Raw genomic sequence first — 144,179 nt, 5'->3', positions numbered from 1 at the left:
TAAAAATCGCCACAGCTCGGCGATAAAAATATCGCCGCTAAACCAACATAGCGATAATTATCGCTAGTTTTTGGTAATATGCCCTCAAGTTGCCTGATTCCGGCTGGCATCCTGCACTAACATCCTGCAATTATGAGATTTGTCCTAGAAATGAGGAATAACCATAAGCTCCCACAGGTATCAAGTGCTTTTGTAGTGTTTATTCTCCTTTCTCTGGTACAAATCTTACATTTTCCACCTGCTTAAAGCAGATGGAACATGTCAGTGGGCGGACTGGAGAAATTTAAGGACTGGAGGCCAGGGAAGACCATAGAAGGGGTGGCAAAGGAGCCAGCTAAGCCTTGTATACTCCCACCACAGTGCTGCAGGGATCTCACAATATGTATGTATGTGGTAATTGAATAGCGCAAACAAAGCCATAATGCAGAGGAGCACTGTACAGGGTCAACAAGTGATAGGGGAGGTAGCTGAGTTCTGGGAGCAGAACTGCGCTGTTTCTCATTGTGATAGTGTTCTTCAAAGAGGTGAGTCCTCAACACTTTCCTAAAATGGAGCACTCCTGAAAGATGCAGGGATAATTTTCCAGATTCTGGGTGCAGAGATGGAAAAGGCTGTTGCCTTCTTTTCTTGCTTTCTTTTTTACACTTCTTAGTCTCTAGTCTGTTGGTATTCGGGCTACTTGAAATGTCCAAGGTTGGAATCCACACTGGAGGTAGAGCTCCAGGGTAAATAGCATCACTCATATCGAGGGCTTTAGAGGCTAAGGGGCAGATTTATGTTGGGAATGCGCCACGTTTGCGTCACGCAACTGCGGTGTAAACGTGGCGCATCCCTACGACCCATTTACAACGTGACGCATCTAGGCAGATGCGTCACGCTGTAAAGCCCTGCGCCACTTGTGGGCGTTCCGGCGCAGGGTGGGCGTTCCGGGGCAGGTGCGCCTCGCAAAAGTGGCTGAGTTAAATCTATAAGATTGCACTGAGTCACTTTCAGGCCAATGCTGCGTCAAAACCCTGCGCCTGCTTGAAGCAGGCGTAGGTCTTGACGCAGCATTGTAAACATGGGGCACCCCCATTCCTGGGGGTGCGCCAGTTATCATAAATCTGCCCCTAAGTATGCTAAATACGCCGTGTGACTTCTTTCTCCCTTGACAGAAACTGGCACACCTAAAAACCTCACTCTTTTCCTGCATTCTGCTGCTTTAAGCACAAGCAGCGTGGCAGTCTGGAGCCTCCAAAACAACTGAGATCTGCAGTTGCTAAGGTTCTGCACAATTTGCACTGCTTACTTTAGAGCTCGCCAACAGGCCTATTTTATAAGAAGTAAATTCATTCAACGTTTTGTGGCACTTAACTCTGTGAGAATGCAAAACTGGAGTAAATAAACCCATGGAGTTAGACAATATGAACCAGCAAATGCCTCCACAAAAATCTCACGCAGCACAGCACAGAAACCAAAAATGCTATATTGCAATGCGCTGCATTCTGTGATTGTGAGAAAGCAAGAGCACACCAAATCTACTAAAATATGCCACTCTCCTGCTCCCTCCCTAGCACTGATGCAGACTCATGCTGCCTAGCACCATCCCACACATTTGCACCACAGTGCAAGGGTGCCAGCGTGGTACTCTTCCAGTGCAAAATACAATGCTTAGACTAACTTAAAAAATGTTCATACTTTGTATGTGTGCTGGACACGGTTGCACACATGCAAAGTCGGAAATGGAAGGACATTTAAAGAAAGCATTTCTTCTCGATTTCTATTTTATGATGCAAAACCCTGTCTACACTTTTTAGCTGAAAGTATTTTGCGTCAATATCCATTGGTGGTTGTATGGGAATGCCCATATACTACCCATGGAAGGCCCCCTTGATGCACAGGAATTCAAAGCGCAATGAGACAGGTCTTAGTATTATTTTCTTCTGGCTGCACATTTTGTGCTGGCAAGTAAATTCAAAATTTAAATTTACATTTTGCTCTTTGACATTTGTGATGCAAACTAGGTGAAAATGTTGGTAAATATACCCCTTAGTGCTCAGGGCTAGTCTCAAGAAAATCTCGTGATATGTGATCAGTCTTGACTACAACAGGTTAGCCTGTAAATACAACTGTATTCACAATTTCCCACCTCGCCCATGTTAAATGATGTGGTGTAATGCTGTAAATGGAGGCCCAGATTTAAGTAGCTGTGCTGCGCTGAGTGAAAGGGAGAGAACATAGCAGCAGGAAAGATGTGGTGCTGTTCTGCTGTCCCTCTGTACTGGCTTACTTTAGGCTGCCATGTGCCAATACATGCGCCATAGTGTAATGTTGCCTAAGTTGTGGGAACCATAATGTTCTTTGGTATGAGAGTTCTCTCACAGGATAGAAATTACGCTTTATGGCGTTTTCCACTTTGTGTGAGCTGTAAAGTGCAGTACAGTACACATGCAAAGTGAGAAAAAAAGACCAGTAATGAAAAATCTCTACTTGTTACACCTGCCTTAAAGAGGTGAAGGATTTTGCAGCAAGTCACTGTCTACATTTCTATGTAGATAGGGATTTGGGTCAAAACCCAAAGGTTGTTGTGTGGGAATGCTCATGCACCACCCATGGAACATCTCCTTGACACAGAGTAACTCAAAGTAGTGAATTGCACAGGATTGCTATACTTTTTTTTTTTTGCAAAAGAACTTTATTGAAAGATTGTCAACATACAATATCGGCTTATGTTATCGTGTGTACATCTTGGTTACATTCACATCGGCAGTGATGAGTGTTAGGTTTTCCAACATAACAATAACCTCTCAAACTCTACTCCAGGGATCCTCCCACTTGTGTCCCCCCCCCCTCTGTACAACAGCATTGTTATAAAAAATACGGAGACCGTCCACTTTCGATATCATGGAACTAGGTACCTGGTCCGGAAGACCCATCAATTGTCCACCTATTCTGGCAGGGTAACTACCTGACTTTCAAGCAACCCCCCTCTACAACAGTTCAAGTGCTTGGTCTTTATCAGTAACACACCCCCTAATCCTGGCCCTCCCTCCTCATTTTGAACAACCTATTCCCCCCTTCTGGCGACTTCCTCCCCCCCTGTTCGTCCTCTCGTGTGGCATTTTGTGCTAGTAGATAGGTCATTAGTGGGCCCCATATATCTTTGGGTCAGGATTTTATCGGCAGTTGATCTGCGTATGTATGATATTGTTCCTGCCGAGTAGTTTGTGAACTGTCACAATATCGCTGGTCAGCCCTAATAGAGCTATGAGCGGGGATAGGGGCACCTGCACTCCTATCATGTTGGTCAGTCCCGTAAACACCTCCTTCTAATAAGTCACCACCCTCGGACACTGCCATGCCAGGTTCATGAAGTCCGCTCCTTCCCCTCCGCATCTCTCACATCGGTCATCCTCCCTCAACTGGAACCTATGCAATTTAACTGGGTATGATATAGCCTGTGTAGAAACTTATAGTGTATGAGGTGTAATCTGTTGTTACTAGTTACAGCTTCTGTCTGTGTACAGCACGCTTCCCATTGTTCGTCCATTAGGGGACTTTCCAAATTGTTGTCCCATTCCCTCCTAGATCTCACATGTTGAGGGGGGCGTGCTTCTGACCTGTTTGTATAACAAAGATATAGTGTGCCTAGGCGTGTCTGCCTGCAACATCAGGTGTAAAGGGGCAAATGTGTCAGGTTCCACTGGGAATTGCGGGGTTTTGGCTCTCCCATTTTGTCTGAGGCGAGTATACATAAAGATATCCATAGTCGTGGGTTCCTGGTCCCCAAAGAATTACTCTTTAGTACAAAATTGTCCCCCCACGTGCAGGTCCCCCCCGGTTCTGTACTTCAACATTTTTTCAATGGCCAGGCCATAATTTGTGCGCATTAATACCTCTTTGTCCCGAGTGACATGTATTCCTAGGTATTTAAAGTCACCCGCCTCCCACAACAAAGGGTAGTCTAATTGGTGCTGAGCAGTATTGTGTGTCAGGGGGAATATTGCAGATTTGGCCCAATTCACTTGCACTCCAGATATGACTTCGAATTTAGTGATTTCTCTCAGCACCGGGTTAAGATTTTCCTGTGGCTTTTTCACATACAGCGTCATATCGCCCGCCTATAAGGAAAGGATAAGCAGTTGCCTGGCCGGGTACACTAACGCTCTGTGGTTATGGTGCTGCCTCAGTTTAGCTTCCAAGGGTTTGATTGCTAGAGCAAATAAGATGGGGGAGAGCAGACACCCCTGTCTTGTGCCCCTAGATATTGGAAATGTGGCTGACTTGGCTCCATTTAACAACACCGTGGCTCGAAGCATTGTATACAATAACTGAATCTAAGTTAAGAAGGAATCCGGCAATCCCATATACCCCAGGATCCCCAACAGATAATCCCACTCCACTGAGTCCAATTCTTTGGTGGCATCCAAAAAGACCGCCACCGCAGCGCAATCTAGGTCTAAATCTTGCAATACCGCCAGGAGAGTCCTCAGGTTATGGGAGGTGTCCCGGGTCAGGACAAATCCCGCCTGATCTGGTAGCACCATCCGTTCTAGCAGAAGGTTGAGGCAAAAACCCAGTACCTTTGCCAGAATTTTGGTGTCACAATTTAGCAGCGAAAGGGGGCGGCAAGATTTTAATAAAGAGATTAGTTGGGCTTCCTGCATGGAATTCGGTAATCTCCCCTCCTCCAGCGCTTCATAGAACACAGCCGCATTATTGCCTCAGTAATCTCGTCTACCTCCAGCTATAGGTTTAAAATTTTTCGCTAGGTGTCCCCTAACTATGCCAAAGCTGTATCTTCAAAATAGTTCTGTAAGTTTGGAGGGGAGTCCCTCTGTGAAGTGTACAGCCGCTTATAATAACTATATGTACGTATTCAGCTGCTCCAGGAGATTCCCGTGTACCTAACCTTGCTCATCCTGCACCTCTGCAATATAATTGGCAAATCTTGGTGGGCGCACTGCGTGCGCCAAAGCTTTCCCCTGGGCGGTCTCCTTCTCCATAAATTCTTGCCATATAGGACTTTCTTTGGAATCTACATTCCCTGTCTGCTTCTTCATATTCTGTCATTTTAGCTCACAATCTGGCCCCTTTGTCCCCTTCTTCCCCCCGCTCGCTATTTCTCTCTCAAGGTCCTTCATCTCCCCTTCCAGCTTGTTTAGTTCTCTTCTCAAATCCTTAAGAATACCTCCCCCCTTATAGATGCACCACCCTGAGCTGTAACCTTAAACGCTTCCCCTATGGTTGTTAAACTTGAGACCGAATCTTTTTTTCCTGGCGAAGAAGTCCTGTATTTCCTGCTCCATTTCCGTCCTAAACACTGTGTCTTGCAGGTGTAGTGGATTAAGTCTCCAGTTCAGATAGGGAGAGTGATCTATTGGGATTCTCAAAGCCGCTAAGGCAGGCGAATAGTCCGAAAAGGTACGGGCGAGATGGGTCACCCTCCCCAGCCAATGCACCATGCCTACTGTTACCATCAGGTAATCCAACTTAGCCCAAGAAATATGTACTGTGTAGTAGTGTGTCCCCTCCCTCTGCGTGAGATGCATGTACCAACCCCGAATCCAGTAGGTAATTAGGTTCTACTATATCTTTTATTGTGCGTTGCGCAGTGGTGTAATGCATAGCGCACAACTGTTATAGTGAAGTTTGCAGTTTCTGAGATAGTATGGGATAGTATATATGAGGGATAGGACTGTTTTAAAACCTGCTTTTTAGTGGTGGTATTTTTATAGGGCACTGCAGCCCAGCTCAGGTGCCCTTCTCGCAGCTCCTGGTACAGCACGCCTCAGACCGCCCCCGGCTTCAATGTTCCCCACTACCGTCGAGCACTGGTATATCCGGGCCAGGATGATCTCTCCTGCATCAGCAGTGTAGCGGGCGTCTCCTGGTGTGTTTTAATTTCAATAATTGCAGCGTAGGATGGGCATGATGTGTATTTTCCTTCTTGGCAGGGCTGGAGCCTCACATCTAGGTTGTGTGCCCCCTAGCGCCCCAGGATTCCAATACTTGGGTGAGAATCCAACGCAAGTTGTGATTTGCTTTGAATTGTAAATCCCATCATTTCACTTTGTGTCTGGTTTGACTTAAAAAAAAAGTCATACGAACCTGAAGTAAAATGCTTGGAAATCTAGTCAGTAGTGTCTGTTTTCTAACATGGCAAGTGCAATAATGTATAATGGTATGGGACAACATGGCATTAATGGATGTGTCTGTGGTTTTGACTGTGTTGCGAGGAACAATGACAGTGTTTCCTGCCGGATATGATGGCCTACAATTCTGTCCAGTGTGCTGTACACTATAGCCTTCATTAACAAGGCCGTAGCAGCACTTTTGTGCCACCGGGGCATCACTTTTTTGACGCTCCAGTGGTGCAACGTGCTGCAGCATATTTACAACGCCACACAAAGTCACTTTACGTGGCTTTTCATGGCCTTTCTAAACAGTGCTTCTTTCACGCAGAACCCTGCGTGAAAGTGGCAATCTATGGGTGTTGCTGTGGGTGTTCCCTTGCAACACAGATAGAATCGTAGATTTACGAGGAATTGTAAATCTGGGAATGTGTCAGATTACGACGCCTCTCCTGGGGAGGCATAGGAGTGGTGAAAAGAGGAGAAATACTTTAATTTCTACTCATTGTTTCCATTTTCCCTGCCTGCTGCATTCTGCAGCATGCATAGAAAGAGGAACCTGCCACCAGTTATTGTTTATGCGCAGGAAGGTGTCACTTCCTGAACAAAAACAATCATCCCCACAACACAGGCCCCCTTGCAACATGATGTAAGAGTGCCTGCGCTGGTGCACAGCTGCTGTGTGTGCACAGGGAGAAGGGCCGGAATGGATTGTATCATGTAGATTCAGCACAATCCTGCTCTTTTCTTTTGACACACAGCAGCGCTGCAGGAAGGCCTCATGTGCTGCTGTCTGTCAAACGTTTGCAAATGAGGCCCTATAAAGACAAAAATTGGATATCACACTACCCAATATACCTAACATAACGCACAACTGTTATAGTGAAGTTTGCTGTTTCTGAGATAGTATGGGATGTTATATATGAGGGATAGGACTGTTTTAAAACCTGCTTTTTAGTGGTGGTATTTTTATAGGGCACTGCAAAAAATGAGAGTGCTAAGCAACCTTGAATACAAATCCTAAAATACTTAGTACTGGCTCTTCACATGCATGTTTGTTTTTTCTTAGATACAGGAGGTTCCCCAAAACTCATTTTTCAGGTCCACAAGAAAGGTCCATCTCCAACTGTTCCACCAGAATCTGAGACAGGCACATGTTTCCACTGACCCAGGACCTTCTGTTGTCTCCAGCCCCAGGCAAAAAGTTGCAAAGGAAAAAGAAGGCTCTACCTGATGGTGGTTTCCTCCATTTAGCCCCTGTATTGGTAGGAAATTGGCATCACCATACTTGGGGACAAATGGACAGAGAGGGAGACTTTGTATGTTCTCCATATATTCTGTTTCAGGTGTTAATTTATTATCTGCCAATTCTAAAGCATGGAGTATAAGCACACATGAGATGCTGATTTCTAAGGGATTTTTCTGTAAAAACATAAAATACTCAGTGGAAGTAATTTAGCTATACCTCGTTTTGAAAATTCCCACACACTCTTGTTGCATACATAGTTTATTTTGTAATCTTCCTTAATCTCCTACTGCATTTTGCCCTTGATTCTTCATATGACGTGTTAACCTAACTAATTGCAAATACCATTTCCTTTTCATCGGAGAACAGTGCTATTGTTACCTCTCTAATAGATTTGCTTTTGATTTAATTGAAGAAAACAACAATGAGCAAAAATACTGATTTGAAGCTGAATCATATTCTTTAAGTAAAAGATTCTATGGTTTTTAGAGCACCTCAACCTTTTACAATATGGGGCTGCACAGTGCTTTAATACGCTGTGAGGCCTGATCACAATTGTAAGTTTACACTTCTAGATTTACTCATGATTAAATTACAACCAAACATTTTTTGCCATTCAACATATAAAAGTGCAAATTTACTACTTGGTGCAGACATGTCTCTAGCCCCACAAATCAGGGCTGGAGTCTCGTACAACCAGTTTTATGGTTGTAAAGGTGCTCTTAGTAATGTTTGACACAGTGACAGAGATCTCCATACCACAAAGTATAAAGAAAAATAACAATGATTAATAATAATTGTTATTATTACATATAAAATAAAAAAGTACAAGAACTTAAAACAAATAATATTAACTTACATTTAACAAATATATGATGTTGACACACTAACTTATCAAATTAAATGTTTATTAGAAAAATTAACACAACATGAATTATTTTAAAATTGTAATATTTAAAATAATTACAAACATGTCACTCACTTATTAGAATTATTATTTAGTAAATTTAATGTAAACCTATTTGTTCATTTTGAATTAATTAATTAAGTATTTTTAAACAAAAAGTCAACCAATTTTTTATCAAAAAAATCATTTGAAATCCAATACAACTTATAACACTTAAAATGTATGTATGTTTATATATATTTCTATGTATGCATATATTATATTTTAAAGAAGCAAGGAAGAACCTAGGTATCCGGGGGACATGGGGTAATTATTATTATGAAACAACAGTGGTGCCTATGTAGAAAAGTAACACAAAATGCTAAACAACATATGAAAATTGTAGTACTATCTGTAAGGTGTACTGTTTAACAATCGGGTACGTATTTGCTTCAAGACTGGGGTCCTCATGTGGAGGCAGATCCGCGGATACAATGCACCACCAGTTAAAAATAAAACACACCATATAGGGAAGCTTAAGGTCCCCTTAGCCTTCAATGCCAAACAGCAGACAGGAAAGCAAAAGATCAAAAGACAATTACTATTTCAACTTACTACGGCTCTCGCTAGATGTAAAGAAAAAGGGTGTTGTCCCTGCTCTGAGAGGGTGGAAGAAGAGTGTCTGCCAAAGGAGGTGGTAGCCCCACTCTAAATAGCAGAATAGGTTCCTAGACCCACAGTTGCCCCTAAAGCAGCTTAACCACCTCTCAGTGGAGAGCTCAGGGTAAGGCTTTCCGTAATGACAGCTGTCAGTAGCCTCTGCTGAGTGATGGACTTCATGGTAGCACTGCACTTGGCATGGGAGGCAGACCTCATAGCCAAAAGCAAGGTAGGCCCACTGACCCTGCTGGTCATGGTGGGGTTGCTCAGGTGTTTGGCAATCTCTGGGGGCAGGCTAGGTGTCACCCTGGCAAAGATAGGGTTAGCAGCAGTGGGCACCACACTTCCCAAGTTAAAAGGGGAGGAAGAAAACAACACATCTATAGTGAAGTTCCAATTTCCTATGGGGCCTATCACTGTTAAGACGGGCCTTGGGGAGTACCCTTGCAGTACCTGCAATAGTACAGCCAGTTTCCTTACTCCTTCTGCTCCCGACAAGCCAATAATATTCTCCAATGGGTGGCTGAGTCTCCTGGGTGTGTTGGCTGAGGGGGGGGGAAGAGTTGTGTAGGAAACTGGGACTTTTGCAGATGTGCCCCCACTTTTTTGCCACATTTGAACCACTAGATGCTTGTTTTCGACTCAGACAGTGCACTGAAGCCTGATAAGTAGGCCCCAGTGCCAGTGCTCTTTTCCTCAAAAGTGAATTTGAATTGGTGCACCAAATTAGCGAGATGCTTTAGGCCCCTTGGATCTGATACCAGTGGTACACTGGGCAAGGGTGTTGCAGGGGTCACCAAGGCTGCAGCACTATTTGTGCTACCCTGAGTGACCCTAGTAAAAGTAAGGCCTGCAGGTCTGCCATCACAGCATGCACAAGCAGCTGTGCTACTCGAGATCAACTCTGCACACACCACATGTAGCAGAGTCCCTATACATAAGTCACCCCTAAGGTACGCCTCCTATAGCCAAGTTGGCAGGTAGCAGTATAGTAATGGTGCAGATATATATGTGTGCAAACATCCATGTCTCTACAATAACCTTTAGTAAGTTAAGCCAAGTCCTTGTACCCGGGTGGCTGTGCACAATTCACTGAAGGACACCTTCCTTGTTTTGAAACACACTTTTTTTATGAACTTAAAACTTACTGTCAATGTACTTCATATGCAAAAATGCAAAAATGAACATAATGTGTACATTGTCATAAATTAAAGGATTATTAAAAAACCAATGTCATATTTGCAGTTTCATAAAACATTGTATAATACCATTCTTTTGTTTGCAATTAACAAATGATAACACGTGTTCAAAATGTCAACGGTTTGTTTGCGATGGAGCCCAATGCATTTCCAGACTAGCCAGTCCCTTCCTCAGAGGACAATCTAGAACAATAAAAGAAACACACATTTCAGAATGCGGATTCATCTCCGTGAGTCCAATGCCTATGATGTCCCCTACCCTTAAAAATTCATTCTCTTAGGCACCAAGGTGACAAAAAGATCGTTCACTCTGTTCATCTAGTCTATAGCACGTGTCCCACATCTATCAAATTCCGTACGTGTGCAACATGAATACCTGTTCAATAATCCTTGGCAGAAACCTAACAAAAAAGGGACCTATGTGATCACTCTGTGGCTATGTAATGAAACCAAAACCAATGCTTTATATCGTAGGCAATTCAGAGCTTACTCACATGAAGTGAAGTATCGCAACGGTTCAACACTAAGAGCAGTTGTGAGATCACGGGGATATCATCGGGTAAGAGGTGGAATGAGAGACTTAGCTTCTAGCGCGAGTGAAACGTTACTGCAGAGATAGTCTGCCTCATAGCATATGTGGTTATTTTTCAGGAAAAGTATACTGGGCGCTTTTGAGCATTGTTCAATACCACAGGGATTAGTGGCAGAGTGAAGCCATTTCGCTATATTTTCATGTGGTTTTCAGAGTCACACATCTGCCAAGGAGTATTGACAGGTATTCAAGTTGGACACGCGTTTGCAGAGTTGGGCCTCTGACCAACTCACAGGACTTCCGCTGTTTAAGAATAACAGGAGGTACCATGAGGGCTTCTTGGCACACTCCTGGTTGGGGTATTCAGTGTGCCCTTGGCTCTTAAAGGTCCTTGGGGGCCAACTAGCCCTCCTGTTACCTCCAGTAAGGCCCACACAGCTGGATTGCTGCGAGGTGGTCAGAGGCCACTCTCCCTTTCTCCACCACTCTGCAAACACGCCTCCACATTAGTTCTGAGGCCCTCAGGAGGCAAGGGGATGTCACCCCCACCAGCAGTCCACCAAGAGGCGCACTTGCGGAGTGGTGGAGAAAGTGGTGTGGCCTCTAACCACCTCTTAGAAATCCCGCTGTGTTGGACTTACTGGAGGTAACAGGAGGTCTTCTTGGCCCCTAAGGATCCTCAGTACCCAATGGGACTTCATCCCCCAACCAGGAGTCGCTTTTGCAGAGTAGTTGAGAAAGAGGTGGGGCTTTCCCCTAGTTGCAGCTTATCCATGCCAATGTCAGGTGTCCCCTCAACACCTAAAGTAGCCCAGAATTATGTGCCACTCCAAACTTTGAGTGTATGTTTACAGTAACAGTCTTTTCTGTGGTTAAAATGGTAATCACAATGAACTCCGCCACCTGGACATGTTTCACTGTCCGCAGGTTAAAACTCTCCACCACATAATGCCTTCTTAATTTCTGAGACAGGATCCATCTACAAATGAAGTTACTTCTCATTCCTTAGGGGCTGGTCAGTTGAATGAATATGTGGCTTAGTAACCTGTGGTGCAGTTAAAATACAATCATGTGGTTCTTCAAATTCACTAGTATGCATCATAGAAGTGGGGTTCAGAGCAGGACAGAGAACCAAAGTAAGGGTCTGTGCTTCGGCTCCTGGCACTCCTTTATATCTTCCCTGTTACTGCATTAGTTTTAGAGCCCACTCACTCTATAAAATAGGATCACACACAAGCTAATTTCTACTCCTGGACGCTTCCCAGTCCTATGTGCTCAACTATGTTTATTTAAATGTTTTTTTCCCTGTCATCTCCTATGACAACTGTGTATAACTTTTTTGAGAAATAAACTGGCAAAAGACAATGTAAGCCACACAAGTAAGCAAGAAATAAATTCTAAATTCTGATAGTCTTTAACCTAAAAATTTGGTTTGATTGGCAATCATGATTCAACCAATTATCAGGTTCAGCTCTGGGCAGTTCTCCAACCAAGTTCTGTTGGAGAATCTTCTTCTTCACCACTGGTATCTGGGTTCTTCTAGTGGAGACAGTTCCCTTTGCCACAATGCACTGTCTGTTAAAAATATAACACTAAACTTCAGGAAGCCTAAAGTCCAACTAACGTTTAATGCGAAATAACAGGCAGCAAAGCAAAAAATCAAAAGACAATTGTCATTTCAACTGACCAATGCTTTCATTAGAAAATGGTCAATTGGAAGTATGCACTAAACATGTGTTAAGTAGTCCTAGCATATATACATATTGCCTCAGTAGATGTTAGTGTAATATGACTAAATGACAGAAACGTGCTATTCTCAAAGGAACTTGTCTAACGTGCAGGTATCAGGATCTTTCCCCTCATGGAAGAGCAGGCTTGCCTTACAGGAAAGGTATTATTCATATTCACAATACTAATTCCATTCTTCTCAGAAAATCCCACTTCCCGTGCAAGCTTTCCCTCGAAAATGAGGTTGCAGATATTGGAAAATGTGCAATGTACAACGTGGAGCATTATGGCTGAGTCTGCAGTTAATACAATGCAATGGGAAGATTCAAACAAACTGATGGGAGTTCTGGACATCCTCAGACTGTACCTTGATGAGGGTTGTCCAGCCATTTCAGTGCTACTTGATCTGTCAGAGGCCTTCAACACCATTTCACACTCCGTCATGGTCCAAAAACTTTCTGAGATTGGTGTTGAAGGCAAAGCCCGTGGCTGGTTTCCAATTTCCCTAGCAATGGTGATCAGACTGTGAACCTATGTCCCTACAATGTCACTAGACAATGGGGGTATCTCAGGGTTCCTCATTGAGTTCTGCGCTCTTTAACATATAAGTTGCACCCCTCCCTCAAGTGGAAAGGTTCTCTGGCCTTGAAGTTATCTCATATGCAGATGCCACACAACTGATCATTTCCATGGGCATGATCCCCGGATCTACTAAACCAAAATTTGTGTAATGTATGAGGAAAATTGCTTCCTGGATTTCCCAGAATTGCCAACAGCTCAATGGTGATAAAACATAGATAGTGCTATTTAGGAAGTCCCGCGACTACTGATGGATGATTGGTGGCTATCCAAACTATACACTTCACCCCATCCCTAAAAGGTGGTAAGGAATCGTGGTATCCCAATTGATGACAATTCTTAAATGAGCAAGCAGATAGGTTCCACATGCAGTACCTGTTTTGAATAATGCGCATGCTGAGAAGAGCTTTTTAGTGGCTGCTTCTCCACACAAGAAAAACTCTCATGCAAGCTCTTGTGGTTAGCCACCTAGACTATGGAAACACCCTAATGGTAGCAACCAATGTATCACTCTTATCAAAACTATAGGTGGTTCAAAACAATGCAGCTTGCCTTTTCCTCAAACTTCCTCCCCGCACTCCCTCCGAGCCCACTCTTAGGTCACTGCATTGGCTTCCTATCAGGATAATGAGCTATTGTCAAGCTACTGTGCAGGGAACACAGATCCCTATGAGGTAGTGATCCAGCATAGCCCCAAAACAAACTCTTCCCCCATCTGCCCACCAGACATCTGAGCTCCAAGGATCAACTCTTGCTCCACCCATGCCACATTCGCACAGCCTGACATGGCGGACAATCCTTTCCCTATCATAAACCATATCACTGAAACAGACTTCTGCAACCCATTTGCGCTTCCTCTGATTTTGTTTGGTTCAAACAACTTCTCAAATCTTAGCTTTTCTAACGACTCCACACTTCCGTTTCCTCTTTTTTCTTGGTCTCTGCTCTAGCGGATTAATTTCGCTCTGAGGCAAGCGCCACTAAGTCTGTTTACAGTCTGTTTTCCGGGGGATACTGAGCACCTTTTGTTTTTAGGTTCATGGGCAGTTGGGGGAATTAGTATTTTTTACACTTTTAATCATACTGCTGCTATATTTCGATTATTGTCTTACTGTTTTTGTTTCTCTGAGGGGCTTCTTGAGTTCCAGTTTACCGCCCGGTATTGTCTGGTTTGAGTGGAGAGAGCCGGAAGCAAGCTTCTTTGCCCCGTCTCTCCTGACTCACTTCCGGACAGGGAGCCATCTTTGGTGTTGGCGCACTTGCTATTCCCTTAAGCCTCTCATAAATGAGGGAAATGGACCAGGCGTGCAGCAGATTAATTTCGGTCTGAGACAAGCGCCACTAAGTCTGTTTACACTATGTTTTTCCGGCGATACTGAGCCCCTTTTGTTTTTGAGTTTGTGGGCAGTTTGGCGAATTCGTATTTTGTAAACTTTTAATCATATGCTGCTATATTTCGATTATTGTCTTACCGTTTTCGTTTCTCTGTTGGGCTTCTTGGGTTCCAGTCTCCCCGGTCCACTGCCTGGTATTGTATGGTTTGAGTGGAGGGAGCCGGAAGCAAGCTACTTTGACCCGGTCTTTCCTGACTTACTTCCGGGCAGGGAGCCATCTTTGTTGGTTGGCAAACTAGCTGTTCCGTTCAGCCTCTTATAAATGAGGGAAAGGGACCAGGCGCATAGTGGACGCGTGCAGCGGATGCGCTGAAGGCGCACCGAAGGCACGCCTAAGGCAAGCCCGTTTGCACCTGTCCGCTCCTGGACAGCACCAGGGGCCAGGAACCCTGCTCATCCCATTATCTTTATGAGGAGTGAACTCCTCACCCTAAGACATATGGCTATGAATGGACACTGCTCTCTTCAGGACTGGGGTGTTAGTAAAAAGGAATATATGTGGCACAAGTGTTGTTTTGCTAAAAAACTAGAGATTGGGTCACTGTATGTTCCCCCCAGTCCCCTATTAAAAATTCCTTCTAAAAGCCTCAAGCCGCAAAGGCATACCACTGCCTGATTCTTAACACAAGGTCTCTCATCTAGTACACGCTCAAATTTGATAATTTAATGGTCCAGCATGACCCTGACATTATTGTTCTCACGGAGACCTGGGCTGACAGTGTATCTGACCCAGACTTCAAGGCTGGTGTCCCCTGTGGGTTCAGCATGAAAAGATTGGACAGACCAGACTACAGAGGGGTGGGTTAGCGATTATTTATCGCAATTCGTTTGAGGCCAGTTGCACACAGGTATTTCACCTACTAGAGTGTGAGGCTCTTATGTTCAGTCTCAGTCTGATGAAATACTACAGATTTCAAGGGCTATTAGTATACCGTCCCCCTGGTCCCTGGAGGGGTTTCATTGATAATATAAAATCCTTAGTGGAATACAGCATCACCTACGCAAATTTCACGCTGGTAGGGGGCTTTAAGTTTCATCTAGAGTCCACAGCTGATGTAGATACAGGACTTCTGGTGGACATTCCTAATAGCTCTGATTTGTCCCAACGTATTGAGGCACCTACTCATTAAGCAAACCATATTCCTGGTGGCATCTTTACTAACTATGCAGATTTTGGCACACTTAAGACCCTTCCACTTTCATGGACAGATCATTCAGCTATTTTCGTCTCGATCATGACCCAATGTAAGGGAGCGGAACTGGGTAACACAGCTAAAGTTGTTAAGTTACGGCCATGGAAAACTGCCAGGAAAGAGGCTTTACAGGAGGCTCTCTCCACTTCTATACCAGACTTTGTCAAGGATAATGACAAGGCTGCTACCAGCCTTACGCAATGGCTGGAGACAGCATGCAGTAAAATAGTACCTGTGTGAACACTAAAATATTCATAGGAAAAATCCCTCTGCTCCCTGGTTTTCTCCAACCTTGAAAGAAGTACATCTGAGATGCAGGCTGGAAGATCGTCTCTGGAGAGTAAATTACTCCCCCGGGAAAAAAGCTAGGTATAAAAAGATCCTTGCAGAGTACACAGAGCTTATTAAAGCCGAAAAGACAAACATTTTGTCAGGGAAAATTAGAATAGCAGGAAACTCCTCCAGGGAACTTTTAAAAACAGTTAAAGATCTGTCAAGCTGAAGCAATAACAACTCCTTTGAGATGGACGAAGCCTTCTGCGGGAAGCTGGCGGAATTCTTTCAATCCCAGGTCAATTCCATCTTTCAGGCATTCTCTCAGCAGCCTTCCAGTGCTGGCTTCATTTGCAACTCGAAAGAGGCTTCGGTCTCAAGCTCAGTTATTAGCCAGGAAGTCTCTCCCACTTTTGAGAAGTTTTCTCTCCTTACGCAGGACAAAACTATTGGCATTATGAGCTCTATTAAGTCCGGGGCTCCCTTCGATCCATGCCCCCCAGGGATCATAAATATGTTGGCTAATCAGGTGGCGGGACCACTTAAAGATCTTCTGAACCAAGTACTGAGCTCTGGGCTATATCCTGACATTTGGAAAAAGGCCTCCATTCTTCCACTAGTGAAAAAACCCTCTTTGGACCCTAAGTCAGTGGACAGTTATAGACCTATCTCTCGACTCCTGTTCACGGAAAAGGTCTTAGGGCCACATGCATCAACCTATTTAGGAAGTGCAAACGGTGCGAATCGGTAAATTCTGCTGTTTGCGATTCCTAAATAAGTTTTTGGGATGCATCATGCATTTTTGTGAAATTCGCTATTTTTAGCGATTTCCCAAAATGCGATTGCTTTTAAGGAATTGCAAATTTGCGATTCCTTAAAAGCAATGCATGATTGTTTTTCAAATTGCGAATTCGCAATTAGGGGTTGCAAATTACCACGAGGGTGAACCTCGTGGTAATTTGCGAAAAAGTATTAAAATGCTCAAAATTGCATTTTAAACACTGTCATGTTACAGATACACATGTCCTTAGGACATGTGTGTGTGAAACATGCACTTTAAAATACATTTCAGGGGTGCAGGGGGGGTCCTTTGGACCCCCACCCCTGCACCCATGGAATGCATTAACATTTTGCGAATCGCTAATTGAAATTCGCAAAATGTCAATGCCTTCCCATTGATTCCTATGGGCCTTTTGGCCCATAGGAATCAATGGGAATTGCGAAATCGCAAATTAGAATTCGCATAATATTTGCGATTCGGTAAAAATTGCAATTTTTACCAAATCGCAAATATTATGCGAATAAAATCATGCATCCCATTTTGCGATTCCTTATTTGCGATTCCCTAAAAATCGCAAATAAGGAATCGCAAAACCTTACAATGATGCATGTGGCCCTTAGAGAAGGCCATTAACACAGACATGCTGACCTTTCTGGATGCCCATAGACTGCTGGATCTGGCACAGCATGGTTTCTGAGCTAACCACTGCACTGAGTCCGCACTGGTGGCCGCATCGGAGGGAATTAGAGGGAGGGTGGACAAGGGTGGCGGAGAGGCACTAATACTACTCACTGTTTCTGCCGCCTTTGATATGGTCTACCATGTGCTCCTTAGAAAATGCCTGCATACGCTGGGCTTCAAGAGCGTGGCACTATCGCTGCGGAGCTCTTTGCTTGAAAACAGGCAACAGTGGGTCAAGATGGGAGAGGTAAAATCCTGTCCCTTCTCCCTCCCATGTAGGATGCCACAGGGCTCAGCGCTCAGTATATGTCACCCCTTTGGTACAGCTTATCGTGAGTTTTGGCTTGTCCGTGCTCTCTTACGCTGATGACACACATATTGTGGTGTCGGTATCATCTCAGGTTGAAAATGATGCCAACAATTTCCGCAGCTGCATGACCGCAGTGGCAGGATGGATGAAATTAAACTCCGGGAAAATGGAGGTACTGCTTTTTTTGGGAATTAAACCTCCTTCTGGAACGCATCTTGGTGGCCCCAGGAGTTGGGTGAATTACCTAAGCCAGTTCTGAAGGCTAAAAGTCTGGGAGCCATCTTTGACATCAATTTATGCATCAGTGCTCAGATTAATGCAGTGACCTCTAGGGGGCTATTTTTTGTTACGGATTCTATAAAAAAGACTCCCTTTTATTCCAACAGATCTCCTGAAGACCGTAATGTTGGCCCTCATTGGGTCAAAGCTAGACTATTGAAATGTACTTTATCTCTGTACTTTGAAATACCTGATAAAAAATTGCAGTCTCTTCAAAATGCGGTGGCCAGAACACTCTTGAACATCCCCAAGCATAAACCTGGTCGCATTTACTCATGGCCTTCACTGACTACCAGTAGAGAGGAGAATTTCTTTTAAAACATTGTACTTAATGCACAAGGCGCTTCACGGAACTGGACCCCTCCATTTCCAAGAGCTATTCATATGCTATACAACCAGTAGAGTGCTTAGATCTAGCATGGAGCACAAGGTTCAGATTCCCAGAATTAATCCAGCAAAATGGGGTGGGAGGACAATGACATTCCAGGGGGGAAAGTTATTGGAATTCCCTCCCTCTGGCCCTCCGCTCCCAACAAAGCCTGCAGCTGTTTAGAAAGCAGCTAAAGACCTGGCTGTTTCTGCCGGCTTAGAGCAAGTGTTTGACATGGCTTGGCAGTTCGGGCTGGACTGTTTCCATGAGGCACAGGGTCAAGGCTGATTTGCATATGGCCATGTCTGAACTGGGGAGGTGTGGAGTGCAAAAAAACGATGGAGTTAGGCCCAGATCTCTGTACTGGGGTGAATGTATGACATTGTTATGCATTCTGTCCATCAACTGTGGTTTTTGTATTTGTCAACCCGGGTGGGATGGGTATGCTCAGACGTGAGTCCCATGCCTCCACATCACTGGTGTCAAGCTATCCTGGCTGAAGACGGCTGATAGCCAGAAACTGGTCCTAGGATGCTTGATTCCGGTCCAGGAAAGACATGGCTTGGCAGTTCGGGCTGGACTGTTCCCATGAGGAACAGGGTCAAGGCTGATTTGCATATGGCCATGTCTGAACTGGGATGGTGTGGAGTGAGAAAAAACGATGGATTTAGGCCCAGATCTCTGTACTGGGGTGAATGTATGACATTGTTCTGCATTCTGTCCATCAACTGTGGTTTTTGGACTTATTTTTTGGCCTTCATCCCTTTTCCGTCCTTGATCCGCCTAGCGCTGAGACACCTTTGGGTATTGCGCGCTTTACAAAACGATTTTATTAATTCATTCAGCGCTGAGATACCGATCAGGGTAATTCACTGTGCTTTTTTAAGAATCAATAACATAACCTGAAATTTCAAGACCTTAACATTCAATGTGGTTAGGGTGTTCATTAAGCTAGAAGTACTTTTCCCACATAGTGGATTCAATGACATACAAACATGTATCTAATGACAACTTTGTTGTAGTATATATCTACCCATAAATTCAGAAGTTTTGTCCCCCAAAATTCCACAGAGGTGACATCATTTATTTTCATTAAATTATTAATGTCTATCACTCAAAGCAATTTTAAAATAGTGATAGAAATGAACATAAGAATATTACTCTTTGCTCGTCATTTGGCTTGTAACTGTCCACTTAAGTGCAGTATGCTCTCATCATTCAGGATCTTTGACCAAACATCCCAGAGAGCGTTGGACAATGTATTAAGGGCTTCATTGTAAGTGCTGCTGTAATATTGGAACTAGGAATAAACAGTGGTGTACCTAATTTTGACATTAGGGGCAGACTTATAAACAAATTATCCAAAACTACTGTGCTGTATTGCCTATGGGGAGACAGTAGCGCAGAATCAGTTACTAAATATGGCATGTCGCTGCTCTCTTTCCCTGTACTGGTGCACGAACATAGTGCCATGCATGTACCTTTGCCCCATGGTGCAAAGGTGGAAGTGCTGTCTAGCACCTGTTTGTACTAGAAGTATACCCATACAGTAAAAAATGCTATGCTTAGACAAATGTTAAGCGGTACAAAAGGGGGTGGTGATGGACGGAGCATCTGAATCAATCAAACACTCACACCCAGTCAAAATATCTGGGTTTAATCCATCACCGTTCTTTAGCCCACTCTGCCACCCCAGTTCAGACATGGCTATATGCAAATTAGTCTGACCCTGTGCCTCATGGGAACAGTCCAGCCCGAACTGCCAAGCCATGTCTTCCCTGGACCGGAAACAAGCTTCCGAGGACCGGTTTCTGGCATTCCAGCGATCTTCAGGCCGGCTTGCTTGAATCCAGTGGCAAAGTGAGCAAGGGACTCACGTCTGAGCATACCATGCCACACTTATGGCGGCCAAAAGCGGTACAAAAGGGGGCGGTGATGGATGGAGCATCTGAATCAATCAAACACTCACACCCAGTCAAAAGATCTGGGTTTAATCCATCACCGTTCTTTAGCCCAATCTGCCACCCCAGTTCAGACATGGCTATATGCTAATCAGTCTGACCCTGTGCCTCATGGGAACAGTCCAGCCCGAACTGCCAAGCCATGTCTTCCCTGGACCGGAAACAAGCTTCCGAGGACCGGTTTCTGGCATTCCAGCCGTCTTCAGCCCGGCTTGCTTGAATCCAGTGGCATAGTGAGCAAGGGACTCACGTCTGAGCATACCCTGCCACAGTTATGGCGGCCAAAAGCAGTACAAAAGGGGGTGGTGATGGACGGAGCATCTGAATCAATCAAACACTCACACCCAGTCAAAAGATCTGGGTTTAATCCATCACTGTTCTTTAGCCCACTCTGCCACCCCAGTTCAGACATGGCTATATGCAAATCAGTCTGACCTTGTGCCTCATGGGAACAGTTCAGCCCGAACTGCCAAGCCAGTTCCCCTAGGCTGGAAGCATGCTTTGGTCAGACCTCTACGGAAGAATAACTCCATTCCTTGGACCGATCTGACAAACTTGAGACCCATCTCCCTCCTCCCTTTTTTAGGGAAGCTCACTGAGAAGTTTGTAAACCGGCACTTATCTAAATACATCGAAAGTGAGGGGGGACTTGATCCTTCCCAATCAGGGTTCAGGCCCAGGCACAGCACTGAGACCGCCTTGCTGTCCGTCGCTGACGATCTTCATATGCTACAGGATAAGGGTTATTCCGTTATCCTGGTGTTTTTAGATCTGTCAGCGGCGTTTGACACTGTGTCACATGATATCATGACCTCCAGACTAATTGACATCGGTCTGGGAGGCAATTTTGCTGGCCTGGTTAAGGAGTTTTTTCACCAATCGCACTCAGAGAGTCATACTGGGTCCTTACCAGTCAGAGGAGGTGGAGATCTCAAAGGGGGTGCCACAGGGCTCCTGCTTGAGCCCAACGCTCTTTAACATCTATGTGGCACCCCTAGCTAACATCATGAGATCCCACGGGTTCATCCCTGTATCGTATGCAGACGATACTCAACTCCTCTTCCCGTTTAAAATCATGACTCCTGAAGTGCGTAACTCCTTTGCCCGGGGGATGAAAGAGGTGGCACATTGGATGGCAGCAAATTTCCTTCAGTGTAACGTCTCTAAGACTGAGGTGATGCTCTTTGGGGAAGCCAAACGACTGTGGGCTCCTGACTGGTGGCCTCAAGACCTAGGCCCAGTCCCTGTGCCCAAAGTGGTAGTGAAAGACCTAGGAGTTAAACTGGATCAGGAGCTTGCCCTTAAACATCACTCTAATCAAGTGGTAAGCACTTGTTTCCATGTTATTGGTCTTCTCCGAAGGGTATTCCCCCTGTTACCTGATACCACCAGGAAAACTCTAGTCCAGTCGCTCGTGCTGAGCAGACTGGATTATTGTAATGGCTTGCTGCTAGCCGCCAATGAGGGGATCATTGCCAGACTACAAGTCGTGCAGAACACGGCTGCACGTCTCGCTCTCAATGCCCCGGCCCGCACACCCTCAAAACCGTTACTAAATCAACTTCATTGGCTCACAGTGAAACAGAGGGTGTTGTTTAAAACGTGCTGCATTATCCATAAGTGCCTCACTGGTAAGGGTCCTGATTATTTAACTAAAAAATTCATTCCCTACATCCCCTCGAGAGCTCTGAGATCTGGAGATCAAGAATTGTTATGTGTCCCTAGGTTCTGGAAGACCAGACAAGGGGGAAGGGCTCTGTCTGTAGCAGGCCCGAAGCTTTGGAACGATCTCCCTTATGATATCAGAGTCTGTAAGGAACACTTTCCTTTTAGAAAAAAACTAAAAACGTTCTTGTTTAATTACTAGTTTTGGTTGGGCAAGTACTAACATCAGACAGGGCCTTTTTGTTCTCAGATGATGCCAAAGGCGCGGAGATACTCCTCAGTGAGTCGATTCCCAGCGCGGCACAAGTCTGTAAATAAATAAATAAATAAATAAATGTCTTCCCTGGACCGGAAACAAGCTTCCGAGGACCTGTTTCTGGCATTCCAGCCGTCTTCAGCCTGGCTTGCTTGAATCCAGTGGCAAAGTGAGCAAGGGACTCGCGTCTGAGCATACCTTGCCACACTTATGGCGGCCAAAAGCGGTACAAAAGGGGGTGGTGATGGACGGAGCATCTGAATCAATCAAACACTCACACCCAGTCAAAAGATCTGGTTTTAATCCATCACCGTTCTTTAGCCCACTCTGCCATCCCAGTTCAGACATGGCAATAGGCAAATCAGTCTGACCCTGTGCCTCATGGGAACAGTCCAGCCCGAACTGCCAAGCCATGTCTTCCCTGGACCGGAAACAAGCTTCCGAGGAACGGTTTCTGGCATTCCTACCGTCTTCAGCCCGGCTTGCTTGAATCCAGTGGCAAAGTGAGCAAGGGACTCACGTCTGAGCATACCCTGCCACACTTATGGCGGCCAAAAGAGGTACAAAAGAGGGTGGTGATGGACGGAGCATCTGAATCAATCAAACACTCACACCCAGTCAAAAGATCTGGGTTTAATCCATGAACGTTCTTTAGCCCACTCTGCCACCCCAGTTCAGACATTGCTATATGCAAATCAGTCCGGTCCAGGGAAGACATGGCTTAGCAGTTCGGGCTGGACTGTTCCCATGAGGCACAGGGTCAGACTGATTTGCATATGGCCGTGTCTGAACTGGGGTGGCAGAGTGGGCTAGAGAACGGTGATGGATTAAACCCAGATCATTTGACTGGGTGTGAGTGTTTGATTGATTCAGATGCTCCGTCCATCACCACTCCCTTTTGTACCCTATACAAATGTTAAGACATTTCGCTCATTGGATGAGTATTAAAGAGTGCAGCACACTTGCAATATGTTATATGTTAGGAGAATCAAATATAATTCTCCAACTCAACGCTTCTCACAATTAAGCATTATTTTTTTTGCAAAGCTAGGTCTGGCTTCTTTGTATGTCAGGTATTGCATCAAAATCCATGGTGGTAGCATTAGAATGCTCAAGTGCTACCCATGATACCCTCGAGGGTGATAGTGCGCTTTACAAATATATGCAACACTCGCGGAATATCCCCTTGACGAAAAGTTGCTTAAAGCCCTATTGCACTTTCCAAAGTTTTGTACCAGAAAGTAAATTCTTTATCAAGTATTTGATCAGCTTTTAGCCATTTTGGCGGCAGTGCAAAGTGTTAGGAATCTGCCTATGTGAGTTATGTATGTGCTAATTGGTCATGGGCTTGGGGTTTTCGCCAGACACGTTTTTCCAGACTGTCGGAGCTTGTGTGGGAAGATAACTGCACATTGGATAACAATGCAAATTTACCAGTCAAAAATAACTGTTATGCATGTAATTCCCCATTCTCTGCTCTGGAACTCATAATCGGGCGCAAACATTGCCCTTGGAAACATCGCAAAGATTTCGCATTTAGCAGGAATGTCTGCTTGAGGGTATGTTGGTCTCCACAAACCTCTTAGCAAGCTAAAAACTCAAGGCTTTTATAGCAGATTTGTCCTCAGCCTCCAGATATATTTGATCGTTTTCGTGAAATAAAATTAATTTGCTCCTTTGCAGACTTAAAATTAGTACAAATTCTGTGCCATATCGGCAGAAGAACGCACACAAATATTTCCAATAATATCTGACACCTTGAAATGTGAAATAATTAAAAAGTAACCATTAATATCCAGTGTTACAACAAGGTTCTTTTCTAAAGATATTTCCGTGAAGTATTCTATTCGGTGTTCTGAGATTTTTCAATTAAAATACTACTATCTTTGGGATAAAAATCATCGGAACAAGAGGCTGGCCAATTTCAGGAAGCACTGGTACCATGAAACAAATTAGAACTTACATTTCCATCACATGCATGGCAGCTGGTCTTTGTGCAGCACATTTTCATGTGTTAACTTTGGCCACATACTCAACAGAAATTGCAATAATTTCTAATAGATGGAATTTTTTCATTAACAATGATGGTGCTATGCAATCAAATCCCATCTGTTTTGCTGCAGCTTGACACTGAAAAAGCAGTGGATGAAACACCAATTAACAATACAGACGTTGTGTATTCATATTTCATTATGAAAACAGCTGCTGGTTTATTGATGCCACTTGCGAGGGTTCACAACTCTCTGCCAAAAGAAATGTGGAAAACCAGAGGATGGCAGTCTGAAGAGCAATGCAAATGAATGCCTATCATCTATTACAGCATTATGCGTTGATTAAGCATTATTATCCCCCAGTCAATAAGTACGCCCCTGAAATATTTCACAATATATTGTAGGTTCTGCTTCATCATGATATTATATAAGTAGTTGGGGCCACATATAACATGCATTTTACCAGCTGACAACCGCCCGGTTCTGCGAATCAGGCCGTTTGCAACCGGTAAAATGCATTTTGGTATGTATGAATTCCAATTTGTGATTCGGTATCATGTTACTGAATCGCAATTTGCAATTGCGAATACGTACCGATTCGTTATTAGGAATGGTGTTGTTTAGGGCATCGTTTCCTAATACCGAATTGCAGCGGTATGTAGGAATGTTTTGCAACCGAAATGCGGTTGCAAAACATTTCCATTGACCCATTTGCAAACAGGAAGGTGTCCCCTAGGGATCCCTTTGTGAATGTTCGTAAAAATGTTTTTTAAGAGCAGGCATTGGTCCCAATGACCACTGCCTGCTTTTGAAAAACGAAGAGCAAACTTTTCATTTTTCTTTTTTTTAACTCAACCCGTTTTCCTTTAAGGGAAACATGTCGCATTTTAAAAATGTATTGCTTTATTTAAAAGCAGTAACAGGCATGGAGGTCTGCTGACCCCAGCAGGCCACCATTCCTGTGATTTTAGCGATTCCTAATGGGTTGCAAATTACGACCTGCATCATTAATATTAATGAGGTAGATTGATTTGTGACCCATTAGGAAAAGCTATATGAAACTCATGCAGCCTTATTCATGAAGGCTAAATCGGCTCGCAAAGGGCCGGATTCTGAGAATCCGGCCCTTTGCGAGTGCGATTTTTGCATTTGGGATTCAGCATCCCAAATGCAAAAATCGGTAATTGCTAAATCGCTAAATTGCGAGGAATTACATTTAAGGAATCTCTATTTGAGATTCCTTAAATGCAATTCATGAAGCATTTGAAAATTGCGAAAATGCAATTTTGGGCCGCTATTTACCGAGAGGTCAGACCTCTCGGTAAATAGCAAAAACTTAGAAAAATGCTTTTAAAAGCATTTTTCTAAGTTGCATGTTGCACACACACATGTCCTTTGGACATGTGTGTGCGCAACACCTGTTTCAATTTGCATTTAAGGGGTGCTACAGGGTGTCCTTTGGACACCCCTGGCACCCTTTAAATCGCTATCTTATTTGCGATTAGCAAATTGCTAATCGCAAATAAGGAATACTCCCCATGCATTCCTATGGGCCTTTTGGCCCATAGGAATGCATGGGGAGTTATTCCTTATTTGCGATTAGCAATTTGCTAATCGCAAATAAGGAATCAGTGGGAATCGCAATTAATATTGCGATTCCTACATGATTACCGTTTTGCGAGTCTCAAATAGCGATTCCTTACGATTCGCTATTTGAGCCTCGCAAAACGGCCCGATCATGAATCAGGCTGATGGAGTTTCATACATTCACATAAGCGATTACCTTGTTGCGATTCGCAAAGAACAGTAATTAGGACACCGCCATTTGAAATAATCATACATGTGGCCCTAGGTCGCATAAAGGACAGATGCTGCATTTTTTGATGACATGCACCGCCATTTTCTCCTATAATATTATTTTCCTTCTATTTAAGTACAATGCATATGAAAACTTAAAGTCATGAGAAAGGAACAAGTTAAAAAACAATGGCACAACATTTTATTCACAAGTTGCATTATTCACGGAAGATGCTACTTTTATTTTGGAATTCTGAACTGAAAGGCGCTTTTTCCATATAAAAAAATAGTGACCCTCTACCCGTGTTTCATGTATCGTCATTGAGTGAAATTGTTAAAAATTGGATCGCAGAATAAGAAGCACAATTTTTGGGGGCGAAAAATTCCCATAATACAATACTTTTGCACACCTTAAAAGATCCACAAACAAACTAGACCACCATCGGTTCGTCACCTGTGCCAGGTACAGGGACTGTGTTATCAATATTCTGTGACTGGTTCTGCAAACCTTGATTTTAAAGATGCAATCTTATTTGAAAGACACCAAATAACTACTAACGTTACCTTTGGATATCTCATTTTACCACGAAAGAGAACTACTAATTGGCATTGCCATTAGGACTCTGTACAAGAGCATACCTCAGAAGAAGTATGGCCTGGTATGTCCTGGAAGAGCTATGTATCTCTTCCGAATGGCAGTATATGGCATCACTACATTGTATTATTGAGTGTGCTCAGACCGCACTCAACTATTTCGAATTTGCGTTTGATATATTTACAGACAAAAGGGACATCTACGGGGAGTACTCCTGGTCTCTCTTTGGCATATCTTTAATGACATCAGTCTGAAGAAGAATTCATTTTTTAGATAGCAACCCATAAAACCAACTGCTTATGATTATAACACAGGTAAATCGATGACATCTTTTTCATCTGGCAAGGAAATTTGGACTCAGCAATGACTGTCACTGAATGTATCAACACTTGCAACATACTTCTAAAATATTTACATATGCCATAAGTGGCACTGAATTAGCCTTTCTTCGTTTACAGATATTATCCACTGAAGGCCATCTTTAAGAAATGAACAAGCGGAGGAAGTAGAAAAACAAATTCAAGAGATCAAGGACAATGACACCATGGCAGAAGCCAAGACCTTACTTGAAAAAATTCATAAACAATTGGTGACATTCACAGACAATACCATCAACCTCAGATCTACCAAATTTGAGAAGGACAAAAAAAATGTAACATTGAATCTGTATATCCTTACCTTAAGGAGGACTTCTACACCAAAATTAAATCTCGCAGGGTACTATCAGAATAACAAGATAGATCGTAAAATAGATTTCTTTCATTCTGCGAGACTTCATCATCAGACTCCATGGGGGACTCAGATCCCCGTGAAGGCTCCCCCAACAGAAATCCACAAAGGCAAAACACTTTTTTTAGGAAAGGGCTAACAAAAAAAAATGGTGCGTTTTAAAACCCAGCCAAAAGAAATGAGAACCAGGCACCAATTTTACAAAACCTAGCTCCATCTTCCATTGTGAAATTATCCAACAAAATACTAACTAAAGATGAAACATCAGTGCTTGAACTAAGACGCAAATTCATTCCAAGGAGAAAACCTAACTTCACAAAACTCAAAATCGAAGCTATAGAATTTTTTCGCAAAATCAGATTAAAGGCATTCTTTTATAATAAGGATAACACTACTCCTGAAGAAATTTCTGGCCTTGCGAATAGGTCAAAATTCATTCCTCCAGTGCATACCATCCCAAAGGAAATAATAGCCTTTGAACAGGTTGTGCTGTCAATCATACATGTCAGGAGTGTCAGTAGCACAAGAATAGAAGATACACCAGCAGAGACGATGATAGATGAAAATCCCCCCCGATTCTCTTGATTGCACCCCCCAGCAGAGGAACGGAATCCTGCTGCGTGAAATTGCACCCAGGGTAAAAAGGGAAGGGGATAAAATAACAAACTTGCTGCAAAGCCTTCTGGTCTCTTCAGGGTCTGGACTAGTAGACTGTGTGGCACTCTCTTGTATGTGACACTGCAGAACAGGAAGACAACACAGCAAACATGAGGAGCTCACTCTACTATCTAAACAGGTTCTATATATGTATATCTACACTCACCAGCAGTTCTGCAGCTAAAGCAATCAAATCAAGAATGTACAGACTTCCTAGACTAATGAGGCCCACAATAGTAAATCCCAGTAACAAGGGACTAAGACGTCTCAATGCAAGATGCGGTAAGAAAAGTAATAAGAGCAGTTGAAACTACAGTCTCTCAGGTAGTTCAGGTCAAAAACTATACAGTGTTCAATAATGAGTGCCCTAAAAGTACAAGGAAAAGTCCAAAGGAAAACAAGGTTCTGCTACAGCCCCCCAGAAAGAATACTGCATTCCTGTGCTAGAATGAAAAGGTCAAAAGGCAAACATATTTCCGGCAGTGCTCCGCTTAGTTGATATCAGTAACACGGAGTATAAAAGAAAAAATATTAGGGTAGAAGCTGATACCAGGTTAACTTGCCCAGAACGCCAAATGTCGCGCTGCAAATAAAAAATGCTCCTGCGTTTCTATTTGCAGCTGCAAGGTTCCAGAAAAGAAAACAAAGAAATAAACCGAGTCGTAGCAACGTGGAAAGCGCTCCTGCACTTTGTAGAGTTACCGCGGCTCACACTGACCAGGAAACACAGTAACGGGTAAATGAAGGAGGCGCGCCAGCGCTCCTTCCGAGAATACCTGGACACCCGTCCGAACTCTCCCGGGTGTTTCAGGAAGCGATCAGGATACGGACCGCAGGAACACACAGGAACAAAGCTGCAATGCTTCTTGCTGAAATCCGGCGGGGAACATCATCGGCCATTCCAAGCCTTCACGAACTGATTGTCAAGCACCTTCCGCTTACGGAGGAAGTGCTTATATTAGGCCTGCCCTCCGCCTCTCTTTGGCTCGCCCCACTGCCTGCTGGAAGCTGTAGTCCAGGGGGCCTATACGTACTCTAAGCTCAGGATTTAGCTTAGGAATGGAGCAGTGAACAGCCCGTTTGGGGGGACCTCTGATAGGAGTTCTCTACAATACAACAATTTGAGAATAAGAAGCCATTTAACCCTAAACCCTAGCAACTTAAGGACACAACAATTCAAAGCCATACGAGAACAAGTGGGCCGATAATAGTAGAGCGGAAGTTCAGTGGCCTAAAGAAATGTACCTACAGGAAGGACGTAACCAAGTACAGAACCAAGCCTGGTACAGACGGGTAAAAGATGATCCAACACGAGAAACGCAGGAAATCATCAAATCCGTCCTATTGGAGGGACTGGAATTGGGAATCCTAGGACCCAAAGAGTATGACTTTTTGAACAAAAAACATCTAAGAATTCCGGTGATCTACTTTTTATCCTAGATCCACAAGCAATTGATTGAGCCACCAGGGAGACCCATCGTTTCCGGGATTTTATAAATAAGATCAAAGGCACTCAATGTAACTCCTCTGACCAAGGGCTTGTCTCGTTTGATGTTGTGTCTTTGTACACACAGATCCCTCAGCATGAGGCCCTAGAAGCAATAGAGTTATATTTGGAAAATCGTGAAAGACCTTATCAGGTTCCTACTGAATTCTTGTTTCAACTGACTGCAGTGGCTCTCAAGAAAACGATTTCAAATTTGAGGACAAATTATATATTCAAACGAAAGGGACTGCGATGGGCTGTCTCTTCGCTCCAGAAATGGAGGTTCTCTACATAGCCAGATTTGAGGACAAATTGATTCACAGCAGCAATCCATTTATACAATCTTGTACACAATGGTATCGTTACATAGACAATATCTGGTGCCGATGGAATGGATCAGAAATGGAGTTAACAACGTTTTTTGATTGGCTCAATACAAGACATCCTGCCACCAAATTCACCTTTACCAAAGGTAGGACATCCCTATCATTTCTAGATGTTTAGGTGAGACCCATCAAGAACGAGCTTAGGACTACCTTACATCGAAAGCCAACTTACGAGAACACCAACCTCCATTACAAACGTTCACACCCGAGGAATTTGAGGAATAATTTACCCTATGGGCATCTATTGAGGATTAGACGCAACTGTTCATGGAGACAAGATTTCGAAATTAACGCAGGGGCATTGTGTGATCAACTGAGAGACAGAGGATAACCCAGAAAGTTGCTCAAGCAAGCGATGAAAAGAGCATGGTTCACACCAAGGAAATGCCTTCTGTCTAAAAAATGTATACAATCAATGGACAAATTGGTTTGTGTATCCAACTATGGGCCAAATACGAATAGATTTTGTCAAACAATAATACAGAACTGGCACCTTCTCCACAACTTGGAATGTCCTTTCGATCCACCAATATTTGCCATGAAAAACGAAACCAGTATAGGCCAGCAATTGGTAAGGGCAGACATCTCACCATCATCAAAAAAGAAAGATCTATTTTCCCAATGGAATTTGAAACCAATCAAAGGCCATCATAAATGTTGTAATTGTGTTTCTCGTGAGTCTACCTTAGAAGGATTGGGATTTGAGCACAACAACATCAAATGGTTACACAAAACATTTTTTGAACTGTAAGACAAAAAATGTTGTCTACGCAATCATCAGCCCTTGACGCAAAATATATATTGGTAAAAAGAACCAAGGAGTGAGGTTGCGAATTGTTCAACCTCGTTCACGAATCAGAACAAAGATCTTAAATGCCCTGATAGTCAGTCACTTCATACAAGCCAATCATAGTGAGAGAGATTTTAAATGGATTGTGCGTAATAAAACAAACCCCCAGAGGAGGAAATGTTGAAGCACTGCTGCTGCACAAGGAGGCATACTTGATTTTGAAATACAACAGTGCAATCACAGGTCTCAATGAAATGTCAGAAATCTCCAGAACATAACTCTGTGTGCTCCACTCTATTACATACAAGAGGAGGCTCTGGAACGCAGCTTAAATTTCTTTGAAATATACAACATTTTGTCCTAATTTATAAGCTTGTTCAATGAATGGGCAATGCAAGAACTACAAGGGCCAGGATACATCAGGACAATCCGCTAGGTTCGCTGGCTCATCAGTGGAAAACTGTTAGTCTTGAACATGTGATGTGGCTGAGATTCATGCCGCAGCGAACACCTGGTTAGTTGGAGCCGTACGCCAGTGCTGCACACATCAAACGGATTCACAAACTGAGATCAAAGTAGGTGAGCGCAGCCGCAGAGCGCACCTATTTGAACTACCAACTTTGGTGTTGATACAATTGTAACTCACACTTTCTGTTACAGCTAACAGAAAACGCATCCTTGTTTGAAATTTGAAAGTAAGGGCCTTATTTATGATGGCCTTGCGCCGCCGGTGTGTCACTTTTAACATGGGAAAAAGTGACGCACCGGTGGCGCAAGGCTTTCATAAATGAGGCCCTAAGTCTTTTGATCGCATCCACGTTAATTACGAATAGGAAATGGACACAAACACTGATTCGCATTTGCCAAAAGACTGCTTCGTAAATCAGAGGCTCTCGTTAAAGATTCCCCCCAGTGCTTGCAGAAAGTAAGTCGATTGGCTGTGGCATTTCCTTAAATAAACACAGGACCCAATTCTATTAATGTTAGTGGTTCCCTGAATGTTTATGGTTTGTGTTTCAGACCGAATGGTCGGCAACACGAGCAGTCCGGCATTTCTATTAATGAGAAGACGCTTACAGCAGGTACTGTGCTTTTTTGAAACCTAGATTATTCATGATGCATAAAAATTTGGAAGGGTGTAATCAAGAAAAATCACCTTTTTTTTTCTTCTTTCATCTTTCTTCTTTCATAGATTCTATCCAGTCCTAGCCCTGAAGAAAATCCTAAGAAGCATATAGGGATTTGAAAAGCGTCAACATGCTTTACCATTGGGTAAACAAGTGCTTTAAATAGGAATTGCTTCAAAAGGGATTACTCCCAAATATGTAAACCCTTAGGCTTGAATACTAGTTCCCTTTGGTCAGCAAACCCTGAATATTTTGTTAACATGATTATGAACTCTGAGGAGGGTTGATTTGTGAATTCTTGACTGGATGAACATTCACATTTAATATTGTTAGAAAAATACTTTTGATTATTGTGTTAGTTTGTTTTATGCTAATGTAGATAAGGAGTGTTATCTTGATCTGTTTTTGAATAATTTGCCTAAGTGTTTTCTTCTTGAAAATGTTTGAAGAGGAGGAGCTACGCTACGATCCAAGATGGCCGCATAAGCTCCCGGCTCCGCCGACCTCCACCGGCAGCTCGTATATCCTGCCCTTTATCCTTCAAGCACGCCGGACTCCCACACGTATGAAGTGCTCCTGACTCCTGCAAACCCGGACCCTCCAACTTACCGGGTGACAAAGTTACGTCGAATTTACTTCTTGGCCTATTCCAGAGCTTCCACCGGGACCTCGATTTCCGACCCATCCGGGTTGGATGTGATCAACATCGGCTGTGGGACCAGGGTTGCTTCCGGTCTCACGACCTCGGTCCAAACCTTCTAATTCCAGTTGGCAACTGAGTAATCAGCTTCATTCAAGGACACAGCACAGTGACGCATGTGATATCGGTGACCACGGTCGGTGGTCCTATGCCCGGTGATCCCCTGGGGAGCTCGGGTTGTCGGGCTGGCCCCCGCGAGTGGCGATACACCGACCCTGCCTGTTATGTGAGCGCTCGTTGTTGTCATAAGCCCCGTGTGTGCCTGGTTCCTGGACGGTGTTTCAGGGATCCAAATCCTGCCTCGTCTCATGCCGGAGGAGATGGGAGATACTGATGGTACACCAACACTGAGGTCCGTAATGGCCGCCATTGGGGCGCTCTGCTCTCACTTTGCCGTCCTGTGCCAACGGATGTCTGTAAAGCTGGATAACGAGCACTTGGAACCGGAAGCGGATAATCCGACAAATTGTCAGCATGCCTTGGACCCCGTGGATTATTCTCCGCATCATTTAGAGACCCCCGGACGGAAGCCTGTTTTAGCCTATTTTGATGACTCTGGCCTTATGGAGGGTGCACCTGTGATCATCGTTGGCTTTCCCTGCTCCATTCCTGTTCGACGGAACATTGTTGCTAAAGGTTTTTACCGCCAAGGACAGTTCTTCAGTGACTTTCGGAGAGGTTTGCCTTCCTTCTTCATCCTCAATTGTCGAATTTTCAGATGTCGCCATTTTGTCTCCTCTCCTCGATCCGTCGCCATTGTTTTGAACTGTCTTGGACGCTTCGCCTTCTTCGCGATTGTTGTGGCTTGGACGACATGGGCTTTCGTGAAGAACCGAACTGGTCAAGGTTGAATTTGACATTCGGGGTTAGCTTTTCTATCTGTTTTATGCCGGATATGCATCGTGTATGCTACTGGGAGACGGGAGGTTTTTATTGGAGTTCTCCCCATGTACGTGTTCAATACTTGCTTTAATAGTCGACATGGAATTTGGGGAGGCTGCTGCTGGTGGGGTGTAATGGGGACCGGGAGTGTGTCTATTGCTTTCCTCCTCCGCTTTCTTTCCTTTCTTTAGGGCAGTTCTGGGGCGACAGGCACGTTGTTAGTGGGGTTGGCCGTAGCCATTACAGGGGTGCAGGGTGGTGGGTGTTGGGGGGGTTTATTATTTTAGTTTGTTTTGTTCTATGGTCTCTTTCTCTTTCTTTTCTCTTTCTCTTAGGCGGGGCTTTCCTTCCTCTTCAGTAGGTTGGCTGTCTCTCTCTATCTCACTTCTTTCTCTATCTGGCGTCTATACTTGCCTATGCCTTACTTCTCTGGAGGGTGGGTTTTTTGGGATGATGCTCTAGCTGAATCGCTTGCTATTATGCTGATTTTTGCTTCTTGTCGGCCTTAGCGGGCATAGTATGTTTAAGGCTGTAATGTTCATCACCTAGTTCTGATTGCATCGCGGGGTGCGTCCCCCCCCATCTCTTCTTAACTCTATTCTATGGTGTGACGCCATCGATAGTGCAGCTACTACTGCTTCTTCATAACTAAAAAAATGAAACCTTTGATATCCTTTGCTTAATGGCACATAAAATCATAAGCTATGCTTGTCTCGTTGATATTACGCGGTCGTAGACATTTGCATGCTACCTGAATCTATATCCTGAGTTTGCGGCCGGCCCCTGTGGTTGTAGGCCTGCGCTTGTAAGCTTTGATAATTCAATAAAGGTTTTCAAAAAAAAAAAAAAGAAAATGTTTGAAGAATTAACATAATGAATTATTTAGACCAAAACATCTCGCAGTTTGGTCCAAGTTTGCTGAAGTGAATAACGGCATTCAAAAGTGTCAGCTAGATCATTTGTGATTGGTATTTACTGGCCCATTCTAGCTTGCTGTATCAGGGCCAACTCCTCTCTGTAGCTAATATTTATAGGTAGAGCACACAAAAAGGATGAAATGTTACAATACATGCAATATATAGAGATACATGAAATAGGGACAAGTGTAACAAGCACTGGCGTTGCCAATAGGTCTCGCAGTAGGAAAGTTGGAGATATTACTATTGCAAATAGCAATGCATTTTATTTTTGTTTTCATTTTAAAAACATAAAGGGCTTTGTCATTTACAAAACCAATAGCTCCAACTTTCCTACTGCGAGACCTATTGTGCACTGCACAGTGTGGGTTAAAGTGGCACTGCGTGGGTGTGAGTGCCTTTGGGTGAGTGGCGTTGCATGTGTGATTGTTGTTGCGTGGGTGAGTGGCGTTGCGTGGGTGAGTAGCGTTGCGTGGGTGAGTGGCGTTGCGTGGGTGAGTGGCGTTGCGGGGGTGAGTGGCGTTGCGTGTGTGAGTTGCGTTGCGTGTGTGAGTGGCATTGCATGGGTGAGTGTGGCGTTGCGTGTGTGAGAGTGGGCTTGCGTGGGTAAAAGTGGCACTGCGTGGGTGTGAGTGGCGTTGTGTGGGTGAGTGAGGTTGCGTGGGTGAGTGGCGTTGCGTGTGTGAGTGGCGTTGCGTGTGTGAGTGGCGTTGCGTGTGTGAGTGGCGTTGCGTGTGTGAGTGGCGTTGCATGTGTGAGTGGCGTTGCATGTGTGAGTGGCATTGCATGTGTGAGTGGCGTTGCATGTGTGAGTGGCGTTACGTTGAGTTGCGTTGAGTGGCGTTGCGTGTGTGGATGAGTTGCGTTGCGTGGATGAGTGGTGTTGCGTGGATGAGTGGCGTTGTGTGTGTGAGTGGCGTTGCGTGAGTGAGTTGCGTTGCTTTGAGTGACTGGCGTTGCATGTGTGAGATGCGTTGCATGTGTGAGTGGCGTTGCGTGGGTGAGTGGCGTTGCATGTGTGAGTGGTGTTGCATGTGTGAGTGGCATTGCGTGGGTGAGTGGCGTTGCATGTGTGAGTGGTGTTGCGTGGGTGAGTGGCGTTGCATGTGTGAGTGGTGTTGCGTGGGTGAGTGGCGTTGCATGTATGAGTTGCGTTGATGAGTGGCGTTGCGTTATGAGTGGCGTTGCGTGGATGAGTGGGGTTGCGTGGATGAGTTGCGTTGCGTGTGTGAGTGGGGTTGCGTGGGTGAGTTGCGTTGCGTGTGTGAGTGGCGTTGCATGTGTGAGTGGCGTTGCATGTATGAGTGGCGTTGCATGTCTATGTGGCGTTGCGTTGATGAGTGGCGTTGCGTTAATGAGTGGCGTTGCGTGGATGAGTGGGGTTGCGTTGGTGAGTTGCGTTGCATGTGTGAGTGGGGTTGCGTGGGTGAGTTGCGTTGCGTGTGTGAGTGGCGTTGCATGTGTGAGTGGCGTTGCATATGTGAGTGGCGTTGCTAGTAAGCTTGTTGACCTTTCCTTTTTCTCATTTTTGACTGATGAGTCTGACCTCGGAGTTTAATGTCCCAGGACAAGAAGAAAAGATTGTAGCCTTCTCTCAAGAATCCCTTGATCAAAGCCGACCTGCAGAAGGATTGCCAAACGGGCTGTACAAACTCTTTCAAATGTGTTTTCCTACTGTTCCTCGGTGCTCTCGGCTTGTAAGTCAGCTGTGTTTACTGGCAACGAACACAAGGAAAACAAGTAGCAGTACTCGAGGAACTGCTGAGACCCACATCCCGTCGCCACAAACAATGTGTGATCCTCCCACCTCCAAAATGATCACACGAGTTCAAGTATTGGAAAAAGGCTCTGCAATTAAAAATAAATGCACGCACGGAGACATATTGAAAAAAAAAATGAGTTCGAGTATTGGAAAAAGGCTCTGCAAGTAAAAATAAATGCACGCACGGAGACAAAGTGAAATAAAGAATGGCAGCCGAAGCAAATACAAACAAGCAGCAATTGGCCAAGGCCTGCCTGCGAGGCTCAAAGTGTTAGAAGGCAGGTCTTGGGCAGAGGCAGAGTACTTCCCTTGATTAAAGCCGACTTGCAGAAGGATTGCCAAACGGGCTGTACAAACGCTTTCGAAAGTGTTTTCCTACTGTTCCTCTGTGCTCTCGGCTTGTAAGTCAGCTGTGTTTACTGGCAATGAACACAAGGAAAACAAATAGCAGTACTCGAGGAACTGCTGAGACCCACATCCCGTCGCCACAAACAATGTGTGATCCTCCCACCTCCAAAATGATCACACGAGTTCAAGTATTGGAAAAAGGCTCTGCAAGTAAAAATAAATGCACGCACGGAGACAAAGTGAAAAAAAAATGAGTTCGAGTATTGGAAAAAGGCTCTGCAAGCAAAAATAAATGCACGCACGGAGACAAAGTGAAATAAAGAATGGCAGCCGAAGCAAATACAAACAAGCAGCAATTGGCTACGGCCTGCCTGCGAGGCTCAAAGTGTTAGAAGGCAGGTCTTGGGCAGAGGCAGAGTACTGACTTAGGAATGACTGTGAGGCGCATTGGTGTGAAGCACACCAAAGGGCTTCTCCTCCCCTAATTAGGTGAGGAGAAGCCGTTTCGGGAAACTGAAAGTACGGCCGGCCTGCGGCCGGCCATGAATAATTAGGGGAGGAGAAGCCCTTTGATGTGCTGGGCTGGCCCTGAATGCTTGTGCATGTTTAATCACGTGGTTCACGTGACCTGCATGAAAATCGCGGGGCTGAAAGCCCTTTGGTTTGACGATGTTTTCGCCACTTGAATTCTCGCTCCGCTCGATGCGCTTGCGCACATCGATAGGTCGCGAGACCTAAAAAATGAGATGAGGAAAACGTTTGTAGAATAACATTAATACATATATATGAAGTTGCACTAATGAAATTTATGCTTATGCTTATAAATGGAAGTGTGTGCTAAAATGAAGAGGCTTAGTAATATGGTGACTGTTGCTAATATGCATCATTTAGAAAAATTGGTGCAAGAATATGTATAAAATGAAATATAAACTTGATATTTTATAGAATGATATTAAAGATGTTATAAAATATGAAAACATTTGAACAAGATTAGAATTTTGAACTTTGAAAAAACAATCATGTATGAGAATAATGCAAATAATTTGTGGTAGTATGATATCTCTACCATTAGACGTTTCATGTAGTAAGACTTATGAACGTTTATAAATGATATATGACTGGAATATAATTCATTACAATATAGGTAGAGTTAAAGCTTATTTCTTTTAACTATGCAATACTAACTTAAAGGTCTTCTTTTCAAGACACTTTTTCACTGGTATCAACCTTTCCCCGGATTGAATACAAAAGATCTTTCTTTGCAAAGACGTCATATAAATTGTTTGTTCTGTACACTACAGTCTCTTGACATATTTCCTTTCTTTTTCAAATGTTCACAGCAAAAATATTCCTCTGGGAAAAATATTTTAGCTATGACCATAAACTGCAACTTTGTATTTCTTTTTAGTAACGTTAGCCCTACGTGGACTCGCAAAGTTTAATTTCTCATGAGAAGCATAGAAATTTAGCTCGATGTTTCAATCATTTTAAGTGACATGTTGTGACCTTAAACCAGGTGATGATCTTTCGAAGATGGTGTGATGCTACACCACCAGGCTTTACAAAGCAACTCATAAAATAAGAAACCCCAAAAGAGGAGCAATACCGCACAGGTGCAGACTTACAGCCTTATTCATCAAGGTCAAATCGGCTCGCAAAGGGCCAGATTCTGAGAATCTGGCCCTTTGCGAGTGCGATTTTTGCATTTGGGATTCATCATCCCAAATGCAAAAATCGCTGATTGCGATTTCGCAATTTTGCAAGGAAGTACATTTAAGGAATCTCTATTTGAGATTCCTTAAATGTAATTCATCATCCACATTTCTTTTGCGAATTCGCAATTTCTGGCCGCAATTTACCGCGAGCTCAAACCTCGCGGTAAATTGCGAAAACATTTAAATGCATCTTTCTGAGTTGTATGTTACACACACACATGTCCTTTGGACATGTGTGTGTGCAACACCTGTGTCAAATGTCATTTGAGGGGTGCTACAGGGTGTCCTTTGGACACCCCTGGCACCCTTCAAATCGCAATCTTATTTGCGATTAGCAAATTGCTAATCGCAAATAAGGAATACTCCCCATTCATTCCTATGGGCCTTTTGGCCCATAGGAATGAATGGGGAGTTTTTCCTTATTTGCGATTAGCAATTTGCTAATCGCAAATAAGGAATCAGTAGGAATCGCAATAAATTTTGCTAATCCTACATGAATCCCGCTTTGCGAGTCCTTAATAGCAATTCGCTATGAATCGCTATTAGGGCCTCGCAAAACGGGAGCATGATGAATCAGGCTGATAGACTCTATTAGCTGTTTACACGCACAGCATTGAAAGATTTCCTTTTGAAATGCGTTCCGAAGCATGCAACATTGCACTATGGATTAGGATGCTATTCAATTTTTTTACTTTTGCTAACTTTTGACTGCCTAGTATATGCTACAATCGTTGGAATACAGACTGAGTTTTTATGCCAAACCTTTCTCTGACCTTATTCATGCTTTGCTTACGGACGTGTCCTCAATGGCCTCTAACCGAATCCTTTCCATTCTCTTAGAGATTGAGCTGTTAATCTATGCCTATTCGGTTGTCAGACTATGTAATTTTTTTGTGGCAATTAGTGTTTTGAAAACGCCTGCCTAAATGCTTGTGAGTGTTATTAAAGCTGTTATATTTCTAATTGAGCTGCTGAAGCAATTTATTAAAAATCCTCATTTGTCTAATATTGAGCCTTGTTGATTCATAATTTGTTTGTAATGACGATTTAAATGCATTGTAGAAAGAATCAGCAAGCCTTGACGGAACATCAGGCTCCGAGAAAAATAAAAGTTAGACGCCCCCACGATGCTCAACGCTCGTTCTCTGAAGAATTAAAAAAGGAAAAACTGGCCCTCCGGCAGGCTGAGGGCCGCTGGCGGCGTGCATATGCCCCTGAGGAGAAAACAGCATACGTAGCCTTGTTAAAACAGTACAAAAATTCTATTCGTCAGACCAAAACAGCATATTTTTCACAAAAAATCATTAACTCATCTTCCAAATCAAAGGACATGTTTTTCTATTGTCAACGAACTTACACAACCCGACCGGGTGATCGTCAAACCTGTTCCTTCACAAACGCTCTGCGACTCACTAAATTCTTTTTTTATCAATAAAATTATCTCTATCAAAAATAGTATTACTATCCCTACCTCTCCCACCATTCCCACCACCCCTTGTAAGAACTCATTTTCATTAGATCTCATTCCCCTGATTACTAAAACAGACTTTTTGACTCTCTTGAACAAAGTGGGCTTTGGCTCGCCTACCGACTGTTGCCCTCTCTCTATTCTGAAGGAAGCCTTCATTGCTTGTCCCGATCCCCCGGTTTCTCTCCTTAACAACCCTTTGGCTACAGGCGTTGCCCCAGACTCCTTTAAATGCGCCGCAGTTGTTCCTATCCTGAAAAAGCCTAATGTAGACCCTTCGGTATTGAGTAACGTCCGACCCATTTCTCTGCTCCCCTACCTTAGCAAGATACTAGAGGCCATGTTACAAACTGCCTAAGCTCATTCATTGAGAATTCCCAGTTCCTGGACTCTCAGCAGGCGGGCTTTAGGCCAGCGCATTCTACTGAATCGGTCATTGTGGCTGTGTCGGCGGCCTTTGACACGGCCGATCATGAACTTTTGATCGATCGTGTCAACAATGCTGGCATTCAGGGCTTGGCTCTTAAGTGGATTAGTTCCTTTCTACACCATCGCTCCCAGGCGGTTTGCCTGTCCACTTTCTCAGCAACACAAACTAGACTGACCTGCGGGGTCCCTCAGGGGTTCGCCCTATCACCCTCCTATTTAATCTATACATGCAACCCCTGATTGTTTCCCTACGCAATAGCCCGGTCACCATTTTCAACTATGCCGATAACCTTCAGCTGGTATTCAATCTTGACTCCACCATTGCATCCAGCACTAACTTTCAATCCACCATGCTCTCTATTAGTGAATGGATGTATCATAGCCAACTGAAACTTATTCCTGACAAAACAGAACTTGTTTTAACTGGAGGGCCATCTAACCCTTGGAACTCTAGTTTTTGGCCATCTTCCCTGGGCACTCCAACTCATCCTGCAGACTCCGTGAAGAGTCTAGGTGTTATCATCTGAAATGATCTGTCAATGAAACCTCAAATCAACGCAGTAATCTCTTCTTGCTTCTTCCTCCTCCGCAGAATTCGGAAAATCTGCAGGTTCCTGACCACAGAGGCCCTTACACTTGTCATCATTGCCCTGGTCACTTCTCGCATTGACTACGCCAACGCTCTTTATGTTGGCATACCAGCTTACCAGCTTCACCGCCTACAGCTGGTACAAAACCAAGCTGCCAGGCTTATTTTCTGCCAACCTAAACACCAACATGTTTCCCCTCTGTTGAAGAACCTTCACTGGCTCCGGTGTCTAAATACTGCATCTTCAAACTTGGCTGCACCTTTTTCAAGGCGTTACTTGGTCAGGGTCTTGTCTTTATCGCCTCCAGGATTCATCGGTATGCCCCCTCCCGCGATCTCCGCTCCTCCCACCACAACTTACTTACGATCCCCGCATTCAAACGGAAAAATCATGGTGGCCTCAGGTTCTCTTCTCTGGCACCCCGGTTTTGGAACTCTCTCACGAACGAACTCAGATTAACATCCAGCTACACCTTATTCAGAAAACATCTGAAAACCCACTTGTTTTCGGCAAGCCTATGAGTAACAACGCCTCTCATCATTGCCCTTTCGCTCCTAGCGCCATGAAACCGCTTGGTGGCCGTGCGCTGTACAAGTAATTTTAACATAACATAACATAACATCAGGGGTTGCTTCTCTTATTCTTTGTATGCGACTGCAGAGGTATTAGTATGTATAATTCTTACTCGTCTTAACTTCTTCAGGAGGTTGGGACCTCCAGTTGCTATTCTTTACATTTACATTATGGTCTTGATAGTGGTGTATCTAAATTTGATTCCTAATCTGTGAGTTGGGTGTCAATTAATGGTCCTCAATGTACAGGTAACACTGAGTTTTGATATCCTAATTTCGGCCCCTCCTATTAGTGGAGTAAGATTCATCAGATGATCTTTGCCTCTGTGGTTAATGAATTTAAATTGAACATCTAGGGCCCGATGTAGGTGGCAAATACCGGGCCGTTTCCGACTGGTATTTGGCATCTTGAGATGTAGGGGGCCAGATTTTACAGATTCTGTAAATTTACCGAATCGTAAATTTACAGAATCTGTAAAATACCGAATCGGTATTTTTACCGATTCGGTAATTCCCAGATGTACTAAATTAATATCATCTATCGAAGATAAAGAAACCCTGGCCAAGAGGGCACACGGGTGCGTCGTGCTGAAAGATTACAATGCCCTGAAACTGCATAAATATCTGAAAATGGGCCTCACGCGGAAGACAAAAGATACATTTCTAAACCTGCGCTTTGGAATTCTACCAATTCTACCTCACTTGGCACCATGGAAAAGGAGGCCAGACGAACATCTTTGCCGTCTTTGCAAATCAGGGAATGAGGATTTAATCCACATAATTTGTATTTGCCCTAACCTGATAGACATAAGGCGCGCCTTACTTCGACCACTTTGGAGTCAAAAAGGTGTAAAAAGCTGCAGGCAAGCCGTGATGATATGCTTCAACCCAGAAGAGGTCCAATTAAATTGCAGACTGATAACGTTTTTTGACATTGTAGCCACAAGACTTACTCAACTACACGGCACAGTGATCAACAGCATCTAATAACTCGCCAATCAAGAAATAGTCTGCCAAGGTCCTGCCAAGCCAAAGCAAGCTGAGAACATTGACTCACACTTTTAATTTTCACAAGTGGGTTAGAGACACTGTAATCGAGAACGATAACTCAATATGGTTTTATATACCTTTTTTCTTTAATAATACACGCGTTTTTAAGCTTATAACGATTTTAATGATTTACGTTTTATATTGTGAGTTTTAATTAACTGTACAATAAAGTGAACCAGATGTAGGTGGGACTCTTCTGAGTCCCAAAGGCCCTACAAATTCGGTATTTTACCACCCAATCCAATTGGGTGTTAAAATACCGAATTCAGGTGTGCATGCACATGTGTGCATGCACACCTAGCCATGTGACAGACAGACATGCCCTTAGGATATGTCTGTGTGCCACATGGCGCACATGCCTATTTTTGGGGTGCCAGAGGGTGTCAAAGTGACACCCCCTGCACCCTTGCAAAATTTGGTATTTACCGATTCTGTAATTACAGAATCGGTATTGCCCATTGATTCCTTTGGGCTTTAAGGCCCATAGGAATCAATGGGCAATACCGATGTGGTATTTACAGATTCGGTAAATACCGAATCTTAACGATTCGGTATTTACAGAATCTGTAATACCTACATCTCCCCCATTCATATTTACTGACTCTTAAATACAGAATCGGTTAAATTCGGTATTTAAGAGTCGGTAAATATGAATTACCTACATCTGGCCCCTAATCATAAAAGTCCCAGTATGATTGAAGGGTTAAATAAGTGTAGAATAATTAGCAGACAGAATAAAAGTGTATAAATAAAACACTTCTGCTGGACCAAATCTGGTAGCAAAGCTATGGATCCACTGAGAGAAGTGAGATTTTAGAGTGCCTAAAATAGTTCTTAGTCTAATCCGAAAGAGTCCGCAATTTTTGGTTCAACAAGAAGAAGGAATGGCGGAATACGGATAGAGTATCACTCTGGATAGAGTCACTGTGTAGCAGCAATGGAGTATGTGTTTCTATAGGTATGCGCATTCCTATTTGCATTCCTGAAGATTGTTTTTTTTTAAATGGCCGTGTGTTGTTGAGAGGAGGGTAGTAGTTACAGACCTACCATATTGGTAAAGTCCATGTATCAGTGTGGTGCTTTTATTGCAAAGTTGAAGTTGTATACAGGTCAGACGTGGCCTAAGATCTCAAGATATTTACCTAGGTTAGTGTAGGAGAACCCCTCTTGCCCCTGTGCACAGGGGTGCATGTAGGGGCTCACAATGAGCCTTTAAACAGCACTGCCGCGTGACTGCCATGCCGCCCGCCAGACCACAAAAGTACTTGTAATCTGGCAGGTGGGAGGCAGCGAGTCTTGGTGGTGTGGGAGAGTGGCAATGGTGTGCTGCTCGCTCCTGCACCGCGAAAACTCATAGTTAGGTCCTTACTGAGAATGACGAGGAATTACAGTTCCCCCTTTATGAGACATTTAAATTGAGGATTTTGGAAAATCTAAGAAGGAGACTATAAGAAATGAAAAATCCTGTTAGGAGAACTATGGATCATTATGCTGAAGCTAGATGGGATGCACAACAGAAATTATGGAGAGCATATGCAATAAACGGGACAAAATTGCATCCGGTGTTAGAGGTTGAGGTAAAAGCTAAAACCAGGAGAAACGAGAAAAAGAAGCATTTAGAGACAGATAAGTAGGAAATGAGGAAAAAGAGAGTGACAAAATTAACGATTGTTATTTATGTCACTATATTGTTAGGTTATCCACGACCTTATAATGAGATGCTAAATAGAGACCTGTTTCAAATAAATACACATGGGGGACCGAATAATCCCTTGATTCCTGAAATTCCAAAAGAACAAATAACTATTTCTCCTGTAGGTAGAAGAAATTCCCGTTCCTATGCATCTGATTGATTCAAATACTCCCAATGCTTTAACTATTCCTGTGTAGATCATAGGTGAATACGATTCACAATTTGACTGTACCTACTGGATTAAATACAGTACATGGAGGGTCTTTAATGTCAGGGTAAAGTCAGTGATTCATATGCCTCTGGTTTTGAATCTGAATAATGCTACTGCTACAAATGTTGTCACTTATCAGAGGCAAGCTTATGCAATGCAGAGAATGGAGCAGAGGTTTCCAAATTCTTATTGCCCCAAACCAAATGAAATTCCTCAAGTGAATTGTTATGCTTCTGATGTGAATATGCCAAGGAGTATTCCAGTTATGGATAATTCTGTGCTGATAGTATAATCTGGAACGAGTACAGATTTTATGAATAAAAGTCTAAATTGAAATAATATGGGAGAGCAATCAGGGTTCACTCATCAAGCGTTCGTTGAATGGATTAAAGGATACAGTAGCCTGAAATACCAGAATTCTGCAGTAGTTCCAATTTCAGTACCAGTTTCCCTAATAAATACAGTCCTGTTCAGTGTTTGGTTAATAGTCCTGTTGATAATTTAGATTCAGGTGCAGGTACAATTTCAGCTTCAAATTCAATCCAGATGATAAACCTGCTCATGCATGTGAGCCGATTAAAAGTTGAATTAGAAGAAATGATTCAAGGGTCACTAGCTCTTCAAGATTAGAGACTTATCAAGAAGATGAACTAATGTCTCTATGTAAAAGTATCGCAAGACGAGCAAATGTGGTTTACGAGAGATTATTTGAATTGCATTAAAAATATTGAATAGACATTAGAGAGTCAAAGATTTGACAGAAAATTTATAGGATGGATTTTTTTTTATAAGGAAATTGTTAACAAGAAAGCTGCAGGAAAGAAACTATAGATACAATAGTTGATGATATTAATTTGAAAATGAGTAGATAGAGAAAATGGGAAGGTAAATAGTCAAAGAAGAAGCAGGTGAAGCAAGTTCGAAAGCAGACACAACATGATCTTTGAGGTGGTAGGGTAGGAAATACACAATGACTCCCTGTGGAGAAGTGCCTGGTGGAGGGTATGTTTACGTACCAAGGAATAGACAAGACATTTTGCAATTTATGAATAATTTTGCTAGGTGAAAGAAAACCCAGTCAAACGGTATAAACAAGTCGAATGATTTGTGAAAATTTCGAAGGTTTTGTGGATAGATCGTAATACACTATTTGAAGTTGTGGCTTCAGTGGATATGTTCGCTGAATCTAAGATTGCTGTGGATTGGCCAGAGGGAAAACCTCAAAGAGACACTAGAACAGGTACACTTTCTCCGGAGGTACTGGTGAAATATCATCAGGCGATAGCTCACTTGAAGACCGAGGTCTCTTCTAAAGAGACTTATTGGATGCAGATTGACCTAAGAGCTGAAAGAGTCAGTACATGCTTTTATTAGAGATTAGTACTACTTTTTAAACAGTATAGTTGATCAGATACTATTGCAAAGAGAGATTTAGGATGATTTGTTCATAAATTTGGCATGTATTTGAGAACTGAGATTTCTGAATGGATCAGACAACAAATACTCTGTTGACACCATTTTGCATTTTGCAAAATATCGTGCAAATGATATTGATTTGAGGCACAAGAAACTCGAAGAGAAATTCATGCTTACCCAGATAAAAGCAATGCGGAAAGGGCAGAATCTGATGGGTTTTGAAAATACAGGACAGACACAGAGAGGTTTTAATCAGATTCCAATGATGTAGGGGTTTAATTGATTACAACAGAAGAATTTATTGTCACTAGGTAGAGGTCATGGGCGTCTGTTGGATCCTAACACAAGAAATGAGGTGTTGTTTTTTAAAAAGATAATCCTGTGTCATGTGTGCGGTAAGCTGGGACATTGGCAACGTGAGGGTATGGTTGTTTTTAATAACATGGGAAACCAGATTCAGAATATGGATTATGTACAGTCTCAAGAGAATAATATTGGACAGGCTCAACAGATGCATGGACAGAGAATGCAACATTATAATGTAACACAGCTAATGCCACAAGCTCCAATGCTCAGGTACAAAGATACTAAGCAAATCAAAATTCATACTGGAATCAGACTGTAGCTCAGCAGTATTTGATTGAACTGGATGACACTGGTTCAGACCCAATCACATGACGGTGCCTGACAGTTGAGGTGGATTGCGTGCTTGGTGCAGCCTTAGAGATAGATCAGAGTGGTCCCTATGTGGAGGGAGAAGTGGATGGGAATTCTATATAATCGCTTATCAATAGATACTGTTGCTACCCTCCCACTGTAAGAACAGCAGAGGTTCCAAACCTACCCCACTCTGGAGAATGTATCCAAGTTGTAGGAAATAGTAATAGAAAGAATTCGACCTCAGATCCTCAGAGTATAGTCATCAGTTTGTGGTGTGTGACACAAGTCTAGTGAATTTACTTGAATGTGATTTACTTTGTAAACTGAATTGTTGAATCTATTGCACACCCAGAGGTATTGAATACAATACAAATGATTAGGATGTTGTTTTCCAAACTTGTCCAACTGAAAACAGATGTCGGAATGTGAGCATTTGCCTGAGGATTTTAGAGAGACAGTTCTGCCTGAAGTCTTGGACTTTATAGATAAAGATATTGGACTGATTAAAGTTGTCGATCCAATCCAAATTATAGTAAAATCAAATGCAGTTTTTAAGACCACCACCATATAGTTTGTCTCCAGATATAGTTGCCGAATTTACTTCTTTGATTGACTCAATGCTTGAGCGAGGAATTTAGAGGTAGTCCATGCAAATCACCTATCATGGGCTTTTCGCAGCAGAATGGCAAGTATAGTATTGTGCAGGATTTGCTCAAGGTGAATGCTATTGTTGTTCCATGTTGTCCTGTGCTACTGAATCCAGCTGTGATTTTATTTCAAATTCCATGTGAAGCTGAATGTGACCGGCCTTCTTTTCAATTCAATTGCATATACATCTTTTTATTAACGCCACAACAAGCCACCCATTTACAGGATACATGTCATATTAGTCTAGCAAGTCTCAGACAGACTGATAAGTCAGTAATGATCTTTTTATAATAGTTGACAATTTCCAAGTTCTACCCCCATCCCAGCCCCAGAAAATAGTCAATTTTTGATTGCTTTTTGCTTTGGCAGTTGTGTGTTGCCATCGTGCCGAGTTCCACAAGGGTATGCGGGAAGCCCTTAAATATTTATTCAGATACTTAAAAAGAATTTGAAACTCTCAGAATGCCTGATCATTCTGTGTTAGTTCAGTAAATTGACAAAAAACTTACTGGTAGTATAAAACCAATGAGAGAAGCATGCAAGACTGATACTATTGCTTTACTGAATCATTTGGCAAAAAATGGACGTAAAGTATCTCAGACTAAGCTACAGTTTTGCAAAACTGAAGTCTTGTACTTAGGACATCACATTGGGAAGGGAGTGAGGAAGGTTTTGTAAGAAAGAATATCAGCAAATCTTAACATGAATCCATCAACGACTCAAAAGGAATTCTGCATGCTCTTAGGAATTGGGTGCTATTGCAGGCAGTGGATTCTGAGCTTTTGTTTGACAGACGTTCTTTAGAAGTTGACACACAAAGACGTGGTAGATCCAATACCCTGTGATAATGTTTGCATGACAACTTTCACTGAGCTGCGAAAAGCCTTTGAAGAGCACCAGGGAATGCCTGAGTACAATACATTATTTTTGTTATTCTGCAATGAAAGGGAAGGTTGCCTTCTTTCAGTCTTGACACAAATGCATGGAAGCAATCGTAGTCCGTTCTGCAATCTTTGTTCCTGTCTAGGCTGCTTTACCTGGATGTTTGAAAGCAGTTGTGTCTACGTGTGTGCGTCTTGAGCAGGGTAAAAGTATTATGATGGGTCACCCACTGACAGTGTTTGTGCTCCATTCAGTGGAGATACTGGTGGCGCACACGCGCACACACAGTATTTGACCAATTTTTGGGTGCAGAAAATGTGAATCTGCAATGATGTACAGTGCTGGATCCAGCAAGAAATAAGAATATGATGGGTGAAGCAGAACATGATTGTTTAGACATGACTGAATTGTGCACTAAACCCCGTCCAGACAGTTCTGACAAGCCATTGCCTGAATCTGATCATGTATTGTTTGTTTGAGAGACAATGAAGGACATTTGAAAGCTGCTTATGCTATGTGTACATTGGGTTGGTGTGGTGGAAGCATTCTGGCTGCAAGGAGTGTTTGCCGCACAGGTAGCTGAGCTTATAGCTTTGACAAGAGCATGCTCTATTTCAGAACAGTTGCGAGTTACAATTTACATTTATAGTCGATATGGAATTGAAGTCATACTTTTCTTTGGGCAATTGTGGTTACTGCATGGGTTCATGACATCTTCTGGCTCACCTTTAGGGAATGGAGGGTACATGAGGGACCTCTTTTCAGTCTCTAAAATTGCCTACCCAAATTTCTGTTGTGAAGTGTGTTGCTCATCGTCAAGGTACTGACTAACCCTGGGCAGAGTTTGCATAGCCGCTCTATGCGTAGTGGCACAAAAATTCTGCAACGCTATGCGGAGTCACTACTTTCCGCATTCTCGTGTGTGCTCGTGAGATGTTGTTGATGTTCAGCAACTCGGATTGTGTGTTCGGGAGAAATATCATGCAAACTTCACCACACGTTTGCCAATGGGCGCGGCCATCTTGTTTTCCTACTCTTTGCATGGTTCTGGGGCCTGTTTTTCAGCCATCTCTCATCTTTTCAATCCTTTGTTTTTTACACTGTTTTTCTGATCTTTTTTATTTATTATCTATCTCTCACTGCCCCAAGTGTATATTTTGTGTTTTATTTCTACCTTTACTGAATTTTGTGACTTTTTTTCTACTGTTTTATAATACTTGCTTTTTTACTTACTTTTTCTCCTGACTTTTCACTCCTACATTTTCTTCCCACCCCCGCCCACCCAGAACTATGGCTAAGGGTACTACCCCCTCCACTAGCAAGGGGAAGTTGCCTGCCATAAATGAGCCATCTTCCTTGCGGAAGACTATGACTGGAAGGGATGCAGCCCCGGACCCTTTTTACCCGGGCAGAGGTGATTCCCTTGTTTTTTTTGTTCAGCACCACCTCCCCTTGGCAGCAGGCCGCAGGCCTGGATCCTGGTACACAATCAATCAATCAATCAATCATAGACATTTATAGAGCGCTCTACATACCCGGAGGGTCTCAAGGCGCTAGGGGGAGGGGGGGTGCTGCTACTACCCAAACAGCCAGGTCTTGAGCTTCTTCCTGAAGGCGAGGTGGTCTTGGTTCAGGCGCAGGTCGGTCGGGAGGGAGTTCCAGGTCTTGGCGGCCAGGTAGGAGAAGGACCTTCCTCCTGTTGTCGCTCTTCGGATGCGGGGGACGGCGGCGAGGGCGTGACTGGCTGATCGGAGGTGTCGTTTGGGAGCGTAGAAGTTGATGCGGTTGTTGAGGTAGCTCAGGCCTTGATCGTGAAGGGTTTTGTGTGCGTGGGTGAGGAGGCGGAAGGTGATTCTCTTGTTTACCGGGAGCCAGTGCAGGTCTCTTAGGTGTCCGGAGATGTGGCTGTGTCGTGGGACGTCGAGGATGAGTCTGGCTGAGGCGTTCTGGATCCGTTGGAGTCTCTTCTGGAGCTTGGCGGTGGTTCCGGCGTAGAGGGCTTTGCCGTAGTCCAGTCGGCTGGTGACGAGTGCCTGGGTGACAGTCTTCCTGGTCTCGGTGGGGATCCACCGGAAGATCTTCCCTAGCATGCGCAGGATTTTGAAGCACGCCGAGGAGACGGCGTTGACTTGCCTGGTCATGGAGAGGGAGGAGTCCAGGATGAAGCCCAGGTTGCGTGCGTGGTCTGTCGGTTTGGGTGCGGTTCCCAGGGCGGGGGGCCACCAGGAGTCGTCCCAAGCGGAGGGCGAGGATCCCAGGATGAGGACTTCCGTCTTGTCCGAGTTCAGCTTCAGGCGGCTGGTCGACATCCACTCGGCTACCTCTTTCATTCCTTCGTGAAGGTTGGCTCTGGCGGCGGCGGGGTCGTTGGTCAGGGAGAGGATCAGCTGGGTGTCGTCGGCGTAGGAGATGATGTTCAGGTTGTGTTGGCGTGCGATGGCCGCGAGGGGGCTCATGTAGACGTTGAAGAGGGTTGGGCTCAGCGAGGATCCTTGGGGTACGCCGCAGATGACTTTGGTGGCCTTTGATTTGTACGGTGGTAGGCGGACTCAACCCAGGAGCGTCACCGCCGGTGGGTGACGATTTGCCGGGCAGTGTTTTGCTGCTCTGGGGTCCGGCGCACCCATAACTAGCTGACCACCGGTGGTCAGACATTGTATTGTATTGTATTGTATATTGGATTTATATAGCGCTTATCACCCAGGGGTCTCTAAGCGCTTGCCTTGGGAACCCGTCCTAGCTTTTCCCTGTGAGATAGCCCCTACAGGGCATCCCCAAGGTGAAAGCCAGGCATCCCGCTGCGGGGGGCCGTTGTGGAGATTAAGCAAGCTTAATGCCCAGAGTTGCAGAGTGTGAACCCATGATTAGGTCAGGCACCGAAGCGAGAATTATCGAGTCCGTGGACATTTGAGCTCAAGACCCTGCCGCGTCGGGAATTGAACCCTGGTCTCGGATCTGATTTCTGCTTCAGGGTCTGCCTGCTCTAACCAGTGAGCCACACTTCTCCACAAAACTTGGACCGGGAGCAGGACCTGCTGGACATGCTAGGTATTGAGGTCATGGGGCTTGGTGAGTAGCTAATACTAGTAATATTGTGAGTTCTGTAGAGTGTCTGTTATTGCGAATATAATTTTTTTCCGAATACCAAGGATGCTGCTAATTACATTGCAGGTAAATTTCGTTTAAAAATCTTCTGTGATTGTTATCCTTCTAGACACAGGTGCTCAGCACTACTAATCTTACGTGTTTGCAACTTTGCACTCGCTGGGCTGATTATGTAAGAGAGTTTTTACTTGAGAGAACTTAAGTTAGGTAATGCTAGAGAGACTCTAGTCCTTCCTTTGTCCTCCTGTCACTAAGGGCCAGATGTAGGTGGCTAAATACCGGTATTTAGCCATGTGCAATGTATGTAACACCAAACACCATCGTAAATAAGGAATCAGTAAAAATAAGGGAAACCAGTTACAGATTCCTTAATTTGCGATTAGCAGACACCGAAACCCTCAAATACCGAATCGCTAAATAAGAAATCCTTAAAAAAATCGCAAATCAATGTACCAAAAATCGGTAATACCAAATTTTCGGTATTTATGAGTCACTAATTTCCACTGACTCAAAGCAGGTAGTAATCATATGCACTGCATTTAAACAGCCCCAATATGCAACAGTGTGAACACAATGGTGGCCCTCTACGTAATTGCAAGGCGGCTATGTTTGCAAGCAGCAGGACTGGGGATCTGGAGACAGGAGGAGCGTGTGTACAGACTGCGCGCTACACTGTTCCAACTCTCAGGCTGAATTCCATGAGAGGTGCAGGCTAGACCCCCAAACCATCCTAGACCTGATACAGGACCTGCACCCACTCCTGGAGCATCAGACACCAAGGGAACACGCTATACCAACATATGTTCAGGTGCTCTGTAGCCTGCACTTACTTGTATCAGGAAGTTACCAGGGGGTGATAGCTGTGGCAGGTGGTGTGTCACAGAGTTGCCTGTCCGTTTTTTTCAACACTTTCCTGGATGCCATGATGCAAAGAATGCATCACTACATACGTTTCCCCAGCACACAGGCGGAACTGTAGAAAACAAAGATGGATTTTTACCAAAAGGCACAGTTCCCACATGTAATAGGGTGCATTGATGGGACACACCTACCAATCTGCCCACCTGCAGCTACAAAGTACATATACCTGAATCACAAATCTACACATTCCATCAATGTGCAGGTAAAATGCGATGCAGACCACATCATCACTGACGTTGTGGCCAAATTTCCAGGGAGTACCCATGACTCCTACATATTTAGGAACAGTGGGATCTACACACGTCTGGCTGGAGGTGAATTTGGAGAAGGATACCTGCTAGGTAAATCAATGTGACACACCCTGATGTATACCTTGGATGATTGTGTTGGTGACTGTTATTAATAGCCCTTCCTTTCTCACTTAGGTGATACCGCATATGCCATGCGTGCATTTATCCTGACTCCATACCTCAACCCATCCACCCCAGTGTGGCACATAATCCACGCGCAACGTTGTGGAGAGCACATTCAGACTTTTTAAAAGCAGGTTCCGCTGCCTCCACAGTACTGCCCCATCATCTGCTATAAAATAATAGCAACATGTGCCATGCTGCATAACCTTGCCACAAAGAAAGGAACATCAGTGGAACTAACTGACTCTGAGGACGAGGGTGACGATTGTCCACAGCCAGAGCACAGCGCAGCAGGTGTGGCAGCAGGTGTGGCAGCAGCACCAGATGGGAGACACAGACGGGCTGAGATCATTCGCAACTATTTCTGAGTAAGAAAGGAGATATAGCCAGTTGCTGTAAGTGAGTGACAGTATTTAATTAGCATAGCACACCGCCACAACACTAAGAGCTTAACATGCCTGGCCAAAATGAAATGCAGATTACAAAGGCAAAATGGGTTACATCACCCATTTCTCAATACCATGTTATGGCTGGCATTAATTTGTGTGCCCACGCGCAGCACTGCTGCGTTCCCTGGGCACACTGTCGTTCGCTGTGACTCCTGGACTCTGTTATAGGGGGCATGATGCTACTGCGGCTAGTTGCCTCTTTACTATCCCCCCATCACCTGCACCTGTAGTGGCTACCTGGTTTGTCTGTAGCACTTCCACTGCACTGGTCACTGTGACCAGCCCCCTTGCCATGTCACGGCTGCAGTGGTCCATCTCCTCCTGCATGGCCACCGAGTGCCTGCAGAGCAGAGAGGTGGCAGTAGAGAGGCGGTTTACCGCCTTTGTAAAGTTGTCCAGTTGCTGCCTCTCCCTGTGCCTCGCCAAACGGTCCTCATCCATTTTGCTGCACAGCAGCCTCACTGCCTCGGACATGTCCCTAATGCCCTCAGCCACAGTATTGTTCATGCTGCTTATGCCCTTCTCAATTCGCAGCATGTGTCCATTCATTTGTACCATCTGCCGCTGGACTGACCTTATTGCTTTGCCTTGCAGGTGCTGAACCTTGAGCATGTTCCCCTCAAGACCAGCAAATACATGCTGATCCTTGCCCTGTGAAGCTGGACTGGGTGCCCTTACCCTGTGGCACCTGGCACCTGTGTGGACGCGCTTGATGGGGGACTGTGTGCCTGCACCGTTGGCATCCTCTGCCACTGTGGACTGTTGGACTCCCATGCTGTCCTCCTCGGACACCTGCATCTGGTGGAGGCTATCCACTGCATGCCTCCTGGCTCTCGGTGCTGGTGGCAGTGATGGTGGCAGTGGTGATGCTGGTGATGGTGGTGATGGTGATGGTGGTGGTGGTGGTGGGTGGTGTGCTCTGCAGGCGACAGGGCCTGCTCCTCCTATGTTCTCCCTCTCCTGGGTGCCTTTCCTGTGTTCCCCTTTGCAGCCCTGCGCGATGGCTCACCTGTGGAGACAGAATGTACATTTGCTCAATAATAAATTCTATGACTGCCAATCAAACTGACTGTCCTCTGCTTGCTAATTGCTGATGTGTGTCACACGCCTTTGGGTTCAGTGGACTGACTGTTATGATGTGTGTTACTTCTGACTACATCTCCCATAATGCATTGCTGGTTTTTAGTAAAACTTGTTCTGGAGTGGGAGTCATACTGCCTCATTGGGGATTGTGGATTGGGGTTAGGGAGTGGGGGGCACTGCATGCATCTTACCTTGTCTGTTGCCAGCTCTGGCATCCCCAATCCCACTCACACTCTCCAGCTAGAGGGTGGACTCCACCAGTAGACCAGGGCAGTTGGTGCAGGTGCTGTGTTTCTCCCTCCACCTGTGAGGTTGGCTTGCTTCTTTCCCTCTGCCAGCCTCTCCTTTGCATGCTTCCTGAGGTTACACAAGCATTTTTTTAGTTCTTCAATGGAGCCCTTGGTTACTCCAATGGCATTAATCCTTTCCTGGATCACCAGCCATATCTGCGTTTTCGGCGATTCAGGCACGTGAGAGAATTTTTCCCAAAAAGTTTGTCATGGTCCTTTGTGACCGCCTCAATAAGGACCTCCAGCTCCCTCTCACTAAATTTATGTTTCCTCTTGGGTTCTGCTGCCTCCTTTAACCTCTCCTGGTTGTCTATATCTGCCCTGTGTTCTCAGCAAAAACTTGCTAGAGTTGCTCGTGGGTTGCTTGCTGTGCTCCCTGCCTCTCATACAGCTTCACGATCAGTGCAGCTGCGTGGGTGTGGCCACTTCCTGGTTGTGAGGTCATGAGGAAGCACAGGATTGGCTGATTCGACAATTACTGATTTTTTTAAATACGGATTCGCTAATTACCGAATCTGTATTAAAGAATCGGTGATACCGATTCGGTAATGGGGAATCGGTAATTTTTTACAGAATTGTTACCAATCGGTAAAATTCACTATTAAGGACTCAGTATTTCTGAATTACCTACATCTGGCCGTAGGATAGTGGTGGATTGATAGGTAGTTTAATTACTTAGTATTATTAAGTTGGTAATTTGTTTGAGGTGTGCATGATGCATCCTCTGTCACATCACATGCTGCTGAGTGCTGCTTACTCCAGTCCTTAGTATAACCTTTTGTGGGTTGTTAGTGAGTAATAGGTTTAGCAAAGCATCAGCAGCAACCAACCAACAATTTGGTGTATGCAAACATTTATGCATGCTTCCTCCATCTATGCATTTGACTTGAGGACTGAAACAAATGGAAATGCAGACTTAGTAAACAATTGGCCCATCTGGAATAGGTGGGCTAGGTCAGGTGGTAATTAGGCTTAGGATTGTGGAATCAGAATGGAACACTAGATTAGTGTTCATAAATAATAGCTAGATAGTCCGCGAATCCCACGATACTACTAGTCGATCAGATTAGATAGGAGAATCTTATTGCAATTGCTGTTTCCAAAAATGTTTTTGGGAGCGTTTTTTAATTTTTTAATTTTGTTTCACACAAATTATCAATGTTTGTCTCTTTCTTTATTATCTTACATGATTAGCAGCACCCAGGGGCAAGAAGACGGGGTCGGAGTCAGCGGGAGTTGGACAACAAGATACCTCCCAGGGTCAGGACTGCTCCTCTACTGAGAGGTCTGCTGCTAGCCCAAGTAAGTCCTCCTGTTGTTAATATTAATAATTATATTTCCCTAACTTTTACTGCACCTTATTTTGTACTGAACTATTATTTCCCTTCCCTAATTCTATTTTTTACCAAATCTTCTTTGATCCATACTATCTGCTTCTAAATTCTTGTTATCCCTGCATCTAACTGCCTCTGCTCTGACTCCCTGTACTAGTACTGCTACTATTAGTCTGCCCAGTTGGCCACTCTTTATTTATCCCGCAAAGAATTTAAGGGCTGCTGTTTTTACTGTTTCTAACTATGATTGTAACCATCTACATGTGGCAGTAAGGGTAATATGTGTTACTATTTCTCTGCATTATGTTGGTTTGTAGACCTTGTATACCATGTAAAAGTGCTTTGATACCCTCACGGGTCAAGTTAGCGCTCTATAAAACACTAAAATAAATAAATAAATAAATAAATAAATAAAAGGTTTCAAAACTAAGATTCACCATTGCTCTGGCCACTGAGTCCAGTCCTCTGGGTTGTCCTCTTCTAGTCTTCTTAATTTTGAGAGGGTTTTCTGCATTCCCACCAACAAAATACCCAACCAGATATTTTACTATTTTGGATGGGATAGGACATAGTACTACTAGTGTCTACTCTACTCATCATCGATTTGTACTAGTGATGTACGTGGTATATGATATGTATGTATTTTTACTTTTTTTCAATCTTGCTAGTGAAGAAGAATAAATGGGGAGATGTATGTGGTATCTAAAAAATGTGTAATGTTTTTTCTAGGCGTACACACCACCTGTGCCGGGCCAGCAGCGAAGGTAATGCCAGTAGGGAGAGATCAGATAGTGCAGAGAGAGCAGAAGATGCATAAGCTGCAGGGAGTGAGCCAGCAGGAGTGGCAGGGTTATATTCCTTACTTATTAACATTACAATCGCTGCAAGGGTGTACACTGTACTGATGAGAGAGACTAAGTTGTTGTAAACAACGGTTGAAAAAGAAGACACCCTTTACTTAGCATTATAGCAATAGCATTAGCAGCGGGAGTAGTTGAATAACCAATGGCCTCTTCTTTCTGACTTCAACTCAGCTGGGAAAGTTTTATGGAGAAGACTAGGAGTCAGATGAACTTGATGGATGGGTTGAACGAAAAGGGAAAGAAGGATGGAAGGACGAAGGATGGGCAAAATGTAATATATTTGACTGGCAGAGAAGAATACGTGGGATGCATAGATGGCTGATAGGAATCAGATGCATGGGTGGTTGAAGCCTGGATGGGTGGAAGGCACAAGTACAGATGACTGCCTGGGTGGGTGAAACTGTATGTTGATAGCAAGAATCCTCCGGGATGTTTCCTAGGTCAAACTCAAAGGCAAGCAAGGCAGGAAGGACGCATGGTTGGTGGTTTAAAAAAATGTTTGTTGTTGGTGAAACAAACTAAGGTTTCCTGAGAGATTAAAATGAATGATAGAAATGTTTACTTTGAATGGATGGATGCCTGGATGGTATTCAATCATCATAGCTTAGGTGGAGACTAACTGTCACTGGATGAAGAGTCTTTGAAGAGAATTAAAAAGAAGAATAAACCACGCTAGAGTAGCAAAGCCAAGGCTAATAGAAGATTTGAATAAATAAATAAGGCTAGATGATCAATGCAATCATTGATAAATGGAAAAATCGCCAGAGAAGAGAAACACAGGACTGCTATTTTGCAAGGTTTCAAAGTTGTATTTTCAGAATACTCCCTTGACTCACATTAGTTTGCAAGCACAGCATATATATTGTGTATGCATGTTGTTATCAAGTGCCTCCCTCCGACTCCAAGGACTACTCCCGATCTATGTTAATTTATTTTGAAGGGGGTCAGCCTGCCAAAATAAGATAATTGTGTAGTTACTAGTCAGCTTCCCTACCTGCAGACAGTAGTAAATAAAAATAACGTGACGTGAGTCTACGTCACAAGTATGTTTGTCTTGGGCGCAAGCTGACTGAGCTGGCAAGCCACTACAACAAGGTTACTTAATTTAGCTAGACAAGAGAGAAAAGAAGACTGGTGTACTACTCTAGTCCATAGTGCCTGAAACTCCCACAAGTGTTATATGCCAAGGAAGTGGGAGGATAGATACTACAAATGTTATATACTGTGCTTGCTAGTTCTACTGTGCCACTATGTGTAGAATTAATCTGTCTTACTATTTTGCTAAGAGTATTTTGGTTACAACAGTGTTTTTTCTTTCTTGATATAGCTACTCCTTCCCATCCAAAAAAAAATAGAGCGGAAGAAGTTGGCAGCCATGGCTTGGCGCCAGAAGCTGGAGGTTATTTACAGAGAATATCAGCGTCAGGTGGCACTGGCAGAGGAGGCGGCAGCAGCTGCAGCCTCCTGCAATGCCACGGGCCCTAGCCAGGCTCCTCCAGTGGTACAGCACCACAGTATGGCAGCCGCCATGCAATTGTCGAGCTTTCAAGCGCCGAATGCTCCTCCGAATGGCGCGCCTAGAGGAGCAGATGAAGGAGGTCCTGGCGGGTAACAAGCGAGCCCGCTGATCACGTTGGATTGCCCCTTTTTATTATTTTTTTGTTGGGTGGGCATTGGCCGTACATCGGGCAAAAGTGCAAAAAAAAATATTTATGGACAATTTTTGAATTCAAAATGTAAATGCGTATTTGTAAAGCGTGAACTACTCACCCTTATGGGTCTCAAGGCGCTGGGGGGGCGTTGTGCAAATGAAGTGAGCTATTGCCCAGAGTCACACGGTGCTGAGTTGAGCTGCCGCTGAAGCCGGGGATCCAACCATGAACCCTGTGCTCCGAAGTCAGCTGCTGTGGATGCTGCACCACACCTCTCCATTCAACACACATTAGTTGGGTTTAGGGAGAAGGGTGGGTCAGGTCTTGTGGGATTTTTTACATTAATTCATTTTGTTAGGGGATTAAATTACATATATACTTATACTTTAGATACAATGTAAATCTTTTGTGGGGGGGTTACTCTTTTACATCACACGGTTTCAACCGAACAGATCGATACAGTACTCTCACTGAGTGACTTGTCCTGCTAGTACTGTCAGTCTCTCCTCCTCGTCTATGCAGTCTGCAACTGGACTCAGAAGGGTGTGGGTGTGTGAATTAATGAGGTAATTTCCATTATTAATTATGCCTTCTCCAAAATTCTTCTCTTACCTGTGATTGATGTTTAAACTTAATCAATCAGTCATTTGTAAAGCACACTACATACTCGTGAGGGTCTCAAGGCGCTAGGGGGATGCTACTGATCGAACACCCAGGTCTTGAGTATCCTCCTGAAGGTCAGCATGTCTTGGTTCTGTCATAGGCTCTGTGGGAGTGTGTTCCATGTCTTAGCGGTGAGATGGGAGAAGGATCTCCCACCGGTGGTTGTTCTTCGGATGCACGGGACGGTGGCGAGTGAGAGGTCGGCGGAGCGTAGCTGGGGTTTGGGGATGTAGAAGGAGAGCCATCTGTTGAGGTAGGCTGGGCTGGTCTTGTGGAGTGCCTTGTGTTCTTGGGTGAGGAGCTTAAAGGATATCATCTTGGTGAAGGGGAGCCAGTGCAGGTTTCTCAGGTGGGGGGTGATGTGGCCGTGGCGTGGTACGTCGAGGATCAGTCGTGCCGAGGCGTTTTGGATGCATAGTAGTCGTTTGATGAACTTGGTCGGGGCTCCCGCATAGAGGGCGTTTCTGTAGTCTTAAACCTAGGCACAGCGATGGCTGCATGGTGATGAGATTTGGTTTCCCGAGATGCCATGGTTGTGGTGGTAGTAGTAGACACTGGCAGTAGCATTTCCGAAAAAAGAAAATGAGACACTCAGTCACCTGAGGGAGACCCTGGAAGGAGTAGTAGAACGTAGTACAGTACAGTACACAAGAAGAAGACTGCCAAACAAGAAACCATAATATTGATTAGCAATGCTAAAGTAAAATAAAACATAATGGTGGTGGAGATAGCCTAGTACAACAAGTAATTGTTACAAACTGTAGTTGACTCGACAGACATATTCAGTGGACAAGCGTAACCTTTAGTGCGGTGTAAGAATGATGAATCTAATCGATGCTGGCAATTAATTATAATTTATTATGGATTATGTTTATGTTCCTTTGGAAAAAAATTGATTTGCAAACACTGAGCATGGGTGGGCAAGCAGAAGATCCTCACCCTGCCTTGTTGAAATTGAATTAATGTTGCTTTTACGACATCCGCCCCAGCAAGTGTGTTATCAATTATTGGTATAAATGTAATTTAGTCATACCTCAACATAAATCACACAGCCCGGGGGAAGAGGGTTAGGGTTTGATGAATGGTTGGGAAGGGGTATTTGAGGGAAAGGTTTTACAAAGACAAACACTACACATGGACAATCTTGGCAGACAGCCATCACATTCATATATCTCTTAAGGGAGAAAAAGGAAATGCATGCATGAAGATGATGACTTGATGGTTAATGAATACTGATAAGTAGTACTTACTAACTAAACTAGTAGACAGTACAGTGCAGCAGTTAATTATTATTATGCAATTTGCCTTGCCTGCCTGTCCTCAGAGAGACCCAAATTACATAAATTGTATGTTCTGTTGTACCGGGCTTTCTTTTAAAGCTAGCAAAGAAGAACAACAACAACACAAACACCAATCACTCAGAGTTAGCGTCCAATGCATACCGTCATTCATTACCTGTTCTCATCTTCAGTTAAGTGGCAGTCCCTCTCGGCTCGGAAAGGAGGATAGCTATAGTCATGTTCCGCTTCTTTTGGAGGAACTCGATGAGGCTAAATTTCTTGCACTATTCTTCATCCCGTGTCTGGCTTGAGGGCAATGGATATACGGGCGATTCAGGATGGAGAAGGAGTCAGAGGAGTGGACTTCTTTAATAAATGTACACAGCTGCAACTCCAATAGGGCAATAAAGTAACCGCGGATGGAGAGCTCCGCTCCACCCGCGGAGTGTGCAGAGATTTGCCTACTTCCCGTTCCGCGGACAACGCGGTGCAGGCAAATCTCTGCACACACCAGAGCGGAGTGAGGTTGAACAGACCCCTCACCCACCCCTCTAGTAAGAATTAATTAAAAATACATTAAAGGTAAAGGAATATAGACTTACCATGACTACGGCGTCTGCCGGCTGCCGTCCTCCTCTTCCTCGCCGTCTCAGGGTGATCTGCACATGCACCCACTCATGCACATTCCTTGCAAGAAATACGCATGTGCGGGCATGCTCTCATGCGCAGATCACCCTGAGAGGGCGAGGAAGAGGAGGGTGGCAACCCGGGGTGTCAGGGTATGCTCTGCAGGATCCGGATGCCGCAAATAAGGGTCCACCTCCTGATGGCACCAACACCCTGAATATTTTACACAGGGTGTTCAAACTATCAGGCGAGGGAAAGGAAAGGGAAGGTCAGCAGGAATCAAGAACCTGAAACGACAAAGATCAGAAAAAAATGTAAACAAAGCCCAGAGATATACCTACACCCATGAATTCTCGCTAGCCCTGTATACCTGTTAAGGATTGGAGTGACACTTTCTGAATTTAATCAAACAGTATATAAGTCTCTCAGCTCCTGTAAACAAAAACACCATACGAATAGCATTGACTCATGTAAACATATACTAATAGAAACAGTGTTTGTTGCAAGCAGCATACCATATGACATAGAAGGTCTTTGCAAATGAAGGGGTTCTTGGTTCATAAAAAGGGTAAAGAGTAAGTCCCTGATATTCCCAATTCAAAACAATGAATAAGTCCTAGTAAGTTGAAGGACTAATACAGCCCCTAAGCACTCAGCTAAGAACAATGTCCAACAAATGAAGATGCAAGTTTTTATGAGGGCAATTCCCTAGAGAGATGAAAACGAACAGTAGCGCGTGGCTGAGACCACCACTCCCACTCCGGTAATTATATGCCACAAAGCGATTTAACTGAGTATGGTAGCGTGTAGCGTCAAGCCACTACGCTACGCTGCTCCCAAATCATTATATATACACAAAAGCACCGTAACAGTAACACGGGGCTGCGACCACCTCCGTGTTCCCACTGTGCACCCAAAGTAACACAGGAAAATGGCAGCGCGAGCCAACTTGGAACTCCGCTCTCCGTTGGAAAGAAGAATTTAGATAAGCCTTCAGGAACTCAGGGGTGAGCTCCAAGCCGCGCTCCGACCTCGAAGCAACTCTTACCGGCCACAGAGAAACTCGTGTCAGCATACAAGACCCACCAGCAAGGTTCCCAATCTCCGAACACCTCACCAAGGCACAACTCGTCTGACACCAATCCAGCAGGAAGTCCAGAATTACATGAACGGGCCCCACCGCGCAGGTCCGTAATATACTTCCTCATGATAGAGGATCAAGGGAAGTGTAGTTTATGTCTAAATGTAAGGCAGATGCCGTTTGATAGATCCTGACACGGGGACGCTGCAGTCAAGGTAACTCTTTAATATTTTACCTTTAATGTCTTTTCAATTAATTCTTACTAGTGGGGGTGGAGGCACGTGATGGAGTGGAGCAGACCAGAGTTTGTTCCCAGCTCCGTGGACATACGCGTAGTCCCACTCCGTCAGCTCCGCCCAGGGTTACAATAAAGATAAGACGATGGTGATGGATTTGTTGGGAATGTGATTCTACCAGAAAGACAGAGACACACACAAATAATAAAAGTAAATAAGGAAGAAAGAAAGTAACAAGTTGAAAGCTTTGTTTTCAGGGAAGTAGAGTTTGTCTTCAAACTCTGGTGGGTCAATCAGGAATAGGCCATCATCTAACATACTACTTCCATCACCTAAGTTGCAGTCCTCATCTTCCTGCTGTGCCTCAGGTATTATGTAATTTGGTGGTATGAAGTGCTGATTCATTTTGATCATGGTTAACCCTGCCATATTTTTGGAAGATAGACTGGTCCTTTTTACTGTTACAATGGCACCAGCAGCACTGAAAACACCTTCAAAAGAGACACTTGCGAAAGGGCAAGCCAGATAGTTTATCGCCAGCTTGCTGAGCACTGGCCATTGGCGCCTTTTCCCATACCAATACAGCAATGGGATTTGATCAATGTAGATCTCTGTTGGGTCATCAGAAAGGCCTGGACCATCTGCTCAATGCTCAGGGTTGCTCTGCTTTGCTCTACCTCTTTTGCCTTTGTATCAGCACTGAACCTAACAAACCCGTGCTGTAGAAACCATTCCTGTGCCGATTTTACTGGGGCTGATGATCCTGTTTTTGCTGTTGTTGATGGTTCTTTTGACTGATGTGAGCTAAACGCATTGCCCTCAGGCTCTTAAGTTGAACTTGACGCCAGCTGCCCTGTGTTAGGAATTCCCACCACACATGTGTTATTTGCCAACACTCTTCTGGTCTGTTAACCAATCATGGGTTAACATATGCATAAGTGCTTATTATTACTCGTGTCACTATTGTTTATGTTATACAAAAAAATCAGTGTTCATCGCTTGGCCAATGCTTGTTTGTTCACTGTTTATTTCCATCATGCACAATTATTTGGTTTAAATGCCAAGGAACTTTATAGCAGCATCCGAAACTGTGCACAACACGTGTAAAGGCATCACGTAAATTGACACACCACTCTGGTTATAAATATTCACACCCAAAGTGAATCTCTGCTTGGCTACATGAACTGAACCTAACAAACCCGTGCTGTAGAAACCATTCCTGTGCCGATTTTACTGGGGCTGATGATCCTGTTTTTGCTGTTGTTGATGGTTCTTTTGACTGATGTGAGCTAAACGCATTGCCCTCAGGCTCTTAAGTTGAACTTGACGCCAGCTGCCCTGTGTTAGGAATTCCCACCACACATGTGTTATTTGCCAACACTCTTCTGGTCTGTTAACCAATCATGGGTTAACATATGCATAAGTGCTTATTATTACTCGTGTCGCTATTGTTTATGTTATACAAAAAAATCAGTGTTCATCGCTTGGCCAATGCTTGTTTGTTCACTGTTTATTTCCATCATGCACAATTATTTGGTTTAAATGCCAAGGAACTTTATAGCAGCATCCGAAACTGTGCACAACACGTGTAAAGGCATCACGTAAATTGACACACCACTCTGGTTATAAATATTCACACCCAAAGTGAATCTCTGCTTGGCTACATGACTCGGCGATGTAAGCAGATGTCTTTGTTTCCTGGGACACTTACTGGAAAATGCAGATCCTCGTCAGCATCGCTGGAAGCCGGTCAAGAGGAGAAGCTTCGTCCTGCAGGCAAAGCAACCTTGAACTTCTTGGAGCACAAGCTAAGTACAAAAACTTTTTATTTAAAAAGGTGAGCGTGTAGAGAAATACCGCACGCATGTTTTCAAAGTAACCTTGGTTCTATTTGAATGAAAGGGAGCGTGTGATGACATTTAACTTAATTTAGCTTAGACTCCGATAAAAAGACAGTGCGTGTCCTTAGGAATATCCCGTTGCAAAGAACGGGTATTATTTGAAAAGGCAATTTAAAGGCTACGAATGACTTCGAGGTGCCTTTCTTATTGTTGGTGTATTTAAACACAGCTAATGAGCTTGGACAACCTTGATTTTATAAGTCTACAAGAACTCAAACTCAGAAGTCTAACCTTAAGGACTCCGTTCCCAAAAACTTGAACTGGCCTCGGAGAAGTCGTTGTGAATATTTGTAATCGTTGGTTGTATCTGGCCTAAAGAGAAGGTACCTTTTTAAAAGTCCAAGAGAAACAATTTCCTTATTGTTCCTACTGAATAACAGTTAATGTACTTATTCATCTTTTTCCTTTAGACTTATAATTTATTCCTAGGATATATAAATATATATATATATATATATATATATATATATATATATATATATATATATATATATATATATATATATATATATATATATATATATATATATATATTTCTTTTTTCCTGTGCGATGCTCCCTTTCTCCGGACCATTAACGAGGCGCACACCAGAGGGAAGTTTTTCAATTTTATTCCACAACAAAAAAGCCTGACAGACGCGTTTCGGCTACACGCCTTTGCCAATGTCGGGGAGGTAATAAAATGTAACATATTTATTTACCAAACAATAAAGTTCATGTCGTGAAAAAATGGGGAAAGTTGAAATCAACAAGGTGCAAACACTTACAACTTTCTCTGTGTTACCGTGGTGGCCATTTTGTAGTATATAGCGAATTCATTATATTCTTTTTTTTTTTATTTTTATTTTTTAAATTTTTGAAAACCTTTATTAGTGCATCTAGAAAATTACAAATAGTGGCCTACAACCTGCAGGCCGGCCACAAATACGGTTGAGCACTTTCACAGGCAATACGGTGACGCGACAGTACAGCAATATGATCAGTAAGCATGCAGCAGTTACACTGTAGAGCCTTTGCTGACGCGTCTCAGGAGTTCTGAAGGTTAATTTTCAAAGTTTTCATTGCAAGCAATAATGTCCGACTATTTCGTTTCAATAAAAAGGAACATAAGCGAAAAGAAAGAACAGGGTCCGTGAAGACGTAAGATAGGGATATCAACGCAGGTATGCACAGCCCAGCAACTCAGGGAACAAAACCCACCAGGCAGAATGGCGGTCAGGATGTACGTTACCAGGATATTAGACCCAAGGTCCTATCAGCATTCGCCGCCACCCACCCGGCAAGAGCGTCGACACGCACCCAAGACAGAAAGAAGAAGAAACAAATTAGAAGAAAAAACAAGGCACCATAGGAACAAAAAAGAAATAAAATACCCATCCCGCAACCCCCACCCTACACGCATGCAAAGGCTACGGCCTACCCCCCCCCAAGCAGCGCATCTGTCGCCCCATAAACCCGAAGTATAGTAGAGTTAGTAAAGAAAGAAAGAGAAAGATATAATGTCACCATTGATATAGGGAGCCAGAAAAGACAATTCTAATCTAAGCCTCCCAGGAAACCTAACCCCGGGGGAGGGCCACAATTTCCTTCCAAAATCCGGTCTCCAGAACTCACACAGCCCCGTACAGCCCCCACACCGTGTTTCAATAAACTCAAGAGACATTCAGCCAAGAGAGAATCTAAACATCCATATCTAGAGTCACAGGTCAACACATTAATCACAACCCCCACAACCAGAATAAAGAGCAGGACATGGAGTTTCTGAATCAAAGCGGGAAAAAAGGAGTACATTCTGTGCAGTCAGCCAATCAAGCTATAGGTCAGTCCGGGTCTCCGCCATCCGTCCGAGCAAAGTCACGAGAAAGAACATCAGCCCTGGCCTGAACGGCGAATTCCAGCCAGGACCGGCCATCGCTGCGAGCACACCCTGGGTAGAACAAAGGAGCAAGATGGCCGCTCCAAACGAGGAAGAAAAACAGGAGGCGGAGAGGAGCGTCCCCGGTCACCACCAGTTCCAGCATCCATTTCGTTGAGCACCCCCTCTGCCAACGGACAGCACAATTTCCACCACTGTAGAAAAACGGCTCCAGAGGCAAGGACCTTAGGGGGAATCAGGCACTGGGAGGCCGATGAACAGAGCCATTGTGGGGAAAGAGTCACAGTTCCCAATGTGGGGGGTAACATTGTAGCCAAAGCCTCACCAGGGAGAGGACCAGCAACATTGTTGTCAGGGACACTGCACATCTCCGCCCTCACATATTGCAACCTTGTATCAGTTCCAGACAGGGTCAGAGGTGGCAGGGGGTCAGCCAGCCCCGGTCGCGTTATACAAGGGGAAACACCCTCGATCTTCTCCGTCAGTTCCTGGACGTTACGCCGCCATGTTGTCCCCAAGTCCGCAAGGGCGAGCAGAATATCCCCATAAGTCAGGGTGTCCTGAGTCAGCAGCCGATCCGCAGCGAGCGGCGATGCCCCGGGGTACGCCTCCAGCCCAGTCACAGGCAGGGCAGCGCGCGACAGAAATGGTGGAGCAGCCGTCTCCTTGTCATGAAAGGCAAGCGCCATTGCCGCCACTCAGGAAATCCGCAAGGATGAGAGGGGGGGGGGGCGATCTCACTATCCAGGGAAGCAGGCGTTAAATCTACGGTGATAATGCAGCCCTCAGCAAGGGGTTGAACAATACGAAAATCACCGTGCCCTTCTCGCCAGTGCGAGTGTCCTGCAGCCGAGATTTGCCCCAAAATGGGAAATGAGCAGGCGATAAGCAGCAGAGCGGGGGGAAGCGCCGCGCAGGGGCTCCAGTCACATAAAGACCCACCTCAGCCAAGGTGAGGCACTCTGCATCGGGAGAGAAGTGAAAAGTCCAGTGCCGAGATCGCAACACTCCCATAGGCAGCGGCACCTCCCCCGCTCGTCTCACCAGCTCGGTCTCATGGCGTCCAGCGGTAGCGATCAGCACAGCTACCCGGGCAGCTCCGGAGATCGACGAAATCAGTGAATCCTGCACCAATCCGGACTGCAGAGGTCTTAATGGAAAGCAATCGGCTTCTGTGCGTTCGTTTCGGCATTTAAACACGGTGTGAGCCAGGAGTAAAGTCAGGATATTCCGCCAAAGGTGGACGGCTTACGGAGCCGGGAGCTCAGACGTCCATCCCGTCCGCCATCTTGGCTCCTCCCCTCCATTATATTCTTAATGTACTGCCACTTTTTAACCACTAAATATCCATCAATGTAATTACACACATACTGTTTACATTATATCTATTTGTATACATAGGCACAATTTATAGTTGGGTGTGACTACTTTCACTTTAGACACAATTCATTATTATAGTATTGAATTGTTATACCTGCCAACAATTCATGTCAGAGATCCTCAGTCGCTGTTCAGACAATCTAGCCCTGGATGGGCATTTAGCCTAAGCCATGTGTATAATAATCAATTCAGTTTATTGTTGATAGGAGTCTCCCCTCTCTCATCTTTGCAACTCGGTCCTCTTAGGACCAACCGGACAGAATAAAGTGATTATAAGGATATGTGAAGTGGCCATTTCTTCGAAAATAGGCAATTACTTACATTGTTTACCTCCATTCTTATCAGCAACTAGTCATGTGGTGAATGTCTATATCTACATTGTTACATGCTGCTCCTCCCACCCCTACTTTCCATCTGGTGTGGCGTGCTACTCTAAATCATTCATTTTTCCTTCTCCCTGTTTTCAATTCAGGTTTTTCTTGTTTTGAGAATCTTACTACTGGTTTATTCTAAATGTCACTGCCAAAAAAAACAAAAAAAACAAAAAAAACAAAAAAAAAAAAAATATATATATATATATATATATATATATATACATATATATATGACAAGATTGTGATCAACCCCAGAGAATAACACAGGAATAGAGTTGTTGTAGTACAGTACAGCTACATTATCGGGTTAATCCTAAAAACACGAAGTTGAAAATACACACACACACATATATATCTATACTAATATAATAAAGAGAGAGCCCAAACATTTGAGGCGGGTAATCTCAGGAACCACAGCACCAATCACAACACCCAATACAGCGTTGGAAAGGGCAGTTGCAGTAGAAGGACATAGGCTATGCAGACGCAAAGTAGTCCCTTGTGGGTGCGTCTGCGTTGTGTTGTGGGTGTGACAAACGCTGGGGGCGTGTGGTATGTTCCGCCCTTCATGCCATGTCTTATATCGTGTGCTAATCCCACCCTGCTCCCTTTAAATACCCCTGCACCCCATATTCATAACCCACCCTTACTCCTTAAAATACCCCAACACCCTTAAACACTAACCCATCTTAACCATATAAATATACCCTGTACCCCAAAACTCAAACCTATCCCTAAACCCTAAAAATACCCCTGTACCCCAAAACCCAAAACTAGACCTGAACCCTATAAATACTCCTGTACCTCAAAACCCAAACCTACCCCTGAACCCTAAAAATACCACTGTACCCCAAAACCCTAACCGACCCCTGAACCCTAAAATACTCCTGTACCCCAAAACCTAAACCTAGCCCTGAACCCTTAAAATACCCCTGTACCCCAAAACTGAAACCTACACCTGAGCCCTGAAAATACCCCTGTACCCCAAAACCCAAACCTAGCCCTGAACTCTAAAAATAACCCTGTACCCCAAAACCCAAACCTACCTCTGAACCCTAAAATACCCCTGTACCCCAAAACCCAAACCCAGCCCTGAACCCTAAAAATATCCCTGTACCCCAAAACCCAAACCTAGCCCTGAACCCTTAAAATTCCCCTGTACCTCAAAACCCAAACCTACCCCTGAACCCTAAAAATACCCCTATACCGCAAAACCAAATCCTAGCCCTGAACCCTAAAAATACCCCTGTACCCCAAAACCCATACCTATCCCTAAACCCTAAAATTGCCCATGTACCCCATAACCCAAAACTATATCTGAACCCTTAAAATACCCATACACCCCAAAACATCTACTTCAGTACCCCAAAACATATACCCCTATACCCATACTTACCTTATCCAAACATTAAAAAAAACCATGCTTTTACCATCCATGCATTTACAACAAATTTCGTTGTAAATGTATGCGTGGTAAAAGCATATAAAATGTAATGCCATGCGTTATAATGGCATTGCGGAGTCGTGGTACTTTCGTAATGAAAGTATGCGGAGTGAAAGTTGCGGAATAATGGGTGTTTACCCTCCCCCGGTAAGTACATTGGTGGCACGGCGGCCCACATCTCCAGCAACAAGCTCATATTTTTTCACCACCCATTTGAAAAATGCACAGGTCTCTCTCATTGATGACCAGCACCGACATACACTTTTAGACACACCTCCTGCCACCAGTTCTAGAATTGCGAACTTTAGAGCTGGGGAGCTACGTTCGAATCTCGGCATCAGATCAACATCCTGTGATTCCAGGCAAATCGCTTTGTCTCCCCGTGCCTACCACCAATGAATGTGTTCTTCTGTAATGTAAATTGTGCTCATGCCATGTTGTCGAGTTTGCGCTATATATATATATATATTAATCAACGCTCCGGCAAGCTTGCCGTCCAAGAACAGCACCTTTTGGGAGAAACGGACACTTGACTCCGGTGTGCGTGTTGCAGCAAATCTTTTGTATTGCATTCTTTAAAGTGAATCCAGAGTGCCCCGATCCGGACGGGTTTCGGCGAACTCAGTCGCCTTGCTCACCAGGATATACATATATATATTGTTGAATTCCTAGTTGTTAAATGTACCCTTCATTTACAGATTAAAGATACGCATGCAATTTCTGCTTTTAACAACACGGATCCTGGCTGGCCCAGGTGGTGGATGACGGCAGTGTTTTTTTTTCTCTCTCTCTCTCTTGTCGTCCCAATCTCCTTCCCTTTTAGGACATCTGCCAGGGCTCCTGTTATCCTCAGCAGCCCTGAGAGTTGTTCCAAGAAGTCAGGAGACTCAGCATCGCCCCTGCAAACATTCCTGGGATTCAGGTGAGTGGCTGGAGTCTCAACTGACACCCTGCAGTACTTATTGTGGGCTGGAGTAGCGTGCCTCTAAATCCCAGCCTTTGATTTTCAAAGTCACTGGCTGCCTCAGCTATCCAAGTTTTGTACTTGGCAACATCCACTTCTGAAAAAGGAATTCATGTCTTAGTGTTCAGTACTGATTTGTACCGTGGATCCAGAATTGTTCCAGAAATGTAATGTTTGGCTGACACAATCTTTTGCTCCCCTGTATTTTCAGCTAAGCAAAGGGCTAAGCTCTCCACCAACTCATATGCTTCTCATTTTTTCCTCCACGCCTGCGTTCGTTGCAGACACCAGCTTCAGCTGTTGCTCTAGCATGTGCAACAATGGGATAGCTTGGCCCATAGTACAGTCCGCCTTGCTGACTTCAAATGTGAAGAGCTTAAAAGGAAGTAGCATCTCTGTCAGGCATTTAACTAGGCCCCATTGGTTCAACTCAAACGTCATGCCTTTCACAGTAGCATCCCCTAGCCTTTGCATTACATATTCATTGATTGGTCTGTACTGCTCAAACAGATGATCAAGCATGTAATAGGTTGAGTTCCAATGTGTTAGCACATCCTGGATGAGTGCTTTGACTGGCACTCTATGCTCTCATTGAATGATCCTCAGCTGCTTCCGGGTTTTAAAAGAATGGCTAAAATGTGTACATATTCTTCTGCAGGTGGTCAGTAAGTTGCTAACTCGGTCTTCCTTTCTCAGAAAGTATTGAACAATGATGTTAATGCAGTGCGCCAAACACAGGACCCTAAAATAGCCACCAGAGGGCATGGCTTTAACTATATTACTGCCATTGTCCATGGCAACAAAACCAATGTTAAGCCCTCTTGGGTACAGCCAATCAAACACCTTGCTGTTAAACTCGTCCAAAATGTGTGCAGCAGTATGAGATATCTCATTGGCGAACATGGCTACAGTTGCATGTTTCCGAGTGGCATTAAAAATCTCAGCAGTGTCAACACCTGCAGATATCTTTTCTCTAACCCCCACAAAAGAGAGCCAGTGTGCAGTGATGCACATGTAATCAGTGGCTTGTCAACTGGTCCACATGTCTGTGGGCATGTGGATACTGTGAACAGCACTCTGCTGCAAAGCTTGTCCAAGCAATTCAAGCATGTTGTGATGTAGTGCTGGAACAGCAACTCTGAAAAATAGGACTGGCTAGGAACCTTCCATTTTGGGCAGATGGCTGTCACAAATTCCAGAAAACCCACCCCTTCCACAAAAGAAAGAGGGAGACAGTCCAGCGCTAACATTTTATCCAGCTTTGCATTGTACAAACATGCCATCGGGTGGTTGCGTTTGTACTGCCCCTCCGGGCTATACATGATGAGAATGGTAGGCTGGATTATTTTCCTTTCTGTTGCCACTGATGCATGTGACTTCTTGAACCCAGATGTTGTACTTGTCAGGCTCAACCTGTACTTTTTTTCATTGCTGTACTCTGTTGCCTTGGTGTCTCAGCCTGACTCTTACTCTTGTGCCACTGAGATGTTGCTGAGGCTGATGAGGATGTAGGCGGTACCACTGCACTGCTGGGGACAAGGCTACTTTGTGTACCAGAGAAAATGTCTCCCTCTTGTTCACCTTCCAGCACGATCGTATCTTCTTCTACTTCTTCATACCCACCGATAGCAGTGGGTGCAGTGTTTTGGCTGCTAAGGTGCGCCTCCCAATGGATCAAGTGGTGTTTTTTCAGATGGATTGTTTGGCCGCTGGTACCATAGTTTGTACCAAGCCTACCCTGACTAACATCTTGTCCACAAATTTAGCATATAGCAATGTTCTCCTCTTTCTGCTAACCAAAATGAAGTCCCAAACTGGGGAGGTGTACTTGCTGGCGTTGCCGGAGGTGCCACTTTCAATGCCGGATGAACTGGAGGGTGGGCGTGGAATTTGATTCTGTGGCTGTGTACCACTACCACTACTACCTACTTCAACTGAGGTGGTCATTGTGCTGGATATAGGTCGCTGCTGGCCTATGAAAATCCTAATATGGAAGCTGGAGGTGGTGTTGGTATTACCTGTGTTGGTGGGATCTGTGCCACACCCATCACAGCAATTTGGGATGGTGTAATATCAGTCTCCATCTCCACTGGGGTGGGAGTGATGTTCATGATGATTGGCTCATCATACTCTGTTTTTACATCTACCTCCATAACTCTAAGGCTCTCTGGAACCTTCCTTTTCCCTAGCCTTGCCTTGTGGCATCTCTCACTCTCGGATTGAGGTAGTGGCTTCCAAGTGGCATCTAGATCTTCAGAAGGGGGGGCTTGCAGAAGAATTCGATGGATTAACCGCCCTTTTCCTTGCTGAGGATCTGGAAGACAATGGATCTTCTGAAAGAGTGGCTTGCTCTGCTTCCTCTGCAGGAAGCTCAATTTCCTGAACTGCCCCTACTTCGGGAGGAACAACTTCTAGTGTGGGCGGTGGTTGCGGCTGTTGTTGTCCACTTACCTGAGTTTCCTGCATTTATTGGGTACTACTTTGCGATAATGATGAATCAATTTCAACATTGCTGCACGTTGGCAGTGTCCTGAGGATGCTGGCTTCCTCTGTGACAGACATGGGATTGGGCCTACGTTGGTGAGGTGGGCCCACTGATGCGGGGGTGCAGCTCCCAGCTTGATCCCCAGACACCGCGCTGCAGGTGCAATTTTTGGTTTCACGAAAAAAATCTTGGTCGAAACACCAGAAGTGGTAAGTTGCTCTTCCCTCTTCTTCTCACTGGCAACTTTCTTGGTACTGGAAGACCTGGTGCCTTTCTTTGGGGCCATCTTCTTCAGGTGTCAGCAGCATGCAGTGGCACAAGTTGAAGTGGTATCTGTGGTCACACTCACGTGACGCTGTGTGCAACATCCTCCTCTTTTGTGCACCTAAATGCAAAGAAGCAAGAAGAACATCAGTGAAATGTGGCATTTATTGTTGTGGTTCAATGTACTACTGTACAAACAAACAAATATAATATATAACTTATAGTGTGTGGTCACACTTGAACAACCACACCAGCCACCCAGATCCAACAAAGGCATTTATTTAACACACGAGAAAAAAATATGCCATCCATGCCCTAAATTATGTTTAAATTCAGCAGACACCACAGAAACAGCTGTTTTATGCGCACATGAGTAGCTCTCGGCCTACTGGCTGAAAAAGACCTATTTGGCAGACTAGGCCACATAGAGTAAATCAGTTCAAATCAATACTATTGCAAATGTATTAGAAAATATAGTGAACTGTCCTGCATTTTTTTGCTGGGTAAAAAGAAAAAAATGGCATGCAAAACAACAACACGAGCAAGGCATGGACACCACAAAGAAAGTTTGCAGACCTATGGCAAAAGCACACTTGCTGCCTGTACAAAATGGCCAACAGCCACATGGCCAGGCCACCACAACAACATGAAAGGGAAGACAGACAATGTAAGACAAGGCAGACCTATGGCAAAATCACACTGGCTGCCTGTACAAAAGGGTTGCCAAGCACAAGGCCAGGCCACCACAACAACAAGAAAGGGTAGACACACAATGCAGGCCTATGGCAAAAGCACACTGGCTGGTTTCACAAAATGGCTGGCAGCCACATGGCCTAAATGTTTATATTCAACAGACATGACAGAAACAGTTGTTTTATGCCCACATGAGTAGCTCTGGGCCTACTGGCTGAAAAAGGCCTATTGGCAGACTACTGGGCTAGTTAATTAAGTAAATCTTGCAAATTGATTGCAAACGTTGGAGAAAATGTAGTGAACATTGCAACATGCTTCCTTTATAAAAGAAATCTAGAAGAAAAATTACATACAAGGAAATATCTATGTCCCTACTGAAACTATATGCCTCCCACCACCTTACAATGACAAAAAACAATGAAAAAGTACAAAACAAATATAGGTGCAATGCCCCAATGAAACAAAACCAACACCAATTTGCAACTTACTTGTGAAATCTCAAATCCAAAAGTCCTCAAAATCCAATGATATATGATGCAGCAGACAAAAAAGGGTTCCTTCCAACTCCAAATCCAAATGAAAAGTGAACAGGAGATGGACAAATCACTGGGAGAAGCCTGCTGGACAGGATCAGGAAGTTGGAGACATTGGGGTACTTCCTTCCTTTTAAAAAAATTAGTAAAAAAAAGAACAAGCATTTACAATGCAATAGGTCTCGTGTTAATTAAGTTTGAGCTATTGGCATTGCTAAATATTGCACACCAACGGCAACAAAAGTCTATAAATTGTAGGCCAAATAAATGTGTATTTTTTTATTTTTAGCAATGGTGGCATGCTGCGCTTTAGATGAATATGTTTAAAAGTAAAGTGCGCCATACTGCGATTGCTACAATAGTTAATTGTGGATGCGTTAACAGATTATGTGTGCACTGATGACTCGTGGTTTGTGTGCCTGTGGAAATTGTGCACTGATGGCTGGTGGTGTGTGTGCCTGGTGGAAGTGTGCACTGCCGGCTGGTGGTGTGTGTGCCTGGTAAAACCGTGCAATGATGGCTGGTGGTGTGTGTGCCTGGTGAAAGCGTGCACTGATGTCTGGTGGTGTGTGCCTGGTAGAAGGGTTCACTGATGGTGTGTATGTCTGGTAAAAGCGTGGAGTGACGGATAGTGGTGTGTGCCTGGTGAAAGTGTGCACTGACGGCTGGAGGAGTGTGCCTGTTGAAAACGTGCACCGCCTACAGCACCACTCAACTCCCAACACCTCCATCACCACTCAATCCCCACCGTGTACAGCACCACTCAACTCCCAATGCCTACAGCACTGCTTAACCCCCACCGCATACAGCACCACTCAACCCGCAACACCTACATCACTACTCAACCCGCAATGCCTACAACACCATTCAATCCCCACCGCGTACAGCACCACTCAACCCAAAACGCCTATATCACCACTCAACCCGCAACGCCTACATCACCACTCAACCCACAAAGCCTACATCACCACTCAATCCCCACCGTGTACAGCACCACTCAACCCGCAACGCCTACATCACCACTCAACCCGCAACGCCTACAGCACCACGCAATACTCACCACGTACAGCACCACTCAACCCGCAACGCCTACATCACTATTCAACCTTCAACGCCTACAGCACTACTCAACCCGCAACGCCTACAGCACCACTCAATCCCCCACCGCATACAGCACCACTCAATCCCCACCGCGTACAGCACCACTCAACTTGCAACGCCTACATCTCCACTCAACCCGCAATGCCTACATCACCACTCAATCCCGACCACGTACAGCACCACTCAACCTGCAACACCTACAGCACCACTCAATCACCCCTGAGTACAGCACCACTCAACCCACAATGCCTACAGCACCACTCAACCCGCAACGCCTACATCACCACTCAACCTGCCTAGCTAACATCCCCACTCAACCCGCATTGCCTACAACACCACTCAATCCCCCCGTACAGCAGCCCTCAACCCGCAATGCCTACAGCAGCACTCAATCCCCACCGCGTACAGCACCACTCAACCTACAACGCCTACCTCACCACTCACACAGCATCGCTTACAGCACCACTCAATCCCCACTGCCTACAGTACCACTCAACCCTCAACGCCTACAGCACCACTCAACCCGCAATGCCTACAGCACCACTCAACCCCACCGCGTACAGCACCACTCAATCCCCACAGCGTACAGCACCACTCAACCCGCAATGCCTTCATCACTACTCAAACCGCAATACCTACAGCACCACTCAATCCCCACCGGGTACAGCATCACTCAACCTGCAACGTCTACAACACCACTCAACCCACAACGGCTACATCAGCACTCAACCCGCAATGCCTACAGCACCACTCAATCCCCACCTCGTACAGCACCACTCAACCCGCAACGCCTACATCACCACTCGACGCCCAACGCCTACAGCACCACTCAATCCCCACTGCATACAGCACTACTCAACCCGCAACGCCTACATCACCACTCAAGCCACAAAGCCTACATCACCACTCAACCCGCAATGCCTACAGCACCACTCAACCCACAACGCCTACAGCACCACTCAACCCGCAACGCCTACATCACCACTCAACTCGCAACGCCTAGCTAACAGTTTCATTTAAGTACAATGCACCCACTTCTAAAGTATTCACGTATTATTGAGCAAGTACTTGAACAAAAAAAACTGCGAATGACAGTTGAAATGTGCTACCCAATATACAAAACACACTAGAACCTGCTTGTGCAATTTCGAGCGACGTATTACTGTCAATGGAGCGAAAGAAAATCAACACCTTTTAATTTCCTCCAAACATGACATTTTAAACAGCCATTGGTAAAAACAGGTCTGGGGTTACCTTTGTCAATGCTTATTTTGTTACAAGTTTTAAAACTTTATTGTTTTGGTAGCTGTTGTGCCTTCAACAACATAAAAAAACAGAAACACTGACGAAAGGAAAAAATATTTTTTCGGTATCAAAAAGTATACTATGCTGCAGTGGTTCCTGGCACTGAAGGGAACTCATTTGTGTGTGGTTGTGATCCTCGTGAAAGTGCAGGATACCATCACCTATAGGCAAGGAAGTATGCAGTAAATTGGGTGGCAGGGTTGACTAACTTATGAAGCAAGAAAGGTCAAAATATGTGACAGTTTTTTTATTGTATTAGTTTATTATAGTGACATTTTTACATGTGGCAATACTGTCTAGGCAAACATTACACATCATTAGTGCCAGTTTAACAACCAAAATACATTAAAAAGCAGCAGAAAGATGGCCAGTAAACCTTTGAGAAGGATCTTCCAATGCGGGTAAACACATTTTGATCCATTTACGCTAGAAACCAATTTATTTTTTGTTAAAATGTGCAGAAAATGCACCAGATAATAGATTATGAGGCAACTGTGGTGAAGGGGCGTGGCTAAGCACGCAATGGCGGAGGACGCACTAGGGTAGAGCTCCGTGCTAAACTCCCCTTCCCTGAGCCGTTTCTCCGCCACATTTAACCCTAGCCGCCCGAAACTGCTGGCAGACCTTCCCGGAGCTCTCCTCGGCAATCTGGCCGACTTTTGATTCGGGGCTCCGACGGGGCTGACCCCGACCTATCCTGCGGACCTCCCGCGGGATCTGCTGACACCTGGCCGGCGGGGCAACCACGGGGGACCGAGGCTTGGGCCCAGCTCACAGGCCCCAACTGGTAGGCCACACCACACTGTCTGCGGCCCCCTGGCCGGCTGCTGCCGCGCTGGGAACGACCTCCGGTGGCCCGGCGATCGCCTCGACTCGTTGCAGGACTCCAGCGGAGGGCCCGGACCAAGCGGAAAGCGGGCCCCCAGCCCCCACATCGCGGCCGTCGCGCGACTGCTGCCCTGCGAGTTGGCGGGCTCCCTGGTCTTCCTGACAACACACCTGGGGCACACCTGGGGCAGGCGAGGCGTGGAGATCGACCCCGGAGAGGCGCCGGTGACGTGGCGGCCCCGACCAGCGGGGGCTCCTCTCCGAGACACTGTGCAGACATCGGAGCCACGCGGTGAGTCCCTCCTGCGCCCATCAGCATAGAGGAGCCCGTGCGGAGCGACAGCCCAGGCATTGCGACCCCAAGACCCACAGAAGGGCAGACCGCCCCCCCCCCTCGCCTGGTCGCCACACCACTGCCGGAGGCAGACTGACCGCCCCCCCCTGAGACGGAGACGCGCGACGGTGCGCTCCACGCCGGGCCCGCCTGCGGGGCCCCCCCACGGGGATAATAACTGCCTGAGGGACAGCGAGGCACACGAGAGGCTGTGACCTGGGCCGGAACTGGTGCCCAGACCCGTTCACGCCGCCTGGACCCTTTGGACCCGCACACCGTGCTGGCCCCCCCGGCCCCCACTACAACTGGGGCGGAGTGGCAGGGCCGTGACCCGCTAGCGCTCCGGAGGACACCCGGCATGGCCACAGACCGCCAGGGGCGACGGGGAGGACAGGACCCCCCCATCCGCGCCGAGGCCCCCACACAAGGCCACCCGCTGGAGGACCCCCCCCCTTAGGGGACAACAACGACGACCTAACCTGAGGGACCAGCTAGCACCCGCGGGGCCCCAACCCAGGAGCGCAGCACTTCAGGGGACACCATCACTGGAGTAGCACCGGGGGCCGACCCTGCAGGACAGGCGCCACCCGCACATGTCCGGGGGAGTGCGGACCCGCACTGGGACTGGAGGGGCCCCGCCGAAGGCAAAGACGGGCAAACAGGTACACAAAATGGCCGCCGAGCAACTGGCCGCGAGGCTCGACAGCGTGCTGGCAGCGGTGGAACGGATGGAGCAGTCCCTCCAGCAAACTAGAACCTCCTTGGAGTCCAAAATTGATGGGGTCGCAGTGGACCTGACCCTCCTGCGTGATGACCATAGGAAATTGTCCGACCGAACCAAGACCCTGGAAGGCGCAGTGAAGGAGATCGAGCCCAAAGTCACTCAGACAGACAGGCAAGTGCAGGACCTCCTGAACAGAGTGGAGTTCCTGGAGGACAGGGCTGAGGACGCGGAAGGGAGGGCGAGGCGCAACAACATTAGACTTGTGGGGGTTCCTGAGAAATGGGAAGGGGCCCGCCCGGCCGAACATGTGGAAGAATGGCTGCGGACACTTTTGCCTGAAGGCTCGTTGTCACCGCACTTCGTCGTGGAGCGCGCACATCGGGTGCCAACGAGGCCCTATACCACCGGCGCCAACCCGAGGCCGTTGCTATTCAGGATACTGAACTATAGGGACAGAGACACGGTGCTGCGAGAGGCACGGCGATTGGGCGAGGTACGCATAGACAACGCGTCGATCATGTTCTTCCCCGACTACACCATCCAGGTGCAGCGCCAGAGGCACGATTTCATGGAAGTGAAGAGGAGACTACGCACCGCGGGCCTCAAGTACTCCCTACTATTCCCTGCCAAGCTGAGAGTGGTGGCGGGAGACAGCACTTACTTCTTCAGCACACCTGAGGAGGCCAACGAGTGGCTGGACGGGGGCACGGACACAGCACCGAAACACTCTCGCGGAGGCGAGACGAGGACCAGGCCGCGAGGACCACGACGACGCCGCAGGCACAGGACCCAACAGTCCCAGCACGCGGAGGAGGGGGCGGGACACTCCCCCACGCTGGACCAGATGCTCCGAGAACAACGCGATGCATTGCAGAAGGTCTCCCAAATAAGCAACTCATCCTCCCATGAGACGGCCCAGGAGGACGGCCAACAGCCGGTACCTAGCAACGACGACGAGGCCATATACGGGATCCCGAACTCACAGATCTCGGTGGAACTGCCCATCGTCACGCCGCAAACCTCAGACCTGATCCACTGATCCTACGGGGGATGTCTGCACTGGCCTTGCCGCGACGAGGGAAGGGTTGGCAGTGGTCGCCTGGACGATGATGCGCAATTGGCGCCCGCCACTGCTGGAGACACCTCCCACTCCCCCCCCTCCCCCCCTGCCAGCTGACCGAACTGTGGACACCTGGAACAGTGAGTAATGCCCTTATGGCACTGGTGGTAAGCTGGGAGGGCACTGAAGGGGTGGTCTTTTAGCACGCATTTGCGCCTGGCCGCACACAGGATGGGCAACTTGGAGCATTGGACCGCAGTGGGCGGCCACTAATGTCCTGTATTGAATGGCTCAGGGAAGCGGCCTGCTTCCCCTAAACTGACTATATATCCATCCTGCCGAACTTGTGCTTAGCACACACTGCCCCTTAAACAAAGTAAGAATGTTCCTCTCTCCTGAGAGTATGGACGGTGGCCCGTTCCGCCACTGCCCTTATGGTATTTTAGTGGGGATAGCCCGCTGTTGGTTGTTGTTCTTTACTGTTTTTTTTCCCTGTCCTTATGTTTTCCCAAACTTTGCTGAGTGTACTGTGGGGGGTGGGAACGGAAGAGCTGGGAGAGCCACTGCTGGGGCCTTTGGTGGTGCCGCTACTATTGGGAGGGTCAGGGGGGAATGTGTATTGCTGAAATGTCTGCCATAAAAATATGCACATGGAACATTAGAGGTATGCACACACCCGCGCGCAGGTACCAAATCTACTCCTACTTGAAGAGGCAGAACGTGCAGGTCGCGCTATTGCAGGAAACACACCTGAGTGGGGCGGAGGTGACAGCGCTGAGGCGGAGATGGAGGGGACAACTGTATGCCACCGAATACTCCTCGTAGGCCCGCGGGGCACTGCTGTGGGTAAAGCCGGGAACCCCCTTCGTGATGTCAGACGTTCACATAGATGCGGAGGGGAGGTATGTCCTGGTGAAGGGTCGCATAGACGGGCAACCAGTGGTCCTGGCGTCCATTTACGCTCCAAACACGGATCAGGGCCCCTTCCTGGCGCGTATCTCAGAGAAATTAGCGCCCTGGCACGGCGTCCCATGGATCCTGGGAGGCGACTATAACGCGGTACTAGACCCAGTGCTGGACCGTTCGGTCCCGCCGAGGCCAGAGGCGACATCCCAGGGGGCCACGAGGACACTCACACAGTGGGCGACGCAGTGGGGTCTGAAAGATGCATGGCGTGCGCACAATCCGAACACTAGGGTGTACTCATACTTCTCGGGAGCACATGCATTACATGTTCGCCTCGACAGATACATGGTGTCAGCGGACATGTTGCCCCATATCACTGACTCTCAATACCTGGGTAGGACACATTCAGACCACAACCCCCATACACTGCACATGGCCTGGGAACGCCCGCGCCCACCAATCCCCACGTGGCGATTGCAACCTGCATTACTGCTAGATGGCCCCTTTAGAGATTCCCTGCAGGCCAGCGTAGCGCAATACTTCGAGGACAATTCAGATACAGCATCCTCCCCGAGAGTAGAGTGGGACGCATTCAAGGTGGTGGTACGGGGACATTGCTTGAGCACTCAGGGGAGCATACGGCGGAAGCTGGAGGAGGACTTGCGCAGGGTGGAAGCGGACCTACTCGGCGGGGAGCAGGAGGCGGTGGAGGGAGCAGGTGACCGGCTGCAGGCGGCCCGGGCGGAGCACGAAACGCTACTGGAACGGCTGCAGCACGTCAACTTTGCGGCCCATTCGGCGCGAGTGCACCAGCACGGTGACAAGCCCGGTAGGCTATTGGCCTGGTTAGTCAGGCAGGAGGAACGCACGGAGCCGGTCTCCGTCATCCGCACGCCTGAGGGAGAACTAGTGTACACCCAAAACAGGATACACCAAGCGTTTGTGGGACACTATCGGGCCCTATACAAATCGCAACTGAGAGTAACTGCGGCCTACATAGCAGAATACCTGGCGGACATCCCGCTGCCCTCCCTTATAGGCTCGCAGCAAGACGCCCTGGGGGCGCCATTCTCCGCGGAAGAAATACGCGAGGCCATTTTCGCACTATCCAACGGCAAATCACCTGGCCCGGATGGACTGCCTGCCGAATTTTTTAAGGCGTGTTCAGACACGCTGGTTCCGGAGTTGCTCAAATTGTACAATACTGCAATGGAAGAATCAGCACTCCCAGACTCGCTTAACGAGGCAAACCTGGTCTCGCTGCTGAAACCGGGCAGAGATGGCGCACTCATGGGGTCCTATAGGCCGTTGGCCATGCTAAATACTGATTATAAAATTTTCACCTCCCTCCTGGCCCGCCGCCTGGCCCTGGAGGCACCAACTCTGGTGCACGCAGATCAAAACGGCTTCATGCCGGCGCGGTGCACGTCTCGTAATCTACGCCGCCTCTTCCGGATTCAGGAAGCGGCTCTGACGCATTGGCCTAGATCGGGGTGCCTGGTCCTGGACCTGGAGAAGGCCTTCGACTCGGTAGAATGGCCATACCTGGGAGCCGTGCTGGACAGATTCGAGGTGGGTGAGGCATTTGCTGACATGGTCGGACTGCTCTACCAGAGACCCAGTGTCCGAGTGAGGACGGGAGGGCTGCTGTCGGAGAAGATCGGGGTGCGTAGAGGCACCAGGCAAGGCTGCCCCCTGTCGCCCCTCCTCTTCTCCTTAGCCATTGAACCACTAGCGGCTCTGCTACGGGACAGAGGAGCGGAATGGGGGATCCCACTGGCTGACGGAACGCACATAGTCTCACTCTACGCAGACGACCTGCTGCTTTATGTGCGGGACCTCACCGCGGTGCCAGCCGAGCTATCGGACGTCTTCCAGACCTTCGCAGAGGTCTCGGGCCTCAGGGTCAATTGGGCCAAGTCCGGGGCATACTCGTTCAGCCGTGACCAGGAGGAATGCGATGTGCATCTTGGAGGGGCCAGGCTCGCTTGGTACCCGACCACGTTTAAATACCTAGGGCTGCACATCTATAGAGACCCACAGGACTTACTGGAGGGCAACCTGGTGCGCGCCATTTCTTCTCTGCGAGCTCAGATGTCCTTTTGGAAAACCCTTCCGCTGAACGTGCCCAGCCGCATAGCTCTTACTAAAATGATAGCGCTCCCTAGGCTGCTATATCACTTCGCGAATATCCCCACGTATGTCCCCACGCGGATATTCCGCGATCTGGAATCAATGCTTCGTGGCTTGATCTGGAACACGGGGCGACCTCGAGTGGCGCTGGCTAAACTGTACTCCCCGACCGCGGAGGGAGGAATGGCTGTCCCCAACATGGAGCTGTATTACCTGGCCGCACAGCTCCAATGGGTGACGTACTGGCTCAGCGATGCACATCTGGACGATACGGCCACTGCGGACTACCAATGGACGCATTCCCAGACCTGCGCCCTGTTTCACCCATTGACCAAAGGACCCCGTCCCCTGCCCATGCATGTGGCCGTGGCCCGCAAATGTTTTCTCCGCAGCCTGAAGCTGACGCACACTACCAGACCATATGCTCCTGCCCTCCCCCTGCTGGGCACCCCCAGGAGGAGCGGGATGGTTACGCCGCGCAATCTGGACCACTGGGTCACGGCTGGAGTAGAGACCATGGGTGACCTGTATGTTGACGGGGCCCTGCTCTCATTCGCGGAGTTATCTGACACCACGGGACTCCCGGCCGGGCAGTTCCTACTCCATGCGTCGGTACTGCGGGCATACACTGACTCCTGGGGTGACATCCAGGATGAGCCGCCGATGCACCACCTGGTCCAATATCTACATGTAATGGGCAGAGGCTCGCACATCACGCATTGGTTAGCGCAGGCGCTTCTCATCCAAACGCAAACACCCACACAGCAGATTAGGGCTAAGTGGGCGGCGCACCGTGGGAGGGATTGGACGGATAAGGAGTGGAACCTGGTACTAGCTAGCCCCGTAAACATCCCCCGCAATTCCCGCTTCCGCATCATCCAACTGTACATATTGCACCAGGCATACCTAACGCCAGATAGAATAAACAGATACTTCGCGATCGACACTGCCGTTTGTCCCAGATGCGACCTGTTGGGCGCAGATATCCTGCACATGCTTTGGCACTGCCCAACCCTGACCACGTACTGGGGGGAGGTGACCTCACTCCTGAATCACAGCACGGGCCCGGGCCTGCCGGACACGTGGGAGGCGTGCATTCTCGGACTCTATAAAAGAACCAAACTGAACAAAACACAGGCACGATTCTGGGATTTGGGCCTCATCACGGCCAAACGGCTGCTTACGCGACACTGGAAACGGCGGGAACCGCCTACCCCAAAACACTGGTTCACATCCTTTACAAACTGGGCCAGGGCGGAAGGCACGGCGCTCCACCGGGAAGAAATAGCGGGTCTGCGGCAGTTCCCGATAGCACAGCTCTGGGATGGCATCCTGGGGTCCATGCAGGGGGAGGGCACTGCCAGAGGGCTCACGTAGAATAAGTGAAACCGGAGGTGGGTCACAGAGGCTAATGCTGTATCGCAGGAACCACCGCAAGCGGCGCCCCACCCCCACCCCCCCCCTGACACAGACAAGAATCAGCCAGCGCGTAGACCTCGGATACGACCCAACGCCCATGCGGGCGCCCATCAGCGACCATTGCCCAGCAGCGCGCCCCAAGCACAGAGTTGCTGACATCGCCCCCGCAAGCACACTCCACCCCCCCCCCCCCACCCACTTTCACATATATGTTTGCATGTTTGCAGTATCGGACCCCTGCTCACAGACGGTGGCCTCTCTGACCCCCCGTGTTGAAGTGGGTAGGAGCCGCTGGCGGCACTACAGACGGCGACTGCAGGCGTAGACGCCGATAGCCACACCGACAGCGAGGCTCCTCCACCTGATTGCAACATGCTCCACTAACAAGGCCGGCGACCGATGACACACCATGGCCCACAGGGGCTGTCCCACTCTAAGTTCAGGCACACTTGCGCACACACACCTCTGACCTCCAGTTGCACTGTAACAGCATCGGCAAACAACACACCGATCAGAGGTGGTTCCTACTAACACCGTGCAAGTGGGGCGGACTTCGAGTGGGGAAGTCGCGATAGGAACATTGGGACATACCGATACGAACTGTTTTGTTTAGTTTGCCGATTTCATGGCTCAGTTCTAGAAAAAAAAAGAAAAACAAGGCGTCATTTATGGACTTTTCCTTTCTAGACTTACGAAAATGTGACTATCTTATCCATGTCCTAGCACAACGGGGACACAAGGGACGCAATGACATGCCCTTTTATGATGGCCCACACCCTCACGATTCACCGTTCATTTGCAGCCGGCCCGCAGGGTTGTAGGCTTTGCTATATGTACTGTACCTTTGAACATTAATAAACGTCTTAAAAAAAAAAAATAAAAAAAAAAAAAAATGAGGCAACTGTGGTGAATCCTTAACTATGTGAAAAATCTGCAGCCACAGAACAACATGATTCCAGTGCCCCTGCCTATAGTGAAGTTAGCCAAAGGTTAACCTATTGCCTAATTCTGTAATAGACAAAAGAAAGCGTCAAAGATGCAACAACAAATCAGTGGATGATGGGGGATGGCTGAAAGACCCTATGAGGAAGTACCCTGAATATATAATTTTAGTAAACTCAAAAGGTGTTGGTTAATACCAAAACAAAAAACAAAAATAACATCATGTGACTCTTAACTGAAATCTTTTTCATTCTGGTGGGATTTTCTTTCATCAGTTTACAAAGTCCATATGCTTACATGTTCAATTTCTTGCTCAACAGCAGTTTTGTGCTTTTAGTGGGCGAGTTATTTTCACTGCAGTAAAATGTAAATGCGCCTGAAATTTTAACTACCCCCCAACTTCATCTGCCCACTGAATACCAAGTTCACAACGTTAATGTCCTTTTAATAAGAAGTCTCCACTTGCAGATTTACAATGAAAATTATATTAATTGTGGCACGTGCTGTTTCGTTTCCAGAGTAACGCAAACTAATAAACAGGTCAATTCGAAAACAGGCCCTGGATTCCACTGGGAGCACCCGAATGTTTCATGGTAAAACTTCATGCGAGAAAATAGAATAAAGACGGATTCATCACGGATCTGTCGGCGCCATTTTCTGACTTGGACTAACATATATTATAACACTCGCCAAAACAGGTGCCAATCCAGTCGGAATTTTTGAAACCATTTAATTATTTACCTTTCATTGGTCCTTTTGCCTTGATTTTAATTCAAAATGCTTTACCGAGGCAGTAAATAAAGTTACAAAAACTACTTTCCAGCCTTCCCTCTTCATTTCTCTATACTTTGTGACGTTTACCTTGTGCCTGAACACGCTGTTCTCAACATATGTTCATAGGTACATCTATGCTTGGTCAATCAGATATAAGTTGTATGGTCTACTGGTCGACCCCAACAACTCAGAAACGATAAACGCATAAGGAGTGGTGAACGGGAAACACACACATGATCGCTGTTGGAAATGGCCCTTTTTGCAGGGTTATCCTCAAACTTTTTGCTTCTTTCTCCCTTGTTTTTCCTGACCTGTGGTTGTTGGCAATAGGACTCTGGGCGCTTTACCACTGCTGATCAGTGCTAAAGTGCATATTTTCTCTATGTAAATTATAATTGTGATTGGTTATCCATGATTGGCATATTTGTATTACCAAGAAGTCCCTAGTAAAGTGTACTAAGTGTGCCAGGGCTGGTGATTCAAATGCTACTAGTGGGCCTGCAGAACTAATTGTGCCACCCACAGGAGTAGCCCTAAAATGGTGTCTCAGGCCTACCACTGCAGTGCCTGTGTGCAGTCTGTGAACTGCCATGTCAGCCTGGCCAGTGTCCCCACTGACAAGTCCTAACCCTTCCCTTTCTGTACACATTGGACACCCCTATGGAAGGCCCAAGGAACCCCCTGGGCAGGGTGCAGGGTATGTGAAAGGTAGAGCATGTACTAGTGTGGGTGACATGCTCTGGTAGTGAATTACAGCCATTTTTGTTTTTCACTATTGTAAGGCTATCTTGCCCATAAGCTATAATAGGGAATGCTGTGTACAGTAGTTACCTGCATATCTTCCCATAGGAGCAAGATAGGACATAAAAGTCTGGTATCCCTGAACTCAGAATTTAATAACACATCTTTTAGGAAAGGTGGTTTTTAAATCCTGTGCTTGAGAACAGCACTTTTTAGAAAGTGTCTGTTCTCTTGTCTGACCTTTCCGTGTGCTTTGGCTGTTTGTAAATTGATTGTCTGGTTTGTGAGTATCAGGGCTGGGGGATTCCAGGAGACGGAATGAGTCCGCCCAGTGGTGAATGGAGAGATTTGCATCTAGATGGGAGGGAGAAGTTGCACCTGGGATCTGAATAGGACTGTGTGAAAGTTGAAGAAATTGATGTACATAGACAGCATTCATTCCCCTTCTTCTCCCGCTCCTCTCCCTGTGAGCACCATGAATACCGTAAACTATTGACCGTATCACTCTGCCCGTAAAAGCCCCTACCCCTGTGCATATGTACAGCCAGTCTAGGCACCATGGCCTCTTTACCCATTAGGATCTCTGGTTTCCCTCCTGCGCGTGTCTTAACCCCCCCCCCCCCTCTCTCATGCATAGACCATGAAGCCCTCTCCCTCTGCGCGACCCCGCTGTAAAAGGCAACTCTCCCCCTTGACTCGCACAAAACCCCCCTATTCCTTCTTGGAGAGGCATCCTTCGCCTTAGCTGACGTAGCCCTCCCCAGCTGCACCTGACTGCCCCCGCTCTCTCATATACGGGTCATAAGATCTCTCGCTCTCTGTGTGACTCTACCCTTGTGTCCACCCTGGCTACCCCTCCCTTCTCCTCACGTGGGCAAGTCATAAACCTTCTTCTTCTGCAAGACCCAGTCCTTGAGAGTCACGGCCGCGCCTGACCAACACCTCCTACCCTTCCATGAATGCCCCTCTGTTGACAAGCCTTCCCTCTGCGCTCGATTGTCCACACGGCATGAATACCACTCCTTTGATGACCCTTTCCCCCGAGTCCGGCTGACCACACATGTCCGAGGCCATCGCCTGGGCCAGGAGATACCATTTACTGCCCTTATTGTATGAAGTCACTCCTCTTCAAAGGATCCTCTATTGGTCTTAGCCACCCCACCCCCTGGGCTATGATCAGGCGTACACATCCTACGAAACACTCAGCTGCGTGATTGCCCTCCCCTCTTATCAGCAGGTCAAGGGTCCCCATTGTGAATGTATGTGGGTAGGATCACCACGAGGATTATAGGATCACCACGAGGATTATAGGGATGTCTTTCTTTTGCGTCATACAGTCCTGATTGTGTTATCAAGTGTTCTGTAGGGTATAAAAGCAAGAGTCTCAGCTCACTTGTTAGAGCACCTCCCGAAAGACACTGTGTTTCGTGTCCGAAATGACTGGCTCTCCTCATGAGAAATAAACTCTGTTCTTGATTCCTGCTTCCAGCGCCCGTCTCTTTATTTTGGTAACTATTCAACATGGGAACTAAGAGGCGGTTTGCGCCAGCGGCCTGGGCATCGATAGGATTATGGGCTCTTTTTCTACAATTGGCGTCCCAACGCGGGGTCCATCAGTGACATGGGGTGCGGTAAGAGAGATCCAGACGAAGAAGTGAACATCTAAATGATCGGAGCATGCCTGCCTTGAGAGGGCCCTCGCCCGGCTGCCGATCGACAGAACTTCACCAATTCTGAACGGACCTCTCTTGAAGTGACCTATTGTCCTGACTGGAATCCCACAGGAATGCTACATGGAGTAAGAGAACGAACAGGCGCTGGAGGAGGAAGTCGAAGAACTGTCCGTATGGTCCGGTCCGGGTAAGATTAAGTAGGGCGTTTTTACGCCTGATTGGTAGGGTGGTTCTATCCACCTGATTGATTGATTGTTCGTATTGAAAATCGGTATTTGTATACCGAAATTGTTGGTATTGGTTCATTTAGCTTTGAGGGCTACTTGACATATTGGTTCTCTTCTGAGAACGAGACATTCTCTGTTTTCAAACAGCGGCGAATAGGAACGTCGTCCCTCTTTGCAGATAGAGAAGGGTAGGTAATACAGACTTTTGTCCCCGGTATTAATCCGTCGTGCCTACTTTTCTCCCCACTGAATTGTTTGAAGTCGATTGATAATCGATTGTTGTTCTTTGAGAATTGTTTGAAGTCGATTGATAATCGATTGTTGTTCTTTGAGAATTGTTTGAAGTCGATTGATAATCGATTGTTGTTCTTTGAGAATTGTTTGAAGTCGATTGATAATCGATTGTTGTTCTTTGAGAATTGTTTGAAGTCGATTAATAATCGATTGTTGTTCTTTGAGATCTTCCCTGTCTACAAACTGAGACGAGTAGAAATATTCTGTCTTCCTTTTTGGATAGCGAAGGGCAGGTAATGCAGACATTTGTCCCCGTTGTAATCCGTCATGCCTGTTTTTCTCCCCACTGATTGGTTGGTTGCCTGGACATTGTTGTTCCAGGAATTGTTTCGTTTGAGGTATTTTCTGCCTGCAAACAACGTGGAATAGAAATATTCTATCTAGTCTTTGCAAGTAGTAAAGGGTAGGTTATGCCCCTTTGTGAATTCGTCAGTCCTACCCACTCCCCACTGTTTGGGGGGTAGCTCGCATGGTCCGCCCAGGAGACTACCCTTATGGAGGACATATACTCCCCGCTCATGGGCCATTTAGTGGAGGTAGACCATCTGGTCCGTCCAGGAGGCTACCCTAGTAAATGGAAGTACATCGCTCGGTCTGTCCAGGATGATACCCTAATGAAGGAATATATGTTCCCCTTTTGATCGATAATCTCGTTCCACCCCGGACCATTTATTGGAGGGAACTCGTCTGGTCCGCCCAGAAGTACCCCCTAGTGAAAAGGACACATAAAAAAAAAAAAATATGAAGTGATCACCGTTCCCTACTAACAGAAAGCTTTAGCTCGAAACACGCTAAGGAAGAGAAAGAAAAATAGAAAAAGAAATCAGGCTAAGTCAGTAACCCCCTGATGAGCTTTTGACTTCACTAAAAATAAGAAACATTAGAAATAGTTCGTAATAAGAAATATAAGATGGTGAAAAGTTGAAGGAATAGCCACGAGGTAGCTAGGCTTCACTGCCTGTTCCTGCTCCCAACATGCCTGCCTCATTGCCCGCCACGCCCAAATAACGGTCACATGAAATAGAAACAATCCAATAGGTACCTACCCCCATTCCGGAAGCTCCCAAAGTGCAACAGGTCCGCGGTTACGCCCATCCGGAAGGCGAGGCCTCGAGGCACGAGGGGCTCGCCTGACCACGGTCGGGAGGAGATGATGTTGGGCAGGCGGTCCAAAGAATGGCAGAGTCCTCTCCTTCTCTCCTCTTCCGCTGCCCTGCAGGCCACGGGGGGGGGGCTGTCTTGCCTCAGCCACCGACCACCCCCCCCTTCTGTCTCTCGCCTGGTCCGACCCACGAAGAAGGCCGAAGCCAGGGGCGAGAATGGCGGCAAATCAAGTAGTCCCGCCACACGTCAAATTCCTGGATAGTTACAGGTAGTGCCGCCACATGTCGACGCCTGGACAGTTCCAGATAGTCCCGCCACATGTCAAGAGAAAGGGGGGGGCTGTCTTGCCTCAGCCGCCGACCACCCCCCCCCATCTTCAATAGCCAGCACGGCCAATATCGAAACGACGGAGCCGAGTAACGGCGCAGGGTCGCTGGAAGGGGGAGGTGACGCGAACGAGCCTCCCCCACCTCCCTCCAGGTGGAGGCTTCCAGCGACACCCCAATGCTCTTACTTAAAGAGGGTCAACATCATAAAGCGGTCTTCTGCCCAGGACGGGCACACGCTCCATGCCTTCTCCCCTCAACCTTGAAGATTCTATAAGAGCCGGGGGGCACCCCGATCCCTCCGCATGGGTGCCCCCGCCCCCTTCACTGGGAACCACGACACCGGTGCAACTCCTGCCGGCACCAGCCTCGGATTGGAAATGGCTAAAATGAAGCCACGGCACGGACTTGTTCAGTTCCGGAGGAACGCCAGGATGACCCGGTAGGAAAATTGTTGCCGCCCTTCCCACTCTTTGACTCATGGTCCATATTTGCTAAACTGTTAACCACATAGCGCAAAACTTTTTGAATTACCAACGGAAAGTTCTGGGCCAACCACGCGAGACTAGAGACTTTCTGACTGTGCTGGAACTTGCCTGACCCCACCTAAAATGGCGCCGCCGCAAAATGAAGCGTATTTTGAATAAACTTTGTTGCACCCAGATTGCGCAGCTTGTTGCCCCGAGATCTATGTGCAGTTTTTGGATAATGAAAGTAGATATGAAGGGCGTTGAGTATGTGCTTGGATAATGAATTGACTTAGGGTGGGTACTGATTATGATTTGGAAAATGAATTGGTGTAACTTAGATAACGAATGAGTATTGGATAATGAATTTTTGAATTAATTAAAAAATGAATTCTTGACATGCATCATGCTTGCTCTGTAAGGAAATTTTAATACGATTTTATTTGCACTGCTGCACTTTATGCAATGAACTACCACCAATTTCGTTTATTAAAAGTATTTTGAAGAAGAAAGCATGGTCGTAGCAGTTGCATTAATGAGTTTTGGATGCCTTACTACTGTGAGCGAAGAGTAAGTATGATGAAGGATGTAGATCAAAAGGGATCAGATATTTAGCAGCCACCTTATGTGCCACAAGCAGCCGGAAAAGTGTTTCAGATACCCTTAAAATGATACCACAGAAAATGCCACCTGACCGTCACCCTTGCACCCGATAAAGAGGGTTACGACCAAGTAGCTCATGTAGATACTCAGATCGTCAATGATTATCTATCTGACACCACTGGTCCCTCTGGGCTGAAATGCCGAGATGGCAAGGGAATGCAGTACGAGGAGATAGGGCGAGTATATGGTAGGTAAAAACATTTTCGAACTACTGCATGATGATGTGCTTTGAATGCTGCCCCCCCCACCCCTTCTTTTCCTCCCTTCTGCAGGTCACGTCAGAACGTCGGCTGAGGTGTGGAAGAGCGACGGTTGGACCACCGACGAAAAAGGAAAAGGGGGAATATGTGTTTAGACGTTATAACGATAAGTTTTTTAAAGACGTAGGCTTAACATGACTGTTCCTCCTTCGGACATAGCGACTGAGAGGATAGACTGACATAGAAACTGGACAGGTACTGAATGACGAAAAATTGACTAGAAATGACGTGTTAAATAATGTAACCGGACGTTTGACTAGGTAGGGAAAGGACAAAGAAAAATTATACGGGTAAGGGTTGCCACGGCACCACCCGTCTAGGAAGTTAGAAATGTTGCTGATGTTCAAAATGCACTACCCCCTTTCTCACACTCTTATAGATATAGCCAAGCTGTCCGACTGTTCTCCCGATCAATACTTGCCGTTGCCTCAGCCTGGAGAACTTCCCACCAAAGGAGGGAACAGAAAAATGGCTTAAGATCCAACCATGGGTAACTAGCACGACCAGGTTAATTACTGATCGACCAGCCGAGGTGTGAGTATTGGTAATTGGGAACGCTTGCAGGCGTGACAAGCGAGAAGGGAAAGGGGGGAAGGGTAGAAGGAGCTAAGCACGTAGATAAAACAGGATAGTAAAGATACGTAGGATATACATATAAAAACAGATCTTGTAGGCTAACAATTGTTTCCTGTCTTGTCATGAATGTCTTGTATATGTGTAATGCATGTGCCGTCTTCCCTGTCTGAGTTTGTGTGTGTAATGTACGAATTTATTTCTTCCCTCTGTCTGTATCTGCGTGTTACCTGACCTTTGCTGTTCCGTATTGTGAGCGCACTAAATGACCTATTTTTGTACACGTCTCTCTCTTTCTCTCTCTCTCTCTCTCTCTCTCTCTCTCCCTCTCTCTCTCCCTACATGTCATACGTGTACCGGATGGCTCGTTTAGATTGCGGACGACTCTCACTCTCTATGAGAGTCTCCCTATTCTCTCCCCCTCATTGGTAAAATTGTGCCCCACCGGCACCAGTCTGATTTGATACATATTAAGCACGAAGGTGTTCAGCGAAATTGACCGAAACTAAAATGATTGTATCTCGCCATATTACTGCCTCTCCTTTCTGCAAAATGAATGAACTTGAATTGGCTGAGAAGGAAAGGACAGGTAAGACGACTAAAGTCCCCCAAATCTGGCCATTTATAGGGGAACTGTATGTCAATGGCACCTTATGTCTGTTCTTCAGAGACGAACGCCAACGTCCAGATTGAACCCCCAACGCCCGGATTGCCCCACCCCCCTTTTTTTTGCACCCAAGCGCAAGCGCCCGAAGCATCCCCGCCCCATTTTTGATAAACCCCAATTGCTGTCCCGAATATAAACTTGATGCACATGAGTAGCTGTTGACCCTCGAGAAGACCCTGTTTTGCCTGGCTCTCGATAATGGCACCCCCGCCCTGTTCGAAAAGGTTAGCCAGTCCTGATGGGAAATGCTCTGTAAATGCTGAATATGATGTAATGCACAGTTGATGGGAACCTCATTTGCCTCACTTGATTTATAAATAAGACGATGAATAGACCTGCCATGAACCCAGTAGGAATACTGACACATGCACTACTTGGTAATGGACCTCTGACTGTGACCAACGAGCGTATCTCCCAAATGCGTAGAATTGAGGGAGGAATTCACATGCGTAGATATCTTCTTTTGCCATTTCACTGAAACATTGTCTTGTACCTATTCAAAGATTCACGATCACCGAAGGAGATGGGTCAGAAGTGACGTACAGCCTGGCTGCGGATCTTGGGACTCGTGTGACCCCGACCAAAGGTGGAGCCGCAGAGCAACAGGATACGGGACGAGACCGCAATTTCAACGTGGAAAATGGAAAACGGTGGGCCGCCTCGAAGCCCCCCCGCCTGCTAACCCACGTGTGCCTGGAGTCTCCGTCCCCCTTCCTTGAGCCCGATGGATGGGCCTGCCTGCTTGTTATCCTTTGCTCCCTTGGTCCCTTTTGTGTGTCCCAGGAACCCTGACCCAACTCCGCCCTCTCCCCTATCGACTATTTGGACCACGCTCACCCTCTTTTCCACGTGACTTTTTGCCAAGGGAAAGAACAGCATCCCACTGGGAATAGGGTGCTGCCATAGAACTGTGGGTGCCGAGCATAAGGCGCCACCAACCGGATTGTTTAGGGAACAGGACTGTGGTCTAACAGCCAAGGACTGACCGCACCCTGCAACGCGTAAGGATAAGAACAGAGCTGGACCTGTAGCTCCACCGAGGGTGCTCAACAGCGCCAACGAAAGTACTCGGACTAGAGCCTACCAGTGATGGCTCACTGACAAAAAGACACTGGGACGAAGAAATATTATGTATTGATCTGAATTCCGCTCTCAACTACCTGGTCAAAACTGTTCATTGGTCACATTTTTTTAAGTCGGAAAGATTTTTGCTATGTAGTGCGTTTAATTGTTAGGAACCCAATGAAAAGCAATTTTCTATGTACTGCATTCTGCCCATTACCTTAACTGTCTATGATTGTACGCCAAATGTTAGTATCGACAAAATGCTAATTCATCAACGATGCCTGTCTACCTGTAAACCCATCAATTGCAAATATGACTGCTGCTATGTAAAAAGGGGCGACTGTGAAAGTTGAAGAAATTGATGTACATAGACAGCATTCATTCCCCTTCTTCTCCCGCTCCTCTCCCTGTGAGCACCATGAATACCGTAAACTATTGACCGTATCACTCTGCCCGTAAAAGCCCCTACCCCTGTGCATATGTACAGCCAGTCTAGGCACCATGGCCTCTTTACCCATTAGGATTTCTGGTTTCCCTCCTGCGCGTGTCTTAACCCCCCCCCCCCTCTCTCATGCATAGACCATGAAGCCCTCTCCCTCTGCGCGACCCCGCTGTAAAAGGCAACTCTCCCCCTTGACTCGCACAAAACCCCCCTATTCCTTCTTGGAGAGGCATCCTTCGCCTTAGCTGACGTAGCCCTCCCCAGCTGTACCTGACTGCCCCCGCTCTCTCATATACGGGTCATAAGATCTCTCGCTCTCTGTGTGACTCTACCCTTGTGTCCACCCTGGCTACCCCTCCCTTCTCCTCACGTGGGCAAGTCATAAACCTTCTTCTTCTGCAAGACCCAGTCCTTGAGAGTCACGGCCGCGTCTGACCAACACCTCCTACCCTTCCATGAATGCCCCTCTGTTGACAAGCCTTCCCTCTGCGCTCGATTGTCCACACGGCATGAATACCACTCCTTTGATGACCCTTTCCCCCGAGTCCGGCTGACCACACATGTCCGAGGCCATCGCCTGGGCCAGGAGATACCATTTACTGCCCTTATTGTATGAAGTCACTCCTCTTCAAAGGATCCTCTATTGGTCTTAGCCACCCCACCCCCTGGGCTATGATCAGGCGTACACATCCTACGAAACACTCAGCTGCGTGATTGCCCTCCCCTCTTATCAGCAGGTCAAGGGTCCCCATTGTGAATGTATGTGGGTAGGATCACCACGAGGATTATAGGATCACCACGAGGATTATAGGGATGTCTTTCTTTTGCGTCATACAGTCCTGATTGTGTTATCAAGTGTTCTGTAGGGTATAAAAGCAAGAGTCTCAGCTCACTTGTTAGAGCACCTCCCGAAAGACACTGTGTTTCGTGTCCGAAATGACTGGCTCTCCTCATGAGAAATAAACTCTGTTCTTGATTCCTGCCTCCAGCGCCCGTCTCTTTATTTTGGTAACTATTCAACATGGGAACTAAGAGGCGGTTTGCGCCAGCGGCCTGGGCATCGATAGGATTATGGGCTCGTTTTCTACAATTGTGCCTGCCCCCCATGGTGCTGGCTCCACCCCCTGTGGTGCTTCTGATGTCTCTGTCCTGCACTGTGAAAGGAGAGAAGGAATCATGTCAACAAAGTGCTCAAGGGCTGTACTTTCACTCCACAATGTTGGCTCCACCTCCTGTTGGGCGGCTGACGACCCTGCCCCTCTCTGTGAAAGGAAAGGAGAAGCCAGTAAAACAAAGTGCTCAAGTAACACCCAGAACTGGTTCAGACCGGGCTCAGAGCCCTCCTGCAGAAAGGTAACAAAGTCTTTTAGGGGTATAAGTACAGGACACCTGACTACAGAAAATTAGATCATCCTCTGCCAAGGAGAAAGCTGGAAGACTGTCCTGCTGTTGCTTTTCTGGACTGACCTGCAGTTGCTTTGCTGCCAAGGAGAGGGGAAGGACTTTGCTTTGTGCTGTGTCACCTTGCTTGAAGGAATCTTCAAGGGCGTGAGAAGAGCTACTCCCTGTTAAGAAGTCCCAGGAACAAAAGGACTTCACCCCCAGCTTCCTTGAACTCTGCTGAGAGAGTTCTGCCCTTCCTATAATGGTTGGGCCAGTTGTGGTGCCTCTGGATGTTGTACCTGTGTTGGGAAGCTGGAAACCAAGATTTAAAAGACTTTCTGCAAGTTTTATCGCATCCCTCGCTTGCGGACCGCATCCCCGCCAGTGCGAGGAAATTCCCGCCGCTACGAAGGCCAAGATCGTCGCAGTGCCTGTCGCCATTGCCAGAGACGTGGCATCCTTGGTTTGCAGGAAGATTACCATCGCTGCGAACATCATCGCAGCACCTGTCGCCGCTGGGTAAGATCGCTGCATCGCTTGCTTGCGCATCGCATCACGCCGCTGCGAGAATCGCTGTAGAGCCATCGCATCGAGGAGCTGCGAGAGAAAGATCGCAGCTGAGCCGCGCATCGTCGCCCCGGAGATCATTGCAGTCCCCAAAGATCATTGCATCGTGCCTTTGCGAGCCTTTTCCTATGGAACCTACGTACCAGAATCCAATCAAAGTATCGCCTCCCTCCTCATACAGACCGGATTCGTCGTAACACACCCGGGGGTTGTCGCATCGCCTCCCCAAGGTCTCAGGAGTGATGCATCGCTTGTTTTCCACCGCACTAGCTTCTGGTTTGGAATTTTATCGCATCTAAAGGTACTGTTGGCTAAACGTGACGCAACTGTGAACTATTTTCACGCAACTGTGGATTATTTTAACGCAACCTTAAGAACTCTTTTGAAACCATATTCTTGAACTGTGTATGTTGGATTTTTGTCGTTTTGGTCTTGTGTAATTTACATTAAATACTTTATTTTTCTAAACTGTTGTGGAGTCAGTTTGTGGAGTTTTCACTGTGTTACTGTGAGTGTTGGTACAAATACTTTACACATTGCCTTCGATAAGCCTTGACTGCTCATGCCAAGCTTCCCAGAGGGTGAGCAGAGGTTATCTAAGAGTGTTTCCTCCTTACCCTGCCTAGAAGCAAGGGTCCCTATTTGGACAGTTGTACCTACCACTGCCAACTAAAGACCCCCAGTTATAACAATCGCGACACAACAAACAGAAATGGGTCTCTAAAGACAGGAAGACAGGCACTGAAAACACACAAGAAAACCGGCCTTCGAGCAAACACCATTACCCAGGAAAAGCAAACACAAATGGACTCAAGCACATGAAACACAGTTAAACTCAAGCACAGCAAAGACGAAGGGTCCAACGCACACACGCACATTTCACACACTCACTCAGAAACAAGGAAAACAACACAAATTAACCCAGGCATGGAAAATGTAAACGCATAGGAATGGTAAATAGACACAGGCTCTAAGAACAGTAACAACCATGGTCAGGCACAGCAACACCGAGGGACATGGGCAAAGCAAACATGCAGGGACATTTATAAACAAAGGATCTCGGGAAAGAAAAATACACGAACCACAACATAACAAGCCTTTGCTATACGCACAGGAAAGACATGTTAACACAAGCATAGTAAATCATCATGGACACAAAGCAAATACATTGGCATATGTACAGCACATATATATATGGACCCAGGCGAAACAAACACACACATACTCAGGTCAAGCAAGCATCTAAGGCCTCCAGGTAGTTATGCGCTATACAAGTGCAATTTTTCATTTCATTTCACTTCATTTCATTTCATTTCATCTACTGACACAGTTGCACACAGGAAACAAAGCACTGCAACCAAGAAGGGACTAATCGCGAAAGTGATCCTATTGTAAAAAAAAACACCAGCGAGTGGTGCGCGTGCGTGCGCCACTGTGAAGCAAATGTCTTTAATTATCGCGGCGGCGTCTGGCTGCAATAATTGAAGACATATGGCCTTTGGTGCGCATAACAGACACCAATAGGCCATGGGTGGAGCTATGCGACCGCCCATGGCCTATTGCGTGTTCTGTTAAATAACTACACACACGCAAAGCCCAATGAAAATGGACCATAGAAAATGAACACGCACAAGCGCTGTCATTTTCTAGGTCCATTTTCAAAACCCAGAGAAAAGGACTCTGGTTGCGCGAACACTGCTGCGCAGTGTACGCTAGGCCGAGACCTAAAAAGGACTCCATGCACAAAAACAAGTACAGCCAAATGTCAATCTGAGGTGTTTTTTTCATCCAAATCATTATTTTCAAGAAGGTTTTATGCTGCTCAAGAGATATTCTACTCCAGCTTGCAAATTCTGCATGTTCAGCATTGCGATCTTCATGAAACTTCCGCCGGAAGTCTAATAGCGCGTCTGAATGACGTGTTCGTAATCGCAGACTCTTGCGGGACTGTGCCGCCAGCTAACAAAATCTCGTGGCTAAAGTGAACGGATAGGAAATCTCATCGGTGAACGCAGGCATCCAGGTGAGTCACTCCTGCATGAGCAAAAACGCATTTTGAACTCAGAAACAAAAAAACCCTCAGTTGCAGAGGTCAGAGTTTTCAGTAACTCTGCGTTCTACACAAAATGGGGAGTTGCCAAAAATCTGGAAACTCCATGAGCGGACCGGATTTTACCGCCCAGGGTTAGTACTGACCATATTGCAGTTGGTAACCGGTATGTAGATGAGATGGCCAGATATTGCACGTTGAATGCACACACATTCAATAAAGAGATTCTGAAAAACACGTCTGACTTTACTGATAGTACCTTGATGTTTACAGCTTTGAACACATAGGAGGAGGTTAGAAAGCTGCAGGATGAAGTGGCAGAAGCAGTTTGGGTGTGGCAGGTTGCACCAAAAGAGAGGAGGATGACCTGTATTACCTGATTTTATTGTCACCTATGATACGACATTATCATGATCTTACACATGTTGGAGGAGAAGCAATGAGTCATCTTTTTCAACAGGTGTGGTACAATCCCAGATTTTAAACAACTGCAGAGACCTTGTGTCACCATTATAAGATATGTCAGCAACAAAATCTAGGAAGAAGAACACAGCTTGTCATGAGTCATATTGTTCAATCAGCAGGTCCTTTTAATCGAATGCAGATAGACTTCGTTTAAATGCCTCCTTGTAACAGCAGCATGTGTGTCTATTTTCTAAGTGGGTTGAAGCCTATACGACTAAAAGAAATGACAGTTTGACTGACCTATTGTTAAAGGAACAGATTCTGCATTTTGGATTTCTGGCTTCTCTTAAGTCAGACTACGGAACTCCTTTTAACAGTGAGATAAAAAAATGTATGTGCAGCACTACAGGTTGAGCAGAAACTTTATCGCAATTACTGACCGGAAGCTTCCAGGTTGGTGGAGCAGATCAATGGAACATTGAAATCCAGACTGACAAAAGTACATGCTTCTACATCTTTGAAATGGCTGGATGCATTGCCTCTTGTGTTGATGAATTTGAGACGTACTCCAGACAGGAGAACAGGATTATCGACTCATTTAGTGATCATAGGACGAGTGATGAGACTGGCAAATATGCCTGCTAATGTATTAGGCAATATTACAGATGACCTTATTTTGGTCTAATTGAAGGGCCTTACTGATGTGGTATGTTCTGTTTGTTACCAGGTTGGAGAAGCTGCCCTTTCGGTCCAACAGGAGCAGTACCATGACCTCAGTCTCGCAAACTGGGTTATGGTGAAAAATCACATGTGAAGAACTTGCCTGGAACCTTGCTGGAAAGAGCCTTTCCAAGTAATCCTAGTCACCAACACTGCAGTGAAGTGTGAAGCTCTCCCAAACTGTGTGCATGCATCTCACACTTGCAGAGTACCAGGTCTCCTGAATAATATGACAGCACCCATTCCTAATATGCCAGTGGTAACAGCCAGACAGAGGGATCAGGTTAGCCAAGCTGTTGGGGAGCAGCAAACTACTGGGAGAGAACTCTTATGGCGTTAGGTCAGTTTGAGAGAGTCAACTGTAAGCACTGAAGGCCACAATCGAGAGAGTTGACTATGAGTGGTATATACCCCAATGAAGGGCATAATGCACAGAGAAAGCGAGTTGTACCTGGAGACTTCAGCCACAAAAGAGGTGACATTTTGAGAGGCTGTCTGACTGCAGAATGACTACCACTAACAATTCCTGATCATTCTTAGCCTTCAGACCAAAGTGTCACAGATGATGAGTCAATAGCTGTAAGGAGAAAAAAGGGCAAAGGTACCAAGTGAAAGGTACGCTTCTACTCAATGGACTTATCTTGCCGCTAATGATTGGGAACAGAAATTTTACCAGTTTTGTGCTAACAGTACGTGTTCATTTGACCCTTATTGATTTGGATTTCAATTTGGATATAACAGCTAATGGATTGACGCAGTTCTTTTGGATGTATTCATAATTGAAAAGATTTTTACCTTTGCCATAATTTTCTTCAGAGCAGAGACTCTTACTGAAATTGCTCAAACCATTGCTGATGTTTTTGATTTTGCTTTAAAATCATGAGTAACCATGCCGTTTGATTCTGGAATTACTTCCAAAAGCAAACGTGTATATATTCAGAATTCTATTATTGTTGTGACATTAGTTGCAATGAATATTTCCTAAATCTGCCACATTATGTTTCTGTGAAAGATTCATAGCTTACTGTTTCTGTCGAAATATTTCTGATTTCAACGAATGTTGCCTTTTTGCATATTTGTTCTTTGAAAATATACTTTGGGTCAAATTTTGAAGCTATGTTGCTAAACGAACAAACTAATACAATGGATGCTGGTGATTGCTATGTTGGTATACAAATACCTTCATCAGTTGCTTAGGGTGTGATATACCACCACTTACCGCTGACATAAGGAATCTCTTGCAGTGTACTAGCTATCTTATTTTACAGAACAAATTACTTGATGTATTGTTTCTAAAATTAAGCTTGAATCTTTTCTGAAATTACTGTGCTTAGACAATTGAAATCTGCATCCTGAAGTTTCAACCGTTGAGACTAGGGAATACATATTTAGACTGACACAATCTTTTGATATAGCATATGCACTTTGAAATAACCTGACATGTGTTTTGTCCTAATTAACTTGGTAGAAATTGCTGCAAATAAAAAACAAAGGGGCAGATTTAAAAGCGCCTTGCGCCACTGGTGCGTCACTTTTTGTGATGCACCAGCGGCACATTTTACTGCCACAGGAAAATCCACCCTGCATGACTTTCCCTGTCCTTGTAAATATGGCTCTTTGCAAGTAGCACTTTGTGTGGAAGGGGCGTTCCATGGGTCTTGCTGTGGGTGTTCCCACGCAACACCCATGGAACCAGACACATTTCAACATTTCCAAGAAATCGTAAATCCGGAAATGCGTCTGAATGTTGTGCCTCCCTAGGGGAAGGCGTAAGGAGGCTCAACGAAGAGAAATGTATTAATTTCTCCTTGTTTTTCTCCTCTTTCTGTGCATGCTGCATTCTGCAGCACACATAGAAGTTGAAAACTGCAGGAAGGGAACCTTTTGCTGCACATAAACAATCTCTCCATGATGTAGGCATCCTTGCACCATGGTGCAGGGTGCCTGCGCTGGCGCATGGCAGCAGTTTGTGCACCACCCAGGGGGAAGCACAGAGTTGCAACATATTGTTGTAAATATGTTGCATCCCTGTGCTTTGAAACTGACTCAGAGCTGCGCAGCCAAATTGCTTGAGGGCATGCACTGAGTCACTTTCCTTGTAAATCTGCCCCTACATTTTTAGAAGGAACTGCTTCATCAGCTTTCGATTTGCAAAGTAAAGGTAAACTTTGTATATACAGAAAGAAATTGAATGTAAATTTAGTTTTTGCAAGAGTTAATGAATGTGAGCTTACATTTGAAATGCATGAGAACTTGGGGAAGATATTTAGAAGGTGTAGATCCCATTTTTCCTGGCATATATTATGTCTGTGGGAAGAGTACTTATTATAAGTTACCAAAAAATCGTATGGAAGATGTAATATGGGAATAGTGTTTCGTAAAATGTATCATGTTAAGAAGTTGAAAGAAGAGCTAATAAATTAACATAAGAGAGAAAAGAGAAGTGCAAGTGTAAGTGGAACTGTAGATGATATATTTGGATTTCTAATAAAATCAGTAGAAGTACCCTCAAATTCTCAGAAAATTAGAATGTTGTCTACTATTGTTGGATAACTTGCTATGAGTAGAACTGTAATATTTTAGTTGTAAAAGAGGAGATGATATTGATACAATCGATGGTGATTCAAAATGGACTTGCCCTCTATATCCTTCTCATGAAGAAGGACGGAGTTTGCTGATTATTTTGAGTTCAACAGTGCTGTGTCTATATACCTGGCAGGAATAAAGACCTGGCAGGTTACATTACAAATATTTTTGATTTAAATAAAGACCTGAAATATATAAAATCAGATGGTATTTGGGAAACCATTAGAAATGGATTATCAAGTGCTACCAATTGGTTCAGAAACCTAAGAAATGGTTAGTGATTCTATTTTGAGCCCAGTAGTGGTGATCTCTTTGTGCAAATTGCTGATGATATTATCGATCCAATTCTGCAGATACCAAAAGAATAAGACTCGTGGAGTGAAAATAACAAGAGCTGGTCTTGAGTTGGAAAATGCAGAATGCAATTTTAATGATGAAATAAAATCTTTGGAGGTAGGCAGAAGAAAGAGGTTGAAGACAACACACCTGTAATCAATGATAAGATCTCATGAGTGAGATTGTGTGATGACTTGATTTGCCATCAGAGGGGGGTTTGATGCAGTGAGATTTTGAAAATCATAACACACAACACAAGTATAGGTACAGTACACGAAAAGGTTGAACTTTTATTTGACACGTGATACATGAAATAGAGACAAGTGTAGGAGAAGTGCCATAAAAGTGTGCTCTAAAAAAATTAGATGAAGAAAAAATATGTAGAATAACATTAATAAGTATAAATAAAGTTGCATTAATGAAACATATGCTTATCAATGGAAATTTGTGCTAAAATTAAGTGGCTTAGTAATATGGTTCCTATTGATAATTTGCATCATTTAGAAAACATTGGTGGAAAAATATGTAAACAATGAAATATAAACTTGATATTTTACAGAATGATATTAGAGATATTGTAGAATATGAAAACATTCAAATGAGATTAGAATTTTGAACTTTGAAAAATTTGATTTTATGGGATTAATGCGAACAATTTGAGGTAGTAGGATATTTCTAACATTAGACATTTCATGTAATAATACGTGTGAAAGTTTATACATTATATGTGAATTGATTTAGAATCATTACAACTAAGGTAGAGTTAAAGCTTTTTTCATTTAACTATGCAATGCTAACTTAAAGGCCTTCTTATTAAGATGCTTTTTCACTGGTATTGACCTTTTCCCGGATTGAATACAGAGTTTCGTTCTTTGCAAAGATGTAATGTCACTTGTTTCTACACTGCAGTTTCTTTACATATTTCATTTCTTTTTCAAATGTTCACAGCAAAAATGTTCCTGTGGGAATAGAAATGTAGCTATGACCATAAATGACAACTTAGACTTAAGACTATAAGCCATGATGGTGGTGTGATGCTACGCCACTAGGACTTTACCAAAGAACTATAAAAGAAGGAATCCTAAAGAGTGCCAATGTTCACAGATGCAGATTCAGACACTATTCACTCAATTCAATTCAATTCAATAAGCTTTATTCAGTTCAAAATAACAAACCATAAAAGCATCCGAAAAATCATAAAACATCTGTACATTTCAAGGTTGTAGAATTAGATAAAACAGATCATGTTATAAAAAGCCTAGCAACTAACCCCCAACAGACTTTATGTGCAAAATATATAATTTCATACAGTACTAGAGCATGAGTGTAATTTTCTATTCACAATATAAATAACTTAGTACAGTTTTAAAATTAACCGTAGTGTTTAACATCTCAATATTTAAAGTTATAATACAAGAAATAAAGAGCAGAGTGCTAAGATATATATTTATAATGAACACCATACCGTACAAACATCATTCATCGTATTATGCACCGGATTCTTCATAGACAAGTGCTTCAAGATGTGAATTGTAGTGTCATATTTTAATTGCATTTTGAATAAAAACTGCCACAGCATTACAGACTTTAGGATTACCTTGGCTACAAATATATTCAAAGGTAGTAGGTCCATATAAAAATAACCTCTCTTTTAAGAACAAAGGTTTAATTAAACACTTTCTAAGCTCTCTATAAAAGTTGCAGAACAAAATAAAGTGCAACATTGTCTGATTTGATTTGCCATCACAAGGGCACTTTGGCAACTTTTGGTTCAACTAGCCTACTTTAGGAAAGGCTATTAGAAAATGAGCCAAGCCCATCCGTAGTCGTTTAAGGTAAAATCTGTGTGTTGTGTTTGTGACCTTTAATAGATAATATTGGGCCAGATGTAGGTAATCCTAATTTACTGATTCTAAAATACCGAATTTTACCGATTTGGTATTTTAAAATCGGTAAATGCTATGTAGGAAAAAATTTGGTAAGTATTACCGAATCAGTACGATTCGGTATTTACCGAATCAGTATTTGCCGATTCGGTAATTCGGTAATTCCCATTCATTCCTATGGGCCTCCAGGCCGATAGGAATGAATGGGATTTACTGAATCAGTAAATACCGATTCGGTAATGGGAGAACACATTCGAGGGTGGCAGGGTGTCACATTGACCCGCTGTTGCACCCCTGAATCGTGCATGTGTGCAAACAAACATGCCCTAAGGGCATGTATGTCTGCCACATGGCACTTTTGGAAATGCACAAAAATGCTTTTCCAAAGGTTTTCGATATTTACCACCAACTTTTAGTTGGTGGTAAATACCGAATCCTTAACTATGCAATTCACTCATTTGAGTGCTCTCTACATTGCAGATTCGGTAATTTACCGATTCGGTATTTTAAGGAATCAGTATTTTACCGAATCTGTAAATTGGCCACCTACATCTCAAAAGCCTAATACCGGTCGGTAATTAGGCTACCTATATCTGGCCATTGTATCCCAATCCCAAAGGTCCTCTCACAGTATTCCCTTGTCAAAGGTTTTGTGTTAGCATCAACTTCCCTCAACCATGTACAGGACTTTACCAAACAACTTTTTAATTCTTTTTTTATCATACTCAAGTTCTTGGGAGGGGTTTTCTAGATCAACATCCACAACACATACAATACAGTCTCTAATTACATCTTTTGTAAACCTTGCACCCTCTCTGCTACATATCCCATACCAAGTGTTTAAATTTATGGTGCTTATGAAATCACTAATATACCATGCTCCAAGTTCTTTATGTACACTATGGGCCCCATTAGGATAGCGGGCGGAAAATCACCCGGACCGCCATGGAGGCGGAAAACAACCGCCCGCCAGGACTGCGGATAAACCGGCGGCCAAATTAGGATCAACCGCCACAAAAGACCGACCACGGCGGTAGCGGCCTTACCAAAACCGCCCGACGCGGGCGGTGAGGGCAAAAATATTTAGGATATCCCTGAGGGTCCCGCGGTCGGAACCGCTGCTCCCGATCGCAGCGGTCGCACACAGGAGTGAATGGGAGAGATAGCCGAAGAGTGGCAGCATATCCACTGCAGCGGACTGAACATGAAAAACATGGCGGACGATTCCAAAACACCGCTGTGATACCAAACATTGCACAAATCAAAATAGCCATACCCCCCAAAAAACAAAACACATACAAATAAACATAAATATTGCTAATACAAATAATAAAGCACAGGACTACTCCCACAACACACCTGACAGCCAAATTCCACTTGGACACACCCACACAGTTGAGTATAAAACCACCACCTTCACTGACCACAATCCTTTGCAACACTCAGTAGAGAAGGCCATACACCACATCTGACAGGAGAGGCAAAAGAGCACAGCACACACACACATCAACCACCACCATCACTGCCACCATCACACCAGCACCAACAATCCCCCAGCACACAACACATCTCACACACTAACACCACAACCGCCACCCACACACCTGCACCCACAAACACTTCAACCACCACACACCATGACATCACAGAAAATGCCCAAATTCACAGAGAGTGAGTTGACAGTCATGGTCAATAAGATAGTGATAGTAGAGCCACTACTGTTTGGTAGCCTGGTCCAACAGACACCATTAGCCACGAGGACACAAATGTGGGAAAGGATAGTCCAAAGGGTCAATGCTGTAGGGACCACCCCAAGATCCAAGAAGGAGATCATGAAGCGGTGGCATGTTCCCAAGAGGCTGGTCAAAGAGAAGTGGAGCAAGAACTGGCAGCTGGTGAGCGTGACTGGCAGTGGCCCACCCGTCCCACCGAAAACATTCACACCATGGGAGGAGAAGGTGCTTGCCATACTGCATCCTGAGAGTCTCACAGGAGTAGACGGGGAAACGGAGGCTGGTAGGTACAAACAAATGGCAACCAACACACTGAGAAGTACTTCATTGTACAACCCAAACCCCATTACACTGTCCACCCTCACCCAACAGGTAACTAGCCATCTTGCTTAGGAGGCCTGTATGGGGCAGGGAGGTCTGTACAACAACTCACACCATACCCCCTCTACCACAGCCTACCAAGATGTATCCCCCCCAATACCACCCAGGCGCATGTGTCAGCCATTGCACTGTTTAACAAACGGACCCACAGGTAGGTAGCCATCTTGAATTGGAGCACTGTTTGGGGGTGGGAGGCCAGTATCACTACTCCCAGCATGCCCCCTGTCCCACACTCCAGCAGCATGGAGGCCTCCCCCACCTAGGAGCATGTGTCAACCATTGCACTGTTCTCCCTCACCTAACAGGTAAGTAGCCATCTTGTATTGGAGGACTGTTTGGGGGTGGGAGGCCTGTATAACTACTCCCAGCATGCCCCCTGTCCCACACTCCAGCAGCATGGAGGTCTCCCCCACCCAGGAGCATGTGTCAGCAATCGCACTGTTCTCCCTCAGCTAACAGGCTAACAGGTAGGTACGATTTAGAAAAGGGGGTGGTGATGAACAGAGTGTCTGAGTTAAACAGACCACTCTTACCCAGTCCAAAGATCAGGGCTTGATCCATCACCGTTATTTATCTCACTGCCCCATCCCAGCTCAGAACCTGGCTATATGCAAATCAGTCTGTCCCTGGCCCAGTGCATCATGGGAACAGGGCAGACTAAACTACCAAGCCAATTCTTCACCAGAAAGGAGACAAGCTACCGGGGACCGGTTTCTGGCATTTCAGCCTTCTTCGGCCCGGCTTGCTTGAATCCTGATGGAGCAGTGAGAAAGGGACTCATGTCTGACTATACCCTGCCACACCTATAGTGGCCAAAAACGATTTAGAAAAGGGGGTGGTGATGAACAGAGTGTCTGAGTTAAACAGACCACTCTTACCCAGTCCAAAGATCAGGGCTTGATCCATCACCGTTATTTATCTCACTGCCCCATCCCAGCTCAGAACCTGGCTATATGCAAATCAGTCTGTCCCTGGCCCAGTGCATCATGGGAACAGGGCAGACTAAACTACCAAGCCAATTCTTCACCAGAAAGGAGACAAGCTACCGGGGACCGGTTTCTGGCATTTCAGCCTTCTTCGGCCCGGCTTGCTTGAATCCTGATGGAGCAGTGAGAAAGGGACTCATGTCTGACTATACCCTGCCACACCTATAGTGGCCAAAAACGATTTAGAAAAGGGGGTGGTGATGAACAGAGTGTCTGAGTTAAACAGACCACTCTTACCCAGTCCAAAGATCAGGGCTTGATCCATCACCGTTATTTATCTCACTGCCCCATCCCAGCTCAGAACCTGGCTATATGCAAATCAGTCTGTCCCTGGCCCAGTGCATCATGGGAACAGGGCAGACTAAACTACCAAGCCAATTCTTCACCAGAAAGGAGACAAGCTACCGGGGACCGGTTTCTGGCATTTCAGCCTTCTTCGACCCGGCTTGCTTGAATCCTGATGGAGCAGTGAGAAAGGGACTCATGTCTGACTATACCCTGCCACACCTATAGTGGCCAAAAACGATTTAGAAAAGGGGGTGGTGATGAACAGAGTGTCTGAGTTAAACAGACCACTCTTACCCAGTCCAAAGATCAGGGCTTGATCCATCACCGTTATTTATCTCACTGCCCCATCCCAGCTCAGAACCTGGCTATATGCAAATCAGTCTGTCCCTGGCCCAGTGCATCATGGGAACAGGGCAGACTAAACTACCAAGCCAATTCTTCACCAGAAAGGAGACAAGCTACCGGGGACCGGTTTCTGGCATTTCAGCCTTCTTCGGCCCGGCTTGCTTGAATCCTGATGGAGCAGTGAGAAAGGGACTCATGTCTGACTATACCCTGCCACACCTATAGTGGCCAAAAACGATTTAGAAAAGGGGGTCTTCTGCTTAATTCAGAGACTCTGTCCCTCACCACCCCTTGTTGTAAATATTTTTGTCCACCCTAAGCGTGGAAGGGTATTCTCAGATGTGAGACCCTTGCTCATTGCACCATCAGGATTCAAGCAAACCGGGCCGAAGACGGCTGTAATGCCAGAAACCGGTCCCCGGGAGCTTGTTTCCTTCCCAGTGTAAGAATTGGCTTTTGTAGTTTGGTTTGCCCTGTTCCCATCATGCACTGGGACAGGAACAGACTAATTTGCATACAGCCAGGTTCTGAAACTGGGATGGTGCAGTGAGCTAAAAAACGGTGTTGGATCTAGCCCTGATCTCTCGACTGGGTGAGAGCCTTCTGCTTAATTCAGAGACTCTGTCCCTCACCACCCCTTGTTGTAAATATTTTTGTCCACCCTAAGCGTGGAAGGGTATTCTCAGATGTGAGACCCTTGCTCATTGCACCATCAAGATTCAAGCAAACCGGGCCGAAGACGGCTGTAATGCCAGAAACCGGTCCCCGGGAGCTTGTTTCCTTCCCAGTGTAAGAATTGGCTTTTGTAGTTTGGTTTGCCCTGTTCCCATCATGCACTGGGAAAGGAACAGACTAATTTGCATACAGCCAGGTTCTGAAACTGGGATGGTGCAGTGAGCTAAAAAACGGTGTTGGATCTAGCCCTGATCTCTCGACTGGGTGAGAGCCTTCTGCTTATTTCAGAGACTCTGTCCCTCACCACCCCTTGTTGTAAATATAACAGGTAGGTAGCCATCTTGTATTGGAGGACTGTTTGGGGGTGGGAGGCCTGTATTACTACTCCCAGCATACCCCCTGTCACACACTCCAGCAGCATGGAGGCCTCCCCCACCCAGGAGCATGTGTCAGCCATCGCACTGTTCTCCCTCAGCTAGCAGGTAGGTAGCCATCTTGTATTGGAGGACTTTTTGGGAGTGGGAGGCCTGTACCACTACTCCCAGCATGCCCCCTGTCCCACACTCCATCAGCATGGAGCCCTCCCCCACCCAGGAGCATGTGTCAGCCATTGCACTGTTCAACAAACAGACTTACAGGTAGGTAGCCGTTTTATATTGGAGCACTGTTTGGGGATGGGAGGCCTGTATCGCTTCTCCCAGCATGCCCCCTGTCCCACACTCCATCAACATGGAGGCCATTCTCACCCAGGAGCATGTGTCAGCCATCACACTGTTCTCCCTCAGCTAACAGGTAGGTAGCCATCTTAATTCTTCCTGATGTGTGTGTGTGTGAGACCTGCATCCCTACACAAAGCAATGCATCGACAACTGACATGCATGAGTAAATAATGTTCCTCTGCACTATGAAATTACACACAGTGTTGCCATCAATAATACTAGTGGAGACTTCATAATTGTGTAGTGTACAGACAGTCAATGAAACACAGATGATGCAATACTTGCACAGTGCACAACACAGACCATTCCCCATCTAATCCACAGGTGATGAAGAACTCACTGCTGAGGCCCACGATAATGAAAAGCAGAGCCAGTCTCCACCCCCGGTATATGGACTCTCAGATGTTGACTCCCAGGATAGTTTGGACGATGAGCTCCAGGCCGGCCCATCTGGAGTGCCACAGACCCAGAGGTCCCAAGACCCCATCCTCCCCACCACCATGTCTGCTGCAACAACAACAGCACAGCAGACCCCTGCAGTCATGGCCTCTGCTTCCACCACCACCACCACTACCACCGCCACCACTACCACCACCACCACCACCAGTACCACCTGCAGCACCCCCCCTGTCCCAGGGGATGACCAGGCCACACCGCCAACTGTGGAGGGCAGGGAGAGTGTGCGTTGACCCAGAGTGGCGAGGCAACAGGTCTGTGGCAGCAGGGCAGGTGGGAGGGCAAGGGGCACCACCAGACCTCGGGAGGAGTGGACACCATCCCTGGATCACTTCACCAGAGTTGTGGAGGCATACCAAGAGGTCCAGGGACAAAGTGGCCGGTCTGATGAACTATTAAGGGAGCTCATCCTGCTGATGAGGTCCATCGACAACTGCCTTGGACAGATGGTGGACCTCATGGGCCAGCAAGTGGCGTTGCAGAGGGACAGACCTGTGTCCCAAACAACACCACAGCACCCTCCTGTTGTGCCGCAGGATGACATTGCATCATTTTCCCCTGCGCCAACGCTGGCCAGTCAGCAGACCCCCCACTGACAAAAAGATCAAGGGGGCGTCCAAAGAAGAGCCTGAGAGTCTCCGGAGGCAAAGCACCTTCCACACGCCAGTCACGGAGTCAGCCCTGATAGCAAGCCTCTTCCCTACTGCATTGACTGTTTGGACTGTCTTTCCCCACATTTCCTTGGCAATGGCACTTGTCTATTGGACTGGGTCACCACATCCATGTGGTGTCTAGTCTTACATCTCATCGACCATGACTGTCAACTTACTGCTCATTCCCCACCTTCATCTAAATATTCACGCACAAATCACATGTCCACTTTACTAATAAAATACCTGACACACCAGATTATGTGCAGTATCTTTTTTAGTACAACATTTTCAATGCTGACAATGTCCATGATGTGTCCAAATGATGTACTGTATGTAGGGCAGGATTATTCTGAAGCACCTAGGGAGACACAACAGAACCACAGTCACTGGTGTCATTGTGGCATCGCAGACAGAACACTACACAAAACATACACAAGACACTACTGGCATACAAGACAATGGGCTGCAGGTGTGAACAAATAGAGGCCAGCATACGTCCCCATATGGAACGTCAATGTCACATTAACCACACAAAGGTGACTGTACGTATGCCTGTCTGTTACATCTGCACATAGCCATTCACAACAACAGCAACCACACCAGACAATGTACGCGTCGTACGTTGTCACCCACCTTCAAGTGAAGTAGCGGTCGATGAGCTGTTGGCGCAGGTCAACTCCTTCCTCCTCTCCACTTTCCTCATCACTGGACTCAGGTCCTTGAGCAGGTGGTGGCCTTGGTTCCTCACCATCGTCCCCTTGTGGATGGCCTGGTTGTGCAGCATACAGCATGCCACAACGATCTTGCATACCTTCCCAGGCAAGTATGCCAGTGCACCTCCTGTCCTGTCAAGGCAGCGGAATCTTGACTTCAGCATGCCAAAAGTCCGCTCAATTACACGTCGGGTCCTGCCATGGGCCTCATTGTACCGGATGTCAGCCTGGGTTCTGGGATTCCTTAGCGGGTTCAACAACCATGGCCTACTGGGATATGCAGAGTCACCTGTGATTGACAAACACACATTGCAATGTTGCACAGCCAGAGTGCAGCAGGTAACACACAGCACGCAATATCAGTAGGCATACTCACCCACAATCCAAGCACGCTCGGGATGCAGATTTTCCATCATCCGGGGCACCATGCTGTTCCTCATGACGTACGAATCATGTGCAGAGCCAGGAAATCTTGCACACACATGGGAAATGGTCATGTCCGCAAGGCACACCGCCTGCACATTGATAAAATGATCATGTTTACGGTTTCTATAAATGTGCTCTGTTGCCTGTGGTGGCACCAGACCTACATGGGTGCAATCGATGGCACCAAGAAAATGTGGGATGCGCCCAAGGGGATAGAAGTCACCCTTCACACCGGCCAATTCTGCTCCCCTAGGAAAATGAATGTAGCGATTCCTATAGAGCATCATGGCTGCAAGAACATCCCTCAGCACCTGGCTGAACATGGGCTGCGACATCCCTCCAGCACTAGCCATGGTCTCCTGGAAGGAACCAGTTGCAAAAAAGTGGAGGGCTGCCATCACCTTGTATGTGGGTGTGAATGCAGTTGGATAGTGATGGCGAGGCTGCATGTGGGGCTCCAAAAGATCACACAGGATCTTCAGTGTTGGTCTGTCCAGGCGGAATTTCCGAATTATTGCAACATTCTTCATGTTCTCCAGCACTGTCAGGTGACGTAGGAGATTTGGCCTCATCCTAGTTGAGATGTAAATTGGAAAATGTCAGTGACAACCATCATGAGATGGCCACAGCACATACCATCAATGATGTCATGGAAAAACAAAGACTGCCTGAGAGATGCATAGCACACCAGGTTACATGGGTGGCCTTTTGATACAAGCAGAGGGTACACCTCTCCACTAACAATACACGAGTGCCACAAACACATTGGTGAATGTGAATGCACACATACTGAACCACACATGTCACATGTGCACGCCAGGTGCGGTGACATCTGCAAATGTGTCTGAAACTACCATGACTGTATCATGCCCATCTGCTGTACCTGTCACACCTCAATGCATCATGTAAAGTCTGCACACTTCCATCCACACATTCATCACAGTAGCAGGAAAACTTTCAGTTGTGTGCATGAGCTCATGTGAAAGCACCAGTCTGGTACGATACCATACAGTGACACAAGCCTTGTCAAGGTCAGCACTGACCCACAACACATTGATTTCTTCAACATCATTGACACCAGCTCAATAGTGTCAAACATCATCAACCATCGAATGCATAACTAACATGGCAGGGACCGCAGACCAAGGTGTGTAACACAGAATGTGCTCCACCTGTGGATGACATGGAAAAATGGCATTGTGTGTACAAGGATGTGCCCGTCACCATGTTGCTGCTGGGTACTGATACAGTGTTCACGATGGACATAGCCATTGAATGTTACGAAAATGGTGGTACCTACCGCCTGGCCCCGGCGGTGTGACACCAGCACCACCCCCTTCACAAGTGCGGTAGCCATTGGCATATGGACATGTGTAGATAGCGGTGGGCATGCTCTGCAGAATGAATCACAGTAGCTACCGCCTGGCCCCGGCGGTGTGACACCAGCACCACCCCCTTCACAAGTGCGGTAGCCATTGGCATATGGACATGTGTAGATGGCGGTGGGCATGCTCCGCCGCATGAATCGAGGTAGCTACCACCTGGCCCAGGCGGTGTGACACCAGCACCACCCCCTTCACGGTAGCCATTGGCATATGGACATGTGTAGATGGCGGTGGGCATGCTCTGCCACATGAATCGCACCACCTCCTTCACAAGTGCGTGACATGTGTAGATGGCGGTGGGCATGCTCTGCCACCGCGGAGGCGGTCATTGAATACTTTTGAATGATGCACCATCTCGGTAGCTCACCCGGGCACCCGCGGTGCGTCACCTCCATGGATCATTGCCTACATCCAATGGCAGCGATGATCGCGGTGGCATGATGCAGATTTGAAAATGGTGGAAGGTGTGCTCCGCCACCAGGGAGGCGGTCTTTGGATACTTTTGAATGATGCACCATTGCGGTAGCGCACCCCGGGCACCCGCGGTGCGTCGCCGCCATGGAGCATTGCCTACAGCCAATGGCAGCGATGATCAAGGTGGCATGATGCTGATTTGAAAATCGCAGAAGGTGTGCACCGCCACCTCGGAGGTGGTCATTGGATGCTTTTGAAAGAGGCAGACCTGGACAACCAATTGTAGCAGCTTTTCCACTTCCAAACGACCCCGGGGGGCTATAAATCTGTGGGAGTAAGCCTCACATTTCCACTGCTCACAGAGCCTGCTGCCTGGGACCCTCTCCTGCTGCTGCCTGAAGAGCCTGCTGCCTGGGACCCTCTCCTGCTGCTGCCTGAAGAGCCTGCTGCCTGGGACCCTCTCCTGCTGCTGCCTGAAGAGCCTGCTGCCTGGGACCCCTCACCACTCACTTCCACCACAGGTGTTCCATGCCCACAGGGATGGCAAGGACAGAGAAGATCCGTGCCAGTCCATTCACAAGTGAGGAGCTGGAGGTCCTTGTGGACGAGGTGCTGGCACAGTACCCAAGGCTGTTTGGTGGTCACAATGTAGTGGTAAGTCTCCATGAAGGTAGCTGTAGGGCAGGGGGGTGTCAGACGTGTAGTTGTGCAGCTGCAGGATATGCCTGTAGGTGTCAGGTTGTGTACGACACCGAGAGACAAGCTGTCTCCAGGGCGAGGGAGTGTGTGTGTCCCAATGTCACTCTTTTCAATGCCTGTACTTGTATGTGTGAGTGGGGTGTGTTACATTGTCAGCCATACAGAGCCAACGGATGTTAGCTATGTAGGTTCCAGGACAGTATTTGCTTGTGTGACTATTTCAGTGTGCCCCTGTAGTCTGAGTCAGTGTGACCACAGAGTAGGTTCAGTGGCTGCCCACCTAAAAGATAAAACATCACCATGCTCCCGTTCCTTCACACTGAATAGTAGATATGCCCCATCTGTGCCCTGTATAATTTCAGACTTACACACTTCTGTCGATGCATATTGTGTTGAGGCAGCCTGCATTTGTGAGATTATCATGGAGCCTATACGCCACAATGTGTGCATGCAATCGCAAATGTTTGGGCCATGCAGAGTGCCCTTGTGAGGGTCACCCAGTTTTGGAGGGAGGGAGGGAGGTTACAATGAGTTCTGAGTCTGTATCTTGCTACTATACTGATAGTTGTTGTTATCTGACATTGTGTAACTGTTCGTTTACCCTTCTTTTCTCTCATACCTGCAGCTCAAGGTACACCAGCATAAGGCCCTGTGGAGGGCCATTGCAGAAAAGGTGCAAGCCCTGGGGGTTTCCAACAGACGACGCACCCACTGTCACAAGAGGTGACACGACATCAGCCGGCTGGCAAAGCAAGTGGCAGAGATGACCTTGGGGATGCTACCACGCACAGGGTATTTGGCACGGCGCAGCATGACTCCACTGATGGGCCTCATACTGGCAGTGACTCATCCAGACCTGGATGCACTTCTGTAGCAGCATCGGCAGCAAGGCAGGGGTGGTGAGTATCTGGGGAGGGTGACTTTAGCTGGGAATGGATGCATGTGTACAGGGCCTGTGGCAGCAGTGACCCATGTGATGTGCGTGTGTTGCTATGCTGTGCTGTGTGATGTGAGTGGCTACTGTGATATGTGCTTGTATGAGGCATTGGGCCACCCTGGCCTTACTGAGCTGATCCTCCCTGCTGTTCTTTTGCATTGCCAGATGTGTTAGGCTCCACATGGTCATTCACCATTTGGATAGTGTGGGGAATCTATATTGTGGTGAAGTGTAGTGTCAACTTTATGAGTGTGACTTCATGTATGCCTACTTTGCATGCACCATGATGGTTGAGGCCCACACATCTGACAACAATGTGACCGAGATTACCACATGGTGCTTGCTATGGCCTACTTGGCATTGTGGGGTGTAATGTCATAATAGGTGTGTGTGTTGTCCCCTCCTGTTCCCTGAAGGTCTGTCAGTGGTAATAAAAGTTGTACCCACATCATGTCCTTAGGGCAGGTCAAGTTGGGGGTGGGGGGGCACTCTATCTCCGGGAAGGGTGTAGTGCTGTGTGGCATCAACATGCCTCACTCCTGGCAGTTATTCTGCATTACAGGCACTGTTGTGGTCTATATAGTGTGTAGCTGCACAGTGATTGCAGGGTGTGGTGGTTACCATGTAGATTTGGGCCTCTCCTGTACTGCATTGATTTTAATTTGTGTGACCAGATGATGACACTTACACAACCCTGTATCTCTCTCTAAAGCAGATTTGCAAGAGACCACGGAGGAACATGAGCCAGAAACCAGTGGTGGCGAGAGTAGCACTACAGCTGTAGCGGAGGCAAGTGACACTGAGCCCACCAGTGCATCTGAGGGGGACAGAAGTATGCAGGAGGAATCCGTGGCTGAGACACAGAGTAACACATCATCTGATGCCAGCGGGGATGCATCCATGTTGGCAGGCACAGGGGATGGGGAGTCTGCATCATCATCTACCACCCAGCGGCCAGTGCCCAGCCTCCCATCCACTTCCTCTGGGGCTGCCCGTATCCGTGTCACTAAAAGGGGACGAGACACATTCACACCTGGCACCGCTGCCCCTGCACCTGTCCCCCCTGCTGCACTCAGTGCAGAGTGTGTAGAGTTGCTGCGCCAGCTTTGTGTGGGCCAGACTGCCCTGCTCAATGCCTTCAGTGACCATGACAAGAATCTAGGCCAGGTGATTGCATACATGGAGGGCATACACTCTGACGTGGGTGGGCTACACCGTACAGTCCAGGCGTTGTCATCCACAGTCACGTCAGCCCTTCAACAGGCACCTGCTCCCATTGCGGCTCAGGTGCCTTTGTCCACCCCCCAGTCAGTGGCCACATCAGATGACAGTGACCACAGTTCTCCTGTGTCAACGAAACGATACAGCACAAGGAGCACACAACAGACACAAGCCAAACACTCCCACCCACAGACACCATCCCCACTGAAGAGCATGTCCACCCCAGAATGCACAGACAAGAGCCAGTCAGGGAAGAGCAATTCCAGAAGAGCAATCAGGCAGACATCAGGCTCACATGCCGCTGAGCCATCACCAGCAATAGACTCTCCTGTCACTAAAACATCACACACACCTACTCATGTAGTGTCTGTGCCCACTGAGGAGGTGTTGCATATCAGGGGTACACCTAGGAAGAGCACAGGGACACACCCACCCACCACATCTACCCCAATTCCATGACCATTGCTGCAGGTGGAGGAGGGCACTATAGAGACCACCTCTGGCAAGAAATCAAAGGAGGGCACTGTCGGGGGTATACCTGGCAAGAAGGCAAAGGAGGGCACTGTAGGGGGTACACCTGGCAAGAAGGCAAAGGAGGGCACTGTAGTGACCAGCCCTGGCAAGAAGGCAAAGTAGGGCACAGTAGTGACCAGCACTGGCAAGAAGTTGAAGGAGGGCACTGTAGGGGGTACACCTGGCAAAGAGGTGAAGGTGGTCCAGAGATGTAGCCAGACCAAGCATTTGGCTGGATCCAGCACATCTCCAGAGATGGTCCCAGTATCTGCACCTGATGTGGGACAGTTGGGTTTGTGCCAGTTGTGTCATCACCACTTCCCATCAACCCCAAGACAGGGAAGCCATTTCATATTCCCAAAAAGTAGAAGGGCACCCCTCCAACCTCTCCCACCCACACTGTGTCAGAGGTCTGCATGACTCCACCCACACATGCCACTATGCGACCTGGTCCACACAGCCCTCCAGCTTGCAAAGACACTGTTAGCACCACATCACCTGGGGCTATGTCAACACAGTCAAGTGGGCCTGCTGTCCCCAACACACAGCCAGGTACAAGTCCACATGACAGCCAGGAGTGAGTTGACATCCCCCTCGTGCGCCTGTGCCTCATACAGGTGTGCTAGTCCTGAACATTGTTTAGTATATGGGTGTGTTGCTGGCCCTGTTGCTCTGCTGTGTTGGCTTCTCACCTGCCATGGACACTGGCGCTGTTGCTCTGCTGTGTTGGCCACTCACCTGCCATGGACACTGGCCCTGTTGCTCTGCTGTGCTGGACTCTCCCCTGTGCAGCCTCTCATGTACTTGCTGGCTCACCTGCCATGGACACTGGCCCTGTTGCTCTGCTGTGTTGGCCTCTCACCTGCCAAAGACACTGGCCCTGTTGCTCTGCTGTGTTGGCCTCTCACCTGCCATGGACACTGGCCCTGTTGCTCTGCTGTGCTGTACTCTCCCCTGTGCAGCCTCTCATGTATTTGTTGGCTCACCTGCCATGGACACTGGCCCTGTTGCTCTGCTGTGTTGGGCTCTCCCCTATGCTATGGACACTGGCCTTCCTGTTTGTGTTTCACCTGTGCATAGTATCTTGCATTTGTACATCTTTTTGTGCCTTTCTGTTGTCTACTATTGTTCTACTGCTACATCTGTGCAATATGTGAATAAATACAGTTACTTTTGTTGTGTGTTTTATCAGTGTCCTTGCTGATTAAAGTTCTTTTTCTGTTTGCATTTGATTGGCTGTGCCCCATGCTCTATGTATCACTTCAACATTGCAAGGCTCTTTGCAGGCATCAGATTTTTAGATAGGGGTGACAGGGTCTTCATTCCATTCTGACCCTGATAATGGTGTAATCTGTGAGGGCTATTTTACCTGCCATGCAGTTATCTTCTTAGTGATTTGCTATGGTTGGATACACTGTTCACATGCGTGGGACACTGCCAGCCCAGGGTGTGATGCTGTGCAAAGGTTTAGAAGCAGGTTGGGATATGTCATGGTGTATGTGTGTGGATTCCTTTATGTGTGCCCAGCCGTGTATGATCATCTTGTGTTGGCCCTTAGTCCTGGTACAATGGCCTACATGAGAAGCGTGGTCTTGGGTGTAGCAGGGGTGTGCAGTGTGAAGGGTGTACGTTTGTAGTGGATGTATGTGTGCCCCTGTATTGTGAGACACACATGTGTCACCCAGGAGTTGTATGCCTGGTGTTTGTTTGGTCTTGCCCTGTGTAGAAGATTGTATGCACTTGTGTGAGCTGTTTGTAGTGCACTGTGCTGTGTGTTGGTGTGTCCATTAAGCATGGGCGGAAAATCCGTTCCGCTCGTGGATTTTGCAGATTTTCTGTAAATTCGCAATCCGCGAACCCTCGCGAATTTACCGAAAATCCGCAAATTCGCACACAGCAGATTTTTTTGATTGGTGATACAATATTGCGGCGTGCGGCGTTCACTTACCGTCATTCAGCGTTTGCCGAGTTGTTTTTCTCGATATTTTGCGAGTGCTGTGCCATTTTGGATCTTGCTGCGGGATCCCGCGGGAGTTTGGCGACGCATCGCGAGAGTTCGCAATTGTGAACATGTAGATGCGGCGGGCAGCAACAATCTCGCACTCGCGGAATTACAAAATTTGCAATTCTGCACAAGAAATCTACTAGCAAGCAGCATAAACCTTCTGAAAATGATGATTTTTATCAGAATAACTCCTCAGGTTGACATTTGCCTGCACTTTTTTGGATTTGAGGCCTTTTTGACTTTCTTTGGATCACTTTTGGATTAGAAATCAACTTTCACAAGTAAGTTTGTTTGGGGCATTACAGTTGCTGTTCTGCAGAAAAACGAGTTTTGCAAAACTGAAAGCACTCAGCAGGTGCAAAAGTTCACTCATCATTAGTAACCATTCCCTGTAGTGCTTCCTGAGGGGCCCCTCCAGAGTTCAGTTGTCTACTTGCAACTATTCTATGACCCTGCTCTGACCCTCACAGCAGGCTCATAGAATAGCTACAAGTAGGCCACAAAGGTCCTGGGAAAAAAAATTGCACTGCAACAGAAAGCAAATTACAGATAAGGAAGCAGGTGCTAGACTGGAATTTTAAAACAGTGACACATTAATAAATCAACCCCAAATTAATTCATGTCAGTTGAAGCAGGGCAGGTGTGCTTGCTTCCCCCCCCCCATAATCTACAGTGATGAATCAGAGGGTGGCAGTGATGTACCAGAGGGTGGCATGGGTGAATCAGAGGGTGGCAGTGGTGAAACAGAGGGTGCTGTGAACCTGTGATGATGAACCAGACGTAGAAACAACAAAGTCTCGACCGTTGCGAGACGACAAGTAAGTTCGCAATTGCGAACTGGTACAAAACCCTCGTGAACTGGTAGAAAGCCTTGCGAACACAAAAAAAATCTGCAAATTCGCGAGAATTCGTGGATTTTGTGGATTGCGAGTTCGCAAATACGCAAATTCGCGAACGCCAGATTCGCAAAATTCGCCCATGCTTAGTGTCCATGCAGTTGTGTGTGACTCCTCCTTGTTGTTTTTGTAAGTTTGAAGTGTGTGAGTTGCACATCAATGTTGTGTTTGATTGATCCTCAATGCGTCTTGGGTGTGTTTGTGTAGACTGTGTGGCCCTGCTGCTCCACACAGGCATTGTGTTTGCCATGCATTGCAGGCACATGGTGGTTTTTCACCTCCTGTATGGCATGCTGTGTGTGGTGTTACGCCATCCTCTATGTGTGCCACTTGTGCATTGCCATTGTGGGTCTTCCTTCCATCTATTTGTGTGTGGTACACCCATTACATGTCTGCTACTGACATGCAGGGTATTTCACTTTGATGTCAGCTGTCCCCTTGGTTTCCATGTGTGTGTGCCTCCCCATCACTTCATTTGTGAGCTTGTGCTTTGTGGTGCAGTTCTTGGGCCATAAGTGGTGTTCCACTCTGGACATTGTCACAATGGTGTACGTGTGCTGTCCTTGTGCTATTAGACATTCTGTAGTGGTCATGTGCACTTCAGCTGTGTGTGCTGCCCAGTGCTCTGGTGGAGATGGCTTGGCTCTTGTGTCCCAGAGTGGTGCATGTGTAGATGTTGTGTTGGATGTGTTGGTGTTGGCTGTGGTATTGGTTCAGTTCCTGGGTGTGCTGTTGTATTTGTGCAATGCTGATTTGTGGTATGTGTGATGCGGTTGTGTTAATCATGTGTGTGTGTGGCTGTTGTGCTTGTTATGCACACACTGCTTGTTGAGCATGCAGTGCTGTGTGTATGTGGCCTTGGCATTGCCTGATGTGCATTCCCTGATGCCTTGTGGTGTTTGTTGATAGGTGTTTGATGTGCATCTGTGGTCGGTTTGAAGTGGCAGTGTGTGTTTGTCCAGAAGCACTTCTTGTGTGATTTGTGTTATGGTGTGTGTGTTTTGTTCCTGAGTGATGATGTTGTGTACTCCTGTTGTATCTGTGCTCCCATTGCTTTTCCCTAGTTGGGAGTACAGGGTATGTCTGTTTCTGTTGGAGTTCAGTATGTGTTCCTGTAGTGTTTGTATGTTGTTCTTGTGCAGGCATTTGTTGAGGCATCCCTGTGTGTGTGTTGTGTTTGTGGCTACACCCAGGGTGTGTGTTTGTTTGTGTGTGTATGCGCTGGTAAGGATTGTGAGCCTTCAGTGTGTGTGGCACTGGTGTTGTGTGTTCCTTGTCAGCCACTGCTGCAGTGGCTGTCTCCCTGGTTGTGTGTTGTGTGGTGCAGAGAGTGTGTATTGTGCTTGTTGTTGCAGTGCTTGTTGGTGTGCATGGGAGTGCACGGGATGGACACCTGGCCTGTGACTTGATGGGGTGTGTTGCAGTGTGGTTTGGGCTCGTGTGGCCCTGTGGTGTTTGTGCCCTGCCCATGCCTTGGAGTGGCCCTGCCGTCTGCATAGTGCACATGTGTAGACCGCGGCGGTGACGTGACCGGGACCGGGACGTTGGTGCTGGTTGGCGGACGATGTGTGTCCCGGATGCTGAGGGGTGCCATGTTGTCAGGTGGGTGATGTGCGGGTGCCCTTGTGGATGTGTTGTGACCCCCAGCAGGGAGTCTGTATGATGATTGGACCAAGTGTCGGCCTGTGTGTTGTGTGTTGCATTTGTGTAGTTACATACCTGCGGCGGCGTACGCGGCAGCCCATCTAACAATAGTGTTGTAGGCGGAACATCACCAGATGCATATGGAGGGCTGGGTTCATGGCGTTCAGGACCGGGTCTCGGCTATCTCGCTCCGCTGTCGAGTTTCCGCCTGCTCATACTGGACGGTGTATGCGCTGCGGTGCGTCGACTTGTTTGGGCCATCCTAATTTGTTGAGCGGGCGGAGATCATTCCGCACGGCGGAGAGTCTCAATTGGCTCCCACCGCCGTGGTGGCGGGCGCACTTTGATAGCGGTGCACGGCGCTCTGCGGGGGATGGGAAATTACCTATGTTTACCTATCCTAATGTGGCGGACGTGAGTTCCGCTGCTTGCGGGCGGAAAAAGCTGTTTTTCCGCCTGCCACCATCGCGATGGTGCCACTGCCCGACATCCTAATGGGCCCCTATATGTGGGAGTGGAATTTGGTACAGCAAGCATTCTTCGTAAGAAATTGTTTCCTCAGGTTCGAAGGGTTACACAGTTTGCCTCAGTCGACCTTACAAATTTTAGTTTACATTGCTCAATCTGGGTTCTCCAACGTCCCTCTGCATTGTAAACTAGTCCCAGATATACAAATGAATTTGTTGCTTTGATAGGAACACTATTTACGTGGTGAATCTTTGTTTTTCAAATTTAGTGCTAAATCCTTTTCTTGCATAAATTCAGCAAATTTTCCTATCAGGGTGAAAAAAGAACTGCGTCATCTGCTTAGAGTAAAATTTAAACAGAGCGTTTGCTTACTCTTGGGGCATCAGCACTTAGATTTTGTAGCTCTGCATCCACTCCATTTACATATAAGGAAAATAGGAGGGGGTCAAGGACACAGCCCTGTCTAATTCCCTGGGTTACCCTGAAACTTGATGTACACTCTCCTCCTACCCCATAACACACTCTAGTACTCAAACGACTATATAGTTTTGAAAGATAATTAACAATGTCATTTGGTACCCCCATTTTAATCAATGTTTGCCACAGGTTTGAGTGATTTACTAAATCAAAGGCACTAGTAAGGTCGACGAAACAGAGGTGTAAGTGACCCTTTTTCGTAATGATATATTTAGAAATAAGAAGGTGCAAATTAATGCACTGTTGTATTTTCCCTATCTCCTGTCTGTAGCCGTATTGTGTTTCGGTGAGGATTTTATTTTCTCCAGCCCACAATTCCAGCCTCTCCAGCAATATCCTGCCCATTACTTTAGATGTATCGAGAAGGGAGATGGGTGGTAACATTTGGGGTCTTTCCTATTGCCCTTTTTGGAGATCGGGACTATGATGCTTTCGGTCCATGCTCTTGGGATCTATCCTTCAGCAATAGTGTTAAACACGTTTTGTAACAACAGGCCCCAAAAATATATATATAGAGACCCCATAAACACTCGGTGCCTTTCCGTTAGCACTTTTTTCTAAGGTCGATGTGACTTTATCTGCAGTAATGGGGTCCAAGTTGAAAGTATCAAATTTTATAAAAAATTATTATCATCTAGTTCAGAAATAAATGTTGGATCGCTATTTACGGTTGGGACAGACGTTTCATTATCTGAGTTAAAACCTGCATAAAATGACTAATCCACACTTGAGGTTGGCTTTCGATTTTTACAGCACAACTATCTTCAAAATAGGGGTGGTTTATCGTTTTCCAAAAAAGGGAAGAATCTCTAGTATTAGCTGCCTGTGTAAGTTTTTCCCATGCTTCATTTTGAATCTCCGTTTTTCTTTTTGCCACTGTCTGTTTGTATATCGTCCTCCAGTTTTGATCTGTTCATTGTCTTTTGGTCTAATTTTCAAAGCATTCTTTAATAGGTGGTTTGCTTCCTTGCATTCTGAGTCAAACCAACTAACTATCTTTTTCTTTTTATTCCTACTCCTAATATTTAGACCCTGGGAAATCCCTACGGTGATATTGCAGAAAACACCAATAATATCTTTCTTTGTTGAATTCCCCATTTAACATAATTCTATATAATTTTTACAAATACTCAATAGGCTCTCTACAAAATCAATCTAATTTATCTCAGACCATCTGATCAAAATGCCGTTTTCACCCTGAGTTTTTATGCTTGGTGCTAATCACGGCCCACCACAAGGGATATCATTAAGTCTGACAGTTAGTGTGGAAAAAGGTAGGGCCGATGACCTTTTTCAGAGTTGCCCGGCGCTAACCGCCCCTAATACCACTCAAGTTTGTCAAACAAAGAGGCAGGCACTGGAGACTGGAAGGCAGGAAACAGAAGTTTTATTCCGACGGAGCAGAACACGTCAACTCAGACAACAGGGTATCTTCTCGAGGTGCTCTAGCAGCATCCCTGAGGCCTGGCCTCTTATACACAGGTTTATGGTCTTTATTACAGTTTATTGCATGTGGCACATTCTTGCAAACACTTTGAAGTACGGAAAGGCATCCTCGGAATTCCCGCTTCAAGCCCGTTCCCACACATATTTACAATAGAAGTCCCCACCCCGGTCACAACAGGTGACGATTGTCGCGCAGCTGAGCATTCCGCCGATTCCCGGAATGCATGTGGTCGATCAGATCTCATGGGGTGGGGGCTTTGATCAGCTCGTGGGTCCTTTGATGGGGGAAGCTTCCTACTGTATGGGGGCAATAAACAGCATCCGCAGGGCCAGGTGGCGGCCTGGGAACGAGCAGGACAATCGGGCACAGAGGAAAAGGGGGGGTTTTATCAAAGGACACGGGATCATGAAAGGAATGGAGGGAGGTGTTGAGTTGGGAACAGGATGGGGTTCCGAGGCAGGGTTGCGCTGAAGAGGGGTTTATGGCCCAAGCATGTGAGAGCGGGGGCTGTCAGCGCGCGGGGGATGCCTGCGAGGTCAGGAGAGAGAGAGAGAGAGACGCTGGCTATCGGCGGTGGGCAGAGAGGCCATGGCATTCAATATGGCTGCAGCTTACGCGCACGAATGGGCCTAAAAAGGGACAGGATGGCGCCGATAATGTTGACGCTGCAAACTAGATTTTAACAGTCCTCCCTTTTCAACATATCCAGCCAGCTTGTCTAATCGATGTCTATCTTCATCAGATTCCCAACCTCAACATCATACAATGCTCTCATGCGAGGGTGAATTGTCCGGTATATATGTACAGCAGCTGGACCCAATGATGCGGCACGCTCCACCACGATCCGCTAGAACCACATCTAGAACAAGGCGATTCTGGAGAGCCACCAGGCGGACCGCTTGAAGCTCGGCTGTATTGTTTGCAAGGATGCCAGCTGTGATGTTCATCGTTGTCTCGACTGCCTGGGTCAAATGTCCGATGGCACGGCTGTTCGCCATCGGGCCCCAGAGTGGAACAAGTCCCTTCATTGCATCGAGGAACTGTGCTCCGGTGGAGTCGGCTTGCTCAATGTCCTTGGCTTGTTTCTGTCTATGGTGATTCGCTGGAGCCACATAGGTCGGAGGAAGGATGAAGTAGATAAAACAGATGCCCCCCCAGCCTTTGGGGAGCCAGGTGTAGGCCTTTGTGCCACAAACAAAGTACATGTTCGGAGAGGAGACAAAAGAGGGTGGATCGGTGGAGTCCAAAGTTCAGGTGATGCGGCAAGCGCTGCGGCCCACCAGCTGTGTTCCAAGCCCTTCGATGCACATAAGGCCTGTGACGTTGATGACGGATAGGGCCACAGTCAGGGTGGCAGCTGTTCGTTTCCGGAGGTAGGAGAAGGTGGGTCTGGTCGGATTGTTAAACACCTGCATTTCAATTCGTTCTTTGACAGGGATGTCCATGTGGATAGAGTCGTTGGAGGTCTGTGGGCAGAAGTGTGTAGCAGCTTTCTTCGTTTTGTTCTGCCAGACCTCATGAAAGAAATGTGTCATAGTTTTGCTGGAGGTGGCATTATCCCTATAGCTCTCTTGCAAGAGAATCAGCCAAGCAAGGCAGGAGCCGTGAATTGAGAAGGGTGAAGGGATGAAAGGTATTGAATGTCCAGTGGCGTGGGGTAGCAACCCACAGAACCAGCAGTTGGTGGCGTTGGTAGCGAGATTGTGTTGGTGCAGCAGTTGCACAAAGGAGTTGTTCCAAAACTCCTTTCGCCTTTCTCTGAGTTGGGGTGAAAGAGCAATCAGATAATGTTCCTTCATGGTGGTAGGCTGTGCAGTGGTCAGGAATGTCTCATGAGCGGGTGCGCTTTCTTCCACAATCCAGAGGGTGGTCATAAGGAGGAGGCAAAAAAGGAGGGCAATAAAAAGTGCAATGGTCTTTGAACTGTGGATTTTGTTAGTCTTTGGATTTCTGTAGCGGATCTTCGGATGTCCGGTTGCTTCCCTCATCTTCTTATCGGGCGCTTCCATCATCTTCTTATCGGGCGCTTCCATCATCTTCTTATCGGGTGCTTCCATCATCTTCAAGGGAGCTCGCTAGCGGGCAGAACCAAAAACTTCGTCTGGCTTTCTCTCCTGGCAGCCTTTGTAGTGTTAGGCCACCGATCTGAGAATTATGACTTAGTCAATGGTCTGCTTAGCCGAAACTCCCTCCTTTCGTCGCAGGTTATACCCTTCTCTGGACGGCACAGTAGGATCGGGAAATTTTGCTACTTCAAGTGTCTCTGTATCAGGATAGCAGTTCAGTGATGGTCGGTCTTTGTTCAGGAGCTCTTCCTGGATGGTCACGTCTTCGGTCGTTGTCAGGGTCGAGGAGATCTTCTTGCAATGGTGTGCATGCACCCAATTGCGCTTTCCTTCCACTCGAAGAGCTGTTCGGGTGGTGAGTAGGACTTGCCAGGGGCCCGTCCACCGGGGTTCCAGACTCTTGGCACGCTGGAAATTTCGGATTAAGATGTAATCCCCGGGTTGCAGGTTGTGTCCGGGACCCCTGGAAGCGTCAGGGATGGCATGCAGCACCTGTTGGTGAATAACAGACAGTGTTTCAGTCAATTTATACAAGTAATCGGACATTAGCCAGTTTTAGTTTCAGAGTGGCGTTGTGTCGTTCAACGAGTCCAGCAGATTGGGGGTGGAAGACTGCGTGGAACTTCTGTTTTACACCCAACCCCTTCAAGATGAGTTGGATAACTTCGGCTACGAAGTGGGGGCCATTGTCGCTCCATAAAATTCGACAAAGGCCGTAACGAGGGAAGAATTCCTTTAGTAGTACCTTTGCGGTGGCCATGGCAGTGTTGTCACGGGTTGGATAGGCTTCCACCCACTTGCTAAATGCGCACACCACAACAAGTACGTACTTCAGGCCTTGGCATCTTTCTAGCTGGATGTAGCCCATCTGCAGGACTTCAAACGGGTGATTGGGAACCCCAAACCCATCCCGGTGTACTACAGTTCCTTTCCCAGGGTTATGTTGCAAACATATCAAGCATTGTTGGACCAGACGTTTGGCGGAGTCTGTGATTTTGTCGTTGTGCCAAACTCTGGAGACAAGTTCGATCATGGGGGCTGATCCTATGTGTGCAGGGGAGTGTGCCATAGTCAGTATGGGAATCAGGTATGAGTCAGGTAGCAACCATTTGTTTGTGTCTTTTGTTCGCCAGCAGCCTTCATCGTCTTTCAGTCCCACCCGTGCCCATTCAGTCAATTCGTGTTGCGAGCTGGCCCTTTGGATGTCCCTAATAGTTTCCCTAGCGTCTGTACATTTTTCGGCTTGTGACCTGGTCACGTACATGCGTGTTGTCGTCCTATTCTCAGCTGTGGTTCGGGCAGTCATGTCGGCTAGCGCATTTTCCTGTCCAATGATGTCCGTCACCCTTTTGTGGGCTTGGCATTTTATTACTGCAAGTTGCTTGGGAAGAAGGACTGCTTCAGTTAGGGCCGAGACTAGATCTCCGTGCAAGATTGGGGTGCCATGCGAGGTCAAGAATCCCCTCTCCTTCCAAAGGAGCCCAAAATGGTGAACCACCCCGAAGGCATACTGGCTGTCGGTGTAAATGTTTGCTGTGGTTCCTGCTGCCAGGATACATGCTCGTGTGAGGGCAATTAGTTCTGCTGCCTGTGCAGATCTTTGTGTGATGCGGGCTGTCTCTACTACAGTTCGGGCTGTGGTGACCGCATAAGCAGCTGAGGTGGTGCCATCGGGGAGTTTGATGCAAGAGCCGTCCACCCACAGCTCTCCGTCAGGGTCAGGAAAAGCTGTGTCTCTGAGGTCAACCCTCCTCCTGGTCTGTTCGTCCATGAGGGTCACACAGTCATGTACAGGGGGCACATTGGGATCGTTCTCTGGTAGGGGCAACACAGTTGCCGGGTTCAGTGTGGTGCATCTTTTCAGGGTGATGTGGGGTGCAAGCAGAGTCAATTCGTATCCAGTCAGTCGTGCACTCGTCTGGTGTTGCGTCTTAGTCTGGTTCAGGAGGGTGTCAACCGCATGGGGTACTAACACTGTGAGGGAATTCGAGAGCACGATCCCCGCACCCTGTGGGATAGAGATAGCAGCAGCAGCTACAGCTCGAAGGCAGGCAGGCAATGCTCTGGCTACTGGGTCAAGAGTGGCAGAGAAGTAAGCGCATGGTCATTGCTTTGGGCCAATGGACTGGGTCAAGACAGACCAAGCACATCCCTCCCTTTCGTGAGTGTAGAGGGAGAAGGGCTTCGTGTAATCGGGGGTTCCTAGGACAGGGGCTGAACAAAGGGCATCTCGTAGTTATATGAAGGAGGATTGGCATTCAGGGGTCCAAGGGAGTGGGAAGGGGACATCTTTAGCTAGTAGGGAAAGCAGCGGTTTCACGATGAGGCTGAAATTCGGTAACCACTGTCGGCAGAAGGAAGTGAGGCCTAGTAGGGAGCGGACTTGTTTCTGAGTCTTAGGGACGGGGGTCTCTAGAATGGTTTGGATTCGATCGGGAGTAAGTTTCCTTCCGTCTTTGGACAAGAGGTGGCCTAAGTAAGTGACATGGGGTTGGCAGAATTGCAGCTTCTTTTTGGAGACCTTGTGGCCATTTTTCGCAAGGAAGTGCAGGAGTTGGATGGTGGCTATGACTGCAAGTGGAGTGGTATCGGCCGCCAAAAGGATGTCATCGACGTATTGTATCAATACCACTCCATCGGGTAACTGGACTTCATCCAGTTGTCTCTTGAGGGCCTGACTGTAGATGCTGGGGCTTTCTGTGTAGCCTTGGGGTGCTCGACAGAATCTATATGAGCGGGCTTTAAGGGTGAAGCCAAAGAGGTATCGGCTGTCTGGATGGATGGGGATAGAGAAGAAAGCATTTTTGAGGTCAATGACAGTGAAGGTGGTGGCAGTAGAAGGAATCAAAGTCAGAATAGTGGTGATGTCCGAGACCACGGGGTACTGAGGTACAACTACTTTGTTGACCTCTCGAAGGTCGATGATGAAGCGGTACGCTTTCTCATCTCCTTCTCCTTGTTTCTTTATGATGGGTAAGATAGGGCTGTTGCAAACATTGCTAACCACTTCCTCTACCACTCCTGCGTCTATCAGGGACTGAATAATTTTCACCAATGCCTTCTCGCCCTCGGGCAATATCCGATGTTGTGGAAGTTTCGGGAGTATTGCGTCCTGTCGAACAGTGATGTGCACTGGGTCAATCATCATGCGTCCTACGTCCGAATCTGTCTTGGCCCACAGATACGGAGGCAGAGCGTCAAGTAGGGACGAGTCGGTGTCAGTGATGGAAAACATGCGTCGGGAAGGACAGTGTCTGAGTAGGACCGGGTTGTCATACAGAAAGACTCAAACTCCATCTTGTGAACATCTAATGGTGGCTCGGAAATGTTTTAGCAAGTCAAGTCCCATAATGGCGTCAGGGGTATTGGAGGAAAGCAAAAACGTTGTGTCAGTGGTGTTGTTCTCTAGGTCAAAGGAGATCGGTGTGGACAAAGGGTTAGTGGAGGGCGTTCCATCGAAACCTATAGATGTTACAAGCGAGCCAGACAAGGGTGCCCTTGGAATCAGTCGTTTAGATAACGCACTACATGTCGCGCCAGTGTCTACCAGAAATGGAGACTTCGTACCCAGGACCTTAGCGGTGACATAAGGACCTTGCTGGTCAACATAGAGCTCGACTGGATCCCTCCCTTGCCCTAGGCAGTCCTATGCGAAGTCGCAGGCATCGTCGCAGTCAGACTGCTGGTACTGGTTCTGTCGGGGACGGTCAAATTTATTCGGTCTGCTTGGTCTGTCGTTATTCGTATCATTCGTGGATCCCCGTTGCTGTCCTCTATTTCTCGGTCGACCCGCTACGTCTTTGGGGTCCCTATTCCTGTTCATCTCCAACAGAACCGGATACTGGGATTTCCAATGGCCGAATCCCTTGCAGAATGCACACTGGTCCTCGCTAATGTCTCTACGTCCAACATGGGGTGTCGGGGTACGGTCTTTGGGGGGTGCGTTCCTAGGGGCATTTGTCTGGTAGTTCCCTTTGTATTGCTCTCGTCCTATAGTCACCCCTTGCAACTGTGCAATCATCACCCTCTCTTTTAAGTCTTTCTTCTTTTTCTCTGTCGCTCTATCGTTTTCATTTTTCTGATGCTCGTAATATTGGGCCATCTGGAGGATAGCCGCAGGTTTGGAGGCTGCCCAACTACTCTTGCTGGCCTGCAGTTTCTGAGAGACCTCCTGCAACAGACCCTTTACATAATTCTGGACAAACAGATGGTGTCCGGTTGCAGTGGTCATGTCCTGGCCGCTGTAATCGGAGAACACCGTTTCGAACCGGGAGAAGTATCCCGATACGTCTTCCTGGGGTTTCTGACGACAGGCCGTTACTATCGACCAGTCCACTTTCTTTTCTGGGATCAGGGTTTTCAGTTTCTGCACAATTTTGTCTGGGAGTTCTAAGATGGATTTCAAAGGCTTCTGTCCAGGTTCTCGTTGTCTATCTATTCCATCGAGTTGTGACCAGGTATGTCCAAACAGCTCAAGGTGGTCGACTTTCCGGATTTGCTTCAACACATCAGCTGGCAGACATAACCCGAAAAACAAATCAATGTCAGCCAGGGTCATAATCGTTGAACCTAGGGCTGTACCTAATTCAGTTTAGAAGGCAGTGGGGTTTTTACGTAAATCGGGCAGAGATTTCCGGAACGTCAGAATATCTTGCCGATCCCATGGTTGGTAGACCCAGTTGTACACTACCCTCCCTCTTGCATCTTGGTGGTTGACGTCATCGTGTGTTCCCAGACCTCGTGGGGGAACCCAGTAGGGGGCAGTCTCTCTTATTGGCATCATGGTGTTAGCTTGTTCAGTTCGTGGTGCGGTCGCTACAGGTGTCGTAGGTTTAGCTTCCGATTCTTGTTCAGTGAGATGGCGGAAAACCTCAAGAGTATGCATAAGGAGGTCCGTCACGTCACACTCGCCCTCATCCCCGATATCGACCTTTCTATACAGAGTCGTTAGGCTCTCGGGACCTTTGTCTCGATATCGGTCCTCATACGCATTCAGGGCATGATAACATAATCGTACGGCAAAGTGCCGTCTGTGGCTCCCAGCATATGAGTTGAACATATCCGTGATGTGTTCTTCACTCTCTTTTCTCTCTACTAGTGTCCTTACTATCTTGTCAATCCCTGCTCGCTCATCTTTGCTCAACCTGTTCGTTCTTGCGGAATCTGTCTTTCGGGCCTCAGGGTCATCTAACATTGTTGCTTGTGCTGTGTCTAGTACAAGGGGTTCGGCCGGCGCGGAGGCCATGGGGACCGAAGCTCTGATACTACTTTCGCTGGTGCTTGTGGGCGACGGGTGCTGTGCTAAAGGTTGGGAAGGTGTGAAACAGCGAAGGTTTTGGATCCTACGTCCGCCCAGCCCGGATCTCAACAACAGAGAAAACAGAACAAGGTGGCTGGACAGGAAAAATTAATGTCACGATTAACAGACACGCAGTCAATATGTACTACGTGTCTGTTAATCGTGACATTAATTTTTCCTGTCCAGCCACCTTGTTCTGTTTTCTCTCAAAGGTTGGGAAGGGGCATATGGAGGGGGCATGTAGATGATCGGATGACCTAACAAAAGATCATCGTTGGCTCGCTGTTTCGAGGGTAATTCAGGGTAGAGCGTAGAGGGTGTTCTAACTGGACACTGGTTTGATGTCTCTGACTCTTGCTTCTGTCTAGCTTCCTCTCTCTCCTTAATCTCTTCTTCTAATTTCCTAGCAGCTAGGTGGGCTGCTTTCCGTAGCTCTTTCTCTAACCTAATTTCATTTCTCTTTTTACGTTGTTCTGTTTCTTTGCGCCACATGCCGAGACTATCAAGCATAGTGGGCGTTGTCTTATTGTTACCAAGGGCTGTTTCTAGCACGCTTATTTTATCTTCATCGAAGGATCCTATCAGTGGCCACTGACTTTTCTGATCCTTCTTCGTATATTTATGCCACAGCTTGCTATAGGCTATGGCGATCAATCCATGCTTCATGAACATGTCCTTATTAGGGGTGCCTTCCAGTGGAGCCGGATGGTTCATCTCTAATGAGCGGTCCGGGCTGAACCAACTACCAATCAGTGGGGAGAAGATAGGCATGACGGATTACAACAGGGACAAAAGTCTGCACTACCTATCTTATTACTGCTTGCAAAGACTAGACAGAATATTTCTATTCTTCGTTATTTGCAAGCAGAGAATACCTCAAAAGAACCAATATCGAACAGTCAATGTTCGGTCAATCAAACAATCAATGGGGAGAATAAGTAGGCACAACGGGTTACAACGGGGACAAAAGTCTGCGTTACCTACTCTTTCACTACCTGCAAAGAGAGAACCTGTTCTTCCCCGTTTGCAGACAGAGAATCTCCAGAGAACAATCCGCGAACAACAATGTTCGGGCAAACAATCAATCCGTGGGGGAGAAAGATGGGCACGACGGGTTACAACGGGGACAAAAGTCTGCGTTACCTACCCTTCACTACCTGCAAAGGAAGAGAGAATCTATCCTTCTCCGTTTGCAGACAGCGAATCTCCAACGAGAACCAACAATTCAAAGAGTAATACTAGTATTTTCCAAACAATCAAACAATCATTTCGCAATTTGTCGTGTTACACGACCTTACCCGGACCGCATGGACAGTTTCTTGTCTTCCGAATCCAGCGCCCGATCATCCTCTATTCACCGTGACTGTCGCGGCACTCCTGATGGTTCCCAGTCAGGACCGTAGATCACTCGAGAGAGGTCTGTTCGGAACCAGTGAAGTTCGGATGATCGGCTGTCAGACGAGGGTCTATCGGACAGGAGCTCTCCCGATCGTTGCAGTCGTTCACTCTGTCGTCAGGACCTCTCCCACTGGATCCACGAGTCACTGATGGGCCCCATGTTTGGGACGCCAATTGTGGAAAAAGGTAGGGCCGATGACCTTTTTCAGAGTTGCCCGGCGCTAACCGCCTCTAATACCACTCAAGTTTGTCAAACACAGAGGCAGGTGCTGGAGACTGGAAGGCAGGAAACAAAAGTTTTACTCCGACGGAGCAGAACACATCAACTCAGACAACAAGGTATCTTCTTGAGGTGCTCTAGCAGCATCCCTGAGGCCTGGCCTCTTATACACAGGTTTATGGTCTTTATTACAGTTTATTGCATGTGGCACATTCTTGCAAACACTTTGAAGTACGGAAAGGCATCCTCGGAATTCCCGCTTCAAGCCCGTTCCCACACACATTTACAGTAGAAGTCCCCACCCCGGTCACAACAGGTGACGATTGTCGCGCAGCTGAGCATTCCGCCGATTCCCGGAATGCATGTGGTCGATCAAATCTCATGGGGTGGGGGCTTTGATCAGCTCGTGGGTCCTTTGATGGGGGGAGCTTCCTACTGTATGGGGGCAATAAACAGCATCCGCTGGGCCAGGTGGCGGCCTGGGAACGAGCAGGTCAATCGGGCACAGAGGAAAAGGGGGTTTTTATCAAAGGACACGGGATCATGAAAGGAATGGAGGGAGGTGTTGAGTTGGGAACAGGATGGGGTTCCGAGGCAGGGTTGCGCTGAAGAGGGGTTTATGGCCCAAGCATGTGAGAGCGGGGGCTGTCAGCGCGCGGGGGATGCCTGCGAGGTCAGGAGAGAGAGAGAGACGCGCTGGCTATCGGCGGTGGGCAGAGAGGCCATGGCATTCAATATGGCTGCCGCTTACGCGCACGAATGGGCCTAAAAAGGGACAAGATGGCGCCGATAATGTTGATGCTGGAAACTAGATTTTAACAGTAGGAATAGTGGGTTATGATCACTTAGGCAGCTGTTTTCCACCTCAATTTTTACAATTTGATTCTGACTGTGTGCCGAAATTAATATATGATCAATTATGGAACACTGGCTGTACCCTTCAAAAGTTGGTAACTCTGCTTGTCCCTCCAGTAGCGTCTGATCCACTACTTCCAAATTATATTTATACAAGGACCAGTTAATTGATTCACCATACATATTATGTGGGAAATGGGTGTAACTTTCTCCAAACTCATTTTCATACCCACAAGGCTTTCCTTCAAGAATGCCACATTTCCTACTACTATTTCCTACTTTTAAAACCTCCAACCAAGAACAAAAAGTAATTACCTTTGATCTGCTTTAAAAACAGGTCAAGCTACTTCTCAAGAGATAACATGACTAGATATCTGTTATTGTCGAAGACATTATTATAGAAATTAATTATCACAAAACATTGGTGATCAATAGTATTTAACCACAAAAACTGAAAACAAGGTGAGTCAGTATAAACTTGCTTCAATATCAGCGGGCATGTAACCGAGAGTAACAACTAGGCCTTCCTTTGCCCTTCCACTTCGTGAGGTAGTTGCTTGTGTATCAATTATAGAAAAACCGTCAACAAAAAAGAGTTCTGTATGCCAAGTCTCTTGTATACAAACAATTTGACAGTTTTTTTAACATTCAGGCCATACCTAAACATCTAATTTCAAGTTAATGCCCATAATATTCCATGAAGCTATAATCAGATAATAGGCCTGTAAATTTAGTGTTGACTGTAAACTTTTGTCAACGAAGGAAAAGTTTTGTTTAGAACATTGCTCAACACCCCAGTGTAGTCAATCCACGTCACAGCATCGCCTAAGAGCTGAAAATCTATTAGACAAGGGCAGAGGTCTGTAGCTTTCTACTATCAGAGAACTGGTCTCATACTCATTTGGGTTTCTTATGATTGGTCTATAGAAGTATCCAAGAGGTAACCCGGTAATACCACTTTTCCCAGTATTGACTGATGTTTTCCCTTCATTAGGTATTTGTTCAAGCAAGAATTCAACCATTGCTGGGTGTCGAAATGAGACCACCACACAGTCTCTCTCTCCAATTTTCTGAGATCTGCCTACCCAAGGCACTCTTCTCACCATAATAATGCTCGTTGCCAGAGTATTTTGGTTATGGTAAGTTTCATAAAAAAATGCAAGACCTTGTTCTTCAGGTCTGCGCAATCCACATTAACGCCATCCTCCAATACTGGAACATCTCGAAGGATAATAGTATAAGGTGTGGCCTCGGGTGGTAGATGAAGGAAACCTCAGTGGTTATGTCTAGGTTCAGATCTCTGCATTATTTTGTCATGATTTCTAATTGTAGAACATGTAGGATTTGTTGTTTTTATCACATTTCGGGATGATGATGGTAACTGCAGGTCCCTTTTTTTTGTTTCCTTGGCTGTATTCTCTAGGATTTTTTCCCTATTTTTCTCATCATGCCCAGATGCAGGTTTCACAGGGTCACATACAGTCTCATTACTAACAATGTCTCTTGTTTTATCCTTTCCCACTGTGTCCGGTAGATTTTTATCAGATAATACTTTCTCATGAGATGACAAGTCTGTAATGGCTTTCTGGATCTGCGCTACATCGTCCTTAATTTTCCCTATTTCCATTAGGAGATTTTTCTTAACTAGTTCAATCTTCCCAAGTAACTTTTTAAAAACTAAATCCAGTTTAAAAAAGCAGTCATTGCTAGTGTTAGCCTTTTGGCCTCCATAATGTTTAGAAAGCATTGGCTGGGATTGTTTAGTTGAATCATCACCTTCGCGTTTCACTAGCCGTTTGCTTTTGGTTACTGGTGGGATAGAACTACTTGTATCTTCTGATAAAACCAATATTTCCACTGGATCAGTTGATGCACAGGGGGCCCTCATGGGTATTATGCATTAGGGCTGTTATGCTTTTAAGTTGGACATTGTTGGTCAAATCTGCTTCTGGTGCAGGCCCAGATGGAGCCAGTATAGTCTAATTCATCCCAGTGGTTAATGCATTCTTGGTGGCCGCTAATCATTCTTCCACATTTTCAATTTCACTATTGATTAGACACATTGCATTGTTCAGATAGTTAATTATAGGAGCACTAAGCCTGGCGGTTTTGTTCTAAAAGCTGGCGATAACACCCGCAAGCATATGTTTCCCCATGTCTTGTGCTGTATAATTAAGTTTGCTAGATAACACCACCTTTCCACTGTAAAATGGGGGTATGCTGTACAAGAAAACGTTTTGAATCTCAGTCTCTTACCCCAGTTATCAGCGTTATAGCAGCAAAATTCAGGGACGTGGCCCAACCCAGCCTCTTCCGGCCTCTGATGGGCGCAAAAGAGGCACCCTTGGCCCGGGCTTTGCCCGGGTGCAGCCCAGGCTTGCCCTTGCATATCCCATGCTGCGGAAGTCCGCTAGTGTCCTTAATGCACCTCCAGATGCAGAATGCGGCGTCACTGCTCAGAGTCTGTTCAGGGCAGCTGGGAGCTGTGGTTCCTTGCTGGCCATTCCCCTCACGGCAGCATTGGGAGTTTACAGGGCATCCCACGCTGCAGGAGCCTGCTGGTGCCCTTTACGCGCCTCCGGGTGCGGGATGCGGCGTCACTGCTCAGTGTCAGCTCATGGGAGCTGGGAAATGTGGTTCCTTGTGGTTCCTTGATGGCCTTTCCCCTCACAGCAGTATCTGCAGTTCGCAGGGCATCCCATGCTGCGGGATCCCGCTGCTGCCCTTTACGAACCTCAGGGTGCAGGATGCGGCGTCACTGTTCAGCGTCAGCTCAGGGAGCTGGGAGCTGTGGTTCATTGCAGCTCGTTCCCCTCACAGCAGTATCAGGAGTTTAAAGGGCATCCCACACTGCGGGAGTCCGCTGGTGCCCTTTACGCTCCTCCGTGCATGGGATGTGGCATCACTGCTCAGCGTCATCTCAGGGGAGCTGGGAGCTGGAAGCTGTGGTCCCTTGTGGTTCCTTGCTGGCCATTCCCCTCACGGCAGTATCTGGAGTTTACAGGGCATCCCGCGCTGCTGGAGCGCTGCCCTTTACGCGCTGCAGGGCGCGTAAAGGGCAGCGGCGTCACTGCTCAGCGTGAGCTCAGGGGAGCTGGGAGCTGTGGTTCCTTGTGGTTCCTTGCTGGTCTTTACCATCACAGCAGTTTCGGGAGTTTGCAGGACGTCCCCCTATTCACTCTTTACATGCACTTCTCACAGACTTTTACTTTTAAGATGCTTTTCCGAAGCATGCTACATTGCATTAGGGATTAGGATGCTATTCTATTTTTGAACTTTTGCTAACTCTGGACTGTCTAGTCTTTGCTCCAGTCAGTGAAATATGGACCGGGTTTTTAAGCCGAATCTTTCTTTGATCTTATTCATGCTTTGCTTATGGACTCGCACCGAACCCCTTCTATGCCCTAAAAGATTGAGCTGTTAGCCTATGAGTTATCCGTCTGACTAATAGGTAGTTGGACTCTGTAATTTTCTGTAGCTATTATTGTTTTGAAAATGCCTGCTTAAACTCTTTGATGTGCACGATGGCCGGGAGCTGTCGTGCGTATCAGTTCTTGTGTACACAGGACGGCTCCCGGCCGCCCTCACACATGGCACCGGAAATCCCTCTGGTGCAGGCAGCAGAGGGATTTCCTTTTCTCGCCAAAAGCCTCCGGAGCCTTGAGGCTCATTTCAGTTTCACTTTCTATGTGCTCAGGGGGCTATCTCAGCCCCACAAGCCCGTAGAAAGATGGAAGGGGTATCAATGGAAAGAGGAAAATCTCCCCTTTCCAGAAGGGTGATCCCCAAGCAGGGATCCACCTACTAGCCACCAGGGAGTGGAGAGTGGCCCTTTGGGCAAGGGCCATTGCTCCCCTCCAAAAATTGGCTACATTCAGTCTTTCTGCCAGGGCAGTAGCCCCCAATGTGCCGTCCGGGAGACAGAAATCCCACTAGAAACCAGGGACAATTAGGGGTGCAGGCTGCCTAAAACAGGCTTGCCAATGCCCCCACCCCACAAAAATTACAGTCTTTCTGCCCCCCGGGCGGGAGGAACCAAAAAGCCCACTAAATGCCAGGGATTTTTTTTGCCAATTTGACTTAGGGGTGGGGGCTGCCCAAAACAGGCATGGCAAAACCCCCACCACCCAGAGAAATTCCGGTCTTTCTGCCTCCCTAGGGGGATAAAGGGTATTATTTCCCAATCTGACCCCCAGGGGGGGCAAAAAGCCCACTAACAACCAGGGACTTTTTTTTTGTAATGCAGGGGTGGGGGTTGCTTAAAATTAGCATGACAATTCCCCCACCCCTCAGAGAAATTCTACTCTTTCTGCACCCCAGCGGGCAGATGGAGGCAGTAGCCCCCAAACTAACCCCTGGGGGGGGAGAAATCCCACTAGGAGCCAGGGATTTTTGGACATGTGATTTAGGGTGGGTGCCTCCCAGGATGGGCAGGCCAATGTCCCTACCACCCCCGCAAAAATGCAACAGATTTTCTGCCCCCCAGGGGCAGATGGGAGCAATTGCCCCTTATGTGTCCCCACCGGGATGCAGAAAGCCCACTAGGCACCAGGAAATATATATTTTTTTTAATTCAGGGGTGAGGTCAGCCCACAATGGGCATGCCAATGCCCCCCCCCCTGAAATAGCCACAGTCTTTCTGTCCCCCTTGGGGGCATATCGGGGAAACACCCCCGATATTCCCCCAGGGCGGCAGAAAGCCGAGTGGGCACGGAGTTGTTTTTAGCAATGTGCTTACCTGTGGATTTTGGGTCCTAGCGCAACCGGCACATTGGGAAACCTAGAAAACCTGTACATTTTTTAAAACTATCCATCAAGGGAAATCCAGGATGCGGTTACTTGTGTGCCTCTCACCAGGTTATGTTACCCAGACTCCCTTGCAAACGTCAAACTTAGTTTAAAAAAACACAAATTTTCCTCGCATTTCTGTGATGGAAAGTTCTTCAATCTGCATGGATCCACAAATTTCCACCTACCCCGCATTCTCCAAAGTCGTCCGATAAAAATAGTGCCTCACTTGTGTTAGACCTAGTGCCCACAACATGAAACGGCACAAAACACAAGATGAACACAGCACATTTTTACAGTGAAAACCAACCATTTTTTTGCAAAGTGCCAAGCTGTAGATTTTTTACCCTAGCGCTGCTGGCACCTAGGGACACCTAGCAGACCGATACATTTCTAAAAACTAGACACCGGGAAGAATCCAGGATAGTGTGACTTGTGTGGCTCTCACCAGGTTCTCTTACCAGGAATCTCTTGCAAACCTCAAACTTTGTCCAAAAAACACATATTCCTCACATTTCTGTGATGGAAAGTTTCTGGAATCTGCCTGGATCACAACATTCAACCAAACCCGCATTCTCCAGAGTCTTCCGATAAAAATGGTACCTCACTTGTGTGGGTCGGCAAGGTACCCGCAACAGGAAACGGTCCAAAACACGACGTGGACACACCACATTTTCACAGTGAAAAATTACCCTTTCTTTGCAAAGTGCCTAACTGTAGATTTTTAACCCTAGCTTTGCCAGCACACAGGGAAAAGTAGCAAACCTATACATCTTTTAAAACTAGACACCCAGGGGAATCCAGGATGTGGTGACTTGTCTGGCTATCATCAGATTATGTTATCCAGAATCCCTTGTAAACCTCAAACTTTGTAAAAAAAAACCACATTTTCCTCACATTTCTGTGATAGAAAGTTCTGGAATCTGCGTGGATCCTCAAATTTCGTGGGTGGGTCAAATACCTGCGACAAGCAAGGGCCCAAGACGTATTGAGGAGACATCAAAATTACCTAACACAAAACAACCTGGTTTGCAAGGGTGTCACCTGGGTTTTTAGCCCCGGGCTCGGAGGCCATCTTGGGAAACTACAAAATCCACACATTTCTGAAAACTAGACACCTGGGGGAGTCCAGCTAGATATGGTTTGCGTGTAACCCCCAACATTTTCCTACCCAGAATCCCCTGCAAACCTCAAATTTAGCTGGGGTAGAGTTTGTTTATGTACAGGAAGGAACACCTTCCTGTACATAAACAAACAATGGCATTTTGTTTTTTCCATGTGTGCTGAATAAGGCAGTGCCCATGCCGTGGTACAATCTGAAATAGCGGCATTTGCCATCTAGCAAATGTCAAATGCCACTGTAACCTTTGAAAGTGGGTGAGTAAGTGTCTGAATAGGTCTGTGAGTGGGTGTGTGAGTGATTATGTAGGTGTATGAGTTGGTGTGTGTGTGGTTTTGTAGGAGTATGAGTGGGTGTGTAAGTGGCTGTATTCGATTGGTGAGTGGCTGTGTGAGTGGCTGTATGGGTCTTTGACTGGGTGTGTGAGTGGCTATATGGGTCTGTGTTAGAAAGTGGTTTATTATTAGTGATAAGTAGTGAGTTACCACTAGTAATAATGCTACAAACGCAATAAAGGGTTCTGGCAGGGTCTCAATACATTATTCCCTTGCTCATCCCTTGGTAGTTGGCAACGGGCGTAACTTAGGAGACAGGTATGTAAAGCATTTAAAAACAGCAGTACAATAAATAAGTAAGTTACAACACACAATAAAAATCTAACTCCAATTCATAAAACTAGGGCATATTTTTTATGAACAAATAGACACCAAAATGACAAAATTCCAATGTAGTGAACCAGAGGTATGATTTTGTAAATCATAAACACTTTCTTTTGCTTAAAACACAAAGTGCCACTTTGGGATATCTGGTTGCGCTTGCCCGGGACAAAGTCAAAGTTTGAGGCTGACTGCAATGAAGCCCAGATACACTAAGAGGGACGCCTAAATCAAAAGTTTACCTTCACACTTAGGGGCCGAATATAATTCCATAGGAAATGTCTCCAAACCTCAGTTGCAGCCGTTCCTACGGCATCATAATCAGCAGTTTGGATTAATTTCTGACCAACCTATTTGGATGGAGTTGTTTAGAAATTAATCCAAGCTGGATTTCCGAATGGCTTCCGACTGGCTCGGAGACCCTGTCTGTCATTAGTAAAGCTTCCTGTAATCCCAAGGGGGGCTTCTGTAAGTAAGGGTCTGTAAGTGGGTGCAAGAGTCTTTGGCTGGCTATGTGTGTACATGAGCCTGTGAGTGGGTCTTTGAGTGAGTGCATGAGACTCAGAGTGGATCTGCGAGTGGGTGAGTGAGTCTCAGAGTAAGTCTGTGCGTGAGTCTGTGAGTGGGTTGTGAGTGGGTGTGTGAGTCTCTGAGTGGGTCTGTGAGTGACAACATGAGTCTTTGACTTGGTCTGTGAATGGGTGTATCAGTGTCGCAGTGGGTCTTTGAGTGGTCGCCTGAGTCTCTGAGTGGGCCTGTGAGTAGGTGTGTGAGTGTCTTAGTGCCCTCTGTTTTGCCCTCTTCTGCTTTGTTTTGCTTTTTCTGCTCATTTTTCTACTCTCTTTTTTGTCCCCTTCTTCTCTGATTTGCCTTTCCTGCTCATTTTTATGTCCTCTGTTTTGCCTTTCCTGCTCACTAATCTGCCCTCAGTTTTACTTTTTTCTGCTTGTTTTTCTGCTCTCCATATTGTATTTTCTTCTAGTTTTTCTGTCCTGTTTCACCCTCTTATGCTATGTTTTGCCTTTCCTGCTTATATATCTGCCCTCTGTTTTCCCTCTTCTGTAATGGGGAGGGAGCCATGCGACCACTCCTCTTCCCTGGCCGATTTAGGCCCTAGGGACCCCATCCCCAAGGGCCAGGCCAAAATTCAGGGCCAGGCCAGGCCAAAATTCAGGGCCTTATTTATGGGTTGTTTGGCATAGGGCAGTCAATCAATCAATCAATCAATCAAGGCGTTTATATAGTGCGCTACTCACCCGGAGGGTCTCAAGGCGCTTGGGAAAGGGGGGTCCGCTACTGCTCGAACAGCCAGGTCTTGAGCTGCTTCCGGAAGGCGAGGTGGTCTTGGGTAAGGCGGAGGTGGGTAGGGAGGGAGTTCCACGTCTTGGCTGCCAGGTAGGAGAAGGACCTTCCTCCTGTGGTGGCTCTGCGGATGCAGGGAACGGCAGCTAGGGCGAGGTTGGTCGATCGAAGCTGGCATGTGAGAGTGTAGAAGTAGAGGCGGTTGTTGAGGTATCTTGGGCCTTGGTTGTGCAGGGCTTTGTGTGCGTAGGTGAGGAGCCGGAACGTGATTCTCTTGTTGACCAGGAGCCAGTGCAGGTCTCTCAGGTGTCCGGAGATGCGGCTGTGTCGGGGGATGTCCAGGATGAGTCTTGCTGAGGCGTTCTGGATCCACTGGAGTCTCTTCTGGAGTTTAGCTGTGGTTCCGGCGTAGAGGGAGTTGCCGTAGTCCAGTCGGCTGGTGACGAGGGCCTGGGACGGTGACCGTCTTCCTGGTCTCAGTGGGAATCCACCGGAAGATCTTCCGTAGTATGCGCAGGATGTTGAAGCACGACGAGGAAACGGCGTTGACTTGTCAGGTCATGGAGAGGGAGGAGTCCAGGATGAAGCCCAGGTTGCGTGCGTGGTCTGTTGGTTTGGGTGCACTGCCCAGGGCAGGGGGCCACCAAGAGTCGTCCCAGGTGGAGGGCGACGATCCCAGGATGAGGACTTCCGTTTTATCTGAGTTCAGTTTCAGGCGGCTGTTCATCATCCACTCGACTACGTCTTTCATCCCTTCGTGTAGGTTGGCTCTGGCGGGGTCGTTGGTGAGGGAGAGGATCATCTGGGTGTCATCGGTGTAAGAGATGATGTTGAGGTTGTGTTGGTGTGCGATGGCCACCAGGGGCTCATGTAGACATTGAAGAGGGTGGGGCTGAGAGAGGAGCCTTGAGGAACGCCGCAGTTGACTTCGGTGGCCTCTGATCTGAATGGGGGGAGGCGGACTCTCTGTGTCCTTCCGGCGAGGAAGGAGATGATCCATTTTAGTGCCTTCTCTTGGATTCCGACGTTGCTGAGGCGCTGCACTAGGGTGCGGTGGCAGACAGTGTTGAATGCCGCGGAGAGGTCCAGGAGGATGAGGGCCGCTGTTTCCCCGTTGTCGAGCAGGGCTCGGATGTCATCAGTGGCTGCGATGAGGGCGGTCTCGGTGCTGTGGTTGGCCCGGAAGCCAGACTGCGAGCGGTCGAGGGATCCATTCGTCTTGAGGAAGGCGGCCAGCTGCTTGTTGATGGTCTTCTCGATGACTTTGGCTGGAAACGGGAGGAGCGAGATGGGGCGGTAGTTTTTGAGTTCGGTGGGGTCCGATGATGGTTTCTTCATTAGAGCGCGGCATGCTTCCAGCTCTCCGTGAATGCAGCGGTGTCGAAGGAGGTGTTGATGATGTCCCGCAGGTGGGATGCGATGACGTAGCCGGCTTTGTTGAAGACGTGATAAGGGCAGGGGTCGGTTGGAGATCCGGAGTAGATGGAGTTCATCGTGCGTAGGGTTTCCTCGGTGTTGATCGGGGTCCAGGCGCGGAGGGTGGTGGTGGGGGATGCAGGTGCTGTCGTGGGGTGCGTTGGCTGTGTGCTGAAGCTGTTGTGTATGTCCGCAATCTTGTTGTGGAAGTAGGAGGCGAGGGAGTTGCAGAGGTCTTGTGATGGGGTGATGTTGTTGTTTCCGGCGCTGGGGTTGGAGAGCTCTTTGACGATGTTGAAGAGTTCCTTGCTGTTGTGGGCGTTGTTGTCCAGTCATTCCTTGAATGCAGTTTTCTTGGTGGTGTGGATCAGTTGGTGGTGTTTTCGAGTGGCGAGCTTGAGGGTGGTCATGTTGTCTGGTGTAGGGTCTCTGCGCCAGGCTCTCTCGAGGGCTCAGCAGTTCTTCTTGAGTTCGTCGGTGAACCATGGCGCTTTCTTACTGCCGGGTCTGCTGGGCGGGGTCCTCAGTGGGGCGAGTTTGTCTGTGCAGTTGCTGATCCACTTCGTGAGGTTGTTGGCGGCCTGGCTGGTGTTCGCTGAGCTGGCGGGGGGGTCTTGGCTCAGGGATGCGGCGACGAGCTGGTCGACTGTGATCTTGTTCCAGCTTCTGCGTGCAACCTGTTGCTGGTGGTGGTGGATCGTGTTCTTTCTGTAGCTGAAGTGGACGCAGCTGTGGTCCGTCCAGTAGAGTCCGGTGGCGTGGCTGAAGGTGATGTCCTTGCTGGAGGAAAAGACGGGGTTGAGTGTGTGTCCGGCGTGATGGGTGGGGGTGGTCACCAGCTGCTTGAGACCGAGGGTGGCGAGGTTGTCCAGCAGGGTGGCGGTGTTGCGGTCGTTGTTGTTCTCCAGGTGGAAGTTGAGGTCCCTGAGGAGGATGTAGTCAGTGGAGGGTAGGGCGTGCGGGCTGATGAAGTCGGCGATGTCTTTGCTGAATTGTGTGCGTGGTCCTGGGGGTCTGTAGATGAGGGTGCCTCGGAGGGTGGTCTTGGGGTCGGTGTGGATCTGGAAGTGCAGGTGTTCAGCGGTTGTGAGGGTGTCGTCGGAGTTGGTTGTGATGCGGATGGTGTTCCTGTGGATGATGGCGATGCCTCCTCCGGTCTGGTTGCCGCGATCCCTCCGGGAGATCTTGTAGCCGTCTGGGATGGCGATGGCGATGTCGGGCGCTGAGGAGGCGTTCATTCAGGTTTCCGTGAGGAAGGCGACGTCTGGTGAGGTTTTGTCGAGCAGGTTCCAGAGCTCCACGGCGTGTCTGTGGACGGAGCGGGTGTTGAGCAGGATACACTTCAGGTGGTTGCTGCTGGTTCTCGACTCGGTGGGTGCGGGGCAGGTCCGGATGCAGGAGAACTTGCAGGAGTGGCAGCTGAAGGGTCCGTGGGTGCGTCTCGGGGTGGCTCGGTAGCCTCCCGGGATCCGGCCGGTGTTGAGTGCGTTGAGTTCGGTGGCGTCGTAGGTCCTGCGGGTGGGCTGGTGACTGCGGGGGCCAGGGGGACGGGCGCTGGGTGCAGACCAGGCACGGACGGGCGCAGATGGGCTTGCCTTTGGTGCGCCTTCGGCGCACAATCGGCGCGCCCGCTGAGCGTCAACACTGCGCGTACGCGCGTACGCGCTGTCTCCATTTATGGCGAAGTGTGAGGGAGGGAGGAGCAGCTGGGAGGCGGGAGCGGGGAGGGCACAGAAGGAAAAGGGGGCGTGCCCGCTCTCACGGCGGCGGGAAGCGGGGAGCGGGGCGGGTGGGCACAGGGGGCAGAAACTAGGAGAACAGCACAGGGGGCCACACAATAACCTGACAAAACCGGGATAAAAAGCAAGAATACAACAAGGGAAGCAGAGTTGGCACAAAAAGTAAAACAAAGTTAGCATAGCAGACGAAGCAAACAACGGCGGGGGGTGGGGTCAGCAGGCAGGCTCAGCGAGGCTGAGGGCAGCGGCAGGCGGGAAGCGCACGCTACAGCTGGTGGCCGTGCGGCGCGGGGGTGTCCTAAGCACAGGTCACACTCACCTGCGCCGCGCGGTCGCCATTTATGGCCAAGTGTGAGGGAGG

The sequence above is a fragment of the Lissotriton vulgaris genome, chromosome 2_1, assembly GCF_964263255.1.
Source record: "Lissotriton vulgaris chromosome 2_1, aLisVul1.2, whole genome shotgun sequence".
NCBI lineage: Eukaryota > Metazoa > Chordata > Amphibia > Caudata > Salamandridae > Lissotriton > Lissotriton vulgaris.
This window is presented reverse-complemented; position numbering follows the sequence as displayed.